Source organism: Neopsephotus bourkii, unplaced genomic scaffold (assembly GCF_033783945.1).
Source record: "Neopsephotus bourkii isolate Nb327-2 ecotype Australia unplaced genomic scaffold, CSIRO-AGI_Nbou_v1 NB_381, whole genome shotgun sequence".
In the NCBI taxonomy this organism is placed as follows: domain Eukaryota; kingdom Metazoa; phylum Chordata; class Aves; order Psittaciformes; family Psittacidae; genus Neopsephotus; species Neopsephotus bourkii.
The window spans coordinates 108,208-244,193 of NW_026900886.1; the positions used below are offsets into that span (position 1 = coordinate 108,208).

The 135,986-nt window shown below is 42.1% G+C and overlaps 1 protein-coding gene across 1 annotated transcript; it reads right to left on the reverse strand.

Annotated features, from left to right (window-relative positions):
* Positions 1-15,391: 15,391 nt before the first annotated feature.
* On the reverse strand, positions 15,392-118,318 carry DCC (DCC netrin 1 receptor; the record flags this gene model as incomplete). Its single annotated transcript, XM_061349039.1, has 17 exons — positions 15,392-18,049; positions 19,996-20,138; positions 33,852-34,064; positions 43,175-43,330; positions 47,925-48,041; positions 50,471-50,697; positions 57,938-58,100; positions 61,082-61,147; positions 72,314-72,346; positions 77,810-78,004; positions 80,181-80,288; positions 85,335-85,473; positions 90,333-90,571; positions 94,599-94,694; positions 111,704-111,898; positions 116,919-117,029; positions 118,177-118,318. Coding segments are annotated over 17 exons (2,433 nt in total), but the record flags the coding sequence as incomplete, so codon positions are not given.
* Positions 118,319-135,986: the final 17,668 nt, after the last annotated feature.

A 135,986-nucleotide genomic window follows, 5' to 3' on the forward strand; every position in this document is an offset into this window, starting at 1 on the left:
AGGCCACGGTTTGTGGTGAGCTTCGAAACCTGGCAGCTCTCCTGGAGGGAGGGAGCAAACATCCTTTAATCCCTTGCACACCTTTAGTGTTGCTACTTCAAAACACATCAGCACCACCATCCACGTAATGAAACTGACGCATGAACCGTTGCAGGAGGCACTGGTCAGGGCAATATAGAAAGTCATACTGCATGTATAAAATAATCCCTTTAGCACTTGAATCTGTGTGAAATCCCTCCTTGGCTAGAGATTCCTTTCTGGAACTGTGAAAGATTTTCTGGCTATTTTGCTTTAAATGGAGATGTCTTCAGAGACGATTCCCTAAGGTTGAAGGGGGGCTGGATAAAGTTAGTAAAGGCAGAGAATCAAAGACCCAGCATATAATACTGCAAAGACCTGTTATCCATATGGCTCTGAGTTGCAGTCAATTTTCTTCTTTAATAGGGTTATTTCTTTGTCAGATATTTATATTCTTCTCCATGGAAAGTTTATAGAACAAGTAGCATTGATACATTAGTGCCAAGCTGATTTATTCATTTAGTTACTCAAACACTCATTGTAGCCCTTCTGGGAAGGGAAGATTTTGTCAACTTAATAGTCTTTTTCCTTATCAGATATTCATTTAAATGGTTTGCCTATAAATACAGGACACGTTGAGACATGTATGCTATAAATATTTCAGAAGATTTATACTTGTATTAGGCATTCCTTTTGCTGGACATGATCGTATTGCAGCTACTACAGCCAATTTAAAACAAAAACAATAACTCTAGTTACTACTAATAAAAAGTTCACGTGGTTTCAGGAAAGTACAGCCCCTCTCCCTCCTGTCGAAGGAGGGTTATGTGCATCTCAGCTATCGCCCACTTTGCCCTGTGAGTCTTGAAGGTAGATAGAAAAGGCATGAACATGTTCTCAGCTGCTGTGGGACATGGCAGATGTTACCTTCTTGTAGCGTGCCTGTTGTGGAGTCCTTGCACCTGAAGGACAAGGGTACTTGGGCACCATAAAAGTGCAGGTTGTCAACAAGTTTTACTTCCCAGGCTGCAGGGCCTGGCATGTAGATAAGGGAAAAACGGGGTTTTGATATCACACCATACTTTCGTCCTCTCTGTGATCAGCACCTGGCTGCTTCATCTTCTTGTTGGCTGATGTTTTGCCTCCACCTTCCTGTCTAAAGGACTCCATGCCAAGAGGAGAAGGACTCCAATCAGGCCAAGAGACAAAATGTCAGTGTAAAATGGTCAAGCCCCCTCTGGACGGTGGTGGCTTGATTTGGAGGGAATCTTGTAGAATCAGAAAATAGTTTATACTGGAAAAGACCTTTAAGACCGTCAGATCCAATTGTTAACCCAGCACTGCCAAGGCCACCACCAAACCATGTCCACAAGCACCACATCCACACATTTTTTAAATACCTCCAGGGGTGGTGACTGCAGCCCTGCCCTGGGCAGCCTGTTCCAATGCCTGAGCACCCTCTGGGGCAGGAATTGGTCCTCAGCTCCATCTAAACCTGCCCTGGTGCAGCTTGAGGCCGGTTCCTCTTGTCCCATCCCTTGTTCCTTGGGAGCAGAGCCCAGCCCCTCCTGGCTCCATCCTCCTGTCAGGCAGTTGGAGGCAGCCATCAGGTCCCCCCTGAGCCTTCTCTTCTCCATCTGAACCCCCCAGGTCCCTCAGCCCTTCCCCATCACCCCTGTGCTCCAGGCCCTGCTCCAGCTCCATTCCCTTCTCTGGCCCCGCTCCAGCCCCTCAATGTCTCTCTTGTAGTGAGGGGCCCAGAGCTGAGCACAGGGTTCGAGGTGCAGCCTCACCAGTGCCCAGTGCAGGGGCACAGTCTGTGCCCTGGCCCTGCTGGGCTGATCCAGGCCAGGCTGCTGATGTCTTCTTGGCTACGGGGTCACGTTGATGGGTCACATTCAGCTGCTGTCAACCAACAGGTCTTCAGGTACACCCTCATCTTTGGTTTTGCTGGAACATTTTCAGCTGCAAAATACACGTCTACTGAATGACTCTGGGCTAATCACCAAGTACTGGCCACTGAACACGTCCAACTCCACCCCTTGTGTTGACAGAGCTCTAACAAATGCCTGCAGTTCAAACACAGTCTACCTGACGGGTAGCTCTCCCCTTCCTCTTTTCCTTCATCTTTCTCCCCAGAAATGGTTTCTTTTACAAACACACATAGATCTTTTACTGGTTGTATGGGCTTCTCAGCAAATTTGAAGGGAAAAAAGGTATTGAACTGTATCACCATTATTATTTGCCTGAAGATCCTCAGTGGCAGGTACGGTGTTAAGTTATGTGTATGGAGTTGGGTGCATTCCACCCATCAACAGAAAGATGCAGGTTTCTTCAGAAGACAGTTAAAATTGGGTTCATCCACCCCTGAAGAAGCCTACCTCTATTTATTAGACCCTACAGGACCTGATACACAAGGTGTGACAAACTGAACTCTCAGATACCAGAATGAACAAACCAGAAACAGAAATAGAATAAGACAGAATAGTATAACTAGAACAAGAACCCAAACCAGTACAGTAGGACAAGACCCTCATGTACTTTTATTATCGGCACTGTATTTAAGAGCTCCGAAAAACCCCACGTTACTCAGCACTATTTTAATCTGCATGTCTTTTCAGATTGGCCATGAAATGTGCAGCTGCTTCCAAACACTGCAGAAACTGAACCGATGGAGCAGGAAGAAATATAACAAAATTCTGAAGGAAACTATTCCAAGAAGGGCCTAAGGTTAAACCTTTACAGTGGGAAGTTGAGGACAGGTAGGAAATTGAAAAGACAAGGTGACAAGCAGCATGCTTTTAAGTAAATCAAAACCATCACGGACACCTTGCTCTAATTGTAAAGCAGTAACATGTCTGATCATTTTGAGTGTGTGCTTCAAAGCAGCTGTGAGCACCCTTTTCTTTGGTTCAAGTCACGCAGATAAAGGTTAACTGGTCCCCTCAGGTGCACAGCAGAAAGGCCTTTCATCCTGACAGCCTGCAGGTTCTGGAGGTATAGGTACTTCTTGCTTCTATTGTGTGTGTGTGTGTCTTTGTTCTAAACTTCCTTCTTTCACAAATACTAACTGCACATCCTACCTGGAGGAAGCACCAAGGCTCAGTTTGGTTCCTTAGACATTGCCATGCAAGTGGTTCCAGAAACTCACACAAAACAGATCTCATCTGAAAATCCTATTATACAAATTCAGGACAGGTTAAGGTTCAAAGATTGCCATTGATAGTACACAAACTGCAATAACAAGTGTGAAATAATCCACACAAAAACCATCTGGAGTTCATCATTGAGCATACATAGAGTACAGTTCTCACCCAATAGACATCCCTACGGGGGAGAAGAAAGGCTTGGCTCCTTGACTAATCCCAGTACTTCACAGGATCGTTAAGATTGGAAGGGACCCTTGGAAGTCATCCAGGCCAACCCCCCTGTCAAGGCAGGGACAGCTACAGCAGGTGACACAGGAACACGTCCGACACATCCAGTGAAGGCCAACACAGCCCGTTGTAATGTGTCCAACACTTTCTATGGAGCCTTCTCTAACTTCTCTCCTCCCTGATTCGGTTCTATATCATTTCTTTACTTTTAGGTGGGGATTGAGTAACTCTAGTCATGAGTACTTTTGTTACTGATGGGTAGGGAATTCTGTCACTTTGCTTTTAAAGATCCAATTTATTAAATTTATTACCCAATTTTTATTAAAATCTAGGGCACATGCTAAGTGAGGGGTGGTTGTACCTTGGAGATGGGTAGATTTGAGACAGAGGTGTGCTTTGGTGTTACAATTAGATTACTAAGAGCCAAGCTCATCCAAAGAAAACAATCACACCATAGCCACTGGCTCAACAACCAGCATCTTCCCTTATCTTCTTTGTTTGACAAGTGTTAGGTGGTTTGTCAGAATGCAGTACCTTCAAGTTCGCACTCATGCTGGGTGTACAACAAAGCCTGGCTGCTGTGTCTGCACTCCACCCCGTTTAGCTCCTCTTAGCACATGCTAAGGATGCAGGTTGTGCTGCCTGAGGAGCTATTGCAGGGTAGATTCCGTACATGCCAACAGCAAACCCGCCCTGGAAGTAGAAGCTATATTTTACCCTAACATTTTTTTTTTAAATGCTATAACTTTTTAATGTTATAACTTTGGGAGAGTTTTCTCTAATTTCCCTCATTTTCCGTCACAGTCTGTAGAAACTGAGACATGTTTCCATCGTTATGGCTGAACTTAGACACATCACTCTGATGCTGCTCTTTGGTAGTTTAGCTGTGACTAAAAGGAGTTCCTTGGTTTCCAGGGAGCCATTCTGTTACCTTTAATTAGGAATTCAATCACTTAACTCCCCCTAAGGTCTTCACGATGACAATAGGGGTAACAGCATAAGTTTGTACCTGACTTCCACTAAGCCTTCCTGATCCTGCACCTGATCCCAGGCTGGGGGAAGCTATTAGTGTGGTTTTACCTGGACAGCTTTACTCTTGCAGCCAGTGATTTAGGGAGGTATTGACAGACACATCCCCCCACCCCTCCAGGGACATGGTTCTTAGTGTAAAAAACAAACTAAAAAGGCATTCACATCCTGACATAGGCTACACTCTCTCCATCTGGTCTGTTCACATGTGTTCTTAGGAGCCAGCCAGGATAAACTGGAGGCTGGTTTGCTCTGACAGTGTTGGGACACTAACATTCCATCAGCAGCGTGTTCCAGGGGTTAATTACACTTGCTGGTAAAGACATAGGAGTCATTTCTAATCTTAGGGCTTTTTGGCTTCAGCTTCCAGCCATGGTCCTTCCCACCCACTCTCTGCTAGGCTTAACAGCCATTAGGTTGCAGTACTAAGGTCCTGTAACCAAATCGCCTTTTGAATCTCTCTTTAGAAAAGTCAACAAAACAGAGAATTTTGAGGCCCAGAAAAGAATTTTCCATCTCCCCTCCCCCCTTCTATCCCACTCTCCCCATTTGTTTCTGTGGTGCTGGGGTGTTTCAGCCTCTTCCATCTTTCAGCAAGGGAAGAAGCTGTGGCTGCCCCATCCCTGGCAGTGTTCAAGGCCAGGGGCTTGGAGCAAGCTGCTCTACTGGAAGGGGTCCCTGTTGGAACTGGATGAGCTTTAGGGTCTCTTCCAACCCAAACTATTCATGGTTCTATGATTCTACAAAGAGGAAGCAGGTCTCGAGTCAGAGCTCTTCCTCCTGAACACTGCCTATGTGGTTAGTACGAGCACTCCCATGTGCCTGTCAGGTTTCACTGTGTCTGCGTTAGACAACAAGATACAAGAAAAAGCTGTTTCTAGACCCAAGAAATCTATTTTCCCAAGTGTATCTTGTAACTGCCAAGTATAAATGAAAACAATTCTTGTAATATGAAAATATCTCTCTTTGCAACAACCTTTATTTTCTTTTCAGTTCTAAGGTTGTGTCTCTTGCCCTCTTTTTTAATGAATATGGCAAACATGCAGAGTTTTGAATAATGAATTTGTGAAAAAGAAGATGCAGATGGAACGTGTAATGGTTCAGACAAGACCCTATTATCTTAGTCCAATTTCATTAGCAGCAATATAAATTTGTTTCTACTTACTCAGGCTTTCTGTTTTAATGAAACTTGGTGATCTGGAAAGTTAAATGTTTGTGTTTACAAACACTGATCAAAGGCACCTAATTCTGTAGATCATCTCATGACCTGATCCCACAAGCTGGTGAATTTTTGGGCTTCTGTTCAGCATGTGCTTAGCTCCCAGCACCAAAGCCACAAGAAGGGAAAATGCCTCATCTGGTATTGGGTCCCCTCCTTGGTCTCTGCTCTTGGTGGCTTTGCACCGAGCAGGGGACAACTGATTAGGTCTTAGGAAAGTATTAGTCACTATGAGGGTGATGAGGCATTGGCACCAAGTGTCTCCAAGCCCCTGTGCCCAACCTGGCCTTGAACACTGCCAAGGATGGGGCAGCCACAGCTTCTCTGGGCACCCTGTGCCAGCGCCTCAGCACCCTCACAGGGAAGAGCTTCTGCCTAAGAGCTCAGCTCAGTCTCCCCTCGGGCAGGTTCAAGCCATTCCCCTTGGCCTGTCCCTACAGGCCCTTGTCCCAGGCCCCTCTCCAGCTTCCCTGCAGCCCCTTTAGGCACTGGAGCTGCTCTAAGGTCTCCCCTTCAGGAGCCTTCTCTTCTCCAGGCTGCCCCAGCCCAGCTCTCTCAGCCTGGCTCCAGAGCAGAGCTGCTCCAGCCCTCGCAGCATCTCCATGGCCTCCTCTGGACTCACTCCAACAGCTCCACGTCCCTCTGGTGTTGGGTTTCCCAGGTGAAAAATGGATAGAAAGAAATGGCTGAATTCTGTCAGTACAGCAAAAACCTTGTTCCACCTGGCCGAAAGCTGGTTTGCAGCTCGTGAGATAAAATATCTGCTATAACTCACTGTGGTCTGATGGACATGATCAAAGCCGGGTCTGCTGGATGTCCATGGCAGGGAGAGTGCAGTAGCTATCCAAAAGTAAAGCAACTCCGTCTGCCGTTCTTCTTGGAGCTTCACCCCCAGCCAGGGCACAACATAGAATCATAGAATCATAGAATAGTTTGGGTTGGAAAGGACCTTAAGATCATCCAGTTCCAACCCCCCTGCCATAGGGAGGGACATTTCACACTAAACCATGTCACCCAAGGCCTCGTCCAACCTGGTCTTGAACACCACCAGGGATGGAGCATTCACAACCTCCCTGGGCAACCCATTCCAGTGCCTCACTGCCCTAATAGGAAAGAATTTCCTCCTTATATCCAATCTAAACTTCCCCTGTTTAAGTTTTAACCCATTACCCCTTGTCCTATCACTACAGTCCCTAACATCTTCTCTCCAAGTGATGTTTGGGGTTTTGGGATGAAGCCCAGGTATCTGCGGGTGTCCCGTCAAACAGAGGAACATGCCACCAAGCCGAGGTTAAGGCGACACACTGGGAAGGATGCTTGCTTTTCACTTGGCTGGTACAGATGGACTGTCTTGTTGCAGTGCCAGCAACAGCAGACGTGGCGGAGAGCATAGGTTTAAGACTGCTATCAGATTGAATTGCTATTCCACAACAGAGCCAAAACCTGGGTTTGTCCTAAATCAGGGTGAAAAAGTAATAATTCATAGTTTTCTTTGAAATGAAATAAGGTGAAGGTATCTGATTTACTCACGTTATCTTCCAGCAAAGTCAGAAAAGTCTTCTTCTAACTTTTACATCTGGACTTTTGCGTTATAATATCAGCCGGAACATATGCAGCTTTAAAGCATGATCCACCAAAAAAAGTCATAATATTTATAGTGCAGCCAACTACTTTGCCACACTGAAACAAGACTGAAATAAAACACAGGAATTATTTCCTGAGCACATTCTGTAAAATACAATATGTTTCAGTGACATATTTGGAAAGCCTCAAATCAACAGTTTCTGACATTTGAAAGGAGAAAATAAAGGAAAAAAAAAGACCTTTCTTTAAAATAATGCACTTTGTAAGCAGCACTGTGGCTCGGGACTTCAGCAGAAAAGCAGTCGAAGCCTGGTGCAACCATGAGGATTTTGCCTTCTAACTGCCTTTAAAATAGGGTAACTTCCCCAGAGAGGTGCAGTTACCATCAAAGTCCTCCCTGTTCCTAGAGAGGACTTCGGTGAGGCAGTGCCTGTTGATGGAAAATGTCTAAGTTCATTCCTTTTCTTTCTTTGCCAGATGAGGCTCTGCAGATCCCAGCCTCAGGAAAGCCTCCCAGACAATCCCAGTGCTTACAAGGTTATGTGTGTGGAGACCTGCTCTCAAAGCCACCCCCAAGGAGCAGAATTATCTCTATTGAAGAGATTTCGCTACTCCCATGTAGCTGATCTGTCAAAGCCAGGAGAACTCTATGGAGACGCAGCTGCGTGCAGTCCTGGCCCAAAATGAAGCTCAGACATTCCCAGATGTGACCCTCAGGTATTTGATTAGAGTTTGCTCACATCTTCCAGCAAGGATGCCGTCTGCTCTTGCAAATGCCTCAGCTCCCAGCGCTTCCACCTGCTTGAATCCAGCTGGAAACAGGAGCAGAAGAAATGCTCCATGCCCAGGAGCAACTGCAGCGACGGTGCTGGGTTGGATCCCAAACCTTTCCTATTTCAATGCGGTCTCTCCTGTGCAACTGCCATAATAAATACTCCCCATGAGGTGTTTTTACACAGCATATTTGCTTCCTTGCATTTCCCAGGCTTGCTTCTTTCAGGGACCAAGATAAGGGAAGTCTTTGCACACACACAAAATGTGTCAGTGCTCCCGAGCTGCTTCCCATACTGCTGCTTGTCCGGGCTGTGATTTTTACCTGCAAGCTTAGTACCTCCTTTCAAACCCTCAGCTCTTTTACTATGTTGGACTTCGTTTTGTAGCCACCTGCTCCTGCATCCTCCTGTGGAGTGATCATGGAATCACAGCTGGGGAATCTGTAAGGGAAAAGCCATTGGAACCTTCCGATGCGTGGCAGTCATGCTTGGAAAACAGCATCTCAGCCACAGACACTCATTTAACACAATGGGTTAATGCTTACAGGCTGGCTGCAGCCTCTTCTTCTAGACACAGGGAAAATCAAGGTGATGGAACTGTAAATCTTCCCCCCCCAAAACCAATGCTGTGACCACAGATACCGAAGGCAAATTTCTTCAGGCCAAAACACAGTGATTGGGCAGTCAGTTTGACTTAGTTAAGGTAAAACAACATTTTCTTCTAAACTGATTCATTTCCTACGCTAACATTATTCTGCTACATGAAAAGCTCATATAGGTTTAATTTACTGGCTCCAAGAGAGGTCAACATCTTCCTGTGCATGAAACAATATATTCCCTCCTGACCAATAAAATCCTGAACCATGATAAATTTATTACAATGCCAACATTTTAAATTCAAACTGAAGCCTCGACGCATGCAATTCATCAGGAGCTGGTTTACCCTACAGTCGTATTTCTCTGTGCTTAAACATGGTGCAATAGAAAGGGTTTCCATTAATCCCCACTGACAACCCCAAACAGAGTTTTCCAAGGACTCCAGTATAAAAGACAAAGCAGTGGTTTAGGGCACCCCTGATTTCTTTTCCTGGATCTTCCTTTGGGACAATGGCCCACCTTTGCTTTCAGCAGGATGCACCATCCCTGCCTTCAGCCCAGGAAACCAAACACAGGTAACTCATGCTATTCTTCTTTGGAGGAGAGTCCCACTGTAGTGTCAACGTGTAGTGTCTTTATTAAGGTATCTGATGAGCTTTTCCTTCCTACAGAGGAGAATCTAACATTTACAAAGTGGATGAAGGCAAAAGGCCACAGAGCTTCCGTTTATGGTCTTGGAAGAGTTTTATGAGCTTTCAGTTTGTTTTTGATGTGAATTTTGCAGTATGTTCTAAAATGCAATAATCACTCTTAGAATTACATAGAATCATAGAGCTGGATCAGGTCTGCAGGGGGGGTCTCCCCAGAGCACAGCAGAGGGGCAGGATCCCCTCCCTGAGCTGCTGCTCACACGCTGGGGGTGCAGCCCAGTGCACAGTTGGCTTTACTGGACCAATTTTTGATGGAAAAATGAAATCCATGTCCCTCTTTACCTAATTTAAAATCTGGAAATACCAAAATTTCTGACCTCATGAAAGTGACCCATCTCACCAGGGTTGGCCTCACCATCTTCCTCACTGGTATCTAGTTCAAACTTTGGGAAAAAAGCACAAATTACTTGTGCAAAAAGCTTGCAATCAGCCCTAGACCCTCAGAGCAGGCAAAGTACCTCAAGCTGCTTTCTGTCCTTTCACTGTGCTGAGCAAGGCTGCGGGTACATGTCAAGAGTCCCCACCAAGATCAAGATCCCGGTTGCTTGGTCCTTGCCTGGACTGGAATGTGCTTGAGTGGGCAGAGGGTGAGGACGTGGGACGTGCCTCTGCTGCTCTCACCATTGCAGATGTATAAAACCACCACTGACCATTGTTCAACACTGGCTTGTTTCAAAACCAGGGTTGATAACCTCGTCCAACCACAGAGACAAATCCTTATTTCTCTTTATATTTCAGTCTTTAAATATAAAAATCTTCCCACTCGGCTGATGTGATGATTTGGTACCTGTCACAGCTTGGAGTTTAAAAGTAGTTTGATATTGAAAAAGCTTGTGCCAAGAACATAAAAAGGGCTTCAGCATCCATACAGTGGTATTCCTTTCTAAAAATGAACATGAAAACTCTGACCTCATAAGCCACGTTGCTTTCCTTGAACAAGATGTTGAAGGAGCAAACAACAAGAGGAGAAAAGCAGCTTGTTCCATAGTCATTTTGTTATGAAGCCCTGGAAGTGAGAATGATGGGGGAAAAAAAAGAAGAGACCCCTCCTCAAGCATTTGGAGCACCCAGAATACTCCAGATTGATGGCTTAGCTTCTTGAGTGAAGATTTGGGAAGGGCTTTACCCATGCTTACTACAAGCACGATGACCAAGGGCATGTGGGATAGGCAAATCTGGTTGGCAAAAAGGCTGCTTAGGCAATCAGGAAGTTTCCAACCAAGACTGACATCTCCTGGGTCAATCTCGAGCAACCAATGTCACAACAGCACAACACCAAGCATCTAGGCGTGATTCTGACTTAGAGGCGTTCAGTCATAAGCCCACAGATGGTAGCCTCGCGCCAGTGGCTCCTCAGCCAAGCGCACGCACCGGGATTCTGAACCTGCGGTTCCTCTCGTACTGAGCAGGATTAACTATTGCAACAACACATCATCAGTAGGGTAAAACTAACCTGTCTCACGATGGGCTAAACCCAGCTCACGTTCCCTATCAGTGGGTGAACAATCCAACGCTTGGTGAACTCTGCTTCACAATGATAGCAAGAGATCGAAGGATCAAAAAGCAATGTCGCTATGAATGCTTGGCTGCCACAAACCAGTTATCCCTCTCTTAAGGTAGCCAAATGCCTCGCCATGTAATTAGCGACATGTATGAATGGATGAATGAGATTCCCACTGTCCCTACCTACTATCCAGAGAAACCACATCCAAGGGAACGGGCTTGGTGGAATCAATGGGGGAAGAAGACCCTGTTGAGCTTGACTCTAGTTTGGCACTGTGAAGAGACATGAGAGGTGTAGAATAAGTGGGAGGCTGGGCACACGCTGTCAAAGCGTAATGCAGGTGTCCTAAGGTGAGGTCAGGGAGGATGGAAACCTTCCACGGAGCAGAAGGGCAAAAGCTGGCTTGATCATGATTTCCAGTATGGATACAGACCGTGAAAGTGGGGCCTCGCGACCCTTCTGGCTTTTTGGGTTGTAAGCAGGAGGTGTCAGAGAAGTTACCTCCAGGTTAGATGAGAAAGAAAAGGCCTGTGTGAAAGCACAAGTGTGGCCGTGATGCTGAAGCAGACACCATGGAGGGTGAGACGTGGTGGGCACCAGGTCCTTGGAGCTCACACAGGTCCAAAGAGTCGCTCCAACTCTGTGTTTTATTCAGAATACGGACTTATCTCTGTTTCTGATCAGGTGAGAAGCCACCCGTTCTCAGCACCCATGTGGAAAAGCGAGGCACAGGAGGGTTTTAGTCGGGTGCCGGGTAGGTTCACAGGATAGCTGTGAAAAATCCATGTGTTGCGTGCTCAGAACTAAACACTGATACGTTTTGAGGCTGCTCACGTCATTGCTGTGATGTGGTACACTGCTTTGAGAGAGTTTTCTACTAATCCATGGTGTCTGTGGAAGGCAGGGTAGGCATGCTCAGCAGTCACTGGGAAGCAAGAGCAGTGTTTCAAGGAGCAATGGGATGATGTGGGAGCAGAAATGAATCCAAATCCCAGCTCCTCACTGTAGAGAGACCAAAAGTACTCTGTGAAACGTGATAGCTGGACAAGCACCTTGGAAACCTCTTGTGCCCAACTTGGGGACATGGAAAGTGATGGGTGGTAAAGTTCTGGGTGCACAGCACAGCTTTAGCATGCTGCTGCCCCAAAGCCAAGGCCAGCGTGACTTTTCTCTACCGATATGGGATGATTCCCAAGCAACTGAAACTGACCTCATGCACAAATGCTTGCACAGCAGCTTCATGTCTTCCTACACCAGAAAACTCATTGGGTTCCAACGCCTTCCCCAAACCAACACAGCCCCTGCAGCACCCAGGATGTACCTTGATATTCACCTTGAATTCACACCCAAATTGCAAATCATGTTTACACAGGGCTTGGGAAGGGGGAGCAGTGCAGTGGGATGGAGCCAGGAGATGCTGCAGAGCCGGGTGGAATGTGATGGGGTGGGAGCTGTGGGGCTGCCTTGGGATCATAGACTCATGGAATAGTTCATTTGGAAGGGACCTTCAAAGCTCATCTAGTCCAACCCCTCTGCAATGAGCAGGGACAACTTCAATTAGAGCAATGCCCAGTGCTCGTGGTACAACATGTCAGACAAAGAGGATTTGTATCAAAACTTTATTTGTTAAACAAAAAAATGCACCATTGGAATAACATTTCTATAAAAAATGAATATGAGACTGTTCTACAGTGCATTACAAAAAAACCCCTTTTTCATCATGTAGCAGTATACAAGATTGTGTGTAGAAACAGTCATTTATTTTTAAACTGTAAGCAAGTTTCCTTTCTCATAGAACAAGATTTACACTTAAATATTGCAATCACTATTCTAATTTGGTTAACAATGCTAGAATCTGACAATTTAAAGAAACTGTTTAAAGGCTCAAAATGCCATCTTTTAGGCCTTCTGTAACAACAAGATTTTTTTTTTTCCTTTTCTTTTTTCCACTAAGGCTAGTTAAAGCTGTAGTATAACCCATTTCTATCCGATAAACGTATCACTAGTATGCTAAGTACTTCTGAATTACCTTGCAAAGCCCTTTAAATGGCATCAACTCACCAGTGCCAGGGTGTTGAATAAGCAGGCTGGAGCCAGCGCCTCCCAGCAGCAGCGGGGTGTGTGGGTGACAGTTGTGGTGACCGATGACACGGTGGCACTGTCCCACTGCCTTACCCTCCCAGATCCTCACACCGGGCTGCAGCCCGGCACAGGGGGACGTGGGCACACTGCAGCTTTAACAGCCTGCTCTAGGTTTCCAGCCAGGTACCCCTTGTATCATAAATTATCCAAAAGAAAACACTCTAAATAATAAATTAAATATTACTTATAAAAAGTACACCCGCCCCCCCCCCCCCAACCGCCCCATCCCAAACATGGTGACAATTCACAAAGGTAAGGAATTGCCAAGTCTATTTTACAAGAATAAAAACAGCATCGTCCCTTCTCCTATTGGTGTTACTTCCTTGCACTTGGAAATGCACACACAGCAAGCAGACGAGCACGCCTGTGGGTGCTGTACCGTGTTCTCCAGCCAGCCAAGACCAGAATGAGGATGCGTTCAATGCCTTTTTGCTGAGTACTTTAAAAAACCCCTTCTTCCATCCAAATTCCAGGTATCCAGCTCAGAAGTGGAGACAAAGGGTTGCAAATTCACCGCCTTCTGCTTCCCACTGGTGTTGACCACAGAGTGCTTCCCTTGCCTACCTAAATCTCATTAGGGTTTTAACGAGCAACTTGACATATCCTGCAAACGCTTGTGCCTGGTTTTACCACTCCTAATGCTAAAGGTGGTTCCTGCCTGATCACAGCAGCATGGGTTCACATCATTCAGCATTAGGCACTAGCTAGGATCCTGGTGAAAGGCCCTTGGTGAGCTACAGCAGGAATTACACCATCAGCTCTGACCGCATGAAGAAATGTCTAATGATTCCCAGGGTAGGGAAGGACCCGGGGATACCCTCAACGTGAACTCACCCCCATCCTTCTGGGTGTGAACAAGCACTGCCTTGTTTTACTTGGTGTTTCCTGGGTTGCGCTATGTGTTTTGACAGGAGGTGTCAGAGCAGGGAGCACGCACTGCAGACGTGCCCCGGTGGTCTGGAGAGCGGTTCAGAACCTCATCAAATCATCTGTACTTTGGAAATGCTGGGGAAGGAATGATGCTGGATGTGCAGCAGTCCTACCCAAAACAGCTTCTAAACGCGCTGGTTCTGGGAAGCAGTTGGTGAAAAGATGCTCCCGTGAGCAAACAAAAAGCAAGGCAAGTAAAAGAAGAGACTCAAGAAGTGCTGATGTAAAGAACAGCCACTCTGCGGCAGAAACTCGTTGCAGCATCGGACACGCGATGTCCCAAGCCATACAGGATGAGATTTCCTAGGCCATACTGGGATGTGCTGGCTGGGTGCCACGGGGGGACCAAAGACCAAGCTTCAAAGCATTTGCAAGCCTGTTGGGAAACTCTGGAATGGGCAGTCCTTTCCAGGGCTGCATGACTATCTCTGTCCTTCCCCAGTTTCTGGCTGCCTTTTAACTGGGAATGACCAGTTCCCATAGATGAGGGTGTACAAACAGCCACAGCAGTATAGGGAAAACAGAACTTCTCACCCACTGACAAATGACATTACAAACCCTACAGCAAGATCTTGGCTGTATTGACGTCCAGATCCAAACTTGGACATGATCAAGGTGATATGCAAGAACAACAAGCAGATTATCTGCCCCTCGTTCAAAAAACTAAACAGCTTCTGTGAATGAATGAAATTTTCCCCAGAAGTAAGTACCTAAGACAAAAATGCTGAGCTAGGGAATGCTCAGTCTTTTAAACCATTGATATTTCTCCATTGTAAAGTCTTGGAGAAAAAAAGGAAAAGAAAAAGAAAAGAAAAAGGGAGCGGAGAATTAAAATAAATTATAATAAATGCATCCATTTTTGGTGGTTGTTTTTATTTCCCCACCTGTTTATGGCAGCCCTGTTGTACTGATTAGCTGATGATCTTCCATGGTAACATCGAGCTTCACAAGCCCGTCACGCATTGACGGATTTCTCACTGCATTTTTCTGGGAGTGTCCATGGCTGACACAGTCACAGTCTATAAATACCCTGGCAGTTGAGGAATTTGTCAAAATACAAAGATCTCAGCCAAGCTCACCGCCAATAAATAGAGCATCGGCAAAATACAGCATGGGAGTCTTGTACTAAAACATTGGAATTTTGCAAGTTATGTAGTCCACACATAAGGCGAAATTTTACAAGAAATGTCTGGTTAATAATTAGGTAGGTATTTTTGATTTAGTACAATTAATAATTGTACTAAGATCATCCTCAAATGAAGGCTGGGAATGTCTCCAATGCTCCTTAGGACAACAGCAACACTGAAAACCAGTGTCGGGTGGCTCAGGGCAGGTGAAGGGTAAAGCCCTTTCCTGGTTGTCAAGTGGAGGTCTGAAGGAAAATAAACAAACAAAAAAAAATCCCCCAAATCAGTGTTTATATGGAATAATTGAGTTTTACTGGTAAATGCTGAACTTAAATTGAAATTTCTTATTTATTAAAGGGGAAGGGGAGATGCTGTGTCTTGCTTGAGCTGAGACAATGGAGTTGTTCCTTCCTGTGGGCAGAGTACATGAACACTTGTTTTGGTGTTGACCTTGGCCTTGGTCTGTGACTGGTATTGAATTAAATAGGATGAGCCCGAAGACAGGTCAGTTTCATACAGCACAAGAAAGGCCGCACTCACACGAGGGCCAGATCAACCTGCAGGCTTCAGGGGCTTCGTGTTGAGTCCAAGATTGACACCTCAACAAAGTGAGGGGGCTGATCAATGCCAAAGCTCCTGGACACTGCAACCCTTGTGTCCAAACCAAGCCAAATCCAACTTGCAAACCTCTTTGTGGCTCATCTTACTGTAGGCAATTTGGGATTGTTTTACACTTGCTCCTGGATTAATATTCCGTGATTTAAAAAGGTGCAGTGATGCTCTCTGAAGTTGTTGGGGCAGTTTCTGTTCTCAGCTCTCTTGCTGCCAATCAAGTTATTTCATAAGTGATAACTGAGAAACAGATTTGACCTTATGTTCTCATCTAAAAAATGTCAATCTCTGCAAATACGGAAGGGGAGCTATTAAAAAGTGACATAAAGTCTTCTTTTCTTTTTTTTTTTTTTTAGTCAAAATAGAGGTAGTGATTTTATAGAGCCTGGTTTTTCATCGGGAAAGATTTGTGCATTTTACTTCTAGCAGAGGCTTTTGGCTACAAATCTTTCCAAACTGGAAAGCTCAGTCTTCCATGCAAAGAAGATTTTCTCACTCCTGAGAAATATTTCATTAAAATCTTAGCAAATTGAATAACGGGGCATTTTTAAAGGAGCATTTTTGCAAACACACTGGAGTTCCTAACGAAGCATTTGAATTCCTCCTTGACATCTGATTTCCCTTCCAACAAGGGGCCATAGAAAATAATCTGAATTATTACTTCTGTTGCAGTGCCATTTTACTCAAAATATTTTATTCGGAGATTCAGATATAATTACCCACCTAATAAAAGGAGCTATTAGGTTGTAAAGATCCTATCCTTTCCATGCTCTTTTAAAATTATGACCCACTCAAGCTTGAAATCAAAGGCAGAGCTGAATGGAATAATTCATCTGAAACTCTCTTATTGGGTTTTGCAGCCTCCTAACTGATAAATATGCAAATTAGTTCCCTTTTGGTGATTCAGCTGCATAAACAGAGATTAATGCTGAATGCAGCCGAAAATTTAGCAGTAAAATGTATGCACACAAAATCTAGCCAATTCAACCAGTTATGGTTGTCAATAAACACTGTAATGTGCAGCTAAAGCGCTAGGACAAGGAGAGGGAGTCCCTACGGATGGTTCGCGGTATCCGGCTGCTCTCTGCTCTTCTCTTGCTGTTCTCATGGAGCACTGCTGATCTCAGCCAGGAAATACCACACTTGCAGGAAAATACTCCTAAAGAATGTATCAGGCATTTACTAGCCTTTGTGGTTCTTCCTCCAGGCTCATGTCCTGCCTCTGGGAAGCACCACGCCATTGGCGTCCTCATCCTCTGCCCATCATCACCCAAGGTGGATGGGTCATCGCATCAGAGACATCCCGGGATGCAGAGTGGATGAGAAAGGCAAGGAAGGCAAGGGAGGCAAATTCAGCTCTGTTTTTCATTCTACTCCATCTTGGGGTGGCCCCAGCAGTGCTTCCCAATGTCATCATGGTCTGGCACAAAGGCCACTCATCCGCAGACATGTTTTATTACAAGCTTAAGCGTGTAATGACTGCGTGTCAGAGAAGATTGCTTATCACGTCCTCCTTTCACAAGTGCACACCGGCTGGCTGGCATCAGTCCGCCAATGCAAACTCAGACTTTTATTTTTTCCCCTTTTTTCCTTTTTTTTTTTTTTTTTTTAGATTTTTACATTCCTGGTTCTCTGTTTTTCCGTACATAAAACATTAACTACGAGAGGAAATGCTGAAGTGGCTGAGTTCTACAGCCACTCACTAATCCCCACCTCTCGTGAGAGATAACTGACAGAGACAACAAAAGAAATTAGTAATTTGTCTTTTCATTTTGTGCTGTTGGGAAAGCTTCCAAATTTTTGGTGTTGTGGTGTGATCATCTGCTATGGGTGTTTTTGTAGTCAGTAATCATATATTTAAAAAAAACCCAAAACCAAACGAGTGACCTACAACACTGTCTCATTAATGGCACAGTCTATGTTTAAAAACATACTTGCATGAGGTAAGACTAGATCTACACAAAGAGCTACGAACCTCTACGGAGTAAAACATGAGTTAGTCATGACAACTTCAGCTCTACAAATACTAGTAGATCAAAATGAGCAATCTGGTAGCATCAGCTAATGACCCCATGGTGACAACGTCATTTGCCTTCATGCTTTCATCGCTTTAGATGCCAGATCTGAAGTTCTGTAGCATCTCCATTATTATTCTTCACTTCTTCTTTGTTTTTCTTTTTAATCATTCCTTTTAGAGATTTGCAGGCATCTTCCTTGCGCTGAAGGAGTGATACCGGCAACAAGATGATTTGTGATGGGGTTGTGTAAGTGGGTAGTATGAGAGAAATCCTGGTACTTTGCAATGCTCCGGGATAATTATCACCTCATCAAGAGCTGTTAGAAGGCTGAGCCTGTGATAGCATTGAGTTGCTTCATTAGCCCCTCCAAACTGGCCATCTGTTCACTCAGATCGTCCTGCTCATAAACCTGCAAGTGAACAAACACACACACATAAGCGGCGGGACAGGGACCGAGACCCCTGGATAGAGCCAAGGACACAGCCCCATCGCAGGGACCTCCCAGGGCCCCCAACAAGGATGTCCTCCTCAGGGACCTGGAGCATCCAGCCATGGCTTGATGCTTACAGGTTGGCAAGCAAAGCCTCTCTGGGATCAACACAGGAGCTGAAAACCAGGGGTGACCATGCTAGAACAGTGTGAAATGTTAACAGCCATCCTCTGAGTCCCCATTGTCTCAGCTCCCTCCCTTCCACTGCATGCATGCATGTTTGGGGGGGGACACGACAAAACAGAACCAGTTTTAGCACCCAAAAGAGATGTAAAATGCTCATATAAACCATGTTGTATTTCAGAGCAGGTTGCAACAGCTGATCCAGCAATTAGCTGCATTTCTCTTCCCTTGCTGGTGGTTGGGAGTTTCTACCATAGCCTTTAGTGGGAGCTGAGGAGTGGGAACTGTTTTCAGAAGCACCTAACTGGGCAGTCCTCTGGGGTACGGTCAACTGGGGTACGGTCAACTGGGAATCTGCAGCAAAACCCACAGTTGGCAGCAAAACTGCACCTCTTCTTGGGAACCACTGACCTCAGACACGACCAAGGCAAGAGCAAGAGGAGTGATCCCCTGCTTCCAGACACTGAGGGTGCTCCAATACTATTTACTTCATTACCATTTATTTATTTTGCCCAATAAAAGATCTGGCACTGCTGTATAAGCCCTGCAGTCCCTGAGGTGAGATGGAGCAGGCACCTTAAGAAAGCACCTACAGAGCCAAGCTTAAAAGAAAACTGATCTCCAAATTTTAGCCTTTCACCCCAAATTCTGACCACCTGATGAGCTTGTTGCCTGCACTGCTGCTGCCTGTAACTGCCTTCACACTTGTGGAACTTGAGCAGAGACTATTCTGAGAGCTAAATTGTGCTGCTGTGATAAGGTATTGAAAGCTGAAATTGCACTTCATGTTACTAAATGTCTAGTGTTAAATTACTCCTTATGCCAGCAATTTTACAACGGAGGGGATTTTCTTTCCCGTTCCTATTCCAGAAAGAGATTCCATGTCTCTTAATCATCCTGCATCCCCTTTACCAGCAAAACATTAAAATCCCACTGTGACTATATGCAGAAGGATATACCTATGCCGGTGACAGCCACAAGCAGGAATCCAACACTGGTGTCCTGCATGAATCAAGCAGCAGACCCAAACCCTCCATACACATCTAAAGAGAATCTTTTGTCTTCAGCCAGGTTGAAAACACCGAAGGATTCACTACCAAAATGTTGGACATGTCGCTGCAATACTGCCTGGCAATCAGTTGTCCTGTGCAAGGAGATGAAAAGACGTGGAGCCCAACATGTACTTAATATATTTCGTTTTTCCCCTTATTCATTTTCTTTTGCACAGTTTCATCTTCAGAGTCATGCAAGTCCCTCCTCTAACAGAGTCTTAATAGGAGTGAAAAGATTATTCTAATTACTCTATCTTTCAGTTTCACTTACCTACCCCTTCAGTGTTACTTTTCTCACCATTATCTGGTATTACTCTATACTAAATTTTCCTGCCAAAATTATTTTCTTCCCTTATGGCACTTCTCGCCCCCTTTTCTCTTCTCCTGATATCTCAGTGTGCTGAGGAGAGGCTGTGAGAGCTGTCACATGGATAATATTAACACAGAATTGAAGCACGCACTTCTCCTCCACATCACAAAGTCCATTAAAGCCAACGGCAAAGTCTTACTGGCTACCACAACTTTTTACTAGGGTTCTAACAGCTGTTAGTGTAATGTGTGCAGTGTAATACCCTAGGTAAGGAGGGATGGGTGGTCATCTAGAAATCGATGTGTAGATTGGGGATTAGAGAACAGAACTCGATGGTGACGAGCCCTGCAAGCCCGCTGGCTCTGACAGATGGCTCTTACGTTTGCGGAGTCCTCGGCCTGCTTGTGTCCCTCTTCTGCAACCTCTGGGGCTGTGGGCACTGAGACGGGCAGCAGAGGTGACCTGGCTTTTCCTGCCAAGCCAAGGGAGGCAGTTTTGACTTGAGCCTTGGGGAGGTTAGGCCCTGGAAAAAGAAGTAGAAATCACGGCATGAAAAAGGGTGAAATTTGGGGGATCGCAGGTGAAATGCAGGTGGTTTTACTGTTGTGTTTACTATTGGTTTTACCATTCATCTTCAGCTGTAGAAGTCTCCTTAAAGGTCTTTTCCAACCTTGATTCTATGATTCCCAGACGGACTTAGACTGATTCTTCTAGACCAGGTTGGACACAGGAGCTTGGAGCAAGCTGCTCTAGTGGAAGGTGTCCCTGCCCGTGGTAAGGGGTTGGAACTGGATGAGCTTTAAGGTCCTTCCCAACACAAACCAGCCTGGGATTGCATCATTCCAGGAGAAGCACCAGGGCCAACACAAACACTTTCTAAAGCATCTTCAGTTATATTTGAAGTATTGCAGGTGTAAACCCCACTGCTGCACCCAACAGGAATGACGCCCAAGGCTGATGGGTGAGACTGCAGCAGGTTTGCACTTTCCTGTTGACATTATTTTTTGATGAAGGATGCTCTTCTGAAGAAACAAAATTTTTCACAAGGAAACTGAAGATTTCCTGGGAAAATACCCTGAAACTTGGCATTCCAGGAAAACGATGGAATGTCGGGAAGGGAACTGACACATTGATGTTGTGTTTGAGGGGGAAAATGAGATGGAAGCGCTCCTCCTGCCCACCCCATGGAGCGGCAGCACTGCTGCTTAGCAAAAGAGGTATCAGCTGCAGCACTGCTTCAAGCGCTGCCCTTTAAAGATGCATCAGCTGCGATGCCTCAGCTCACTTCCAGAGGGAATTAAAGATTCTTTGTACCTTTAAATCATTTAAAGCATCAAAGAGTAAAACCTGTGTCCTGGACACTGCCTCCAATGAGCACAAGGTGCCTGGTTCTATGCAAGACACTGCCGGAGACCCGAGGGCTGCCAGGTGGAACAAGGGCACACAAGACGTTGGTTTTAAGTACATGGGGATAGCTTTAAAGTTAAAAGCTGCCTTGGAAAGACTGGCTGAGGTCATGAATCTCGTGCATCACAGAATCAAGGCCAAAACCGGGGATAGCATCTTCAGATTTGCTTACTGCCAGCGTAGTCTTGCTCCTCTGAAGCTATGCCTTGAACATTCCTATTAAGTGCATAGGGACAAATGCATTCCAGTGAGTGTCTTTGGCACTTGTGTCATCCACTTAGGTCTCCAAAGTTTATTCTTCCTGCTTTCTCTATTAACATTAATCCACTTTGATGCTCTAAGGCAAGTTTCATGTTCATATCTTTAAATATGCAATCTCCAGGCTAATACTTGCTTGCCTGGATGCATCACGTACCAGGGACAGCCAAATCCCACCAGTTATACCCACCAGGTAACAGCAGAACCTTTCTGGCACAGGGGCGACTCAATGTGGGAGATTTTAATCTCTCACAGGCGTTGGGCACAATTCTTATTCTGCTTATTTAAGACCAATTGAAACCATGGAGATGAATTGTAAATACATTTTCCCTATCTATTTCCTCAACTATAACATTCAGCAAGTTCTCTCCCCTTTTTGTGTTACAAAAATAAGTAGTATAATAGGGAAGGCATCAGCTTTAGTTGTCAGGTAGGCTATTGTCCACTGCATCAGAATTGGATCAGAGAGAGAAAAATATGGCTTGAGGCACTCAAGCCATAAAATGTAGATAGAGGAAGGGGTGTCCCAGGAACGAGCCACAGGACAGGTTTGTATGAGGCCATCCATGGGCTCAGGAGCACTGCCAGGGATGGGGCAGCCACAGCTTCTCTGGGCACCCTGTGCCAGCGCCTCAGCACCCTCACAGGGAAGAGCTTCTGCCTAAGAGCTCAGCTCAGTCTCCCCTCGGGCAGGTTCAAGCCATTCCCCTTGGCCTGTCCCTACAGGCCCTTGTCCCAAGCCCCTCTCCAGGTTCCCTGCAGCCCCTTTAGGCACTGGAGCTGCTCTCAGGTCTCCCCTTCAGGAGCCTTCTCTTCTCCAGGCTGCCCCAGCCCAGCTCTCTCAGCCTGGCTCCAGAGCAGAGCTGCTCCAGCCCTCGCAGCATCTCCATGGCCTCCTCTGCCCTTGCTCCAACAGCTCCACGTCCCTCTGGTGTTGTGACATCCTTCTGATGTTATGCTATATCATTAAGGCATGAAAGGAATGCTCCTAAGCCAGGAGCAACACTGCCTGGGGAATAACTCCAGCGAAGGAGGGCAGGCAGCTGCTGCGCATGGAGCTACTGCCACTCTCACGCCCAAAATCCAACCAAATCCATGCTGTCAATATTCTTACAGCTCCAGCAGTAGCCAGGAGACAAAAGCTGCAGATTAATTTTCCTGTATTTCGAAGATCTGTGTTTACATTTTTAATTAGTTACACAAAGGAGCAGAAGAGAGAATAAAATCCCTCCTGAGATCGAGATGCCAACAGCAGCCTTCCAGTATCTGAAGGGGGCCTATAGGGATGCTGGGGAGGGACTCTTCATTAGGGACTGTAGTGACAGGACAAGGGGTAATGGGTAAAACTTAAACAGGGGAAGTTTAGATTGGATATAAGGAGGAAATTCTTTCCTGTTAGGGTGGTGAGGCACTGGAATGGGTTGCCCAAGGAAGTTGTGAATGCTCCATCCCTGGCAGTGTTCAAGGCCAGGTTGGACGAGGCCTTGGGTGAGATGGTTTAGAGCAAGGTGTCCCTGCCCATGGCATGGGGTTGGAACTGGATGATCTTAAGGTCGTTTTCAACCCTAACTATTCTATGAGTCTATGATTCTATGCCTTCACTCTTCCAGATCCTGTTCAACAGCTAAAAGTCTTCTTTAACAACTGTGCCTTCAGACCTCCTTGCTCCTCAGAGTGAGAGGATACAGATATCCCCAGAGGTTCGTTCTTCAACATTCAAATCAGCTTTTTGAAATAGGAAACATTTTCTCTTCCTCTTCTAAATAGAAAGAGCTTATTTCCAAAGAAGTGTGTGTGTGAGCACGCACACACTGACACTCAAAGTGTACACCAAGCGTATTTTACTATGTATTTCATACACTGAGAATCACCAGAGCCTGATTTAAAACACATAAAGAGAAGGAGGTAGCACCAGCACAAGCAAATTAACTCTAAGCAGCCTGGTGCATAGAGTGTGGATTCTCAATGTTTCTTTCCCCAGTGCTTTGAAAACACCTGCAGTGCTCAGCAAACAGATACAGCTGCAATTCTATAATGCTATAGCACTGATTCTGTTCTAGTAGTGCCTGTGTGCCCCGCAAAAGCGAGATTTATCTCATTCCAGTTGCAGGGATTCTGGATTGCATCCTGGGATATCACTGCAATGTGAAGAATAAATAATAAGGTGCAGCCACTGTAGAAAATTGCATCGATGGTGTTTATGGGTTAAATAATGGACCCAAATAGTTTTTCTTTATACAAGTGACTTCTCGCTGTGACTTGCTGAGTTTCCATGGGCTGGTGGAAACGCAAATATTTGATGTGGTGGTGAGGAGCTCATGTGAAATGCAGAGTGTGTTGCTATTGTAATCCTCTAAATCCCATGCTAAAACTCATGTTTCTCATATGTAACTCATTAATTGTAGTAATTGGACTTAAAGACCCACTTTTCTGCACAAAGACAGATGTTTCCTCCTGGATATTGTTAATGAGAAGGCATAATGATGGATAGTAAGTTCAGTTTGTGCATCTTTTTGCCCTTTAGCACTCAAAACCAACAGGCAAATCGTAATGCTCATAACTAAAACGGAGCTGAGAAGATTTTCGTTAAGCGGAGCAGTGTATTTCCAGTTCTCCAGCAAATGCTCTACAACAGTGACTGTTTTCCAAGGTATTGCTTATAATATGTAATTATACAAGAGTCGAGCCCTCTTCCCCCAAAGGATGTTAAAAAGACCAAGTAGGGCTCTCTCCAAAAGAGTTCTAAACACAGGAGGCTGACACGCAAAATAACCCACTTTATGCAAATGAGCAGCTAATTAAATTAACATTGCATTGGTTTCCAATGTTTTCCAGCTCAGCAGGACTCTCATGAGTTAACAAAAGAGGATACCGTGGCAGTGGGACCGCAAGAGGCAGAAGATGACAATACCTGTCAGGTGTAGCTCTGAGCGGCCCCAGGGTGGATTTACCCTGTTTAGAAGTTTCATTTTCTCAGCAGGGTGATTAAACACTTCACTGGCTCATTAGCTAGATAATATATGGCTACCAGGTGCAAATCCCAGCTACCGCTGCTCCTCTAAGGCTCACGCTGAACGTGCTGCCGTACCACCCTGGGTACTCCCAAAGCACCGCACATCAGTGCGATCCTGTGTCAAGCCAAAAAGCAGCAGTTCTTATAAATCTATACACATTTGTGCTTATCAGGACATATGTTATCATGATGGACAGCAAGTAAAACCAATAAAGCATCCATCCTCTTGATAGCAGTACTTTGGGAGAGCTGCTTGGCATTATTTTACTTTGAGGTATGTCAAATGGAACACGGGATGATGTACTCAGCCAAGTGAGAACAACTCATTTCAGGGTTTCTTCTGTTCGCATTGCAGGCTTCTCAAAGGCCCATCCCTGGAAGCAGGGAGGACAGCGAGCTGGAAACTCAGCGTCAAGAAGTGCTCTGTTCCCACTCAGTGCATCTGGGGTCTGTATCCACCTTGAAGACCAAAAATTCTTGTGTGGCTCATGTGTAACAGGCGTTCTGGGTAAAGACTCAAAAATGTGATATGGAGAAAAAAATAGACTTAAAGTGAAGGAAATGGAGATGAATGTAAAAAATTGAAGGAGCTAATTTATGGAGCTACAGCATGAAGATATGCTCGGTGGCTAATACTGAAGTAGAAGGCAGAGCTCCTCGAGATGTGGATCTAGGACTGATTCTCAATATTTTGGTACATACAGTAAGTGTGTGATTATGGAATCTATTACTTGCCAAAGCTTGGAAATAAGGATGGAGCTGGAATAACATTGCAAGAGAACTGCAGGGACCTGTATGCCTATCTGCTGCTCATGCAGACTTCCAGGCTTTCACAGCGAAAGGTTCACCCCTTCAGCTGAACTTCACTTTGTAAGAGCTGTTTAAAAGGTGTTTAAAAGTGAGGGATGAGTCCCTGCTGGCTCTTTCATCTCCCTCAAGCACCTACGGAAGGAAGCACCCTTCAAAGTTTGAAGGGAAGTTGGACAAATTGTCTTTCTGAAGATCCAGATTCTTGGCTGTAGCAGCACAGTGAGATCCTGTGAGTGGCACAGAGCAGACACCCAATAATCAGAAGGCTAGAATTACCCAGGAATGAATCACGCTTCTGAAAGAAAGGAATGTGAAGTTTTGACATAAATTCTGTTGGGTCTAACAGAAGAAAATGAAGGAAGGTAAAAACCTGCGTGTTTCTGATTTCAAGCCTGCAAGTGGGAATGTGCCTCAGAGAAATCAACTATGACCTTCAGATATACAAGAAAAGCAATTTTTTGGCAGAAACAAGGCAAATAGCAATGCTATTTTGCAAACCACTGGGAAGATCCCATCTGGAAAGCTCTGCACAAGCCTGAGGACTTGCATGCAGGAAAAGGGAACCCTTCAAAGCGTTGAGAGGGGTTTACTGACTGCCAGTGACACAGAGGAAGAGTCTATGTGACAATCTAAATACAGAAGAGAAAATGTGATGGGGTCAGCTCTGCCTGCAATTCCTGCCCTTCCCAGAAGGATTGTGGTAGTTTGGTTTCTGTAGGCGGGCCTGCAGAACCCAAAGGCAACAAGAGTCTTTCCATTAAGCTCAGTGGGATGTGGATCAGGCTCACAATGCCAACATGCTCTTCACCAACAGCTGGGCTTATGAAAGGTGAAACATCAGGTAGTGGTCACAGATAAAGAAGAAATCTAGCAGTTTAAAGGATGTTTTCCTTCCTGTTATTCTGCTTTTGGTAAACATGTACAACCATCATCAAAGACAGTGTGTGACAGCAGGGAAGACACAAGAGAAACTCTGAAATGGGACTTTTGCAGTAAGATGCATTGTGCTGTATATGGGCTTCAGTTTTTAACCTGAAGCCATTTGATTACAGATATGGACAAAATGCTCTGTTCAATACTTGATTAATCTAAAGCTGATTTTTTCTTTTTTTTTTTAGTTGCTGGTTTAGGATTTTCAACCAAGTAAAAAATAGTTTGGGTCAGGCAAGGTATTTATAGGCATGTCCCATAAAACTGATTTAGAACTTAAAAGTTCCAAACTGGGCAACCAGCCATATCCTGGACTACATCAAAAGGAGTGTGACCAGCAGGTTGAAGGAGGTGATCCTGCCCCTTTATTCTTCTCTCATGAGACCTCACGTGGAGTATTGTGTGCAGTTCTGGTGTCCTCAACATAAAAAGGACATGGAACTGTTGGAACAAGTCCAGAGGAGGCCACGACGATGATCAGGGGACTGGAGCACCTCCCATATGAAGATCGGCTGAGAAAGTTGGGGCTGTTCAGCCTGGAGAGGAGAAGGCTGCGTGGAGACCTCATAGCAGCTTCCAGTATCTGAAGGGGGCCTATAGGGATGCTGGGGAGGGACTCTTCATTAGGGACTGTAGTGGTAGGACAAGGGGTAATGGGTTAAAACTTAAACAGGGGAAGTTTAGATAGGATATAAGCAGGAAATTCTTTCCTGTTAGGGTAGTGAGGCACTGGAATAGGTTGCCCAGGGAGGTTGTGAATGCTCCATCCCTGGCAGTGCTCAAGGCCAGGTTGAACACAGGGTCTTTGAGAAAACATTCCATGATTCTGTGATTAACTGGAGCTGCTTCTAGGAACAAAGATCCGCAGGCACGGAGGAATCTGCACGGGTGCTCCCGCAGCGATATGTCATAGCTGAAAGAACTCACTCTGGAAAACTCCAGTTATTTATGAACGCTTCTGACAGCAAAGAGATTGGCAGCCTCAGCTTCAAGGCTGGGATGAGGGGCTGTATAACAGCGCCAAGCCAGATGTTTCCACTATTAAGCAATCAAAGCTGGTGAGGTGCACAGCTTATCTCGCAGTACGAAGTGGTAATTTGCTCACAAAATGTACAACAGAAAATCGCAAAAGGATCAAACTCCACTTACGGGCTATTTGCTATTTCCACCGGTAAAAACAATGTCAGTTTAAATGACTTAAAAGCTGAAACATAAAGACGAGAATAACATGTGGAAGTGAGATTACTTGTAGCTCCATGGCAGGATGTTCCTCTTTAAGTAAGACAGTGCCTCTCAGGGGAACAGAATATGTAACTATGTGAAAAATATTATTTGAAGACTCAGTTTTACACTAAATGGGGGAAAAAAAGTTTTTCGTTGAGAAACTCAGTTTTTAAAAATGTTTTTTGAGATGTTAATCAACAGATGCCAGTGAAATTTTTCCAGAAAGAGGCAAAGTTTAATTTAGAAATATTTGATAGTGGAGAAACAAATTAAAAAGAGAGAAAAAAGAGAAAATCCCAACAAAAAAGACAAAGAGATCGTTTAATCACTCTCCTGAATATGGTACCAAGCAAGTACTGGGATTGACTATTGAGGAGGCTTTTGAAATAGCACTGATGAGCTTCACACATTCTTATGTGCTACGGCTTCAAAATAGGTATAGAAATAGTGAGTTTGGAAAGGGCACTTCAAAAAACCAACACAAACTGCACAAATACAATGAAAATATGCGAAAGATTTAGACTCTGCTTTCTCAGCTGCTCTTCGTGTTTTGAATCTATTTGTTGGAAATACTATGTGGGTAAGTAAGTGTTTGGGCAAAAGTGACCTACTGGCTGCGACTGCTGACGGATAACACATGCACTTAATACAGATAAGCTGTACACGAAGTGGAAAAAGCTCTATTTCTCTGCTTATGAAACACAGGGACATAGAACAACCCTCCCTTCAACCTTTCTATGGATTTTCAAGAGAATTATTCAGAAAAAAAGTTTTTTTTCAATTATTTCACTGAAACAGATCTTGAAATGGATCATTTGCATCAAAGGGGAATCAGTGCATTTACCCAGGCAAGCACCTGAACCCACACTTCACTTTACACCTTCCAGTAGCCCTGTCAATTTTAATGAGACAACTCAGGTGTCTCCAGTTATCTGCATTCTAATTAAAATCTACTGGACTGGGACCAGCTTTCTCTAATGGACAGGACTGACCCTTCCATGGCACTGCTGTGTCAATGTGTCTTCCAGCTGAATGGAGAAAGTGCGTTTTCATACAAAAGAAATGTGGAAGAAAAAAATTCCATTTCAGAATTGAAGGGGAGGGGTTGTAGGTAAAGGATTATGAAATAAAAGAATCGTTTTCCTTTGAGTCAGGGAGTTCTAGTGCAAAAAAGCCAGGATTTCAGAATAAAAGGTTCAGGAAGTGACTGATTTCCATATTTTCAGTGAATTTATAGACCTTGCTTACTGTAGACTGTGATAAAGAGAAGTCCATAATCTCATTTGCATTCATCATTAAAGTAAGAAACCCCCACCCACCCCAAACTCTTAAGCCACAAAGATTCTTACACTCTGTTAACAAAAGAGTTCTTAGTTGCCTTTGAATTCAATGACTGAATTCAAATTAGAAGCCATAGGTTTAGGTTTTCGCTTGTATTTTTTATTGGCACTGGGATTTCTTTACTGTGAATGGTAAACTTCGAACTCCTCCTTCCCCACAGGACCCAGAATTTCGTTATATAGCTACTTAATTAGAGCTAATTGATTGTTCAGAATAAATGCACTCACATCACTCACAAATTAACTCCCCACTTTGCACGAGAGGGGATTAAGCACTCTAAAAACCAGATAGCCATTAAGTGCACAAGTCTTACACCAGAGGATTCTGAGTTTATGTCTCCAAAATTTGCCTAATTTGCAGCCAAAAGTTTAATTCTTGGAATTTCTCTCTCTAAACACTCCACCTGAGATCTGATAATGAAGGCACTTGTGTAAGAGTGATTCTACCAGCGCTCCTGTGAGGAGCCGTCTATTGTCAGCATGAGTGAAAGTTAGTCCTTTATTTCCTCTGTATTCACTGTTCTAAAGATCACTGTAATTTCAGCAACTGCTGAGGCTCCAAACCCTTGCTATTTGAGATTATTATGGCTCAGGAGTCACTGCTTAATACCCATATTCCCTTTTTTCCTCTTCATTTCATCTTTTATTTATTTGACTGTTAGCTTGTGGCTTTAACATAGGCTTGGCAGACCTTCAGCCTTATCTTGTTTATCTGATTCTTTTCTTACAAATGATTTAGAAATAATAATAGTAATAATAGAAACACCTCAAGGAGTTCATTTTCTTACCCGGCTTTCTTATCCCATTTGGTTATGAAAACAGTGTGTGTGCCAGCCTGGGTAAGGAAGGGTTTGTGCTAATGTTCAGGTAATACTCAGCTACTGCTATTTACACAGGGATGTTTACCGACAGATTTCTTCATCTCACTTTTTTTTTTTATTCCCCAAAACACCCAACATTGAAAAGACAGGATTTTTTATATTTCTTTTTTCTTTTTTTTCCCCCCAAAGCAGCAAGGAAATAAATCTTGAGCACTTCACTTGCAGTGCAACCATTCCCCTGCAATCCCTGCCCAGAGCTAGTTTGGGACATACCTTACCGCTCAGCAGTGGGAAGGAAAACCAAGTTCAGTTTTGCTGTAAAATCAAGTGGTTTTAGCTCTGGGCTATCACTCAGTGATTCTAGGAAGAGCTAGACCTAGACAATTTGGATTTCTAGCTACACTGTTTTGGGGAAGAACCAAAACATGCAGCATTTTTTACAGCTTCACAAAAGAGCCTGAAAAGGCTGAAGTTCCAGGACTGTGACATGATATAAACTCCACCACTTCACAGGCAGCGTTTTCTATCACTGCGCACTTGCTTCTGCAGAAGAAAAATGACCTCCTAATTCAGGTTCATTTAAAGTGCAGCTGATCATTAAGACCTAAAAGGAATTTTCATTTGTGAGGGGGAAAAAAATGTCTTTCCTGTCCATTTGTGGAATTTATGTCAGATCTATAACGCAGTAAGCTCAACACTCCATCAAACATTTCCTATTTAGCCTGAAAGGGGGCTAAGTCAAATCACTTATATGCCTATGTGTATGATTTGCAAAGGGGAGCAAGTACAGCCACAGTGGGGATTGGATTCTGACACCTACAGAATAAGTATTAGGAACCTCAAGTGCTCGATCACAAATCAGTGATGAAAAAGTGAGATCTCCTAAAAAATATGAATGGGAAGAGCTTAATGTGAAAAACCTAGATTTATTTGGCTCAAGGAAGAAAAAAAAAACAGGAAAAGAAAAGAAAGAAGAAAAATGTCAGATTTAGCTCTGGATTAGCCTGATGTCATGACCCCAAACCAGGAGAACAGCCTTTTAAATATTTATTCATATCCTCATGGCAGTATCTCCCACAACTGAATAATGATCTCTGTGTGTCTTCTTTATGAAGCATATGATAGAGTTTAACAGCTAATTACAATGCCACTACAGAGACATAGTGAATAGATAAAATATTAGAGGAGATACTTCCTTTTACCATCAGGTCAATCAAAGAGGCAAGAAAAAGCCCTGTGCTCATCTATTCACTGGGCAAGATCCAAGTACTAATATTGCAGGAGGGACAGTGTTAGATATTAGCTCCAGAACTATAATCTAAATACACAAATAGCTCTGGAACTTCTGCATGTGGTTGGCTGTGGGGCAGGCAATGGGGTAGGCAACGGGGTTGGCTGAGGACCAGAGGATGCTGCCTGGCATCTCCATACAGGCTATTCTTTAAAAGGAGATATAAAATGCATAGGAGTGGAGGAAGAAGAGCCTGCAAACCAGCAGTGGAGGGATTTCAAGGGAAATCTCCACTGAATTTCAGGTTTCTGCTTTTTAAAGTCTTTGCTGGAAATCTCTGTATCAATCTCTATGGTTCTCTGCTGCTTCCCGCCCTTCTAAATTCTGCAGTACTGTTCCATTAGTTATACGTTGTCTGAAGAGGTAAGACACCTGAATAGCATGAGTTTAAAAAGTAGGATAGCAAGGTAGAGTAGTTTAATTGGCTTAAGTGATAATGAGTCCATTACTTATTGCCCTATTACTTTATTACATAGGACATGTAATAATGACTGGAGTTCAAGAAAAATATGATGACAAATTAATTAATTCTGTCTCTCAGGTTGAGGCAAGTAGCAGTTATTCCAACGTGGGAATTTGCTAAGAGCTTTTTAAACCTGAGATGCCCCTAAGTAAGGTATAATTAGCAAAGGTGATCCATGAGGGAATTGTCTCATTTGGGCTGCAGGTAGCTGGACCACCCTTGCTCTGCCAGAGGGGAACAGAGGGGAACAGGGAGGAATTGTGCAGGGATGTATGTGTCAGCCATCCTTCTAGGAGGTTTGTTCAAATAGAGAAATACATCAGAGACTTTGTGGAGTCATCAAATAGTTTGTGTTGGAAGGGACCTTAAAGACCATCCAGTTCCAACCTCCTGACATTGAGAGGGACACCCTCCACTGGAGTAGGTTTCTTCAATCCCTGTCCATCCTGGCCTTGAACACTGCAAGGGATGTGGCACCCAAATGTCTTCAAAATTGCCCTTTCATGGTTACCTAACTATGGTTGAGACACCATACCCATGGGTCATGTAGAATACTCAGAATTGCTGGTGAAATGAAATGCTCTTTCTTGACATTTCTTTGTCAATGCCTTTGTCTCCACGCCCATTTTCAGTGAGAAGAAGAGAGATCTGGATTCCAGAGGAGTGGGATTCAGGAGAGGGTGCTAGAAGAGCAACCTAGTTTTGAGGGACCATTTGCAGGACCGGGATCAGTTCTGCACACCCCACTCACTGCCCAGAGCAACGGAGAGAAGTTAACATTTGTGAAGGAAAACATTCTACAAGAACTTGGTAAAAGGAGACATCAGTCTGGGTAATGACTCTGGGGACAAGTGCATCGAGACAAGCAACAGAAACCAGACACAGAGAGAAGTAAATAGCCCCCAACACCACAAAATAGCCAGAAGCAGATCAGAAATGAAGCTATAAGCAATTCTGAAAAGTAAAAATTGTGGTTTCAGTGTAATAATAAATACAATAGTTTGAAAGCCATATAAAACCCAGCAACATGTTTTTGCCTTCGTGACAGAGTTCAGAAAAACAGATTTTTTCATTGCTTTACCATTCACTTTATTTATTTCCATTGCTTTGTGGCAGATCATGCCATAAACTTTCAGTTCTCAATTTTACCTAATAACAAAGTTCTACACACTGCTGTAGGAAACACTGCAGCTGCTTACTTGAGATTACTTGCTCAAAAAAAGGCAATTTTATTTTTCAGGATGATGGGATTCTTTATGAAGATAAGTAACACTCCGTGACTTCCTCTCTCTTTAGCACACCTCCCGGTTATAATGGTTAAAATGTAAACTCTGGTTGACTTGGAGAACAAACAGTCATTTTGAAGTAATCAGGCTTAACTAGAGTAAGGCAAGTAGAACTGGATCCCCATAAAGTAAAATGTAGTACTACATAGAGATGAATAGGCTCTGCTATATATAAAAAATAACTCAGCAACATTATTTGGCAAAAGCAGTTCTCCAGTAAATAAGGATTTATCTACTTCTGTCTGCTGTCAGAAACTGGATTACTTGCTGAGGGATAGCAGGTGCTTCCAGTAAAAATGCAGAGATGTTCTGGTAGCTTGCTTGTTGCAAACATCGACCTAGCATATGTTGTATGGCGAGAAAGCTGTGCTCAGAATGCACTATTAGAATAGAAAAGAGTGAAAATGAAATTTCAAAGGTTCTCTGGGCTAAACTGGAGATTATCAAAGCTAAAAGAGCAGAAGTTAAAATGAGAGAACAGCATGCAGGCCCTTTTTTTCCCCTTCTTAATAACTCGAGTAGTTAGGGATACTAAGGCAGGTAGCGCTACTCATACCAGTTCGCACGAAGAACAATCCTAGCACTGCACCTAGTTGATGGACAAAGCAGATACCAGACACATCACGCAGATGCACTCACTGGATCCAAGAGTGAATTTTAAAAACAGATCTCTAGAAATGGTGCTGCTCTGGAAACAAACCCAGAAATGAGCTGGAAAAGCACCATTCCCTCTTGCCTTGCCATGACCCTACCCGTGAATAAATGCTTCACTACAGCTCTTTAATCTAACCCTACCACCAGCCCACAGCCTCATTCAACGGTGTCACTATTCTAAAGCCTTTTTAAGAAACATACAGTAATTTTCTTCCTGTTCCTTGCACGCTTGGTATTTGATTTTTGAGTAGTTTGCACACTGGAGTGGGTTGCAGTCAGTTCTTTTCCAGCATACATAAATAGTTCTTTCATTATCCAAAAGGCAAGCCTTGAAACAAGAGTCAAGCATTTGGCACTGTTTCAAGTTACTGCAGCGTAACAGGAGACTGGAAACAAGACCAAGTGATTAATTTGGCATCTCATTTAATTCATTTTTATCACTTACTTGTTAACTCTGATTTTAAGCTAATGCCTTGCAGTGAATTTTTATTCCGGATTGTCAGAATAAAGTACCTGCTTACTAGCATGTAATTCTGTGATGATTCCATGTAACTGTACATAGAATCATAGAATGGTTTGGGTTGGATGGAACCTTAAAGGTCGTCTAGTTTCAACTCTGTCGGCACTTACAGATATTTCTCAAGGTATGGGGCTGTCTTGTGCTCTCTGTTTTCTCACAAATTCAAAGTCAGTGGTTCAGGCCAGTGGTACTGGAGGCTTTCCCCCCAATCACTCTTACCTGTTTGAGACAGAAGTGGTGTGTAAGGGACTTTCGGCTCTATTGCACTCATGGGTGGAGGTAGCAAGGGGTTGGCGAAGCTGCGGAGAGGGTGGGTAGGGCGCACGCAAGCGGTGGGGATGGTTCTGCTCGGGGCATCCTCATTGCTGGAGTGCTCAGGCTGTGTCTGTGGCAGCAAGGGCGGCTGCTGTGGTGCTGGTCCTTCGCTAACAGCTGCAAGAGAACAGTCAGGAAACCCCCAAAGGACCGTTATTGATGCATATTTTATGTCCCATTTCCCACTTTTATGGTCATTTCCAACAGAAGGGACAGCATTAGCCTCCATCCTCCAAGAAGGTGCAGGAAACGTGTAAACAGTTCCATCAAAAGTTATTGGCAGACAAATTAAAACCAGATGTTCCTCAGAGTGGCCGTGTGCCATCTGAGGCTCAAAACATCTTTTAAAAACCCCAAAACATAAAAACCCCAAGCATATTTTTATCCTCTTCTCTCTATCTTTCACCTCTATGTGCTTTTAAATATTAAAAATCAATAAACACATAAATACATGTGGAGACCGAAACAAGCTATGAGTATGGAAACTCATAATGTTCAGCATCACGGTACTGTTCCAGTCATAGAGAAGAAAAGCTTGAGACAAAGAAAGGACTTAATTAATTTCTACATAACCAATCACGAATATTGTTTTTCCTTGAGACAGCTGTAACATTTAATGTGCCAAAGCAGTAGGTTGCTGTTTTATTAGCCTATATTCACAGTCAATTTTTCAGAGATTTAAATGTCTCATGTCAACCTTCTAATGTAAAAGACAGCTTCCTTATGTTCTGCAGAGTTTCTTAAAAGAAACTTTCAGTGTCAGCCTCTGTCATGGACTTTCCATGCCACAAAACAGAAGAAAAAAAAGGAAAACAAAAGAAAACAAAAGTTGAGAGAAACAGAAAAGCACTTTATTTCTGCAGCCCTCAAGAGACTCACGTTGTGCCCAAACTATAAATTACAGGATGCGTATGGTCCACAGTGCTGTCTAACATCCCCAGCACCATAAATGCAAAGAAAGGTGATTTGTTAACAGAGTTATCTTGAAATCTATTACTTGCAAAATCCTCTAATCTTGCAGTCTAAAATCAGAGCGTTATCTTACGGAGCATGTACAGTGAAGATGAACCTTCCAAAGGGATGTAAGATGACAACAAGGAGCAGGATGAGCACTCACACACCCTGATGGCATTGCCCAGATTTATGGCACTGTTTTTCACCCAGCATTGACTCTTCCTCATGAAGAGAAATTCACTGCTGTTGTTCATACCAGGAAACAAACCTGTGCCAAGTTATTTAGACTTTAGGAAGTTTAAGATAATGAAGATGGAAAAAATAATTCCAAAGGAACAGATTATTTTGTTCTTGTAAGAGAACTGCAATTGGAACAAACAAATCATTAAAATCTCTTGCTGACCACTACACCTACCATGACAATTGGAACTAGTTAAGAGCTACTGGGAGAACAGCTCACAAGTCTGCTGTGGTGCTTTATGGATGGCAGCAAGAAGTTCAAAGAGAACAATCAGTCATTGGAATAATCTCCTCAGGGAAGTGGTGACTCCCCAGCACTGGACACTGTCAAGATTCCTCTGGACAGGGTGCTGGGACATCAAGTCTAGGTCATGCTTTGCCTAGAAATGTTGGACCACATGATCCTAGAGGTACCTTCCAACCTGGGATTCTATGATTCCATGATTCTATGATTCCCCATGACACAGAAAAGGGCTTGCCACTTCTGTTTTGTTCCTATTGCACGAGAAGACAAGGCAAATAGATTTGGAAACACCACCTCTTGCCTTCTTTCCAACAAGAACCATCCTATGGTTCTGTGATTCTGTGATTCTACGATTCTTTTCCACATCCACTGCATCACGAGTGCTGTTGAGGCTTCCCTGGCCTTCAGGTCTTTCTTGGCCCTTTTACCAGGTCCTCCTAAGTAGCATCACTGGGGAAAGTTCACAGAATCATAGAATGGTTTGCTTTGGAAGGAGATTAAATGTCATTCAATTCCAGCCCCCTGCCATGGGCAAGGACACCTTCCACTAGAGCAGCTTGCTCCAAGCCCTGTCCGATGTAAGTTCTTCTCTTGGTGAGAGTTCCTGAAAGGCCTGACATTATTTGCAAGCAGAACAGGGGAAAGAATGAAGCTGGTTACTGAAGAGACTGATCGCAACAGGAACCTGTTTAATTTGAGCATGTCGGTGATGTGTAATGCCTCCACAGTATTTACGCCAGCCAGAATGCCTCACAGCACCACAGTTAATCATGAAGCTTGTGGCACGAAACAGAATATCTAGAAAAAGCTCAACCTCTCATTGAGGAAAACAACCTTCATGATACATAGCTATCAGAATTAGTTATTATAGTGGGACCCAAAATGCTCCAGAGGACCTGGTTTCTTTCAGAGCCTTCTGCAACAACCAGAACTCATTGTGTAAATAACATGCAATTACACAGCCAAGTCAAATCTCAAGGCATTTTATAATAATTAATGTCAAAGTATAGAAGTAATTACAACCTACTAACAGGCAAAACAATTTTGAAAAATGGAAATGAGGATTTTGCCTCATTTCCACAGCCCCATTTCTTGTTCCCGCGGCAATATCACAGAGATGCCTGGCCAAATCAAACACCATGGCCAGAAAAGCCAATTACAGGATCAGACCAAAGTCAAAATCATCTACAGTTTGTTAAAGTTTGCTTTTCTATGTCTCATTTTCCTTGCTTTAGCTTGAAAGCTCTTTGCATTACCATACCATTGCCCTGGTTTTCCATTTCCTTCCTTGCCCAGCAGACCTCTCTTTTCTCTGAGGACTACAGTTCTTCTTAAGGAAGCCAGTGGTACTCAGGTGGTTTGTAACAGAATAAAGCAGGCATAATAGTTGGGCTCATTCTACCCTTATTTACTGCTCACACCTTCAAGAAGGTGCCACAGTGTTGCTGCTCTAGGCTACCATGGGCATTGGGTTCTTCTCTCCCTTCACTCTATCTTAGGCAAGATGCAAAATAGTATGTGAGTCTCAAAGAAGCAAACGTCTGAGGTTACAGTGTTTTATGGAGTAAAACCTCAGCAAGGTCTTTGCTTAAAGTAAAAATAAACCCTTTTTTTTCTATGCTTTTAGCCTCAAAATGTCTTCCGACATGTTTGTCGAAGTCTGAACTTCCTATGGAGCCCAGCATTTTTCATTGTGTCCTTAAGGACATTTCTTTTGGAAGGCTCTTGACCTGTTTGGAGAAGAAGTATACCAGACACTTACTGCTACTCACTATCGAATACCTTCTTGTTTTTTTCCACAGTGGTACTCTCAGATAACAAAGCTTTATCAGCTTTACCAGCTAGCATCAGCGTAATGGTCCCTGAATTAAAAGGCTATTAAATTACTGTATTACAGTATGCATACGTTTTATCTTAAAGATTTAGTTGTAAAAGCCAGAGACCCACATAACCGTTATTATACAAAAGATTTCAGGTTATCCTCCAGCTATGACTGAAGAGAAAGGTGTGATGACTCTATTAAAATTAGAAGCTGGTGCTGGGATTTAAATATTGAAGGTAAGTGGTCTAATGAAGGTGTGCTTCATGCGTGAGAAGACATTTTTCCAAAGCAAGATGTGCATGCTTACAGATTGCAGGCATAATGAGAACCATCAATTTACAATTCACTCAAGTCCCTGCAGGAAGAGAGGATAGATTGTTTATTTGAAGGATGGATGAAGATGAGCACATTGCTGCTGCTGCCTGCATTCCCTACCTCAATTCCCTGCCTAGCAGCCGGATATTTGCCTTTGTACACCTCAACAGAACTGCCCAGGAATTCTGATTATTTTTACTGATCCAATTATTACTTTTTTTTGTTTGTTTGCTTTTACAGAAAGTAGACTCCCAATTGGCCTTTAAGATGGAGCAGATAATACCATGCTGCATTCCAATTGTGATCTTCTGCTCTTGAATTTAGTAACATATTTTGGCCAAGTAAAGAAAGCACTGTGCTATACATGAAGATGTGTTCTAAAGCCCAGTAAAACCAATTAGGGCTTCAGTCCTTCGGGGAAACTTTGGATAAAGCCCTACTTGCATTCTTTTTATAGGCAAGGAACATTGAGAACAAGCTTTCTTTGAACTCCAGTAGCCATGGACACTGCTCACCAAGCAGAAGAATAGATATCTGATACAAACTCTTTTGATCTTCCTTTTGCTTTTGCATAATTGTTAGTTGGCACAGTGCTCTTAAACAGTTTAATTAAGCCTCTGGACGTATTTTTACATTGTGTATCTATATTAACAAGTAGCATTGGAAATATTCACACTTGGGTTTGTATCTATTTGCAGTCTGCGGTAATGAAAAAATCAATACGGATTGAAAACAAAAGGTAGCAACAATTCAAAGTATGTGATGGTAGATGGGACTTAAAATGACTGAATTTTATGCTGCATCTGCTAATGACTTTCTGTGTGTTTTTGAAGTTACACAGGTTGTAAATATTATGTGACCAAGGCTATATACCTGTGTAACGCTGACAAACCAGGGCCTCATTCCTGATGGGATCTTTGGATGTTATTGTAGCTCAAGGAGGAATGGTTTTTTTTTAGCATGCTGATGGTCAGATTACTATTACTGTGCAATTTCAGATACACCCCAAAGAATGCCTTTGGGGAAAACGTAAAAAATTGGTGAATATGGCAAAATGGCAGAACCACCTTTAAATGACAGGTGGTTAAATCCAAAATAATGTACTGAAAAAACCCAAATTACTCTGTTGTTGATTCAGTTTCTAAAGGGAAACAAAGGAAGTGAGAGGCTAAGCAGGACCCATAACTCCATTACAGTTCTTACTGCACTTCTGTGGGACGTTGCAACCCAAACCAGACTGTTGAATAAAAAATACTATTTCCATTTAGTCCATAATGCAGCTCCTATGGTAGGAGGGATTTAAGGTTCCCAACTGGATAAGCTCAGTGCAGAGCTGACAGAAAGCCAGCTCCAGGAGGAAATGAGCTCAGAAAATGTTTGCTTTACTGCATCTCACTTTAACAGATTAATGATACATAAAGTTATCTCTGTTCCATAAACCTTTCCTATGGCTATCTCAAGCTATTAATGTAATTGTTATTTTATTGTTCTGGGTTACACGATTTTCAGCCTTTCTTTTTAACACTGGTAAATAATATATCTTTATTAAAAAAAAAAACCACCAAAACACACCATATTTTCTGGACATCTCCAAGTTTTCATCCCATGGGTTATTAGGGCAATGCACTGATGAAGGATTCCTTCCCCAAAGGGTGCTCAGACACTGGAACAGGCTGCCCAGGGCAGTGGTGGAATCACCATCCCTGGAAGTGTCCACACACCATACGGATGAGGCCCTCGGTGACATGGTTTAGTGGTGGACTTGGCTGTCCTGGGGTAAAGCTTGGACTTGATGATCTTCAAGGTCTTTTCCAACCTGGGTGATTCTATGATTCTAGAATGGCTCCCTCTAAAGATGGTGCTGTTAGACCAGTTGTGGTCTTTAGGGTTACCCACAAGACAAGTACTCTGCCTTTTGTAAAAGTGTTATCAGGATGGGACCAGAAGACAGCCTGCTTATGCTGACCAGCGTGTGGGTGGAGATGGGGCAGGACAGGCATGGGGCCACCTCAGTACCTCCCAAGTGGGAGATGGTTTCCTCCAGCTCTCTTCCTACTGGAGACCGTGATGGCTCAGCACCTCTAGTAGTCATGGCAGGGTTAAAAAGAGCATCTTCTTTGTTCTCTAAGTCATGGCAAACAAGGCATGTCACCATCTCCTCCTACCTGCCACGATAACATTGTGAACAGTGGGTGCAGCTGGGCTCTGGAGAAGGCTGAAAAGAGAAGAGCAGCTCTGGGAAGGATTTCTGACTGGACAAGTCACTTTATTATGGCTCAGAGATGTTTTCTGGCTGGAAAACATTGTACTTTATGTCTGGTTGGGTCAGCAGCAGTAGTCAAACAGGAAAGACAGCTTATTGTTCAATCTCTAGCTGGGGCCTGACTCTCCTTGCCTTGTTTGTTTAGTTCCCTCTTCAGTGGAACATTTGTCCTAAAGATAAGTTTGAGCACTCAAATCCTCGGGTCAATGAAGAAAGCCTTCAGAAACAGAAGAAGGTGTTCAAGCATTGCCTGTGAGGCAGGATGCCAAGCATCACCCTCACTAATGGCATGGCGTATGATTTATTCAAGGGTTGCTGCATCTTGATCAATAGGGTGCTCGGTCACGCAGTACCACAGGTAGGGTCTGCCTCAGAGGAATTATTGCTATGTATTTCTTCTTCAGACACAGCTGCAATTGTTCAAGTATCATGTGAATTTCTCACTGAGGGGTAAAACACCCAGAAAAAGCTGTAGGAATTGGTCCTATAATCTCTTTAACTGCTAGTTGCTCTCAATAGCATGATCATACTAAGAAAGCAGCCAAAAACAAACAAATTCAAAGAGTTAAGAGGAATTTTGTGGATCTACCCTCATTTTCTGCTGCAGCGAGGTGGGAGGTGAGGCAGTGGGAGGCAAGCCATAAACAAAGCAGATGCTTTCGAGTCGGATGCGCTGGAGGTTGACCGCTCTTCCAGATGGACTGGCATTCAGCAGCAACAGCACCGGTGCTCTGAAAAGCTTCAGGCACCGTTTTAGAAATACACTTTTATATCCCTTCATCCCTTCTTGGACTGAAAGGTAATGAACACTGACATTATATAAACCTAGGGAACTGCTTGGATGGTTCTGATAGTGTCAAGTGTCACTAGAAAACAAACACTATCTCCGTGTCCTTGTCTGTGCCTTCACTTCATTGCCATAGGGGTGAAAATGTAAGGCACAGCAAGGGAAGAGAATATTCATTTGGAGGTATTTCGTATGGTCCGTGAGCTTTGAAACTCAATAGCCTTCACCAGAGAGCGCAGCTGCAATACCTCTAACAGGTTGTCATTGCACATAGTAACTGGCTTATATAATATATAAATACCATGCAGCCTTGATTACACAGACCTCAGTGATCTGAAATAGCCATTACATAAACAAGGCTGTCTACTGCTTTTGAATTATTGCACGGGAAACTGCCCAAATTATCTGAAATCTTCACTGCTTGAGCTTTTCCAAGGCCCATCAGGCCTTCTCAATAATTAAAGCTGTTTTGTACTCAAGCTTCTTGCAGAAACCTTTTGTGTATTAGCAATCTTCTGTTAAACTCTCAAGCGTGCAGCGCTTGAAGGATTTGAACAAACCCACACTTTCCTATACAGACCTTCCCCCAGGAAGTGCCACTGGACCCAAAGAGGATTTCCTCTTCTTCAAAATATCACCTCCAGACTCCTACGCACATAAATCTAGTGGCTGGTTCAGGCAGAAAGCTGGATGTGCCAGGGATGTGTGGTTTTGGGGGCTGTGCCTAGCACATTTCTAAGCGATTGTGTCCCAGCCACTGCTCCATGGTATATACCATATACCATATGGTATCTACCATATACCATACGGTATCTACAAGGAGAGCTGCCTCCATCCCTGAAACTTCAGCAGAACTATAGAAACCTCCCTCACTTCAGCAGCTGGACTTTGGATCTGGGGACAGGAGAAGCTCAGGTCCTTTTACGAGCAGGTCAGGGTGATGATAGCTGAGCGAACAATTCAATTATGCTTTTTCCATCTCCATCCATCAGGCACAGGGTAGTTAATTATATTTCTATTCCCCAACATCTAATGTTTGCCAAGCAAGAAAGTGAATCTACTTTGTGCATGGCATTCATGGTGGGTTTGGTTTAATTTAAGCAGCAGATCTAAACCTGACAAGGCCAGCGAGGCACTGCAAAGAAACTGCCATGTAGCTTTGGCAAGACCTCCACAACCACACTGAAAAAAGCAGCAACTGTAGACTCATAGAATGGTTTGGGATGAAGAGACCTTAAAGCTCATCCAGTTCCTACCATGGGCAGGGACCCCTTCCACTGGAGCAGCTTGCTCCAAGCCCCTGTGTCCAACCTGGCCTTGAGCACTGCCAGGGATGGGGCAGCCACAGCTTCTCTGGGCACCCTGTGCCAGCGCCTCAGCACCCTCACAGGGAAGAGCTTCTTCTCAATCATTGAATTTAGGCATTATGGAATGGTATTAGAGTTATGCACAGTACACCTAAACCCAGTTTTTACCTACAATCCTACCACTGGATTTCAATCACCCATCCCCCAAGACCTGTCAGAACTGACAGAAAGCAACAATCACATAGCAGGAAAAAAATCAGTCATTTCAGGAAGGGTTCCCCATGGACCAGCAGCACAGATTCTCTGTGATGTGAAAAAGGTCTGTGTAACAGATTGACATTAACCTGTCAGTAACTCAGGCTCGATATGCACTAGAGTTAAGGGAGCACTGTAAGAAAACACAAGCCCTCCAACTACAAGTAATATGCCAGCGTACACTCCTTAGGCTTGAACAACGAGCAGATGGCTGTCAATGTGGCACGGTATTACCAGTAAACTGGGAAGGTGGGTCTCCAGGTATGATCTACCCTGATCATGGTAAGGTGGAGGATAGTTATGGGAACACACAAACCACGGATCTATAGCTCCAGAGGAGTAAACACAAATACAGAGCTCAGTCTAGAGAAGAGATGCGAAGACAACAGTTTCCTTATGTATAAAAGATCTGCTAAAGGAAGGAAATAAACTGTTCTCAATGCCTTCTATAGCTGAATCAAGAAACAAGAAAACAAGAAATCAAGAAATCAAGAAAACAAGAAATCAAGAAAACAAGAAATCAAGAAAACAAGAAATCAAGAAACTGCCTTACATTTTAGCTAGATATTAAAGAAAAAGTTTCTAGCACTGAGGGCAGCTAAGCCTGGTAAGACACTCTGTGGAAAGGTCATGTAAGCGCTATCATGGATGATTTTAATGAGTGGTGATACTGGATTCTGTGTTGGAATGAAGAAGAGCCTTTGAAGCCTGCATTTTTCTGGAACATCCTTATGAATAAAGCAAAGGAAAATGAAGCACAGTGAAATGACTGAAAGACCTGCAGGAAAGACAAGTTTGGAGTAGAGAGGCAGTGATTTTTAACTTCTAAGGTGTTCAGTACAGACTGAATACCAGTTGCTGCCTCTTCTCCACTTGGGATTTACAGATCTATTGTGGCTGCCTTTTGGGACTTACTGTGGCTCCCAAAAAGCACAGCAGCATGATTTGCAGTGGCTAGAGCTTGTGCATTCCAATGATAGAAAGCAACTTGTTTCAGAGCACTTTAATAGCAAAGAGAAGAAGAAAAGCACTGTACTGACTTCTTCCTGGTCCAAAGGTCCTGTCCATGGAGAGGGTTGGGAATGGCACTGGACGAAGGGTGAATTGCGGGTGCGGGTATCCACAGGTTGGTGATGGCAGGATTCCAGGGTACTGGGCACTTTCTAGTGTTGGCACCGGAATGGCGCTGACCACAGCTAAAAGGGAAGACAGAGAGCTATGTTAAATGAGTGCTTTCAGAAAACAAAACCAAAATCATCCTTAGAGAGTCAGTAGGGAGCCAGAAACAACCACAAAGTACCCAAATGCTTGGTATAAAACAAGTCGCTGCCCGCAGAAGCTACCTCTGTATACAGAAATATTTGGTATACATTGGAGAACTGCAAGTGCAGCCTGCAATTAGTTACCTGTAAAATTAAATAGCTTTTTCTCTGTGTTCCAGCCATTCGGCCACATTTTGGGGAGTGCTTTAGACCCCTCGACAAGTAAGTGAGAAGGAATGGACCAGGCAATTGAAGGGCCTGTTTCAGCTGTCTAAGCACAGGTCCCTTGTGCCGTTTCTGATGCCTTAGGAGAGCTTGTTGCCTTCACCTGCTGCTCTGAGGATCACGGGCTCCTGCAACTCTTCTGTTACATCTGACAGCTTCACAACCAGTGCCCCTGATTTAGGATGACCCCAGTGGCACAAGATCCCCATGTTTACCCATCACCTGAGGCTGCCCATGCATCATTCCCCCGTTTAGGAATGTCCAAGCCTATAAGGAAGAGGGATGAAAGGTACAAGCTAGACGTCTGAAACTGAAGTTGAGTTGTGTTAAATTTCAATGAAACACTTTGATTTGAAAGCTGGGATCACAGTTTGATGAATCCAGGCTTTTCTGTGAGTCATCTCCCCATTTTCAACCATCGCTGCTTGAAGAGTGGGTGTTGATAATGTTGTGAGAATCATAAATTTCTTTGCCTCTTTTGGGAGTTATTGAAACTCCCATTGAAGTTTTTTCCAGCTAAACAATACACAGAGTTTTCTGGCTCATTGGTGATAAGGTTTGTCTTATCTAGCATCTTTCACACATGAATTACAAACAGTGCTGTACACTTTAAGATAGTCATTACAATTACTTCTAGCTCCTACTATATTCATTGCAGAGGGTGGCAAACTGGGCTACCTGCTCAAGGTCACACAGGAAGCCAACGTGGTGCCAAGGGTATTTTTAAGCGCTGGGCTTTCAGCAAGAGAAGTAATGGGCAAGTGATGAAGAAAACTCATGAACAAACGCTAACATGGGTGATTTGAGCTGTCTGGGTTCAGTCAATCCACTTGTAGAAGAGAATTTCTACTATTCAGGCATTTCATTTTGTCTGTGTAAGACATTTTTATTGACAATGTTTATAGCATTGCTGCTGCAGTGACAAATATCACTTTTTATTGAATCATATCAAAGAACAGCTTGCTGTTCCAAGTCCATTCCTTCATTTGTTTTTAGTGTGTAGGTACCTAGCACTTTCATTTTTAAAATAAGACAGGATTACTATTCATTGCAGTACTCTATTGCAGAGAAGCCAGAGTAAAGCTAACATCAAACATTTTCAATAAATCTTTGCGATTCAAGCAGGTATGACAACAAATCTGTTCTGTCATAGCCTGTCAGCAATTGAATTTGCACTTAATATTGATATACTAAGACACTGAAAACAGAAATTCCCTGACCAAATCATGGAGCTCCCTAAACACTGGTCTGCATTTAAAATGTACTGTACATTGTAAGAAAGCAGCACCCAAGAACAGCTTACAGGAATGACAAAGTAGGACAGTTCGGATTGTATTCAAGCACCCCAGAGGCTCCCAAAGCAACTGAGTCGACATGTTCATATTTCCTCGAGAAAAAGAATTGTTGTGATTTTCTGTCATTTTAAGGAGGGGGATAAACAGAAAAAAACTCCCCTCAAAATACAGCTGAAATCTCTTTCCAAATTGATTTGCTCTGTGAGAATTTCATTTTCATCTTTCATAAGTAAAGATTACAGACAGAAAACAGGGCACAGTGCTTGAATGTGACACCTGCAAAGACTTTCTCAATTAATTTTCATTAAATCGTAGAATAAGCTAGGTTGGAAAAGACATTTAAGATCATCAAATTCAACCAGTCTCTATGAATAGTTTATTACGATGCATTGACTGCCGCAGTATACCAAAAAGCACTTGCTTCTGCACCTGCAGTATTGCATAATCCCACCATCAACAGTAGAAATGGACTTTTCCCATTTTCTGTTATTTTCTTGTACCAAAATTTATCATTAATTTGGTGTCACCACTTTTTTTGCCACCCTCTGTGCAAGGATTGTTTTGGGATTAGAGATACGTATATATATAGATATAGATACATATATAGGTATAATCTTCGCTTTGAAATGCCAGAGAAGGGAAATGACCCTCAGAAGGACATGGTGCTGGGCAGGGATCAGCTAAACAGTAGGGAAGGGAAGGGCTGGCAGTGGGAAGCTTGAGGAGCTCCTCATTCCTGATGTCTTTTCCTCTCCATACAACAGCCTTGGTATTTGTGACTCCCTGTATTTCAGTTGCATTAGAGCTGTCAAAGATATCACTAAAACCTCATCAAATTTATCTGGTTTATGCTCCTTTCACTTCAGTAAGCAAAAGCACAGTATGGAGTGTATTTGTTCTCAAAGACTGCAAATACTGATTATTGGAACAAGCATGAGCACTTCCAGATTTAGTATTTAATAATTAAAAATACGCATTTTTTACTTCAGAATTACACTGTTGCTTCTTTAATCTATTTAATCACTCACTGCTGACAATTTCAGCATCAGGCAAACAGAGAGAAATTAATTAAAGCATCTAATCTGACAAAGCCTCAGTTCTATCTTCTGGGAAAAAAAACAACCATATTCAGCATAACCCAGCCTGCACAAATGCACAAATAAGACTTTCATAAATCAGAGTTTAATTATTTGCAAACAATTGTAATACGCTGTCACTGTAAGTTAGATTGATATTGCTGTAAATATAAATAAAAAGATCCTTCCTCAAAATGCATCATTTGATTGAAAGAACTAAATATGTTTAAGAGCATTTTTAGCTATAAGCCATGGAACAGCTTTTTGTTGACTGGACTTGACCAACACTGCTGTTGACCCCTTGTAATTAAGATTGATTTGTTTCTGATTTTGTTTACACCATTCCAAGTCTATTCATTATCTTGGACTGCTGCCCTCCTTCAACTGAGGGGGAGCCCCACTGAAAAAAGGGCAAATTGTCTGACTGTGAAGTTAGTGGGAATATGTCCCAGGACATGGCCAGGGAGCGTTAGAGGTTTCTTTGCCTCACCCCACAGGTCTGCCTTCCACATTATGAGGAGTGTGGAGGCTGAAATGCAGCGATATGTCCAGCCCAAGGTGTGAAGAACTGGAATTCATTCTCTCCTTGGACACCTGGGTACTGAAGCTGAGCAGCATGACCTGAAATGCACCCGTGGCAAGCACAAATTAAGAGAACCAAACTAGCTCCTAGTAAGTAACTTCCTGAACAAAGCCACGGTAGGTTATTCTCTCTCCTTCATTCAGTTCCTTCTATTATTATTATTATTATTTCAATATATCATTTGTGATGTGCTCTTCCACAAACCTACAAATAGGCACTGACATTTAACCATCGGGGCTAGAGAGAAATGCTGTGATGAAATGGATTTCTATCAGTATATGTTCATTTTTCTTAACCCAGACCGTTCACACAAATGTACCAATTTCTGAGGATTTTTGATCAGATCTATTTTGTGAGGTCAAAGGTAGAACTTCCAGCTCAAAACTGAGAGCTACCGAGACATTGATCACAGGGTTGCTCGGAGGAAAGGTGGAAACCCAAAGCCTCATACTCCATGGGGAACTTGATGAGTGCATACTAGTGTATGTGGAGTCTCACATCATTTCTGTGCTCAGATGTGAAACAAGGCCATATCAGATATTTAGTAAGTAAGGTCTGCATGATGGGAGAACCTGCCTAATGCTCTCCAGACTTCTTGTTTTTGTCATCCACTTTGCTGCTTTGAAAAAGATTCCCATAATTTATGTAATTTGTTCAATGATAAACGCTCCGTGGCCGCTAAAATTTAACACCTATCAAAACAGTCTTTTTTTCCTAATTCATTTGGTTTTGCAAGAGAGCTGCTCCATATTAAAAAAGCACACAGTGTGTGGGCAGCTACTAGAAACAAACAAAAATGTAGCAGAAATTGCAATAATGTCCAATTGATTATAATTATTGATAATAACGATGATATTAATGATAGTAATGGAAATAGTAATAACAGTAGGAATAACAATACTAACATAATAATAGTAATAGCAATAACAATAATATCACGATTCACGTCTGTGTATTGCAAAGCCTTCTGCTCTGTCAGCTTTAAACTTTTACTCCTGTTTTTAAAGTTTTATAGTAGGGATGCAAAGGGATTTATCCATCACCATCCTCCTGGTAAAACAGGAACAATGGCTGGTTAGGCTTAGCCAAGGCTGAGTCTAACAGAAATATGATTAATGAATTCTCTTTATAGTTTTTCCACTGACGTGTTGTGAAGCTCTGGCAAGCTTCCAGGCCTTTTATATGTTTCTCTACTTTTATTTTTTCTTAGGATGATGAAAACATTGCTAATGCTATTTAACTTTATGAGGCATAACTAGATCATATTTGAAAGACTGTACGAGTCTTCAGATGGGTGAGCACCGCTTGCGGGGTGCAGAATGGGGCTGGGGGAAGGTTCTGGAACTCACGAGGGTTGTTTGGTTGTGACTCCATGGGGATCATGAGCTTGGCACGGGTGGCTCTGCGGGCAGCAAGCGAGCGCTCCAACGTGGACATGCTGCTTCCGACATCTTCTGTCTCAGGACCTACAGGAAAACAGCACAATAGCTCAGCTAACAAAGCTGTAAATGAATGTTTCTCTTCACCCTGTATCTAGCAGAAAGATAAATAGGCTGTTGGTTTTTTGTTGTCTTTTCCTTCTTTTTAGAATTCAGTTATTTTAACCGATCATTAGACACCACCTGCAAAGAGCTGCATAGACTATTCTGGCTGCCTTATTTGAATAGGATTATTGCTTATATTTTTCTGTAAGAGAATAAAGATACCATGTCCCTTATTTTCTTTGTCTCCAAAATTATCTTGAATACCCCATTCTCTTGCTAAAAATAAGACATTTTCTTTTAGCGTCCCAGTTACAAACTTCTTCAAAAATTCAAGTATCAAGACCAAAAAAGGCTGTGTAAATTGGGGTATGTAAAAAACCATGCAGCAAAGAACCGGTCTTTCAAATACATCTGAAGCACGTAAACGACCTTCCTTGTGAGATGCCATGAAGTCCCATGTTCTGACTGCTCAGTAACTCATGGTGTCTTTTCCAAACTGTGAATTTCATTTTTTTTACAGAAACCAGGGCACACGAATGATGTGCCTGGATCTGCCCTTTATTTGGTCCTGGATCACAGTGAGCACATCTAGATCAGAGAACTGAATTATGCTGCCTAGTGTCCAAATCAACTCTTCCAGTACCTATATAAATTAGATATTGTGTTTAAGTATTGAAATAAGGGTGCTCTAACTTAGTCACATCAGTATAGGATACTTTAAACATTCAAAAATTGTAGAGAATACACTTGTCAGAAAGAAAGTGTGCTTGGAATTGGATGTTAGGTGGAGTAATTTGCAAGAATAAAAGCTGTATTTCTGTCTTCCATATGTATGAACAACATAAATGTTCATGTTCATACCATATATGAACCTGATAACTGGTTAGTTTAATAATGTCATGCAGTTACGCTTAATAGTCACACAGAGTATTCAGCTCTAACGTACCCAAGCAAGAACATATTCCTTAAAAAAAAAAAAACAAAAAAATGATTTGCCTCTTTTTTCTGACGACTTGTTTTTGTTGTGTTTTTTTTTTTTTTTTCCCCCAAATCATTCTTCTCTGAATTGCAGGACAAAAATGCCAAGTCTTCTATTGATGGCCATTCAAAGAGCTAATTGCTAGTGAAAAGCCAGTATTTCAATTGGGAAGAAACATAAAGGCATTTATTTATGGTCCAAGGCATTTACACATAAAATATCTAGCCCAGCCTTTGTCATTAACTTGCTCATATGCTGTGATGGCTTCCTGCTATGCACTCGATTGCAAGTGTATTGCAATCGATGGAGCTCTCGTATTGATCTTTCTGGGCCCTGGATAAGCTCTCCTTGTCATCAGCAGTATCTGTTTAGGCAGAGGGAATCTTTTGGTTATGCTTTTCCTTTAATACAAGAAGGACCTTTGTATTAAAAAAAATGGAAATCATTGCCACAATTATCTTCATAAATAGCGAACCATCATCCCAAAACACGATGCCAGAAAATGAGATCCATTGAGAAATTTGAAAACTGTTTCTTTTCAACTTTTCCTTCCTTGTGAAAATAGGGGGTATGGAAAAGAGATAAAAACATCAGAGAAAAGGCACCTTCATTACTTACAGCCCCAAACAGTATTCTGGAATTATTTCACTCTGCCTTCCACAGATGATGAACTCAAGACAGATATGTTTCTGTTTTCAACTTCTGTGCTGTGTTCTGCTCCCCATCCCTCTCCGTACCAGCCTCTCCCAAGATTTTCTATCATCATGATGGAAAAGATGTTATCAGCTAAAGTGAAACCTGTGATGTGCTGTGTGCACTAAGGTTCAAAAAAGGAGGAGGAAACTTCCCTGAAACCACATTTTTCTTACAGGATTTCCTTCTTCATATCTGTAAGTTTTCTCAGTCTCCCTTGCCCAAATTCAGCTCCTGACCTTCTTGTTAGTCATGTTCTCCCTCTTCTCCCACTTATTTCTCTATGTCCCCTTTCCCCCCCCCTGTTTTTCTTAGCATGGTATGCAAATTTAATAAAATTTGAATTTCAGTTTAATTCCTGAACTTAAGAAGTTAGTAGAGTAAAAATAAAAACCAGTGGGATTCCCCCTAGTCTGAAACCACAGCAAAAATCGCGTAGGAACGTCTCTCCTGGCACCCATAGCTGTTAATTCTTCCAGCCTCTTGCCAAGTTTATCCCTCTGTTAGAAACTCCACATGTTGGTCTAAGGCCACTGACCACCAATATCGATTGAAAGAAAAGTGGTATGTTGGTGATGAAGAATAAACCAAATTGGGGTACACAGGATGGGGTGGGACTAGATGACCTTTAAAGATTCCTTCCAACCCAAATGTTTTGTGATTCTACGATCCTAATTTCACCCAGTCTACAAGTGATGCCCAGGCACTTTCTGCCCTTCCTGCCTCTGGAGCTCCTCACCAGGCTGCGTGGTGCTCTTGCTTCCCAGTTGCGTTTCCGACTGGCTGTGGCTGACAGGGGTGATGTCCTGGCAGCTCTGCATTGGTGAGTCCCTTCCTGCAGGGTCTGAGCCCGCTGGCTTCTCGATGTTCTTCATTTCCATCTCCTCGTGGTGTATCCACAGATCTGGGGGTCTCAGGTCCTTCTGGCTGCCCTTCCTCTTACCAGCACTGTGGGTTGCACGTTTCCTGCAGCCAAGAAAGATCAAAATTGTCACACAAGAAAGCTTTTCTCCTTCGTAAGACCAAAACAGTGATCTCTCCTCCTTTAGCAAAGTTCCTCTTTCTAAGGAACCCCTCTGGTTGTGTCCTTCAAAGGACAGCAGTTTACTCCAGGAAGTGGGTCTGGAGCTCAGCAGGGTGGCTCATTTTTTGTAGAAATTGGGGAAAAGCACTGTTCTTTGATCAGAAGAGAAGTGGCCACATTCATCTTGGGATGAGCCTCAAGCAGCACTTACGGAAAGCCTGCAACTAAATACAGCGACTGAAAACTGCTGAGCCCGCTCCTGCCAAGTTACATACATCTTACACCTTCTATAACTGCATGCAGCATATGTTGTGTTTATTTAAATACACACAAAACCACTATTTTTCACAGACTCACATCAAGGAATGATTTGGGTTGGAAGGGACCTTAAAGCTCATCCAGTTCCAACTTCCTGCCACAGGCAGGGACACCTTCCACTGGACCAGGTTGCTTCAAGCCCCTGTGTCCAACCTGGCCTTGAACACTGCCAGGGATGGGGCAGCCACATTATTATGTATTTATTACTAGGAAATAAACCCTTTATTTGGTAAATTTCAAAATAATAATAATAATAATCATCATCATCATCATTCGCGAAGTCAAGCCATGATGATTAACTCTGCTTTCTTTTATGCCTAGGTATTACGTTATACTCTCACATCAGTGGGTCATCTCCTCTGGAGACCACAATGTGCTATGAGGGGATGGCACTGCTGCACCGCTTTTCAACTTCCCCTCAACTATACAGCCTATTTATAACAAAACACGTGTGATTTTCTATTCTAAAGAAAAAAGATATGCATCTTAAATATGGAGCACAAAGCCTAATTTACAGCTGTAGAGAAAGCTTTGTCAGAAATCTATCAAATTAAATAACTCTGAAAGAACAGTTTTTCTGGCTTATTGTTGGTTTTTTGCTCAATAATCCAAACGTTCTCTTACCACTGTTTTTTCCCTTTGTATATCTCAAAGTTTTTTGTGCAAAAGAAAGTAATGTAACAGTGCCAAGTGGAAAACTGGAAATACTTGTGATATACAAAAAACTTCAGTCAAATATTTTCAAGTTCATGTGAATTTTCAGGTAACAAAAATTTCCAGGGGCACGGAGTATTCTGAGTTACTCATTGCCTCTCTTACATGTTTAGCCCAAAACACCACTGTGCACCTCCTGAAAGGAAGATTTTTTCCCCCCAAATCCATAGAAAGCAACGCAAAACCTCTTGCTGGCATTCCTAGGACTCATACCTTGGGCATCATCTGTGTAGGCATGCTTGGATAACTGCCCTTCCTGCTACGGCAGGCATCATGGAAGATGCTATGGGATTATTTTACCAAAAAAAAAAAAAGCCTGAGGAAATTTTAAACTTTAAGAAACTTCAATTATTTCAATAAATTCCTGTTCTTTGCTAGGTTTTCTCAGCCTTGCCCAGAAAGCAAGAGATGTATGTCACAATCACGTGCATCACCAAACATTTGGCTTTCAAGAGAAGGAAGAAACGCATCTTGTAATGTAAAACATCTCTCAGGGTACAGCCCTGTCCCAATCCCAGAAGCTGACGGCAATGGCATTTTATTTCAGCAGAAATATCCCAATCCTCATGCTGCCTCCCTTAATGGTATAGATTGGTTTAGGTCCTTGGACTGGTAAGTACCACAAAATCTCTCCCAGGGTCAAAAGATTAACTTTAAAATGTGACCTGGAAAGTTAGATCTGGAGGCTGGGGTTGTTCAGAGGTTTTTGTTTATAGGCTGTGGAAAATAAGAGTGCTGGCTTCTGGTCATAATTATTTCCTATGTTTAGTCTGGTACCTGCTGATTTTCAAAGCTTGGTAACTTAAAATGTGAGTGTTTCAAAGAACAGGAGTAAAGAGCATGGAACACGGACAGTTCTTTAATACCTTCTTGCACAAACTCTAGTACACCTGGCACAGACCCTAGGTCATGATTTACACCCAAAAGAATCATAGAATAGTTAGGGTTGGAAATGACCTCAAGATCATCGAGTTCCAACCCCCTGCCATGGGCAGGGACACCTCGCTCTAAACAATATTACCCAAGGCCTCATCCAACCTGGCCTTGAACACTGCCAGGGATGGAGCATTCACAGCCTCCCTGGGCAACCCATTCCAGTGCCTCATCACCCTCACAGGAAAGAATTTCCTCCTTAGATCCAATCAAAACTTTCCCTTAAGTTTTACCCCATTACCCCTTGTCCTATCACTACAGACCCTAATGAAGAGTCCATCCCCAGCATCCCTATAGGCCCCCTTCAGATACTGGAAGCTGCTATGAGGTCTCCATGCAGCCTTCTCTTCTCCAGGCTGAACAGCCCCAACTTTCTCAGCCTGTCTTCACATGGGAGGTGCTCCAGTCCCCTGAGCATCCTCGTGGGCTCCTCTGGACTTGTTCCAACAGATCCATGTCCTTTTTATGTTGAGGACACCAGAACTGTACACAATACTCCAGGTGAGGTCTCACGAGAGCAGAGTAGAGGGCCAAGATCCCCTCCTTTGACCTGCTGGTCACACTCCTTTTGATGCAGCCCAGGATACGGTTGCTTTCTGGGCTGCAAGCGCACACTGAAGCCGGCTCATGTTCATTTTCTCATCGACCAGCACCCCCAAGTCCTTTTCCGCAGGGCTGCTATGAGCACTTTCATTCTAACCTTAATGTACGACCTGCCTGAAGTTAAGTTGAGGTATAAAGTTGCTCTTGCTGCCTTGTTCAAGAAAAGTCCATAATTTTGGTCTTACTTTCCTCACTTTGGGATACAGCAGCTTTTTTGTCACTTTCAATTGCAGGGAATTCATTTTTTTCCAGGCTTTAGCTAGGCAAGAGAAATCTCAGCCCCAGAGTGATTTTATGCAGAACTCAAAACAGGGGGTTATAATGAATGTGCCATTTCAACCATAACTACAAAACTGCTACAGCAATAATACCATTTAAAAATACATGCAGTGATCTAGCTTGGTTCGCATTGTTTTTTTCTCACAAATTATTGATGTTCTGACAGCCTGTGATTAGCAAATTGAATCAGAGCCAGGAGTGCATAAGGAAATGGCATCAATAACAAATGAAAATAAATCCTCCCCTGGAATATTTTGTTTATGTGGTGCAGAAGTTGAGTTTCAGCTTCTGAAAATGCGTCTACCTTCCATTTCAGGTGGAGGCAGGATCCTGGAATAATGGAATAAATGCTGCACCAGAGAGCACATTATATCTATAGAATAATATATCTTTAGAACGTAGAAAGTCATAAAAGATTCAACATGATTTTTGAACCTCAGCTGCAGCACAGGAAAAGGACACTTTGGAAATTCATGTTGAGATTTACGATGGGATTCCATTTTTTTGTTGGAGCAGGGATTGGGAAGACAAGAAGTTCTGAACTGAAAAAATAAAATCTCTGTTGTTGTTCAATGATTTTACAGCATGGAACGCATCCTTGCATACCATAATTATATATATATATATATTTGGGTTTTTTTCCTAAGGGTAGAACTAAAAATAGACGTCAGTTCCACCCTTAAAATAATATTATGATCATGCAGTCTTGGTTAATGAGGCGCTTTTGAGATAAACAAAACCTCTGGAGAGGAAACTCTTTCTCGTCATCTATTTCTGCCTTTGCCAGCACAACCGCAGCTGGGTAGTGACTCCAGCCGTTACACAGCATACCCACATAGCTCCTAACAATATACACATGCTAGGATAATTGTTCAAATACTCCAGAGTAGGATTACTCTTCACTGCCTTCATTTTACCTTTACATTACTCCAGAGAAAACAGTTAAGTTTATAGCAACCCAGCCTAGTTTATTTCTTTAACAACCCCTGAAGACGTCTTTATCTAAGAGCTCAGAAATAAACTGTTCTCCTGGGCAAAACAAGGTTTTGCTTGTAAAAGACCACCATGGGTAGCAATACAGTCCTGGTTCAATCGGGTATCTTTTCTTCAGAAGCAGGGGCACTTTTGAAGGCAGAACACAGAAGCGACAGTCCCATAACCAATAACCACACTGAGCTCCTCCACTGCTGTTTGAAAAGTGCTCTACGGATACCCAACGATAAATAAGAACATTACTTCACCTTAATTATCCTTCAGATGCATGAGTGAGTGTTTTAAAGTTTCTTCTCTTTACTCTTAACCTGGCAAAAAAAGTGTGTTTTCTCTTTTGGGATGTATTAAGGGAAATTCAGTTGATACAGAGGTCCTCTTTTGGGGTGTATTAAGGGAAATTCAACTGATACAGAGGTCCTGTACGACAACCAAAGGATACGAAACAATTCTTTCCCTGGAAAATCTCCCCAGTGTTTACAGAGGGAAAAATACTTAATTTTGACCTCTTTACTTCCTGCCAACCACCCTATAAAGCTGACACAAGTACCGGCCTCTGCTATCATCTGGCTTCATGGTCCTTTCCCCTGAGGTCAGATCCTGCCTTATGCCACCCTGCAAGAGATGGGGCAGAGGGCACTGCTAATGAGCTACCCCAGGATGGAGCTAATGAGCTCCCCTAGCATGAATTTAACAAGGCACCCCAGCACAAGGGTACACAGGAACCCGGGAGCACCTCTAGAAGTGAAATATGGCAGCTCTTTAGTGGCTGCCAACTCACTCCCAGTTCATTCGAGTTTGATCACACTTTCGTTAACGCCTCCCCTGAGCCTTCCTAAGTGTATACCGACACAACCCTATTACTTATATAGGACTTAAACTAGCCTCAGATTGTTTTTTTGCTGCCTCTTTTTACACCACACCCCTGTCCAGCATACTAGTTGGTTGGGTGATATATTCAAGCCTATGTTTCTTTTTTAATGGCTTAAATACGCACTATTTACCTACCAGTCTTGAACTAAATGCCTGCCCTCAGCTTATCTCCTGTGGTAGTCACGACCTCATGTTACCAGTCCACAGGCTAATTCTTCTGGCATGGTACAAATCTTTATTATACCCTGAAGCTTTAAAACAACCCCTGTAAGAAGCAGGTCCTGCACTTCAGGTGCATGCTGTATGAGTGATATTTTCCCTTGTTTTAAGATTCAACTGGGATTCATCTTCTCTAAGCCCAAACTCTGAACTGAAGGATGAAGCTGATGGGTGGCCCCGTTGTCCATCCTCCCTGTCACCACAACCCCAGGCACTGCTAGTGCAGGGCACTGAGCATCTTGTGCTGTGGAAGATGCAGTTACTGTGAAGGTATAGATCTCAATTACTGCAGGACCCATACGTTCTCTTTATGCACAACTTGGTAACTTACTGCACCTGAATCTTTGCATACATTTTTCTCCCCTGTCTTTTGTCACAGGGTTTTGTTTTCCCCAGATGGTAGAGACAGAAAATCCCTAGTAAGCCACCTAGGTCAGTACCAGGTTGTTCTATATGATATGCTTTACTGTTCTTTGTTCAGTCAAGTTTTAGTTAACTTAAGAAACATGACTTTCCTCCACTGAAGACTTGCAGATTGTTCTGTCACCTGCAAGTTTTTGCTCTGGGGAAGGACACACGCACTATCCAGTGAGGTTTGGCCTTTACCCTCACTGCAGTCCTTTTGTCCAACAGTTCATTGGTGACTGAACTAAGCACCTGCTGCCAATAAAAACTGGGATCTAAACCCTGCACGTCACAGTATGCATCTGTCATTATTTATGCATTATTTAATATTTATTGCCCTACTATTTTCTCCACTTTCAATTCAGAAATGGTTTGTTTGAGGCAACCTGGGGGAGATTTACCCACCTACAGGATAGAGGTTTACAATTTATGCAGCAAATCCAAATACACCATCTTCACACATTTTTAATCAGTGGACATCAATAAGCATCTTACAATGGCAAGTCTTCTGGTGTCTTATGATAAGATGGACGATTCTTTGAATGCTTCTATTCTTCCCCAGGGGCTACAGAGGAGGTCAAGGTTTACTACCTCAAACTTAGACATTTAATTTTTGACCTCTAATTCTGTATAGATGAATCTCTTTCTGTTGCCTTTTCTCTGTTAGAAACTGGAGAAAGCTCTAACTTGGATTCACCAAACTCCATTCAGCAGAAGAATTTTCATTGCTGTTAGACGCCAGCCTGATTTTCAAGTGCTAAGACTCACAATAGAAGCAGATTTTCAAATCAGTCCATCATTCAACTACCCCAGCACTTCTAAAAGCATAGACCCTCACTTTCCTGCCTAAATGACACCTTTCTTATTTAAAAAATCTACCCCCAACCATCTATCTTTAGAGAAAGCACTTGCCTCAGTGACTGTAGAATGATCCAAGCTGCCATCTGCCTACAGTCAACCAGCCTAAGCTGACTGTGGCAAACAGGGAGCTGTTCAGTTTCCTGACCATCCTGTCTTCCACTGTGCCAACCGTTTTTAAGCATCAGTGCAAATCCGTGTAATGATGTCTGGCTCATGCAAATATTTATCGTTCTTGTGGGCATACTAGGATTAAACTTCAGTTTCTCATGTCCAATTTTCATAATAGTCTAATAATCAATGAATTAATAGAAAAATGAAAGTATAATAATTTTCAATGCAATCAAACCAGCTGTTTCAAACCCACTGACTCCTCATTTCTATGAAACCTGAAAAAAGCTTTGTGCTTTATACTACTGCCTTTTTATAGCCTTTCAGAGCAATCCTAAAGATTTTTTTCCTGCAATTTTCTATAGACTGTTTTGAGGGCTTGACAGTCATCTGTAGAAACAGTTCTGAATGCTTTTTACTGGAAGACTTGCTGAGACAGATTATCTGGAGAGGACAACATCCTCCCAAAGCAAGTGAGCAGGACTGTCTGTGTTTCTCTGCTGTGCAGGTGTGCGGCCTGCAGAGTCAGGAAGTCTCATACCACCAGGCACAGACAATTACTCTTTTTTCCCCTTTAAATCAATGGAATTGATTCTTTCCCGTGTCTGAATTATACCTGGCAATAAAATCAACAGAGAGCTGGGCATGGCAGATCACCACATGAGGGGTACTTATTCCCCATGGTTCACTCTGCAGCCTGGTGACAGGATATTCTTCACTTACCAGCAACAAGTGACACCTCCAAAACCAAAAGGCTGAGCCCCAAAATGGAGTTCAGTCCCAGAACCCACATCTCCACTGTAGAAATGCTGTTGCCCAGATCTGTTTTGAACACGAGCATCTGCCTTTCCCTTTCCACTACGTGATTTGAGAACGTACTTCCTCTGCTGTGCTGAGGAGCGCCTGGTGCAGATGACGGCCACTACCACCACCACCACCACAGTGATGACGCCGACGGTGACGACGATGATGACGAGGAGGTTGCTGTTCTTCTGGGGTGTGACGCTGCCGTGGGGAGGGTGCATCTGCCCGATGGGGGGCTCTGAAAGAAGATGGATAACGAGGGCATGATTAATGCTGGATCTGCTCTACTCCCTCTTTAGGGGTCACCATAAAATAAAACACATAAAGCCTGCCAGGTGGTATGAATTCCTCTGAAAAATCCAATGGAGGGAGCAGAAGGGTATCATAAAGGCTGAAATTGATGTGTCTCTTTGTTTCAGTGGTACTGCAAAGAGGAAAATATTGAAGCAGTAGCGACTGTACATTTTCTGGATGTTAATAACCTGATGTTGGGAGTCAATAACGTTCAGCTCATTTTTGCTGTTACCAGCTGAAAATGGAAATATAGGGACTATGGATTTTTTTCTTTACAGCCTGTATAGTCTTTTTTGGTATTTACAGGCAAAGACATAACTTGTGTGTCAGCCAATCTAAATGTCTCATTCATTTGGCAGTACAATGTTCACCCCACAGCCAATCCCTTATCACATTGCATTGTTGATTGCTATGGTGGCCAGGTCCCTGCGCAACACTTGAGCAGGTTACAGGTTCGATCTTCAGAAGTGATGAGCTTCTTAGTTTCAATGCAGCAGCAAGGCAGTGACTGAAAACAACTTAATTTCCCAGGTCAAGTCCCAGTCAAACTGGGCCCTTGTTTTCAACAGTATCCCCCCCATTGCATTGGGAATAGCATGCTTTATACTTCTAAAATCTTACAATCCCCAGCTGGTTTAGATTGGAAGGGATCTTAAAGCTCATTCAATTCCAACCCCTGCCATGGGCAGGGACACCTTCCTCTAGAGCAGCTTGCTCCAAGCCCCTGTGTCCAACCTGGTCTTGAACACTGCCAGGGATGGGGCAACCACAGCTCCTCTGGGCAACCTGTTCCAATCCCTTTGGCTATTTTGTTGGATAATGCCTCTAATTACACATCATTGAACCATTGGTTATGGACATGTGCACAAGTCAGGGAGTAACGCTTTTGCTCTGCCTGCTAAGGCAATCTTGCAGGCATCCTGTAAGATTACAAACTCAGAAACCCCAAAGTATCTTTCTACTTCAGCTGGGAGAAAAACTAAATGTTTGGTGCAATGGGATGGAAAGCGTTGGTCTTGCTAAAGATTTCATAAGAAAAGTAACTCAAGAGTTTTCACGTGGCATCAAACCCACATCTTCTCGTATATAAATGAAACAATACTTGTCGGGGATCTCATCTGGCCTTTATTACAACTGAATGGAACAGAAAAAAAGAGAAAACTTTCAAAATAACAGTTTTAGTTAGCAGTAGATGTAATTTAATTGTAATATTCTGCCTTGATTTTCTGCCCTAATAATCCTTTCTTTACTTCACTAATTATTCTATTTAAATAATTTGCCCTTTTCACATAGCTTTTTTTCCGGGCAAATAATAAAAGAAGCAGCTGCGAGTGTCATCCCTCTGGAATTAAAATGGTTGAGTAGAGGAATCCTGAACATTTTGGGATTAGGTTTCTTTTTCATCTCCATCCTAAGAGGCATTGAAAGAATACACCCCATGAAATACAGTGACTACCAAAAAACCAACTCTCTCTACCCTTTATTGCAGGCCCTGGAAGTTCTTTTTACTTCTTAAAAGTCTGTTTTTCTGTATTTATGATGAACTACTATGAAGAGCAGGACAAAAGCTTAAAACAGTGGTGTGTTGGTTGCAGCAGAGTAGGACAGAAAAGGTAACAAAATTTTGCATTCCCTCCTTGTCTTGTCTGAGGAAAATAATCAGAGTTAATCAGCTATGTGCCTTGTAATTAATTTGTACTTTCAACCCTCACTTGATAACACATTTGAGGGAATCTTGCCTGTTGTTCCATTCAATAATGTGAGATGACAATGTTTCATTAGGTAACGAAGATGGGGTCAGGAATAAGAAGTTATTGATACGTAACTGAATCCCAGCTGTCACTGATTATGTTCAGGTAATTTTTGTCAATCCTTGGGATTTCCTGTCACATCTTCCTATTTTAGGACAGGATATATTCATAAAAAAGGCATTTTCTGCAGAAAGCCTATATCATAAAATAATAGAATAGTTAGAGTTGGCAAAGACCTTAAGATCATCCAGGTCCAACCCCCTGCTATCGGCAGGGACACCTCACACTAGACCATGCTGCTTAAGGCTCTGTCCAGCCTGGCCTTGAACACTGACAGGGATGGGGCATGCACAACTCCTCTGGGCAACCCATTCCAGTGCCTCACCACCCTCACAGTAAAGAACTTCTGCCTTAGATCTAACCTGAACTTCCCCTGTTTCAGTTTTAACCCATTACCCCCTGTCCTATCACTACAGTCCCTAATGAAGAGTCCCTCCCCCGCATCCCTATAGGCCCCCTTCAGATACTGGAAGGCTGCTCTCAGATCTCCATGCAGCCTTCTCTTCTCCAGGTTGAACAGCCCCAATTTTCTCAGCCTGTCTCCATATCGGAGGTGCTCCAGTTCCCTGATCATCATTGTGGCCTCCTCTGGACTTGCTCCAACAGCTCCATGTCCCTGTTATGTTGAGAACACCAGAAGTGCACCCAGTGCTGTGAGGTCTCATGAGTCCAGAGATTGAAATAAAATGATGTAAAATGCATTTTGCAATTATTTCCAAGGCATTAGTTTTTCAAAGGTGTTTCTGCGGCATGAGGGATACCTAAAACTTCTCTTTCGATGTGATTTTCATCCCCAGCGACATACTCTGGGGAGTTCTGCCTCAGCTGAAAATCTGATGAGAAATTTGAGGACCAGCTTTAAGAAAACAAAAACAGAATATGTGGTGTTCTGACCCTATTTTTTGTTAGCATTTCTGGTTTGCAGCAGGTGTTTTGCACATGGGTGGAATTTTCAACAGCTTCCCCTTATAAAAGTGAATGAGTGACCTGTGGGCATGTTAGGTGGCTTCCAAGCCATAAGAGAGAGGAACAAGAGAGTGATAAAGAGAAGCAGAAGGTTATCACCAAAACAGCACTCAATTATTAAGCATGGTTGGATGGAGCCTGCATTTACCATTCAGACTGCTCCGATCAATCAGGTTGGTGTCCACTGGCCAATAGGAACCATCCCCATGACGACCTGTTGGCAGAAAGAATGCATCAGGCACGGTGTAAGAGGTAAACCAGCAAAGTCAAGAGTGTTGCTTGAGACAGCACCTGTCTGGCAGTGTTTAAACTATTGAACAGTGCAGGAAAAGTCATCCCACATGTGCTGGGGAAAATCTGTCACCAAAGCAGGCTATGGAAAGCATGCTGAATCACAGCCCTTTGAGCAGCTAGTCTTGTTCTGTTGGTTTTTCCCCTCATCCAGATGTTCTTGTTAGAGTGACAAACTGAGGTGCGATGGCAGCATCCATCTGAGCCCCCTCCATGGGTAACAGGAATATCTCAGCTGCTTTTGTGGCACAGGGACAGTGCTGAGCAGAGGGTCACGGGCACGCTCTCCACCTGCCAGGTGCTATTGAGCAACCTTCCTGCAATTTATTTTCCAGTGAAATGCACTTGGGGAAATAGAGCTCTGTGACTGCTTGGGTTTTACAAAAACGATTGCCTCTTTTCTAACCCCAACGTAAAAATACCCCAAAAAGAAAGTAAAAAAGAAAGGATATGATTATTACTCCAAAAAATGCTTTGGCTGTTAATACTTGCACTCTAAATTAACATAGTAAAATATGAGGTGTTCATCTTTTCCCCTGCTTTGTTTGTCTTATTTATCAACTTTAGGCTAAATATCTGTGATGGTATGCTCGTGTTCCTGCCAAGACCAGAATCTCTACTTCCTCATGTCTGCTAGAAGGAGAAACGCAAAGGCTGGTAAAGTCCTACCAAAATCCTCCTTGCCTCTACCAGCATGGGAGAAAGCAAAGTCCGAAACATAAGTGGTTTGGGGTAAAAACCGCTCTTTTGGCAAAGACCAAGCTTATGCAACAGCATGCTCTTGGTACAGGCGTAGTGTACTGTAGCCAAGCACAATATGTGGCCATCTTATTCCTCCAAAGCTAATTATGTTTTCATTTAAGTCAAATGAGTGTTCCCAGGTCACAGACTCTCAGCTGATGCAGTACTGCTCTGCTGGGACTGTGCTTTAGGCAAAAGACATCTTCCCTGAGATGGGCAGAGGCTGCTGGAGCACCACATTGGCAACAACTTCATAAGACCCTCAGGCACTCTCTGTTTTGGCTCTGCCATCCCTTCGACCAAACAGTGTAATTTCGGTAGGGTGAGTTTTGTTGGTGAACGAATTAAGTGAAAAATATGAAAACTTAGTGCAGGGTAGGGAATTACCAGGGACTATTCCAGATAATTTCTACATTAAACAGCCACCATATGCATCAGATATCTTGGCAGACTGAGCAAAACCCCCGTTTTTTCACTTCCCTTCTGTTGTTTGTTGATGCTGTGCACTGTTAAACAACTGCCATACGCCTCTCCAGAGGTACTTGTATTTCTGTGGATTGTGAAGAAATCCACGTGCATAACTTTGTCTACCAATTTGGGAAGCATTTTGTGATGAATGGCCCTAAATAAATGAAAGATGATTATCATCAGAAGAGACTTCAACGTAATCATCTTTTCAATCAGCAAAACTGCACAGCTACAACAACCTGATCCCAAGAAAACAAGGTTGCAAAATGTTTAGCTGTAAAAGCAGGCAAAATAGAGCTAAATATAAGGTATGTAGTGAAGATGGTGCTCTTAAAGCAGTCCTATTCTAGTAATACACTGCAGCATGCAAATACGTTGTGACTCCTGGGTTATATTGTACTTGGGAAACTGGGTAGCTCCATGGGAGTTTGCTAAATGTTACTGGTTTTTATATTTAGCCCGTCTTAGCGGGAGCCCATCACCCTGGACCACTCAGTCAGGAATTTGGAGACTTATAAAACCTAACCCTGAATGCCTGACTCTGAAGTTTAGCACTTTCTGAATTGACACAAAAGCGCTTTTCAAGGCATTATACATGACATTTTAATTGTGAAAATATTTGTGTGAACAACTGATCGTTTCATTTCTGGCTCTGATGCGGTGACTGGAACCTGAGGATGTCATTATTTTGGGATGGCTGTAACATAGATGTAGCCAGGCAGCAACCAGGGAAAGGTTCAGGCAACACCATCCACCTTGGGGGCATCTTGGGCTAAAAAAGTTTCTTAAAGGCTTTGTTTTAAAACCAGCCCAAGGCAACAGAGTCTTACAGTTTTATTTACTGAGGGCAACGCTTTCAAAGGCTCAACTTCCAATCAGAGGCAATTTCCCTGATGAGAGACAGGAACAGAAATAATGTCTGAACAAATAAAAGTATTTCAACAATGCTTTTGTCAAGGATAGCCAAGACTGAATTTATAGTAATTCAGCTCTGTTCTCCTCTTAAGACATGTAACAAAACATTATTCAATATTTAGATAAACAGGGAGATTTAAGCACTTACAAAATAGGAGATAAATCTCTGATCCATTGTAAGGTTTTATATGTTAAAGAGTAGGTAGCGCTTAAACCCCTGAGGTTTATTCATGCTTTGCTCCAACGAATCATTTCTACCTCTAGCTTTCACTCAGCAATGGTCCTATTTCCCTTTAAAAATCAAATGATGTGCAAGAACATTGCTACTTTGAGGCTATTTCTTCATTCAGTTCCAAGGCCTCAGGTTTCAACTACCTTTAAAATAACCTAATTGGAGAAAGGAAGCTAACATGTGTGCTTCCACTTAAACTTCAACATCTTCACCGCATTTGTCTCTTAGCACTGCACTTGTCTGTTAGTACTGTGCTTATTATTGCTGTCGCTCTGCAGTTTCTTCCCAAATCCACCAGTGTGCTTGTCTTAGAGAAAACAAGTACAAAACTCCCAGACTGCTGAGTTTAGATGTAAACCCTGAGTGTCAGCCAGGAAGCCCATCAAAGTGGAGCATAACTCAACAGACATCTAGAATTCATGTTGTCCTTTTAAGTTAAACAATGGACTCTTTCTTCAGCTTCCAACAGTTTACTGTGGAGGTTTCTTCCTTTGTATTATTCCATCTTTTGGAACAAGCCATAATAAAACTTTGACTCAGCAGCGGTTTCTTTTAGAGCTGCCTTTTATCATAGAATCCCAGCCTGGTTTGTGTTGGAAAGAACCTTAAAACCCACCCAGCTCCAAGCCCTGCCACAGGCAGGGACCCCTTCCACTGGAGCAGCTTGCTCCAAGCCCCTGTGTCCAACCTGGCCTTGAACACTGCCAGGGATGGGGCAGCCACAGCTTCTCTGGGCACCCTGTGCCAGCGCCTCAGCACCCTCACAGGGAAGAGCTTCTGCCTAAGAGCTCAGCTCAGTCTCCCCTCGGGCAGGTTCAAGCCATTCCCCTTGGCCTGTCCCTACAGGCCCTTGTCCCAAGCCCCTCTCCAGGTTTCCTGCAGCCCCTTTAGGCACTGGAGCTGCTCTAAGGTCTCCCCTTCAGGAGCCTTCTCTTCTCCAGGCTGCCCCAGCCCAGCTCTCTCAGCCTGGCTCCAGAGCAGAGCTGCTCCAGCCCTCGCAGCATCTCCCTCACGGCCCTACTCAGGACTCAATTCAACAAGTCTACACCCTTTAACTGAGGTTTAACAGTCCCAGATCTTGATTTTCCTACTTGTTTAATGAGTTGTATTAAAGGCAGTAACATACTTTCAGAGGCAGCAAAACCTGCAGCAAAACCATACGAACATTCATTTCATTTCTCACCCCTTACTTCTCTATTTACCTTCTGCTTTCCCCCAGGTTTGTCTCTGAAATGTTTCACCAACTTCAGTCTTTTTCTGAAAAAAAACCCATATCCTTTTCCCACAACTCTATCTCAGGTGCCATTATATGAAATAAACATTCCAACTTGGTCTTGTCAAGGCAAAAGAAAATCAAGTTGTCGGTGACAGGAACAGTTCTTCATCCTCTCAGGTCTCCAGGACTCGGAAACTGGCCAAGAAATTCTGCTGTCATTTTGCTGTAAATCCCTTTCCTTTTTCATGCTTTCCTTGAGCAGGTTCCTTGTTCGCAGACTTCAGGTATCCCCACACAGCAGGGGCAGATGAGTAGACGTTGAGGGAATGATCTCTCCTTGCAAAATGCTTCACCGCAAGGCAACTACACGAGCTGGAGAGCTGGAGGGGGAATGATGTGTGCTGTTACATCGTCTGGCTCCTCTGAACCAGACACGGCCCTGCACTGTTGCTGTGTTTTGCTTTAAACCGTCAAAATTATAGAGAAAACAAAATGAGCAATATTCTCATATGAGACAGCAGAGCTTGTAAGTGATATTTCCTGCCCCACGGGTGTCCCCAGGGAGGTTGAAGCATGCCAACTAAGTCATTGGAAGGTGTAAGCATGCAAACCAAGTCATTTGCTCTCACAAACAGCCAGCACAAGCTGTCAGGCATACTGTGCCATCAGAAAACTGGCTCTCCTGTTTCCAGGGAAAAGCTGGGCTCCTGAAGTTAGTTATGGCACTGAGCACATGGAAACCTGTTCCAGGATAGAGCAGAAGATATCAAAAGGTAGTAAGTTGCCTTGGGGGGCAGCTCTAGCTCACTGCTGACCTGCAGCTGTGCTTGAAAGCTGGTGGCATAAAGAGGCTCAGACGGTAAATGCAGAGTAAGGAGGACGGCTGAAAAGGACAATGAAAGGTTCTGCCCAAATCAGACACACAGATCTGAGAAAAAGGAAACTTTCCCCTAGCAACTTGTTCTAATTTGGTATCATAGAAGCATAGAATGGTTAGGGTTAGAAAGGACCTTAAGATCATCAAGTTCCAACCCCCTGCCATGGGCAGGGACACCTCGCTCTAAACCATATCACCCAAGGCCTCGTCCAACCTGGCCTTGAACACGGCCAGGGATGGAGCACTCACAACCTCCCTGGACAACTTATTCCAGTGCCTCAGCACCCTAACAGGAAAGAATTTCCTCCTTATATCCAATCAAAACTTTCCCTGTTTCAGTTTTAACCCATTACCCCTTGTCCTGTCACTACAGTCCCTAATGAAGAGTCCATCCCCAGCATCCCTATAGGCCCCCTTCAGATACTGGAAGGCTGCTATGAGGTCTCCACGCAGCCTTCTCTTCTCCAGGCTCAACAGCCCCAACTTTCTCAGCCTATCACCATACGGGAGGTGCTCCAGTCTCCTGATCATCGTCGTGGCCTCCTCTGGACTTGTTCCAACAGATCCATGTCCTTTTTATGTTCAGGACACCAGAACTGCACACAATGCTCCAGGTGAGGTCTCATGAGAGCAGAGTGGGGGGGTAGGATCACCTCCTTCGACCTGCTGGTCACGCTCCTTTTGATGCAGCCCAGGACGCTGTTGGCTTTCTGGGCTGCGAGCGCACACTGAAGCCGGCTCATGTTCACACACTGCTGGCTCACCATCTTCTGGGGAGGTAGAAATGCAAGTCAGAAGAGAGAAAGTACATGCTGAGCAGTCCTGTATCACTCCAGAGGCTGCTCTTCATCCTGAAGATGGACGCCAGGGCAGCCTGGAACGTGTAATGCTGTGCAGCTGCATCACATACTTGCACACCCAGTGGGAGGAGGAGCGGTGGGTCACGCTCTGACTTCAGAGAGCACTGAGGTGAGGATCCATCTCCATGCACATGGCCGTTCACAGCTCCACTCTTCGGCCGGTGTTAGGGGAAGGAAACTCAAAACCATGGCTGAACCTGCTTGTCTTGGATGGGAAAAGCTGCCTGTTGAAGAACTGACCTCTCCCAGATGACTGCACTGTAAGACATTGAGATGCGCAGTGTTAGCCCTCATTGCACAGGTTCTGCACCATTAGCATTTAAACAAGCCAGAGCACGCTGTGTCTTCTTCCCATCCATGGTCAGCTCTTGCTAACAAAGGAGACACTCTCCTTGTCCTGGTGACAGCTGAAGAGCCTGGTGAAGGCGAATTTGCTTATAAGCAACCATAAACTGCCAGACTTCTGGGAGAGGTGCTGGGGTCTGGGGCAGAAATGCAAGACCAGGCAGGCAGGTACCGCATCACCTGTTGACTTTCTAGTCCTCCTTTTTGAAGTGCACCCACAGGCAGTTGGTTCAGCTGTGCCCCAGCACAGCAGGAAGCAAAATCCTTATGCAGAAATGACCATTCTTAACATTTCAAGCATGTCTTCAGAGATACTTACAAGTTTTTTAGGCCTTAAGAAAGAGTTCCTACACCTGCTTGGTAAACACAGACTGATGGCAGGGTTTAAAAGGCATTATTATTATCATTATTATTATTACTATAACTATTATTATTATTATTATTTCCCCAAAAAGGGTTATTCCAATAAACGGGATACTTCTTGTCTCTTTTCTCTAGCAAAGAGCACTACAGACCACTGCGTTATTGTTTAGGAGGCAGATCTGAACTGCTCAGCCTTTCACTGCTGCTATGCCCAGAGTTTGCAAAACAGCCTCAGAACATAATGCCTGGAGCCACCTTTAACAGACAAAAAGAGGGAAATTTGCTGCCTTCTGCAGTCATGTTATGATGTGACTGTTTGGGGCTGGTATCAGCCTCTAGCTGTACCAGCAGCTGTTTCACATAGGAAAGCATATGCAGAAAAAACAAGGACAGGAAGGTTTCAAATGGGAAAAGGACGACATGCCTGCAATAATCCAACATGGAAGAGGATGAACTGCAGAAAGCCAAATTCTGGGCATGACCAGACTGTGCTTCAAACCCCCTTGTTGTGAAAGCTGAAGCAAGCAGCGTGCTGTTAACTCATGAGATGCAGAGCACCAAGGTATAAAATAGCAAATCCCCCAGCACAACTTTGAAACCCTTCCACGTGCCTTCATATGGATGCAAAACAATGCAGAACACCATATTCCTCAGTATTTGGGAAAAAATGTTGTGGATGCCAGTCTCAGGTGACCTTTTGCTACCCTGGGTATGGTCACTGGTCCTGTTCCAGGTGTGGAGCCTCTCATTGGCCTCACCATGGCAGTAAACATTAAGTCTAAGCTTGGAAATACTGAGTTTTTGGTTTAAAAAAGAGCCATGCCATATTAAAAAAAAATATTGTAACTGTATTCCATATGTATCATTTTTTTCATAGTGATATTTCAGTTTATCTGGACAGTTTATATGACCCATTCCACAGGAGGTGTGTTTTCAGAAAACAACTGAACAATTAAAATATACTGAAATTTCCTAAGATAAGAAGAAGCTGTGTTTCTTTTATCAAAGTGTACAGAGATGTTATAAAACACCTGTAGTCCAAAGGCAGAAATAATATTTTATTTTTCTCTTGCAAAGATCTAATTCTCATGTCAACAGAAAACTGTTGACAAGTCCTATATTGACAAAACACAGACTAAGGAACTTAATATTGTTTTATCAAATGAAAACTGGACCAAGATAAACAACAGCAAATTAATCTCTTCTTTGCCCAGTTTGCCTCTATACATTTCAGATGAAAATCATAAATAAGAGTTTTTTAGACTCCACAAAGCCTCTACCACAGCTCTTCTGAAAGCCCTGCCCCACATACATAATGTTTGTGACAAAAATTCTCTCTTGAGCATCTGAAACTGTAATTTAATTCTTACTTCTACAGTATCATTTTTACTATCTTTGCATATGCCCTGCTCTACCAATTGCACACTGGCAAAATAAAAACCTGAAAGGAAGCTGACACATTTATGGGATAGGCACCCACTTCAGACTTAAGGGCTCTCTTGGAAAAGTGTTTTGATTCTTTAGATGCTGATGCTTCTTTATTTGCCTTCCAGATAACAGTCTTTGCACCCTGGAAGCATTATTCGCATTTCACATTTCTCATTGTCTATCAATTACTGTAGGACTGAAGCACCCATGGGATGGGATGCGCTCAGCACTATCCTCACTCATGGGCAAGAATGAAGTAACCAAGGTGAGGTATCTCTTGCCGCCTTCCTCTTGACAGTAGATCCTTCTTGCAGCAGCTGGTCTTGGCTCCCCCAGGGACTTGCAGCAATAGGGAGCATGCTTACCTTGACATTTGAAGTTCTCCCTGAATTCTCCTCTCCAGCCTACCTCCTTGTTTGCACCTGGGGATGGTAGCGGTTGTACCATCCCTTCCAGAAGAACCCACATCTGGGATTTTCAAAGCTCCATCTCTTCATGCTCTGAAACCTCGGGGTCTCTGCCCATGCCCCCTCCAACGATGCTTTGCTGCCAAGTAGTTAATTTTGCTTCCTGACCTCAGGAACCATGAGCCGGCATTAGAGACAGATGACCTACCAGAGTTAATTCATGTCACTCAATAAGAATTGCATTTGTGGCTGAAATGGCCCTGAGGGCCTTGTCCAAAGAACAGAGTAATTTAAAAGGCTCCCATTGAGTTCAGTAGGCATTGGTTCAGGATGATTAAAGAGGTAGCTCTGATGATTTCTAAGGCAAATGAGCCTTTAGAAACTTTGACTTTGTTTGTCTTCACACTTATGTATAGAGTACAGTTACACTGAGACCTGGCACCTTCCACTTATTTTTAACAGAGCTGTCTAGAGATCAAGGAAATGCAGGTGATGACCTCAGACTTCATCATTAGAATTCATCATTGAGGTCAAATGGAAACTGAATTCAGATATGAACAAGCCTATGTAAGATACAACAAAAGGCTGAGAATTTATCCTCCTTAGATACTACATTCCTAAAGAACAAAACTGCTACCCAGTCAAAAGACAGTATTTATGTACTAAGAGTGACTGTGTTTAACTCCAGCTGTACATACCTGCTGTCTGCTAAGAACACAGAAACCTAATTTCATTTCTGTGCGCGTTATTTGACTTAAATCAAACCCCAAACCCCCACCACACCTAAAGCAATTGCAAACTATAGGCTGTGCCTGTAGTCACAGCACAGTTATCACCCTGGGGACATGCTTTAGCCAGACATCATGCTGCAACTAGTTGTGTGAGAATTGTTGAAATCTTTCCTGTTTAAAGTCTATAAGGGGTATCACTGACTAAATACATTGCAAGCACTGTCTGGGCTCTTCAGGAACAATGAATTATTCTGGTGGTGGTTTTTCCATAGTGAGGGGCACAGCATTCCCAGAACAGCACAGCTACAGAAGCAGAAAACAACTCAGAGCTCTTTTTAATGTGGTAGTTTGAGGAATATGTATTCCCCTACCATACACAGAGCAACTGCACTTAATCTGTCATGTTTGTTTACATTTCCCCATTAACTAAACACAAGGTGGGATAGGCTGGTCTTTCTGCAGATGATTTGATTCTTTATGTCTGTCTGATGGGCAGAAGTTCACCACTCTATGGAACATAAACCCACCTTTCCACATTTCTTACTCCTTCTTTTCTCCCATAAAGCTTCACAAAACTGTAGAGCATCCAACAAATTCTGGGTTTTCTGCCACTTTACATGAACAGAAGCAAGCAGAAATCCATGAACAAGCCTGCCACTGCTTACACAGATACTTGCTTTATGGGCAGAAGATCGGGAATGAGTATTCATACAATCCCAGCCTGGTTTGGGTTGGAAGGGACCTCAAAGCTCTTTCAGCTCCAACCCCTGCCATGGGGGCATGGACCCCTTCCACTGGAGCAGCTTGCTCCAAGCCCCTGTGTCCAACCTGGCCTTGAACACTGCCAGGGATGGGGCAGCCACAGCTTCTCTGGGCACCCTGTGCCAGCGCCTCAGCACCCTCACAGGGAAGAGCTTCTGCCTAAGAGCTCAGCTCAGTCTCCCCCCGGCAGTATTGTGGAAGGATGGACCATGTCTGTAGAAGTGCTTGTCCTACAACGGCTATCGCAGGTTGTGCCTGCTGGGACGCTGGTCTTGGCTTTGCCATTGGAAATCACAATCAGCAGAGAAGGCAGATGTTCTGCGTTCTGAGATTGCTCAATGAGATCCATTAAATATCACTACAGTATGGACATGCAGCTGTGCAGTTATGTTTAAACAGAGTAGCACACCAGGTGAAGAACTACAACACACACTTTATTTTCCATCCAATCCTCCTTTTTTTACCTTTTTTTTTTAATTATTTTTTTTTATTGAACTTGACACTTTTCCTGTCCTGCTTACCAGGTGATTTGCTGCCAAAGCCTTTACTAGGTTTTCCAAACCTGCCTGAAAACATCTTAAATGCAAATTTGAAAAAGACATACTGACAATTTACTTTTGGGCTTTTTTTGTAACCTAACAATTTGAGAATAGTTTTTATCTATTCAAACCTGACATTTTCAATTTGAGTCATACCAAGAAAACCAGCTGTTTTATTTTTTATTCTATAATCTGTATGCTTCTATTTCTTTTAGCAAATCATATGCTGAAATCAGAGAGCGAATTTCCAATGTGCTACCTTGCTGTGAGACTACATGTGCTACCTGGTACAAAGTTGAATCCTAGTGATTAAATATGCCCTGGGTGCCCTACAGGGATGCTCCAGGTTGAAGTAAAGCCAATGAAAGGGTGTAAAATTGACTTTGATCTTCTAGATAACTCTTTCTTGTCTTTCCCCAGGAATTATTTATTTCTGGTTATTCAACTCCCTAAGCTGGAGTAAGATGGCACCTGCTGTTGAGCCAGGGGTTTGAGGTTTACACCTTGATTTGCCTTTTAAACTAGTGGAAAATGAGAGTACAAATCCAAATAAACTTTCCAAGCTCAGTCCTGAACTTTCCTAATGTCAGTGTGGTTGTTTCCTTGGGCAGATGTCACATAAATGCACAGTGCTCTAGCTGTAATTGAAAGAAATAAAAGGGAAAGAAACCCTAGCAACAGACTTCACAAGTATTGAAAGGTAGGAGCAGAGAAACTTTGAGTAATCAAACATATATGCATATTTGGAAAATGTAATGATAATGCCTTGAAAAGTTGACTAGACTTTGCTACTATTAAATAGGAGCTGCTGGTTTGAAAGAAAAGATGATATATCGTTTATCACTGTAAGGCTTTTGAACTCTAATCTATAACCCACGAAAGGGTGCAAGAAGAGCCTGGAAATTATGCTGAGCTTAATTATACTTAATGTGAATTATTCAGAAGTGCAGCAGAGACTAAAAATTTATTTCATACAAAGAAGCCTGACATTTTAATTGGTCCTTCAGAAAAGAGACAAAACAATTTCCTCTCCTGAAAATTTACATCTTCCCCATCAAAGCAGCAGCCTCAGCCAAGCAGAACTTCATTAACAAGATTAATTATCACGCCGGCGTCTGCCTCATCAGGTGTGCAGCGCAGGTGAAAAGCGCGGCCCCGTCCCCAGCGCGGCCCCGAGGAAAGGCGAGAGATTGAGGGCACCGTACCTTGGTCATTAGCCATTTTGTCAGGGTGCTCCACTGCAAGAAAGAGACAATGTCATTAGAGGCTGACAGCTCCTCGCAGGCAAGCAGACACATCGCATCAACTATTAGTGTTAGCAGGCTGGTGCTGCCTTCCCGCACTGGGGACTGATGGTGCAGGAGGGCAGGATGAGTTTTACCCTTCCATTTTCCCAAGAGATCCTGGAGAACTGAGAGGACAAACACAGGATCATAGAATCACAGAGGTCCTTCAGTTAGAAGGGACCCAAAAACATTGTCGAGTCCAACTCTCTGGTCCTCGCAGGGCTACCTAAAGCTAGACCATATGGCTAAGAGAAACATTCAAATGCTCCTGGAACACTGAACCAAGGTTGCAGCATGAGTTATAGCAAACATACAACCACAGAATCATAGAATAGTTAGGGTTGGAAAGGACCTCAAGATCATCAAGTTCCAATCCCCTGCCATGGGCAGGGCCACCTCACAGTAAACCATGTTATCCAAGGCCTCGTCCAACCTGGCCTTGAACACTGCCAGGGATGGAACATTCACAACTTCCCTGAGCAACCCATTCCAGTGCCTCACCACCCTAACAGTAAAGAATTTCCTCCTTATATCCAATATAAACTTCCCCTGTTTAAGTTTTAACCCATTACCCCTTGTCCTATCACTACAGTCCCTAACAAAGAGTCCCTCTCCAGCATTCTTATAGGCCCAGTGTTCATAGAGTAATAGAATGGTTTGGGTTGGAAGAGAATTTGAAGCCCATCCTGTTCCAACCCCCCTGCCATGGGCAGGGATATCTCCCACTAGACCAGGTTGCTCCAAGAACCAGTTCAAACTGACTGTTTTCACAAAGTTCTTCCACATGTGAATCCTTTACTATATCATTTTTTAATTCTCTTGTTCTCTCTCTTTTTTTTTTTTTTTTTTTTGTATAATCTGGAAAGTTTAATCAAGCAAGAAGGAAAAGGGAGAGAGACACTGCCTCTTTAAATAATTACAGTCAAACCACCTACAAGCTAAAAGCTTGGTCTGACATTATTATTCTTTCAGCTTTTTACAAAGCGGTTTAAAACTATTTACATGTTTTTGCATAATAACCATAAAAGATAGCGTGAAGTGCACCAGACAAGACTTCAAAATTCAATAGATATATTAAAAGCTTTCCTGCACAGCTACAACTTCTGACTATTTATGATATGGCTGAGGGAATTAAACTTTCCTCTGATTCATAAGTAGCTACTATCGTAGAGCATTAACCAGTCCTCTGCTTAATAAATTATGCAAGAATCTTAAGTACAGGAAATTGGGGGGAAAAGAAGTGATTTTGTACATGAATCTGGAAGTCAAATAACCACTGCCTGCAGGTGCAGGGCATGCTGCTCCCCTCGCTGCTAAAATCACTACAAAACCTCCCCTAGACCATGGCATCGTGCTAGGAACAAATGGAGGTACTGAAGTAGGAGTAATTTGCATTTAAAGACACATCCAGGAGCTCAGTGCCTGCGGCAGAGAGGGAATAGCTCCTTTGATGACCCCCAAAACCTCAAGTAATTTTTTTAATCGTCTCTCAGGGATGCAGAGAAGCCGGGTATATGGTGCATATTGACTCAAACTGTCTAGAAACCTGTGCACCTGTGCTTCCCCACGGAGCCATACCTGGGTTATCACCATTCCCTTAGGACAAATATATTCACAAAAACATGAAACCTTGCTTGTGAGTGCGGTTACCTCCATCTGAGCATGAATGCCTCTTACATGCTGCCCTGGCTCCTTCTCCATGTAATAGAGGAGGTGAAACCTGTGACACCTCTAGTGCCATGAGATGCCGCACGCCTGATGGCTAATGTTGGCTTCCAGCAGGTCCTGGGGGCTCAAGTTTTGGAGTGGTTATGAACTAGGAAGTGCTGTTGGACTACGATGCTGAGACAGCATTAGAGGGCACTGCAGTGCTAGAAATGCTGCCCCACACCATCCTTTCCAAAAAGGGGAGTAAAGTAGCGGGATCGGCATCACCTGCCACTTCAGGGCTCTTCTAGAAATGGTGCAGCGGCAACTTTAAATCTGGTGTCCTGTAGAAAGCCAAGGAATACCATTTTCCTTGTTGATCTTAGCACAATGGGAGTATCTGAGAGTACTGTGAAGCTCTTAACTACTTCTTTGTCTCTCTCCCTTTCCATCCTTCCCCTTCCAAACACATCTGATCCAGTGCTTTGTCCATGCTTGATGTTATGTCTATCGGTGCATTAACAGGCGACTTTTTTCAATTTTAGATGTGTTGATGTAATGCTTTGTCAGATTCTGATAACCACTCCCTCATTGTCATTTATTAAAGGAGTCAGCACACAAGTAAAGTCTGTTTGTAAATGGTGGCCAAAATTCGGAATACATGGGGCTGAGGAAGCCTAAACACATTAGTAAGTTTAGTTCTAAAATCTGCTTGTTTCCGTAGCAGATGAAAAAGCAAGTTGCTGACAAGTTATTTAAAAGATCAAGGAAATCCTCCTCCCCATCTCCCAGTTCATTCACGCACTCTTCAGTTGCCATGTTTCATTGGGCAGTTGCAGTAACATTTCAGACTGTGTATTTACTTCTGCAAATTAATGAATTTCTGAAAATCATTCCTACATATGCCATAAAATTACTATAACATGGAGACTTGGACTTGATAACATCAGGGCAATCTGGGAAAATAACCCTGCGTTGCACAAAATGCACATACTATTTGGGCACTGTCTGCTTCTCTTCCTTAAACACATATAAATATATATGTATGCATAATATTTACTGAAGTCATCTAGACTCAGGAAGCAATAAGAAAAATCCTAGTAACAATCCCAAATTCCGGCCCAAACTATATAACAATGAAAAGGAGAGACGTTCGATCGCGTTTCAGCCTTCTATTCCAGGTCCCTAAGAATGTGTGTATCAAATTCTTCACAATTTAAGTGATAAATTTAACCAGCCAGAGCATAAAACCAGCAGATTCTTAACTCATGAAAGCTGTCAGAGACTGATTGAAGTGCACAGTGTAACAGCAATTTACATAACCTCAGGATTTGCCCATTTTTGTCTATATTATCATCAGTGAAGATGAGGTGGAGGAATATAAACTCACTACTCCATGGTAGTGTTGTTTACTAGTAAACATATCTCTTTCTCACAGATCACTACATTTTCATTAGTAAAGGAAAGTCACTACAAATACCCTCATTGCAATTACAACACAAGTAATAGCTTGGTTTTCTTGCAGGAGCTTTAAGTGCTATAACGTATGAAACGAGACAGTGGGTGACTTAGTGGATCTTTGATGCCTGTTTAGCTCCTCGTGATCTAAAACTTCCTCTGATCAGGACATAGATTTGCCATCAGAACACACATAACCATATGGCTCTTACATAGCTTCTGTTAATAACCATTATAGGTAGGAAACCAACATTTCTGCATAATTCAGAATGCACTCAAGACTTCAGAAAGTCTTTTCACCTCAAGTGTAGGGATAAATTTGTCAAAAAAACAGTTGAATAGTATTGAACATGACATATTTAGGATGGATATCATTAAGTATTCATGGCAGGGTATTAGACATAGTCCTTGTAGGCTATTACAAGATGTAACAAATGTATAAATTCATCTTTTCAGTATCTGTTGATGCTGTCTGATCCAGAATTCATTTCCCAAATGAGTTTCATGGTACTTTGTGTAAACATTACAAAGCAGGTGATATCAAATGCATTAATCTTTTGGTTTAGTTAGATATCCGGGTCTCTCTATCTTTTCATATCTCATTACGCTGTGCTTATTATATTTTGATGCCTTGTCTCATTTTAAGCTCAGTCTAATAGACTTCTGCTTGGCACAAATTGTGAGCATGAAATTAAGTTGGCACCATCCCCTTGATAGAGATGAAGCACCCGCAAAGTGCTATCTCTTTGCATTTCTTGGCAGTACAGAATCAATAATCAGGATCTTACCAATAATTCATTCGGAGTGAAACATGACTTGGACACGTAAGTCCTGCAAACCTGGGCAGGCGATGATAAGCTCAGTATAAATTGACACAATTTTTCTCTTTTCTGATTCTCTGCCTACTGCATGGAAACAGTTGTATGAGGCTTTTCACTCCTATTCGACTGTCAATAGTGTGCTTTAGAGACATTGATATCACTGATAGTGAAGGAAAAAGGGCAAGCTCTCTGCCTGTGTGGCTGTGGACACTGGCTCATTCATCAAAAGCCTTTCTTAAAGGCTGAAAAATGGAGTTTCCCCTCCTTCCCTCAAAGGCAGGGCAAAAATTTGCTATTCACATGAAGGTTTGCTGACAGAGAATTCAAATACAATCTCCCACTAACCAAAGGGAATGATATAGGGATGGTGTGGCACCCCTTTCTCTGCAGCCACTTTGCTTAGTAGAGCTCACATTAAATGAAGTCACTTAAGGCTGATTGAAAAAAGGCCCGAGTGTGAGTGCTAATTCCAAGCCTCTCCAGCAAGGTTTGGATCTGGATTTCCTTAATTTCCCTCCAGTTATGGATTCTCAGGCCCAGTCTGTGTCCTGTTTCAATTGTCTTCTGCTATGTTGTTATTTTTACAGGCAAATGCCAGGATTTTCTGCAGAGAAGGCACAGCAATAACGTGCTCTCTCGTATGCCATGGTTCCTTCCTGTTTGTGTCATTTGCATTTTTCATTAATTATACATCTTTTTAAGAAGTAATTTCATACCTTTGTGCAAATGATTGAATGACAGTTAAAATAGAAGGAGCAGAGCTGCCTCAAGCACCCTGCTTCCCACTAACTGTAATATTGCTTACATCTTCATAACTAATAATTATTGGGTAGATCATGTCAGGGCTTCACGCAGACAGACAGTGGAGAAGAGAGCAGAGGAATCTCTCTCTGTGCTGATTTGAAATTGAATCTGATATAAGTGCAGTCCTTTGCTCTCATGAACATTTTGGCACTGGAATACCAGGAAAATAAAGGGTGCCCCTGTTTTGCCTGCTCCTCCTCACCGGTCACTTACAGAGAAGGGTAAAGCACTGATTAGTCTGTTGCTAATGAAATCTACTGAAAAATATCTGGAATAACTTTCCCCATACAAAGGCAAGCTGCATCTCAGCTTGCTGAGATTTCTAATCATGATTGTGCGTGCCTGCTTTGTTGATAGGAGTGAGTCGTTACAGGTTCCTACAGTCACCAAAGGATCCAAAAGGAATAGGGACCTCCCTAGAGAAATTCAGTCAAATCCAATTAGTTTTGTTATTGCTGGTGGGAAGTTAGGTGGTGTCAGAGTGCTGAATTTAGAAATATAGTTACCACCTCATTATGTGGTTTACTTTCGTCAAGTACTGTACCTAGCGTTTTGCTTTTATCTCTCAGAAACAATTTCAAGTAGTACTGTCTCTTCTGGCTGAAGTGGCATTAATTGCAAAACTCCCACAGAAACATCAGAGAATTCTGTGTGCCATTACTATCCCGATGACACAGATCCAAACCTTTCAGCGTCCGGAAGAAAGTAGGATCAGAGAGGGGCCCCACTCCCTTGGCGTTGCGAGCTTGGATTCTGAAGTAGTAGACAGTGTCCAGGTTGAGATCCATGACCTGGTGGGTGAGCCGGTCACCGCTGATGGACTCCATAACCCAGTCATCAATGGGAGCATTCTTGTCCAAAGTGTAGAAGAGGATGTAAGCTGAAGAAACACAACCTCTCAGTTAGCACTTCACCAAATTTTAAAGTGCTTCTTTTACAAAATACAGGTAAAATCCAGATTTCTTAAAAATCTGGCTTTTCTCTTTAAAAGCAGGGATGTCAGGCCTCCAGTCTATTTTGCTTTGAGCAAAGTTACAAAAACGCACATTAGTTTATTTTTAGAACAAAACCACAGCTACGGTATTCACTGCAAGAAATACAGATTTAGCAAACATAAAAATAGCTAGCATTCATTAACAGGCTGTTACAAGCTCATTTCTCAAATTCAGGTGAAATTTGAGATATCATTCTGTCTGATAGCTTCCATAAACCACACAATACAAGGCTTTAGTGTTTCCATCCTGAAATAAAATCATACGGCATTAATGACACACATTAAATGACAGGGTGCTTACGGGAAGCCATGCAATATTTCTTTTCAGCTATAGGGGAAAGTATTTTGGGAAAGAAATAGAGAACTAAAATTTTTGGTAGCTCAAAATTTTGGTATCTTAAAGTAGCACAATAACTACTTTCCACTGAATAAAACGAAAGTTTCAGAACTTAGAGACCACAAGCACCAGCATTAGGATATTATTATAGTTTATAGGAACTACTTTGCCTGCAAATGAACTTCTGGGAAGAAGAAAAAAGCCTGTAATCAGGGCTGAGAGGCCTAGAGCACCCTGCAACTATGCAACCCTGCTTCATATGCCTAAGAAACGTTTGACCACACACTCAGCAAAAAATTCCCTTGAGAGACATTCTGCAACCTAGTGCTAGAAGAAACAAGCTCGTGCATGGATGCCAGGGGATCCAGTCTGGCCTCAGGTCTAAATGCTGCTGCTGCTGATGGAAAAGCTCTATAAAAGTTGCTACCATGGAGTAATTTCATGCCTTGGAAATCAGGAAAGCTTGTGTTTTATTTTGTCTTTTACTCACTGGGGAATCAGGACTATTAGCGCTCATTTGGGTGTGCTGTCCATCAGACTGGTCATGTCTTCTCTCTAATGGCTAAATTAGGTTAGTGTAAACAAGGGCATTTCACCAAAACATCCTCCTTTTGGACATGGTCACGGATTGTAAAGTCCTGATGATAATGTGGAGCGAAATTATACACAGTTATGCAAGTCTGGCCTAGGAATTGTTATTGCAGAGTGATGTCCACATGGAAATACATCCTTATTTTTACTGATAACATAAAGTGGGTTACTTTCCTGGTGTAACTCACAACAGCTCATCTGATGCCAGTAAGGCCCTGCTGAGTTACAACTGTTAAAAGCTTATGCAGGGCTCTTCACTGCTAATGGCTCACATGGGACATCGTTCTGAAGTGTTCCTCCTCTTGCATTTATATCCCTCAATGCTTCAGCAGTGTGTTACTGGGATTATGAGCAGTAACAGTGACATTTTCATTCTCCCACACAAAAATATGTTGTAGAACAAGTCCAACCCAATTGTTAGTAGTAATGTGACCATAATGTGCGCGTTATTGAAGGTGGGCAATAATTCTCCTAATAATTATATGGCTCTGAGATGTCTGTTAACAGCCCAAAATGATTAGTGACAAGCAAAATCTCAGATAGAACTCTACTGTATTTTTCAAACTAAATTAACATTAAAAGTTTGTAATGAATTTCTTAATTAGACACTAAGGTTACATGAAGTGTTTTGGAAAATAAAATCTGTCATTGTGAAGCATCTGTTCAGTTCAGTTCTTATCAGTCAATATTAGGGTTTTTCCTGATCATCATTGCCTTAAATAGTTACTGTAAAATTAGATATCTACCAATAAATTCTCCCATGATGTGCTGCACTGAGCAACCTATTATTACGTGTATTATGCATTGCACTCTTGACAAACAAAATACTAATTACTAGTCATTTCTAATTATAATTGAGCAGCATGAACCACAAAACCTTCACTTCAGGTGCTCCATTTTTTAACTTATGTTACTGCTTTTAGCATTTAAAAATATAGATTTACGTCCCAAGTTCTAGATCTTACAGTATCCCTAACATTCCCTTGAACCCTAAACCAAGTTGGCTGATGAAAGTAAAAGGAAATAAAGCATCATCAGATCAAAAAGCACCCAAGAAAAAAGAGTTAATGAGCGAAAGCATAAAACACTCAGAATGGTAAATAAATGGAGAAGATAGATAATTTAAACATTTACCAGTGATTTTTCCATTGGCTTCCAACGGTGGCTGCCAGCTGACAATGACAGTCCGGGGTTTCCCTTCCCGTGTAATGACTGTCAAATCCTTGGGAGCAGAGGTTGGAGCTGAAAATAATGGAAATAATACATAATGGAAGCTATTCACCTTCTTCTGAATTCCTTACACACCATAGCAGCCATGAGCTATCGTTCATCTATTATAGGCATCTACTGCTTTCTTAGATCCTTCCAAATGTGAGTGTCCTTAGATGCATTTCAAACATGTAACATATGGTTTGTCTAGAAGTGAGATTTTAACAGCAGTAATTGCACAAAACACTGCATGTGGGAATGTTAGGATTTGGCAGATAGCACTTATTCTCTACCGAGACATCCAGGAACACCTAACATAGTCTGGGAACACTATGCACTTAAAACCAGTGATAATACTGTGGCTTCTCTATTAGAAAAAATTGTAGGTATGTACCAGTATAAACCAAACATAATTGTGTTTATTTGCTAAACATATCTCATCTTGGGACATTTTAGATATGATAGAAAACTCCTAGTTTTTCTGTTCAAAGTCTATTAAAGACACCAGGTTGGATTTCTGAGCCTACAGTATCTACTTTGCATTCTGTCTTTCTGATGAAGTTCAGGACGTCTTGCACAGTTATTTTGTAAGGTCAGGACATTGTCACAGATAATTTGTAAGACTGTGGAGGAGAAAGGAAAGAAGGCCAAGTATTAATAAACAGTTAAGAGAGAGGAGTAAATGCATTGGCACTAAGCTCATTGTTCATTTACTTCATTTAATGCTGGCTGTCAATGACCTGGAGCATATAGGGAACATAACGGCACAGGGAACACAGTATACGAGCATCTCATCATCTGTGTGGCCACTAAACAACATTTCTGAATGTTTGAACAACTGCCCTGAAGTCACTTTGTGAGGTAAAGCTTTATAAGATCTGTTGGACTGTGCTGAACTAAACCAGCCCAATCTAAACACAGAGACAAGTCTTCAGGGTGACAAACAACAAGAAGGGAGGAGCCAGCTGCTGTACAGGCTCTGGTCAGAGGGAGTTAATCCCTTTGAAATAACACTCTTTGTTGCAGGTTTATGGTGGACTATCTCTTTGCTATATGTGCTGGAACAACGCTTTCAGTCTGATATGTCCAGAGCCAGCACCAATGGGACTCACTACAGCCTTGTCACATTGGGTGCTCCTCTTTGAAAGCATCTTTCTTAGCCTGAAGAAGGCAAACCAGAACGTAAGTTCTCATGTCTTTGATAAGCCCCTCAGCCCTGGGCGACGCCAAGCATGACATGAGCTAACACAACGCTTGGGAAGGTTGCATTATTGTTATTGTCATTACTGCTGCTGCTGGGGTTTTCTTAAGAGGGACTGTGTTGCACTTAAAGGCTACTTGGCTTGTAGCCAGCTTGGGACATCGGCTCATCAGTTCAAAAAGTGTACTACAATCCTAGTACCATAGAATCCCACACTGGCCTGGGTTACAATGGACCTTGAAGTTCATCCATCTCCAACCCCTGCCATGGGCAGGGACCCCTTCCACTGGAGCAGCTTGCTCCAAGCCCCTGTGTCCAACCTGGCCTTGAGCAATGCCAGGGGTGGGGCAGCCACAGCTTCTCTGGGCACCCTGTGCCAGCGCCTCAGCACCCTCACAGGGAAGAGCTTCTGCCTAAGAGCTCAGCTCAGTCTCCCCTCGGGCAGGTTCAAGCCATTCCCCTTGGCCTGTCCCTACAGGCCCTTGTCCCAAGCCCCTCTCCAGGTTTCCTGTAGCCCCTTTAGGCACAGGAGCTGCTCTAAGGTCTCCCCTTCAGGAGCCTTCTCTTCTCCATCTTGCATGGTCCTGCTTTTTCAGGGAACTGCAAGAAATGACCATTTTCATAAATGAATCTCACTCGAGTTTTAAAGTACAATTTCTCTTGTCTACTTTTGCCAAGCCTATCCTGTGATATTATTTACCTTCACAGAAATTTCTACGGAAGTGAATCCATCTCTTTGTAGGCAAACAGCATTTTCATGTTGAATGCTGTTTCCCTTTCTCTGATATTAACCCTTCTGACATGTTTTCATGAGCTAATTAACCCTTTCCTTTCCTAGATTTTCTGTTATTTTGAGGCTAAACTAGAAAGGCTTGTAAACTGTAGCAAAACCTTTCTGTACTGGTGAGTAAAACATGAACTCTATTGAGCTGCTGAAGTTGAGGTCTTCTTTCAGCAGATTGTGAACATAAGATATCATGAGAAAAATCAAAGCCTTAGATGTTTCCCTTAGCACTTATTAACACCTCTCATATTCATAAGACTTGTGTAGGCTGATCTGGGGATGGAACTTGGCTCTGAGAGTTGCTTCTGAACATTGGGCATAGCAACTCTCCCTAGCCATGGTAATAATCTTGAGTGAATTCTTTGTCGATGCTGATATGTATGCTCTTTAATATCATTACAGGAAATTCAACATGCGGAATGGGTACAAAACAGGCAATAAAGATCAGCAGTGCAGGATGCCGTTAATAAACAGAGCTGCTCTATCAAGCTCAGATAATTGCATTGCAATCACATGGGAAAATGTAAGGACACATATATTCCCTCTTGCTTTCCCTTTGTTATTTAACTGGCGTATACTGTGGCTTTCATTTGAAAAAAAGCCCCACAAATCAATATTTATCGGCAGACCTCATTTGGTATCTGCTGGTTTGTAAAGGCATCTAGAGTGTTTTCAAGATACCAGCCCCCCTTAGAAAATACAGTATGTACTAATTTGGTGTCCAAATGCACATGCTGCTGTCTACAACAGATGAAGAGGAAAAACACCTTCAGCCAAACCACAGCCATTCTTATCTATGGACAAGGGACTGTACAGAGATATATAGGCAACCATCAAGAATGTGGAAAACCTAGTGGTTCCGCAGTATACAGCCTCATGCAGCTCAGTGGTGTAAAAGCTCGACTCAGTGCTTGTCAGGCCACATATGGAATACACTGTTCAGTTTTTTTCCCTGCTATACAAGAAATGATGTGGACAGGCTGGAAAGGGGCCCAGAGAAGGGCCACAAATATGATCTAAGGACTGGGAAGCTGTTTAAGGAAAAGCTGAGAGAGCTTGGTCTGTTCAGCCTGGAGAAAAGGCTTAGGGAGACCTTATGCTATGTGCCAGTACTCAACAGGTGGCTACAAAGAAGACAAAGAGTCCCATTTACAATAAGTCCCATGGAAAAGATGATGGGTGATGGGCACAAGCTACTCTTGGGGAGATTCCAGCTGAACAAAGAAGGACATTTTTCACATGGAAAACAACCAGCCATTGGAATAGTCTCCCTAGGGAAGTGCTGAACTCCTCAACACTGGACACTGTTAAGTTAGGGCTGGACAAGGTGCTGGGTGCAGGGTCTTCCTGTTCCTAGAAAGGTTGGACCAATGTGGTATTATATGATTTTAGGCTGAGAAAGTTGTGGCTGTTCAGCCTGGAGAAGAGAAGGCTGCGTGGAGACCTCATAGCAGCTTTCCAGTATCTGAACAGGGCCTACAAGGATGCTGGCGAGGGACTCTTCATTAGGGGCTGTAGTGATAGGACAAGGGGTAATGGGTTAAAACTTAAACAGGGGAAGTTTAGATTGGGTATAAGGAGGAAATTCTTTCCTGTGAGGGTGGTGAGGCACTGGAATGGGTTGCCCAAGGAGGTTGTGAATGCTCCATCCCTGGCAGTGTTCAAGGCCAGGTTGGACAGAGCTTTGGATGATATGGGTTAGTGTGAGGTGTCCCTGCCCATGGCAGGAAGGTTGGAAACTGATGATCTTGAGGTCATTTCCAACCCAAACCATTCTATGATTCTATGATCTTATGATCCTATGAAATGTACTCCGGAGTTTCAAAAGAGGGGTTCAATGGCTTATTCCCAAAGAAATGAAAATTTAATGGTAGACCCCCACCCTTGTTTAAAGACAGCCTAGGGATCATGATATGTGCCACCATTTACACCTGCAGGGTAACTAGAAGTAAAGCCCAGGCATACTATTTCTCTACTGTGGGTAAGGGAAAGCACATGAAGGATAAAGAAAGAATTATGTTTTGGAGAGGATGTTATCTGCAGAGATCACTACATCTTCATCCCTTTTCAAATATTTCTATCTTACTGAATTAGGGCTACATATAATATGTATCTGGTGTCTTTTATCAAAACTGCATTCATTCCCTTTCAGAATCTGAAGCATCTTTCATAATTCAAGCATGGTGTACCATAGCTTCTTGCTTGGAAAATACCACTCAAATGCTTGAGAAGAGCAGCTAAATTAAGCCTTCAAAGTGTGTTTGCTTATTATAACAATATTGTTAATATTGAGAATGGCTGCTTGGTGAAAATAAAATACAGATGTATAAACACACTGAGGATAGAAGAGATGCATTGCAAACTGTTAGCCTGGAATTTATGTAAGAACAATTTGCACAGGGTAGATAATTGTGTCTTTATAGTAAGTAATGTTCAAGCTGAAAAGGCTGCTCAATTGACTAGGTTTTGGGGACCTTTTTCCTGTTTCTGTCTCTAATTTCTCACACACAGATTTAGTCACTGTAAGTGACAAAAGGTTTTGCCTGGGCTTAAGCATCAGCCACCAGCACAGCATACAACAAACCATTAAAATGTGTCTACACAGTGTTATGAACAGGCCTGTGAGGCAGGACCTTTGGTCAAGAAGGATGTGTAGTAGATGGAAGCAGTTACTGAGTCCTTTCTACTAAGTGAGCAAGAAGGGAAGCTACTAACTGGAGACAAAACGACACAGAACTTTGTAAGTAAAATTTTTGAAGTAGCAATTATAATTATCTAATGATAACAGAATAATTGCTGTCACCTGATCTTGGTTTCTTTGAGACCTCTTTAAAATGATTAGTATCAGAAGTCACAGCTACTCGTTATACTGTGGGCCAAGGTAGTACTATCTCCTAACTTCTTGCAGTGACATCAGAGCCCAGTAGAATGACTGCTCTGCCTCAGTGCCCATGAAAAGAAGTGAGGAAAAACAGTTAAATTTGTACATACAGTGCCAGTTCATGTTGAAGAAGTTCATGTGAACTTGAACGAGGCTTTTGATGGCAAATATGAAAAAACACAAAGGAATCCATCCCAGCAGCTCTTGCATTACCTGCTTCGTAGGTGGTGGCGTGTGCAGTCATGCTCCAGGTGCTGGACCGCCGGCCTTTGGTGACCATGACAGAGAACTCGTACATGGTGTTCGGCTTCAGGCCAATCACAGTGTGGCTCAGAGCAGTCGTATCTGCCGACTGCAAAGAGAGAGAGTGGAGAACATCTTTAAAGACACTCTTTCTGCTGGTAGCTAAACAAAACACGGTTACAGAGGATTCCCTTTTCAAGCAAAATAGCTCTAATGCTGCTGCACACCTTAACGGGAACATTTTTAGTACCATAAGCAGTTGAGTAAATTATTGTGATGCTTTCTCTTTGCCTATTCCCACATACAGCAATTTGCTGTGCCTTGTTTTCTGCATGTAAATTGGAAGCTAACCCTGTGTCTTACATCTGTGTCTGTAGGAGGACAAAGATGGCAATATTTTCATAAATAAAACATGCTTTTTCATCCTCTTTGATAGGTTCCTGCTAAAAAAAAGTTTTAATTGCTGATTTTTCTGATTTTCGCTGATTTTTAGTGGAGGTTCAGAAAATATTCTTATGCCAAGAATGGTCCTTACTAAGGCTCCCCAGTTTCTAAAGTTAACATGTATTTATGATAAAGATCAAAATATGACCAGAACTGCTGCATAAAGTTGCATTTTTGTATTCACAAAACACACTTTTTCTTGGTTAAATACAACATGTTTATACATTATATTCTATTTGAAACATACGATTGATCTGTCTCCCTGTGATATGTTATCAACAACTAAACGTATCGATGTTGATGTGAATATTAAATTGTTCATTTATTTTTAGCTCATTTAGCTTTGTACCTCAGCCTGCAGCAAGGAGCAATTTGAGCTCAAACTAGTGTCAGAGAAGACAAGTGAGAAGAAAATTATCAGACAAATTGGTGGCAATTGGGTAAAATCAATTCCCACGCTCTTCAGTTACAGAGCCTGGTGTGCAATCCTCCAACATCCACAACTTATAGGACAGTGAGTAAATGTTGAACACATTTTTACCTGTTTATATACCTGTAGACTAAAGTTAGCTGAGTCAGGACAAAATACACATGACTTTTGATCAGGAGAATACCTTGATGTTCACATTTGAGAAGCGGCTCACAAGTAGGAGCTTTCTGGCATGCACCAGTAATGCCATTCTGTTGCTAATCATCAGATGATTCAAAGATCAATCGGCCTTTACTGAAAACGGGACATCATGTTTCCACCACACCACAGAATAAAGCAGAAATATTCAAGCAGGGTTTGTGTGTGAGAGAAATTTACTTAGCAGAGACACTAATTCAGAGCAGCCCTGTGGAGAAGGGCTTGGGGGTGTTGGTTGGTGAGAGACTTAACATGAGCCGGCTTCAGTGTGTGCTCGCAGCTCGGAAAGCCAACCATATCCTGGGCTGCATCAAAAGGAGCGTGACCAGCAGGTTGAAGGAGGTGATCCTGCCCCTTTATTCTTCTCTCATGAGACCTCACTTGGAGCATTGTGTGCAGTTCTGGTGTCCTCAACATAAAAAGGACATGGGACTGTTGGAACAAGTCCAGAGGAGGCCACGAGAATGATCAGGGGCTGGAGCACCTCCCATATGAAGACAGGCTGAAAAAGTTGGGGCTGTTCATCCTGGAGAAGAGAAGGCTGCATGGAGACCTCATAGCAGCCTTCCAGTATCTGAAGGGGGCATATAGGGATGCTGGGGATGGACTCTTCATTAGGGATTGTAGTGACAGGACAAAGGGTAACGGGCTAAAACTTAAACAGGGGAAGTTTAGATTGGATTTAAGGAGGAAGTTCTTTAATGTTAAGGTGCTAAGGCACTGGAATGGGTTGCCCAAGGCGGTCATGAATGCTCCATCCCTGGCAGTGTTCAAGGCCAGGCTGGACAGAGCCTTGGGTGCCATGGTTTAGTGTGAGGTGTCCCTGCCCATGGCAGGGGGGTTGGAACTTGATGATTTTAAGCTCCTTTCCAACCCTAACTATTCTATGATTCTATGATGTTATGATTAATGGCTATATTTGCCTACATGGTACACTATTTTTCCACAAGTGCTCTGGCATGTTTTGCAAGCTACTTGATAGGAAGACTTAATGCAGCACCATGTTTTATCATCTTTTTACTCAATTAATACTCCTAGTTCTTGGAAATCAGCAAGTTTACAACTTATCTGTACTAAGGGTTTACTCCAGCAGAGAATTTCCCTCTGATAAAAGTCTTATTGAAGCAAGGAGATCACTTAAAAGCATTCATAGACTATTCAGGCGAACTATTCGGCCATTTGCCAGAGATAGCAAAATCTACCTGCTGGAGGTTATACAAATTATTATTTGAATAAAGCTGGATTTTAACATAGAGAAAAATAATTTTCTCCCCCAGAAAATATTCTGCAAGAAAGAAAATGATTTACAGTGTAAAATACTCCTCAGCATGACTGAGCATCACTAAAACTGGTTGCTATCACTGTAGAAGTCCTTAGACACTACAGTCAGGAAAAACTCACATGGAAAGAAACAATAGCGTTTGAACCTATTCCTGGACAAAATAGCCTTTAGTGGAACATAATGACATTGGGTTATTTTTTGTGAAAGGAAAGTTATTTGTCTCCAGCTGCATGTTTTTCTTTGACTCTTTTGCTCAGTACTAAATATTAACATTTCAACAGTAGAAACATCCTTGAAGTTAGTATCAGATTGAGATGAAGGGGGTGTAACTGTAGCAAGTACCTTTAGTAATACCACTGGATAGCTGTTTGGGACAGTTTGCACAAAGTAAAGTTGTCAGGGTAAAGTTAAATTTATAAACTTCCCGCTTCCATTAGAAAGACTAAACCCTTCATTATGTTTAGATACATGGTTCTGAAGTGGTGGGAGACTTTAATGGGAAAATCTCAAAAGACTTGGAAATTCAATGCCAAAGAACAGGCAAGTGCTATGGGAACCTAATTGGGAGCCTAATCCAAACCCCTCTGAAGAAGGGAAGTTTTCTCCACAGTTTTCAAAGAATAACATAATAGGGTTTCATCAGTTTCCTTGAAAAATGTGGTTATTTCAGGAAAACAGACCCTCTTGAAAGATTTTTGATTGTTTCTGCTTTTGGGTGATAGAACTGGAATGAAAGAATCAGACCGGCTCTTTACACATTAAGCAAAGACTGCCCAAGCTAGAGATGGTGGCAAAAAAAGTGACTTAACTCTTGCTCCTCTTTAGTCTTGTGTATCTGAACACCTTCCAGAGCCCTGTGTGGGGTTTGTGAGAGATGTCCACCTGCTTGATTAGCAGAAGGCTATTGAGCTTGATACCTCCAAACAGACATGCTTCTCCTAAACACTGGATTAAATGGGCTGGTTTTGATCATTTTTATTTGTCACCCACTGTCTTCCCGTGCATGCAGCTCACTACACGCATTGGGAAACTAGAGAAAATGTTATGACTGACTGTGAGTGGCAAAATATGATGCTGTTTTTTTTCTGGAGCTTTGAGTTCATCACTAGAGCTGCAAACTGGGACTCACTGTGCTTCCCGTGCTATTCTCCTCTGTTTGCTGGGCATGGAAATTCATCTCTAAATAGGAGATGAAGCAAGGTAAGGCATTCAAAGCATTGCAATGCATCATTTTGGCACCCTTAATTACTTACAAGCTCGTTACAATTGCATGAGCATACAAAATTTGTGTCCAGTATTGCAGGTCACCATGTCAGCATCTGAAGTTGCCTTAAGTATGGCAGTAGATAGAAAAGCAAGGTATGGACTTTTATGCCTTGTAAAGATGTACTGCTATTTAAAGCTTTACAGGGGTCAGCACCTTCAGCAAAAATCCAACTGGCCTGAGTGGCCTTTCCAGCTGGCGTGAAGGCAAATCAGATGTAATGAAATTGAAATGAATAGTTTGTGGCAGCACACGGACTCAGCCAAACACCAGTGAGCCAGATTCTGGTGAAGCCATATCCTGGGAGAGCTGAAAAAAGTCACACTCAGAAAAGGGATTGAAGGCAAAAGCTTCTCCATCATCAATCCCACGTCTTCCAATCTGGATTGATCTCAAGATAAATCTGTAGGAGAGGTGTATCCCAAACCTGAAAAAGGTGGAGAGCCATTCTCTGGGGTTTAGAAAGGCCAGCCTCTATTCAGACACATCACTCAGGCTGTAATCAGAACAGCCTTAGTGCTGAATAGAGCATGGCCTTGTTCCACAATCTTGTAAAAACAACTTGTATGAGGCTGCTTTTGTTAGGACAGAGAACAGTGAAAATACGGCATCCACTTGCAGTATAAAAATACATCCATAGCAAACAACTCACTATGGATCAATATGGTCCTTTAGGCAAGGGAAAACAACTATTATGGTAGGGCAAGGGAGGAATGACACACTTATCATGGGGAAGGTGGATGCTATATGAGATGCAATATTTAAGCTGAAAACAGGGGGGATATATAGCTTACTGTTCAAACCCAAGCAAACCAAAAAGCCTGAAGTCTATGCTTGCTCTTTTACATTCCCTGCCCTACCATATCTCTTTGCTGCGTGTGGTACTGCTTTCGGTGCTGCTTTCGTTAGGACTTGAAATTACCATACAGTAGCATGCTTCTGCCAATCCGTTCAAATTGTGTTTTCTCATAAACTAGCCTTCATTTTCTGCTACTTGGAATATGCAATATGGGTGGGTGGAATTGTCATACAGTGTGGGTGGGTTTGCAGTTGGTATTTCTTCCTATTCACACTACACTATTGTGCTCCTAAATCTGTGACTAATTTATGTCTGATTGGTGAAGATTAAAGATCAAAACTTCCAACAATTGGCATGCAGAATTAAACTATGGCGCTCATCCAACTAAACACGTGGGTTTCTAGGGAGCAGTACTTACTCAGGCAAGTTTCCTTTTAATTGAAATGGGAGATTTGGTCGAGGAAAGTTCATAAAAGCCAATTCAGAGTCCTTGCAAACAAAACACGAACAGATGAAATAGCTCATAAATTCGTAACGTGTTAAAATTTCACCTTATACTTAGCATTTGTTGAATAGCTTGTTCTCCATCGGACCGTGTAGAAGCGAACCTCCGTTGTCTTTTGGTTCTTTGGGACAGAGTTATCTGCCCAGATGACCCTCACTGCATCATGCGTAAGTACAACAGCCTGGACACCTACTGGTGGGAGCATGGGGGTGGAGATATCTGGGACTGAGGTAGGGAAATCATCAAGCAAAGGATAAAAATCAACTTCTAATGGATCAATGGGGTCTGGGTCCATACATCAGCAAATGAGCATTCCAAATTAAATGAATAGGTAAGTTAAACAAAGAAAAAGAACAAACAAAAGAAAACAAAAATCAAACAGCCACCAAGGGGCACACATCACAATGGGTTAAATGCATGGCATTAATGAGGAGGAGGAACATGAGGAGAACAGAAAGAAAGGCATTAATGCAAAATGAGAACTCATCAGCAACATTTCAGTCATATCACTACAACAAAACTAAGCAGCGCTAAGTTCTATTTTCCATGACTTGTTTAAATACTTTGAGGTATGCTGTGTTTTCTTCGCACAAGATGAAGTCAATGCACAGTGTTTCTTCTACAGTCTCTTAAAAAAATCGAATCATGTAAACAGCACATTATTGGAAACACTACAAAGTGGACATCGTGTCAAACTTCCAGCCTGATCTATAGACATGACATACCCTCACATGTTTAGAAGTCACCCATGATTTTCTCTATTGGCAGCCTGTTTCGGGCTCTTCTGTTGATTTAACTTTTTGAAAGGAACATATTCTGCATCTGCATAAGCACTTTTAGGCAAAACAGAACATGAAAATGTCACTGCTGAAAGTGCTGAAGTTAAAACCTTGCAGCTGTTTAATACTGTCAGTGTGCTTAACGTGCGCATATAGGCATCAAGGCGTGGATTATCTTCAAGTAGGCTTCCTCCTTAAGGAAGAAGCACACTTCCTCTCTGATGTGTCTGTGACGGAGTGGTCTTTGGGGAGCAAGATGCTGAGCACCAAGCACATGCCTCAGTGGTGCATTATGCAGTGTCAGAAGACATTTCTGGCTTAATTATCGAGGCAGTGCCATATTCAGTTTCACTTCCAAAAGTTCAGGCCTTTTGAGTGCCGTGCTGACACATTCAGTTAACTGAGGCTGTTGAGATCACTGTGGCCATGCTTCTCTTTCTACTTCATTGCAAAGGAGGTTACTCTAAGCCTGAGTTGTGAAGGTGTGAGACAGGAAACAGATGTTGGGTCAGCAGAAGGTTACTGCTGCTGCAGCCAGCAGATAACAACCACCAACAGTGTAGAGGATTTTTCTTCTGATCAGCGTTCAGTTTGGCCCCAATGACATTCATGCTCTTGGCTTCTCCAGGGATCTGTCTCTGCCCTTTGGAGCTGCATGGTGATGGCACCCATGTGGGAACCAGAGATTGCTTAAATCATAGAATCATAATAGAATGGTTTGGGTTGGAAGGGACCTTAAAGCTCACCCAGTTGCAACATCATGTCCCCTTCCACTAGACCAGGTTACTCAAAGCCCCATCCAACCTGGCCTTCAGCACTTTGCTGAAACATCTCTGTCCTTGTGGAAGCACCCAGCCATCTTCTGGCTTACCTTCAAATCCATACTTACTCATTATCTACCAGCTGTGATTTTTCTACATGCAATTTCAAAATGCTGTGGTAAAGTGCAGCAAAAGCACTCCAAAAGGTTGCTTGGTTTGTTTTTGGGTTTGTTTGTTTATTTATTTATTTATTTATTTTTCCTGTCTAAAATAATGTGCTAATTAATCAAAGCATAAACCGATCTAATGCTTCCTCATCAATAGTTACTATATTATTTCTGCTCTACGTGCAGTTGCAGCCCCTGACACTCTTTGATCACTCCATGTTTATGGTTTTGTAATTTTTAGTCAGAACTTTGGGAGGTTACAGCCTTCGAAAGGAAAAACCAAGGAGATAAGGATCGCTAAAATTTATAATAAGCCATTTAAACGATCTCATTGCGTTGCTTCCCTCATTCAAAGCTGCTTTATAGGAAGCTCTAATGTGAGTGTTGATGGAAATGAAGCGACTTTGTTGCTGTAGTGATTCAAAATGCAAAGGTGCGATCCACGTGGTGTGGAATGGGTCTTTTTTACCCCAATCTAGAGAATTGAGCTTCTGCAAGTTAACAGCTTCTTTTCCTGAAGTTTTCAAGAACTGGTGGTAAATTCTGAAAGGTGAGCAATACTTGTTTCTGTTTGGTTTATCTACAAAATCAGAAGTTGATGTGACTGGAGCTCAGTAGATGTTTTAGCAAATATCACACTTCCTTTTTCTTTTTCTTTCCCATACTGACAAATGCAGTCCTGCTGTAGAGAAGATTATGAAGACAGGCTGCGTTTAGCCACATAAAATGGTCAGACCCAATCAATCAAGATAATTCACTTTTTGAAACACATCGCCACTGACTTGTGGAAGAGGGAAATGTCTATAATCCAAGGGTGGCTAAAAATAGGCCCCTAAATACCACCTCAATTTTCCACCAAAGTTTCATTTGTTATTATTTATGCGTAGGCATCTGTCATTTGGTAATTGCAATCTCTTGACAGAAAATAGTTTTTTGCTCTCTTTGGCGTTCTTTTGTGAATATTGCATGTTATGTAACTGTAGTCTGCACATCATATCCACACCAGCAGGGACCAAAGTATGTCTATGCATATGCTAGATGGACACAGTTTTTTGTTTTCTTTAGTGCACAGGATGCATCAGCTCATTTGCTTCTTGGGGAACACAGTTCCTTGTACTTCCTTGCTTTGTTAAAAGCCTTTTTCGAGATGTTCCCCTGTGACCAGCCCCATCCAGTTTCTCCTTTTAGAGGCTTCATCCTTTGGGTGGGAGGTGGTGGGGATCTCCAGGCACAGACACATCCCAGCAATAAGAAAGAAGCACCGAGGTGGACTGTTTACAGATGATCATTGGGTCCATTCACCAAAACAGAACCCAATCCGGAATTACCTTTTTCACACCTGGGTATCATTTCATTTATGAGAGGTTATATACTGACATGAAATCAAATCCTGACTTTTGAATAGATTCAACTACCAAAAGCTTAAAAAACAAGACGTATATATGGATCCTAAGACAAACTCAGTGGAAAAAGGTTTTACAAGACACACATTCAGCAAGAATGACCTCTGTATATTCCACACAAGATTAATAATTTTCAGCCAGAAATTTCCTGACACTTATTATATCTAATGTGGCTTGTTACTGTTGCCCTTGATCGTGTAATTAATCTGTTTGTTTTATTTTTTCTTCTTCTGACTTTCCAAGATTTCTTATGGGAATACTTCACAAATATGGATAAAAGCTGTTTTTCCTTGTAGAGGCCCTGAAGCACCATTTGGTTGATTTATTCCTCGTGGTCCACCCAAGCCAGCGTCAGTGATCGGGTTTGCTCTCAGTGACACAGCTCCCATTCCAGGAGGCTCTGAACACCATGGGTGAAACACTGGAAAAAACCTTCACCAAATGATGGTGCCAATCAGAGGAAAAACATGTGTTTTGATCCCCCCCCCCCCATTTTTCTGTTTTCCCCTCTTAGTTCTGTTCTTGTAACCCCTCGTCAGTCCCATCAACCCACCACTGATGGCAGAAAAACCACATGGCAGACTGGAAGACAATACTACACAAGAATAACTCTGATTTTATAACTTCGCCAGCATCCCAAACATGCATCTGTGAAAAACAGCTGCTTGAAAGCAACCTGCTCTGCTGCTGCTGGGTAATCCCTTCTGTTAGCCTTATCCTGCCAGCGAAGTCCCATCAGTATGGTCTTCCACCTTCTGCAGCCCCTCTACATGCTTTTGTGGTTGTGCATGATGACAGTGTGCTTTTAACTAGTTAGTTTTAATTTAAACTGCTTTAAAAATGAAGGGTACAAAGATAATTTTGTCTGGGTTTAATTCAGTGAAGCTGTTGACCAGAATTCTGCCCTGACTTTTAAATATTTAAATCGTTTGGGAGTCATGCTTCTCACAAGCCAACTTGCACTAAAAAGCAAGCACTTCTGAGCATCCCATTAAATTTATACAGCCAGTTCGTGGAAAGGCTAATTAATTCTTTCTATCTATATAGTTACAATTAAGTGGAAAGCGAAGCTGATTTATTCTAGCAGGACATGGTGGTTGCTGAACTCGTTTCTTCCATTGCCTTGACCAAAATATGTTGTCCAGTGTGCACCTTTGTAAGGCTGGTGTTCGCTGATGGGGAGCAGATTATCTGCAACTCACCTGTCATTGACCTGGTGGTCGCACTTTCATACAGAGGCACCCCTTCTCCTGCATTGTTAAAGGCCTTCAAGGAAATCACATAGTGGGAGCTTGGCTCTGCAGGAGAAAACATATAAGGCAAAACAGATCACAAAATGTTAAAGTCAGATTTGGGATGCAGACCAGACAAGTGTTTTCCTGAAAACCAAGAAAAAAAGAAATGAAGTTAAGCAAACACCAGTGCAAAGCAAGCAATGAGTCCGATGGCTGCTCATAGTTTTTGTTTTCTTTCCAAAGGCTTTATTTATCTCAATATCCTGGGTTTATCTTCATCAATCGCAAGGTAAAGTTTTTCTTTAAACCACCTGCAGCTTTGCCTGTGTAGGAAAGCTGGAACCAACTTTGGGCATCAGCTGTAAGTCCAGAGGAAGCCCCAGATATGTGCAGAGCTACATGGAGGCGAGGGATTCTGTGGGTTGCCAATGCCTTCCCCAGGATGGACCTGGGATATCCAGGGTTGTGCCTGGTGCTGAACTCCAGCTGTCAGGAGGGGCATCCAGCCCTGTGCAGCCCCTCATGAGGATGTGCTGCTGCCTGGAAACGACGTGGGAAGAGACGGGTGAGTGCCACCAGCGATGCATTGCCTTGGAAAGCTGAAGTTCTGCAGTGAAGCACAGGTGTCCAGCTCTCCAGTGCTGCTTGCTGGAACTTGTGCTCCTGAAGCCACCCCAGAATAGGCCATGCAACCCTGCAGTCTATTCCTGGATGCTGAGCAAGAGCCTCCCTTCCTAATTTCACGATGTCAGAATTACAATGGTAGTAGGCATTTTATCCCTTTTTAACTCACGGACAGCTCCTCATGATATGTTAGCAATTATGAATCCCAGAATCCGAGATTGGTTTGGGTTGGAAGGGACCTTAAAACTCATTCATCTCCAGGACCGTGCCACGGGCAGGGACCCCTTCCACTGGAGCAGCTTGTTCCAAGCCCCTGTGTCCAACCTGGCCTTGAGCACTGCCAGGGATGGGGCAGCCACAGCTTCTCTGGGCACCCTGTGCCAGCGCCTCAGCACCCTCACAGGGAAGAGCTTCTGCCTAAGAGCTCAGCTCAGTCTCCCCTCGGGCAGGTTCAAGCCATTCCCCTTGGCCTGTCCCTACAGGCCCTTGTCCCAAGCCCCTCTCCAGGCTTCCTGCAGCCCCTTTAGGCACTCTAGCTGCTCTAAGGTCTCCCCTTCAGGAGCTTTCTCTTCTCCAGGCTGACCCAGCCCAGCTCTCTCAGCTGGAGAACCTCTCCAAAGAAGGAGGTGGCAGGAAATAAATAACACACAGGAATTAGCTTCATGGGTTCATGGACACGCTGTGCTGGTTTGTGTGTCCTAGTTTACTATGGGGCTACTCTTAATGTATCCCTAAATGAAAATAAAGTGAAATCTGCATGTCAGCACCACGTTGTTTTTTTTCTATTCTTTTCTGAGGAAAAAAAGGCAATCCATTTTCCTGTCTTTATTCATGTAATTCGCTTCATCCCCCCCTTCCCCCCCATTTCAAGCTGTTAATTCTATTTGCGCAGGATAAAATCACAGCGGAATAGACAGGGCTCTCATATACCTGCCAAAGATGAGAACTGCCTCCTCGAAGTTCTTTACTGAAAAATAACAAATGTTTGTATGAGAGGAGGCATTTATTAACATGACATTCCGAAAGACCTACCGCAAAATTACATATTTTATCTACATTAGCACCAAATCAGCCCAGCATGATTAATACCGTTACAGTGAATCTGAAATGAGTAAATAATCTTTAAGTACTTATTGCATATTGTTACTAATATTCTTTCTACCCATGTATTTTGTATTTGGTTTTGTGTTCGGAAGAAACAGTGACATATTTGTTTAATATTCAGGTGGCTTCTGTGCTTCTATTGTAAAACAGCTAAACTTTAAAAATTGCCAAATGAAGGACCAGTACATTAATAACTCCCTGCGCTAAGTGCAGTACAGTTATTAATTCAGCTGTTACTCACTGTAATATCATTAGTCATAAAGAAATTGTTTTGTATTCACAGAGATGTAGTATACATTTTCATCTGATTTCCACTTGGTATTAGCATACTACTTTTAATTTCTAATTTAACTAAAGTGTTGTAACTCTCCAGATTCCACATGAAGATTTATTTATTGAGACACGAAGTCATTATTTAGCTGAGTTTAATAATGGCACATTCAGGAGTTTCTGAAGAAGAGATAGGCTTTCATAAGCACAGTCTTGACTGACTCCATCTCTCCCTCCTACCCAGCTGTTGTGCCTATTTATGAGTTTTGAGAGATGTGACAGAGCGATGTAAGGTATTAATACAGACCACTCACTAAGGTACACTGTGAGAAATGTAGAGAATACAAAAAAAAGGAAAAAAGGAGGTTTTAGGGCTTTGAGATGCGCCAGCTGTTTGTTATTACCAGCAGTGAGCTAAGTGACTATACTGAAAAGGACACCTAGGGACAGACAGCAGTTCAATCTTAGTGTTTTCTGTAAGTTAGACACACGGTTTAGTTAATAGGGGCTGTCCTTATAGCAGTTGAAGGGACAAGCACTTCCGTCAAACAGTTTATCCCATGCTAAGATAGATAATTAAGGAATAGAAGATGAATTGTCCTCTAGGGGTTGGTACATATCTCCACTAATAACGACCAAAGCATGAATGTCTGGACTTCACTTGGTTTAAATTTGAATAATGAGACATTAGCCAGAGAAGAATGTTACCCTGAACGCTAACTTTTTAAATGTGAAAGATTACTCAAGAAACCTGATTCTAGAAATTACTGTCCAAGTCCCCAAAGCCCCATAGGACTGTCATGTCTAATCAAAATACATTGTGAATTCCCCAATAATGAATAAGCAAAATGAGTGATTTACTATTAATTTGATCATGAAAAATATACTTACAGAAACTGACAAATCAGGTGGAAAAATGTGATGAGTTCATGGAAAATTTAAAAATGGAGACTATATAGCACATACTTCATTATAACTGCCCATATAGCACAATGTATAGTTCATCAAATTTTATAAATCTAACAGACTGACATATGATATATGTTTATAACTGGGTTGGGTAAGGTTACATTTGCAAAAATGAGGTAAGATTAGGGTGAGGATGTGATCTGTCGCTTTCTGTTGAAAACAGAGAAATTTCAGGTGCTCAATTTGAGCTGCTGCTAACTGGAACAATAAATAATTGCTCGAGTCCCTCTTAGATAATCCGGAAAAAGACAATTTGCCATTGTACAGTGTTTGAACACAGTACCGGAGTTTCCTATAGTCCAATACAATGAAAAAGTGAGAAAAACATTAATTTTCTAATGTGGCAGTTACTTTTTGAACTGCATTGTATATTAATAGTACTCATAAGGTCATTCTGGTGCCCTTCTTAGGAAAATGCCACTGACTGGAGAGGGAGTCTGAATTGAGGAAAGCATTTTAGTGTAAACCTCCTAATAAATGAAGCAGCTAATGGAACAGGAGGTTTGTTAACGCTCCTGGCAGAAACAATGCAAAGAAACAAAGAAACACAGGGTTTAGAGGTAACAATATCATAGAATCCCAGACTGGTTTGTACTGGAAGGAATATTAAATCTCATCCAGTTCCAACCTGTGCCACGGGCAGGGACCCCTTCCACTGGAGCAGCTTGCTCCAAGCCCCTGTGTCCAACCTGGCCTTGAACACTGCCAGGGATGAAGCATCTACAACTTCTTTGTGCAACCTGTTCCTGTCTCTCACCACCCCCATACTGACAAATCTTTTCCTAATGTCCAATCTAAGTCTCCCCTCTGTCAGCCTCAACCCATTCCCTCAGTTAACAACATTTCCGGTTGCAAGAATCCAGAGGTAAGTCCTGAATTTTTCTCCACTCATCACAGATAGGAACTCAACTCTATAATAAGGATATTACCATTTGTATTTGCTATTCTGGGCAGAATTATATACTTTTTTTTAATTTTTTTTTATTTTTTATTTCCTGGCAGAAGACATCTCTTCTTGCCTTTGAAAACGCTGAGCAAAGAAGTCAGCATTAGCCAACAACTGCCATGTCAGTGTTGGTGTAGAAAATGCTCCAGAAATCAAGTTGTATTCTGCAGTTCAACTTAAAAAACCCCAAAGGACAAAAAGTTCAAACTAAGCATGAACAAAATCAATCTTTTTCTACTGACAACTGTTACTGGAAGGAAAATAATCAACAAATACCAACTCATTGAAGATACCACAGTTATTCTTCAACAGGGCAAAATTGTGACGTCTCTACAGCCCTTACATGGTGTCTTCTGAAAAACGTTGAGTTTTCATGCATATTTTAAATTTTCTTTTAAATATAAATATGAAATAAAAGCTTGACAACCAAATGTGAACTCCAGCCCAAGGAAAGCTCCTTACCTTAAAGTGCAGTTTTGGACAGAGGGTGACATACTCAGCTGATTTTGCAGATCAGCTCATTTCTTTCTCAGACAAAAATTCATTCTCAAGTCCCGTTCTCACTTCCCAGTATAACAATTACATGACACAAGGGACCTGCAGAGTGCTTGACAAATCGGTACCCTGGGAATGCTGAACATAAGCTGAGCTCTCCTGACCACCAGGAAAACATTCGATCCCATCTCACCACCTAGCGCAACTGTCTTAAACTTAAAAACATCTGGATTTTTTCAGACACAAAGTAGCTAATAAAACAGCAATAAAAATAAGTTCTATGTCCATCAATCCCCTCCTAATGCCTTTGTCAGGGCCTTTCCTGATCATAAACAGAAGTGAACTTCCAGGACATGGAACTGTTGGAACAAGTCTAGAGGAGGCCACGAGGATGATCAGGGGACTGGAGCACCTCCTGTATGGAGATTGGCTGAGAAAGTTGGGACTGTTCAGCCTGGAGAAGAGAAGGCTGTGTGGAGACCTCATAACAGCCTTCCCATATCTGAAGGGAGCCTATAATAGGGATGCTGGGGAGGGACTCTTCATTAGGGACTGCAGTGACAGGACAAGGGGTAATGGGTTAAACTTAAACAGGGGAAGTTTAGATTGGATATAAGGAAGAAGTTCTTTACTGTAAGGGTGGTGAAGCACTGGAATGGGTTGCCCAGGGAAGCTGTGAATGCTCCATCACTGGCAGTGTTCAAAGCCAGGTTGGACAGAGTCTTGGGTACCATGGTTTAGCGTGAGGTGTCCCTGCCCATGGCAGGGGGTTGGAACTGGATGATCTTAAGCTCCTTTCCAACCCTAACTGTTCTATGATTTTATGATTCTCTGAAGTAGCAGTTTGCTGACACCTGATCACTTTTACTCTGCTTGAGCATTGCTGTGGATCTCTGAATACAATACAGCAATGTGCTAATGCTGCCACAGGTTCCTGAGGAGGAAAGCTGACATTGTTACAGCATTTTTTTTTTTTCCTTTTCCTATTTCTAAGATGTTTTTAACTGTAGGCTACTGAAGTGTACCCTTGGGATGGCAGAGACAGTAATAAGGTATCCATCACGAGGAGCAGTACCTTCCCTGTAGACAATGTCAAAACAAAGATACCTTGTCAAAACAGATGCGGTCTGACAAGCAAAAGAAATTCCATTAGCTATTAGTTCAACCAGGCCAAGGGCAAGGTCCTGCCCCTGGGTCAGGGCAATCCCATCACAAACACAGGCTGGGGGGGGACGGGATGGAACAGCCTGAGGAGAAGGACTTGGGGTGTTGGGTGAGGAGAAGCTCCCCATGACCCAGCTTCAGTGAGCGCTTGAGCCCAGAACCCCCCCGTGTGCTGGGCTGCACCCCCAGAGTGCGAGCAGCGGCCCAGGGAGGGGACCCTGCCCCTCTGCTGTGCTCTGGGGAGACCTTAGAGCAGCTCCAGTGCCTAAAGGGGCTGCAGGAAAGCTGGAAAGGGGCTTGGGACAAGGGCCTGTAGGGACAGGCCAAGGGGAATGGCTTGAACCTGCCCGGGGGGAGACTGAGCTGAGCTCTTAGGCAGAAGCTCTTCCCTGTGAGGGTGCTGAGGCGCTGGCACAGGGTGCCCAGAGAAGCTGTGCAGCTTGGAACTTGATGGTCTTTAAGATCCCTTCCAATCCAAATGGTTCTGTGATTCTGAAAGTAAGTATGGGTGGTGTTAAGCACTGAGGAAGCAGCTCAGCACTGAGGAAGAGGATGTGGAGCACCCATCCTTGAGGGTTCTCAGAACTCAGCTGCAGACGACAGCTGTGACCCAGAGCCAACTTCGAAGCTGGCCCTGCTTGAACAGATAATTGGGCACTACAACTTGAGGGATCACTTCCAGCCCAAGTCCATCTGTGACAATTAGTACCTGCTCACACAAACAGGGTGAGGGCAGGAACCTGGCTTTGATGCCAAGCTGAGGAGGAAGCTCTAATCCAGCTGTTGACACAGGACCTTTCTGTCTTCTGTGCTGATCTCTCTCTTTGCTTCACCACAAACATATTGACTCCCCTTTATTGTTATAGCAATGAAAGGAGTGGAAACAGAAATGTTAGATTTTGTTGTAAACAGAGTAACTCCTGCAGGAAATGCCCTCTTCAGAGAGAAGAGGTCTTCAGAATAATTACATCTATGCCCTGTGTGTCCTGCCATTGCCACTGATGCTGGAAGGCCCTCTAAAAGGCAAAACCCCCATCATTCACTATTATCTCAAAAAGCAACTCGGGAACAGCCTTATTTACTCCTGTCTAGGTTTGTGAAAACATTGCACCTTGTAATCAATAGCACCAGTGTTTGTGCTACCAAGATCTAGTAACGTTAGTTTACTGCCCGAAAAGATAATCTATCTATAGGGCAAATGGCAAATTGAAGTATAAACTCTACAAGCAAAGGGTTATTGAATGCTGAGAAATCGACAGAGAAAAGCTCTTCCAACATCACAATTGGGTGTACTTCCATACAACCTGAAATGCAGGGGCTGCATCCATGGTGGTGGCTGTCCACGCTCCCAGGAAAACAGAAACCACCTTAAATGCATTAGGGAGCCCCAGCACAGTCTACAATAAAGTTTCACCTAGCAGTGCCACAACAAACAAGCCCAAAGCAGATTGATATCCTGCTGTGCGAGATGGCTCCAACAGAACTGGAGGGTTTTCTCTGGAAATTCATGAGGAATCTCTTCACAAGAGAGGGTGTCTGGGTCAGACCTTGGAGGAAACAGGCTGCATTTAGTAGAATACTAATAGATTCGTGCTCTGAGGGCTGCAGTGTCAGATATCCAGGCAGGATAAACTGTGCCACTTATGACATTAGAGCATCCAGTGGTGTCCTGCGAGGGGGTCAGAAGCCCAGGGGGTGATTTGGCCTCCTCTGTGCAGAAATTACCCTCAAGCAATGGACCATCACCCCAACGTAAAGTCGCCCTGACTCTGATTTGACAAATATCCACTGGTCACCTAATGACCAGCAGATTAAATTCCATTAAAAGAAACTATAAATGACGTATTCCACTCCTTGGACAACATACACTTGCCCTAAAAAGAAAACCTTATAAGCAGATTTTAGCACAGTTGAGGGAAATCATAGCTACATTACAACAACAGCAACAAAAAAACCCATCTTTTAATCATATTAGCAAATTTAATTATAAATACTCCACAAGAATAGGCTTCCATGATGAAACTCTCCAATTGACTTCCTCCTATGTTACCAGCTACAGAAAAGCAGTTTTATTTTATTCCTTCTGGGCACTTTGTGCATCAGCAATGGCTACAGTTCAGAGGTGGATGAGACAATATTATTTCATTGTAAGACATTATGTTATTTCATCAAATGTATTAGGTAATTTGGAGAGGAGTCACTATCAGAAATGCTAAAATGTGTAATGAAGAGCTCATGCATTGCTTTAATAAAATAAGAGACCTACCAGTGTATTATCCTTTCTCTAACAGCACGAGCATGTATTTACATCTTCTGGTAAACCAAACTATCCATAATAAACAAAAAGAACTTTGCTCAAAAAAGCTAAACTTACAAAATGCTGTAAAATTCAAGAATGCATTTTCCAAGGTTACAGAGGATGGGCCAAATATCTTCTTGGTGAATGGAAAGCACAAAATGCATATTTTAGAAAGTTGGCACATTTTCTTCCATGCCAAAAAGTTTCATCTGATTTTTAAACAGAGTCAGCTAACCACCATGCTGTTTTAAGCATCAGCAGTACTAGCATCTCCTTGAAAACCAGTTCCTTCTGCTTAGGATCCAAAAGAACAAATGGAGATTGCCTGATTGAGGCATCAAAATCTGAATTTCCCACCTAAGTATTAAAGACCTCTTAGGACAATGATGTGCCTCACGACTTTGGGGGTGCCTGTATATGTTTAGGTAACTCAACATATGAAACACTAGTGAAAGTGTTTAACAGAGCAAAGAGAATTTATAATGAGAATCAGTTAAGTGCTTTTATTTTACTGTAGTTCAGGAGATGAACAGCAAATCCATATTTGCAGCTGTTTTTAAGATGTCAGCCCATCCTATATTATGCCTGCTTGCTGATTTCTCTTGTGAGCTGTGTCCTATGTGCATTATAACAAAATGTGCAGGACTTTGTTTTTTTAAGCAAAGACGGTAATTTGAACATGCTTCGAAAGAGGTCTTGTCTCCTGTGGAGATATGAACCTTTACAACTCCCGTGGTGCATCACAAGCTCAGTGCACTCCGCATCAGCAGGGATGTGAAACAACAAAAAAAATCCCTATGTGCATCACATACATTTGTTATTGATGTTACAAATGCACCGAATTCAGGGAACGTAAAGTACTGTTGCAGAAAATGAAGTGTAAGACATATGGACAAATGAATAAAAAATGAACCAGCCATGACTCAAGACGACTCCTGACATCAGAGGGAACACCATTAATGTACCAGGAGGATAAACATGTGTGGGCAAGGCTTTGTTGGGTACTCATACACAAAGAATAACAATGAAAATTGCACCAGCAGGAGAGGTTGTGATTTTCTTTGCAAAAAATAAGTCTTTCATCTGAGCAATTGTGCACCTAGAAGCCTGGGTCACTTCGCTGCTTTGATGTCCTTAGCATCCCTGACTGAGAGATTGGTGCCACTCCTGAAGGCAAAACATAGTGTTGAATCTGCCCTTTTCCCTGAGAAAAAATGCTTGCAACAGAATTCGCTTTGCAACTCCCAAAGTTGCAAAAAATGCTTGCTTCTTTTATACTGAATGATCTTAAGGTCCTTTCCAACCTTCTATGATTCTTGGCTATCTGTATTATTTATATTTCAATTTGGGATTCAGAGTTATTCTTAGGTGTTGGACAGAGCCTTGGGTGACATCGTCTAGGCTGAGGTGTCCCTGCCCATGGCAGGGGGATTGGAACTGGATGATCTTAAGGTCCTTTCCAACCCCAACTATTCTATGATTCTACGATTCTGTTCTTTACCAGCAAAGAAGGGAAATATTCAGCTCTTCTCTTCCATCTGTTGTCAACAGATCCTAAACATTTCTCAGAGAAGCCTGTTTAGCATTTTTGTACAGCTGAAGAAGTGAGCCATCAACAAACTAAAACGCCTTACAGAAAGTCAGCCAGAGTGAAGTGCATGAGCGTATTCATATACATAAGTATATGGGCAGGCTAAAATCCACTTTGACACGAGGACAAACTTCAAATCCACGCAGTATCTCATTTGGGGCAGTTAAGCAAGATCTGTTCATAATGTAAATAATGCATGGATCACAAACTGACCCTTTCTTTGGGAGCGATTTATCCACACTTGGTAAGAAAGTAAAGTCAGGGAGAAATGAAAGAAAATTATTGCATGAAGTATTTGCAGAAATGACAGCGTTCTTTAAATGACAGTCAGTTTTCAAAGGCAAGGAAGAAAATGAACAGTCCCTGGAGTTTCAGAGTGCCTTTACTTGTTAGTGTTGTGCTTTAATGTGATCTATGAGGGAAACAGTGAGATGCATAAAATTTAACATATTTTTGTTTGATTTTTGTTGCTGCATTTTGTATTAAAAATGCAAAGGGAAGGAAACAACCTAAAACTACATTAAAAAGCTTTTTTGTTTCCTTTTATGCCTTTGCTATAATCCACAACTGTCATCTGCAAAGATTAAAGAAAATGAAGAACCTCCTTTGCCTCCCATCACAATAAAACAAAATGCTTTTTTCCTCATTTATGCAGAAGGGTCAAATTTAATCTGATCTGCAGTTAAGACGAGGGTGAATTTGATGGAATCCTTTATATTCCTACTGTTGTGTTTGTTAAATATAAATTCAGATCTAGAAGCTTTATCTCCATTTATTGTCACTTCTAATTGTCGAAGTTTCTTTAAATTCTTACTGCTTGAATAACGCAGCTATCTGTAAAGTTTAACATCTGCTCCATCCAAAACTCTGGGGCATCACCTGAGCAGCAACACTTGCATCAAGGTGCACAAAGACAAGAGCACCACAGCTGTCAATCTCCCACCATGCTGTATGGAGCTCCTTGCACAGGTCCATACAGACCAAGGAGACCATCCAGCTCACTCCAGCATTATTAAAAAGACTTACTGGTGTGAGTTGTTAATACATTCTTATTATTCATATGGTAGCTGTAATTCTCCAAACTACTAATTAAGCAGAAATAGCTCACATCCACTAAATTTTCCATTTGCAGCTTACGAGTTTCAGATGTGGGTAGCTTCAGGCTTTATGGGAGAAGAGAGAGTAAGTTTGCAAAGTCTTTGCTAGATTTTGCTGCATATTATGCACTTTGCTTTCACTGCTGGGCCAGGAGGATCAAAGGTTCAAGTTAAAAAAGAGACATGAAAATAATATTTCAAGATGTGCACTCCAGCTTCCCAGCCAAATCTTTTAAGAAGGTGCATATGAATTTCTGCACACTCAGGGAGATGAATGTAGCTTTTTCTTAGGTCACATCAAGGCAACTGTACTTAAAAGCTCTTTCTAAAATTATGCTTTTTTCTGCTCTCACATACGTAAGTGGTGAGGAAGAGCCGTGCTCTGAAGAGGAAACTCCATGTTTCTGTAAGACTCTGGAATTTGGTACAGCTCTCCCACCATATTTAGTTTTTTAACAGCTTGAATATCCATAAAATAGTAATTTTTATACACATTTTCTCATGGAAAGATTTCGGGCGTTTCACACGTGGAAGTATTACTGTGGATGCCAGAGGAATTAACTTTTCTGATCACCCTAAAATTGAGACTTGGATTTTCAAATCTGCATCTCTCCGCTTTCTCTCATGTGGTGCAACCACCCTGTTATCCGATGCAAAATTATTCTATTATTGCTACTATTCAAATGCTTTTTAAAAGCATTTTTGCTGTTGGGATGTCACTGACATAGAGCAGAGGCTGCACTGTGATATATTGAGGCCAGATTGGACGGGGCTTGGAGCAACCTGCTCCAGTGAAAGGTGTCCCTGCCCGTGGTAGAGCGTTGGTGCTGAATAATCTTCAATGTCCTTTCTGACCCAATGGTCATTCCCCAGGTCTTGCTGAGCCCAGGCTACCACCATTCTCATGCCAGCCTCCTACCCATTTCCCTTCTTCTAATGAATGATTAAAATATCTCAGAATGAGTTACCAATAGTAAGGTTGTTAACATATTGTAACACACTATGATAAAGTTACCACACTTAATTTCTCCAATAATTTAATTAAAAATACAGGTTCATCAGCTATTGAAATTTTAATGCAAATTATTGTAGCCAGTGTGGTGTTTCAGGTATTTTGGGGTTTATGTTTGCATAACTGGTAAAAAGAAATATCCTTGGCATGCTTTTTCCCTTCTCTTTCAGATTTTTATTTCACAAGTAAATGTTAATAAAAAGCTCATTGGAGATGAGCCCAATCACTTCATTTCTACCTTAATGTCTTTTGAGTTTGATCAGTACAGAATTCATTACTTCTTATGTGTGAAAGATCAGAATTAGCATATGTGAGTTTTCCACTATTGTTAAAATGACCATTAATTAGCCAATAACCTTGCTGTTTACAATCACAAGTAAATAATTAAAATAATATATTAAAAACAGAACAAACCCGCAACAAAAAAGAAAAAAACAATGAATTGTCTCACTTGAAGGATTTCCTTGTTAGAATTACTTATTTGAGAGTCAGTCAAACACTGCTTTCTCTGTCACAGGAAAGGCTGAATGAGAGCAGGGGATGCTTGCTCCTGAAATTTATGAGACTGACATCAAATATCTTTCATACACTGCAGAAAGAAAATACAACAAATCACTGACAAAGCTGAAGTCTCTGGATATTCTTTTATCCTTCTGCACCTGTGGAAAGTGTCTCCAAGGCAATATGACCACTCAGTCATGAGAAAATCACTGTGTTTAATTCATTCTAGAATACAAGTGTTACCTCTATATAGTTGCATTGAATATGATCACACAGAATAAAGTCCTCAATCACTATTATGAAAGACTGAGTAGATTTTCCTCATGTTTTTAGAAGTGATTTATTCAGCTCCTCAAGTGTACTACTTGGACAAGTGCTGTAACGGCTTGGATACAGGCTGATGCAGGCATTAAAGAAGTTTTGCTTGAAGGGGCAAATCAGTTAAGTACCTGAAATGTGATACAAAGCTGCCATGTGACTTGTGCATACCAGTGTCAAACTTATATTACCAAGAGGAAAGGAATTAAAAAGCAAGCCACTCTCTAAGCATGTAGGTCTCCAACCTTCCCCTGTGTGTGATCTGCTTAAGGAGATCCTCCACCACTTCCAAGCCTTGTACTTTCAAGCAGAGTTTTTAAAGTATTTAGGATTATGAAGGTGCAGTCAAGTGTCTAATAGGATTTCTACAGAGATTCTGAAATCTGACTCCAATCCAAAAACCAGCAGGTCCTGCACAGAAAACCGTTTTAGTCAATCACTAGCAGCAGATTGAAGGTTCAAATATCTTTGGAATCTCATTATCAGCTCTAGAACAGTGAATCCTGATGCACAGCAATGCCTACCATGGCTAAGTTACCATTATAGACAGTGGTCAACAGTGTAGAAAATTATCCACGGTGATCAACAAGTAGAAAAATCAGCTGTTGAATGGGCTGAACTATCCTTGCAGTCGTCTTTTCCTGCTTGAAGGATTAGAGAAGTAACATGGGCTGGTAAGGCTCAAACTCCAGTGACTCAGTTCAGTGTTTGAAGCTGGGTAAAATGAATAGCCTAGAGACTAGTCAGAGAGTTTATCACTATTTCTGTCTTATCACAACGGGTTTACCACCGAACACTGACTTACCATGGCCACAAGTCAAGCTACTGACTGCCTGCAGGAGAAGATGAACAGTCTTGAGCTTAAAGCATGGGTTACATTTTGTTTCTGAGTCTGCCTCAGCTTCATTTTATGATAGTAGGAAGTAATTTAGGGTTGGATTTTATAATTTGAGAATTTCACATCAAAAGGCAAACTGCAATACATTACTCTATCTCAAGACATTTATAACAACGGTACCCAACCATCCAAAATCATAGAACGTGTGGGCAGGTAGCCAATAATGACTCACAGCTGCATAAACATGTTAGGGAAGGAGTACAACCCGTATCAGCACAAGGATCTGCAGCCTTACATATCCAACAAGCAGGAATTGCTGCAGCAACCTTATCATATGTCTACAGCAGGAGCAGCCAGACGAAGGGGTATCAAGAAGGCAGGAATTTCCAGAGCAACTCTATTGCAGATGCTGGGAAGGTAATAAAGCCAGTAAGGGCTGTTAGCCTCAACTTTCAATACCTACATGCATTCGTCTTCTCAACCTCTCAACCATAAGGTCTTTGGAAAGATGTGCAGGAGGTGCTTTTGTACAGGTCTGAACACAGAAAGAAGAAAGCTGTTCCCTGAGAAAAGATCAGGCATATATGTATGCACGCACATATAGTTTCAGGGTGTTTTGCATCCCTGTTCAACTGGCACAGCACTAGTTTTAATACAGAGTTCTTCACCATCATTTCCCTCAGGACTACACCATGAGCTTATAGAGGTAAAATAATGCTTAACATGACCTGGGCTGTTGCGTTTCAGCATCTATGTGCAAAAACAGTAACTGCAAATGAGAGTCAGGCAGGATTTCTGAAAGGCATCTGATGTCAAGCAAACCTGACTGCTCTTTAATGAAAGTATCTACCACTACAGAATCTAAATGGTCCACAGGCTTGCAGTGTGCTTCAAGCTAGCATACAAAGGAACAATAAAAAGAACTACAGTGGACCTCAGGAAGCTGCAGAAAGCCAATTTTCCAGCTAGAAACATCACAGATGGGATCGAGGAGCAGTGGGGTGACCTTTCTGCAGTCTCTGTCTAACAAGACAAAGGAGAGCTGGGGAGCCAAGAAGCAGCAGTTGCTGAAAGCCAGGAGGATGAAAAGGGATGAGGTCTTCAGAGGGGAGAGGAAAAACTCACTGAAGTTCATAATTTATTTAGGTATCAGACTTCACTGTTGCTTTTCCATATTACACTTAAGATAATGTATACTTCTCATGCATGTGTTCAATAGGAATTTTTGCAACAGGTGGGATTAGTTCACGCAACACTTAGGAAATATTTTTTCCCCTTGTTCCTGACAGCAGCACATTTTGATTTACAACCTTACTGAAACAGTGGTTTTATTATGAAAAAAATTACCTCATCATTTTGTGTAGTTTTTTTGTAATGGTTTTTAATAAAGCGTGTGAATAATCTAGGAAGTGTGGCTACTGTTCTAATTTTTTAAAAGCTTTCTCTGGGGCTTAGGAACATACCACTGGGGTTCATTTTCTGTAGATATTTAAATGATGGGATTTAATTACTGCAATTATTCATGGAAATTGATTTTCAAAGTTGCACATGTGAATGTTCACTAGAGTCAGATCTAAAATATGCACATCAGGATTTATGATCAAAATCCTTAACCAGTTAGAGACCAGAGGCACACGGCTTACCTGTTCAATGACAGTTAAGTTACACTGCTCACCTCCTGAGTATTTGCAATCAAACAAACAAAAAAGCAACCCCAAACAAAACAATGAAAAGATTCTTTCTGTTTGAACAATTAATAACTCTCAATGAAACTTCAGCCTGTTGAAGGATGTTCAACAAAAAAACCCCACAACCTTGATTTTCCTGATTTCAGTGACCAAATTATTTGTAAGTAAATATTTGATACACTTGAGACACTTTCTTTATATTTTCTAGGTGTCCAAGTGTTACCTCTGTAATTAAAGTATATTGGTGAAACACCCTCTCTCACTTTCTGCACTGTGTACTTCTGCCTGCCAGCACAGTCAACAGTATAGCAGAACCTTATTAATCCACCAAAACAGTTCTAATAGCTTAAGTATGCTGCCAACTTCCCACAAACTACCAATGTAGTTACCCTGAGAGAAGGCTTTTGTGTCTACAAGTTATTTCCAGCCCACCTTCCTCTTGATGGAAGGACAAGAGGAAATGGCCTCAGGCTCCACCAGGGCAGGTTTAGATGGAGCTGAGGAACAATTCCTGCCCCAGAGGGTGCTCAGGCATTGGAATAGGATGCCCAAGGAAGGGCTGCAGTCACTGTCCCTGCAAGTGTTCACTGAACATATAGACAAGGCCCTCAGTGCCATGGGTTAGTGGTGGCCTTGGCAGTGCTGGGGTAAGAGTTGAACTTAAGGATCTTAAAGATCTTTTTCAATCTTACCAATTCTGTGATTCTGTGATGGTAGTGGCTATCAGAGGTCCCAGGAGCAAATATATTCACTGGTCATTTAATACATAAAGAAAAAGAAACACCGAGGCTTCAGAAACCCCAAAACATTTCTCCTTTTGTTAATCAAGACATTCCTAGTGAGAACTAACCATTGGGAACTCTATAGATTTCAGCTGTGTAGGCATCTCCTTAGCTTTTGCCAAAGCCAAAGAACATTGGTCTTGATAGCTCTGACGATCCAATTTCCTTTTCTAGTACTCCTGGGACAACAGTGGTTACAGAACGAACTGAAAACTCATTAAGGATATGAAACAATTTAAAATAGGCTTTGGAGAATTTAAATCCCTTTGGAATACATATTAAAAAATATATTGCATTTAATCCTGACCAAGAGTTATTAGACACACGTTCATTACTAATAGCTTTTATCTTTATATTCCACCAAATTCCTTCCATAGTCAGGCATCCTTCCATTTTTTCAAACTCAACTTGCACTTGCATGAAACATTACCAAATCTGCCTTTTTCTGTAGGACCCACAAATAGTTGGAGTGTTTATGTATGACTGCTTGCAAAAAGCTCCATTATGAAATTCACACCTGAACATAAAGAGGCTGTTTGATGAAGTAACAGTAAAAATGGTTTATTTGTCTCTTCAGTTTCCCTAAGGAAAAAGTGAAAAGGTTGGATGATGCAGTTTCATGGTGCTATAAAACACAAATTCCACAGCAAGCTGTCCCCAGGTATTAGAGAGTTTTGGTCCTATAGAGTTGAGATAACTAGTCTAGCTGTGTACCTCATGCACCACGTTAAAGCATCTTTCTGTAATCCTGTAATCTGTAATATCTGATCTTTCACAGATTGCTAAGCAGAAAACTTACCATTTTTACCTGGAATGAAACTGCTAAAGAAGAAATGACATGAAACCATTAAACTTTCTGACTTCCTTTAAATTCTGAATTGCTTTACCAGTGCTAGAAGAGCGGTCCATCACCAGTGGAAGGATGCAGGTCCCTGCATACCATGCTGAGAATTCAGATGAACTATCAGGAAGGCTTTGCCATGAATAATGAATAATCATCTCTCTCTCGGCACCACTTTGACAGACACAAAATAGGAGTTTTGCAATTGCCATTAATTCAGACATGGTGGGGGGCAGCCCAGGGAATAACATCTTTAGGTCCAGCTCTCTGCACAAGTGGGAGTCAGCATTAGGAGCACACGACTTAATAAGATCTCCTGAATAAAATGAGGATTTGATCAAAGAAGTTTGACATGCTTGAGAGTATCCAGAGCTTTGAAGGTGAGACCAAACGTGAAATGGAATGCAGAAGCAGTCTAAGAAAGCAGCATACAAAGGAAGCACCATTGACAGCCTGAAAATAAGCTTACAAAACCAGCACAATCTCAAAGCAACATCTTTTCATGACATGAAATAATGAAAGCAATTACTTACCCAAGTTTTCAATGGAATAATACCGCTGTTTACTGTCCACCCTCACAGTCTCAGCATACGGACTGCCTACACCATAGCCAATGATGTACCCGCGGACGACAATGTTTGGGTTCAATGGTGGAGTCCAGCTCATGACAATACTGGTTGTCAGGGGCCTGACATGAAGAGAGCTTGGCTGGTCAGGAACCTGAGATTCTGGGATTTGGAAAAGGAAAAAAAAAAAGATAAAAGAGTAAGTTCACATTCTGCTCAAGGTTTGAGTTTAAATTAAAACATTTGCACAAAAACCCCAACCAAGTGCCCCAGAGTTACATGCAGAGCTCATGCAATTTCGTTTCTGAGCTGCATCTTCCCCTTCCAAGGCCACTAATATGCCTCAGCCTGTTTAGCCACAGTACCTTGTACTACCTTTCACCTTTAGCATAAGGCTACAAGCAGGATCTAAAGTGCTGCAGGAAATGAAAGACGACTTGCAAAAGAATTTCCAGGAGGATAACTTTTCCCTGCTCTATTTGCAAGTTCAGCAGGATCCTGACAGCTGATTGCATGAATTGCTCACAAATTTTATTTAAGAAAAAAGGTTGACTTTGCTAATGATAGTCCAGTATATTCTGGAAATAATTTGTGTCTTTCCTATGAAAACAAGAAGTGACTTGCACTCTTAGACATGCAACTCTTGCTTTGAAGCTGCTTTAAATAATACACCAACATTTCAATAATGAAATAATAGAACCAGATACTTTATTTACAGGTATTCCCAGGTAAAATTCAGTACATTAAGTAGTAATTAATCCCTTGGATTCTATTAGCCTCTTACAAGCCTGATTTTCCTGTTAAGGGTAAATGATGAGTAAATGCCTTTTGTTTGAGTTTACCCGAGAACTACCATATCACAAGTCTCTTCAGAGGAGCTGCACAGTCACTTGTCTTTTTGAGAGCAGAAAGAGACAAGTTACTATTTTTCCCCAATAAAAAGGCTTGCAATATAATAGGTGAAAGCTTATATGGAAGGCAACAAGGACAGGGTAGAAAAAAAAGCAATACTATAAAATGATGTAAACTCCAACAAAAGACACTTCACAGTTGTGAAGCATTCCCACTATAAACCTTGGAAAAGGTAATATAAAGAAGAATTAACACTTTTCAGTAAGGAGTGCCATACATGCATTCTTGGCATTTTATGTGCTTTCAGGTGAATTCTTAAGAACACATTAGAGTACTCAGAAAAACCATTGCACCTTCAGAGATGTCTGATTAGTACATTACCAGTCTGAAACACTTAAGCAACTTTAGAGGCCTTTTGCGTTCAACTCCTTAAAATTGCAAAACATTGGTCTTGTTTAAAAGATGAAGAAAATTCACTGAAGACGAGCTACTCACAAAAAGAAACAGATTGCACCAACAGTGCCACCGTAAGCCAAGTGAAGTTGCCATTTACCCCCAGCCCAGTACCAATCTTTCTTTTAATGCAAAAGTTACTTGAGCAGCTACTCCTGAGCAGTGCTGTTTGAAAAACAAATTACAGAAGTATTTCTTACAAGCCCCAAAGATAAAATAGCAACTTGATGCCTTGAAATAAGAAGCTGGGTATCGCAGCGACACTGCAATTCCTCAAACTTCCTAAAAGTAGCAATTCTCAGGCAGCAAAGGAGATCAGAGCATTCAAAAAACCTATTGCCTTCAAATGATAATCTTTACATCTGACACAACACAGAGGTTTCAATTGCAGTACAGATACCTCTAGGCAGCCGTTTAGGTTAAAACTACTTTATTCAAACATTTCATACTCTTTATTTCAGACAATTCAAATATGAGATTCAGGCATTTCAGAGCTAAAACATGACTTCTTTCAAAAAGCAAAATGCAGTTTAACTTTTTGTATCCTTCTTTTGAATTAACCCTCTAAAATGAACCTAGGGTGAACAATATTTTTGAACTGTTTTTTGAATATTGTTGTTTTATAAACACAGTTATTATTTAAAGAGGCATTTTCTTGGTTCAGCTTTCTGTATAAAGCAACTTAATTACAATTTCATTTGCTCTACTTCAAAAATTTGTGGAATAAATGTTCTTAGTCTGAAACAGCTCTGAGTTTATAGTTTGTGTCATGTAGTTCACATCCCATAGCACATAGTCAAATGTCAGAATCAACTGCTTTTTCCCCTCAAAGTTTTTTTTTTCAGTTCTTTTTACGACAAAGTATGTTTCAGAGTATAAGGACTTCTGCCAAACATAACGTATGGCCAAACATCTAAACCCATCCAATTCTTCAGGAAATCAGACCCTCCAGCCTTTGCATGGGTCTGCTGATTTCCAGTGTCCCAGCACCCAGATATCCAAGAGTAAAACTCTTATTGAAACATGTATCTCACTTTTCTGCTTTCTTGTCAGGCCATTGCCTTGCAGTTCTAGATCAATATGTTTTCTATTTCGTATGTTTCTTCTGAGCTTGAACATGATGCCAGAACTATTTCTAAGAACCAACATTGAGATCCCATTCCCCTACAAGAACTGCCAAACAAGTTCTTCATCTTAAGTCCTAAATGAGCCACATTTATAGTCCCTCTCTTAACTGCACCAAGGGTTTATCACTTGCTGTCCTGTAGGGAAATCTTTGGGTACTTGCAGGCAAATGCAGTGTTCAGACACACAAGCTGTAGATGTCATTCAGACCCATAGCCCATCATCCAGCACTCAGGAGGAGAGTTCCTTGGTAGATCTGCCAATGAAACCAGATTTCTTGGTGCTGCTTTCCTTACTGTCTTCCCTTATGAACAATTAGATTCCAAGGAAATGGAAGCTGAAGTTCAGTGTCCCTGCTTGTGGTGACTTTTCTTCCTGGAAATCCACATCTCCTCACATGTGCCTCTGAGTCCTTCACTGGGTTACTACGTGATGGCTTGAGCACCCACGTCTTCATACAGGGAATACCTCTCTTAGTACTACTTAAAGACCTCTAATTCCATTTCAAGCTTGAAAAATCCTTAACATTTGGTTCACTTCAGTAATTTGATGAGATATTCAAAGATACATGTTTTATGTCAGGGTACTTTTTACTCATCCCATTTTGTTCATCTGTTTCGTACATTGCTTTTCAGTATAAATTGCAATACGGTAGTAGTCTGACTTGTTATGCTCTTAAAGCACTGTATCACTATCTAACACGTATAACAGCTTCCGCCTCTTCAATGGGAGTAATCAGAAGCCAAGCATCCTAAACCTGTTTTCCTGGAGGATACCTGTGCTAAGTTTATCAGCGATTCTCTTGCATCCTTGCTCAAGCTATTTAAAACATACTCTTTGGGGAAAACACTGCTTTCAATTTCTTATATTTTTCTTTTTAGAGCTCAAAATTTGAGGCTTAAAATAAATATTTAAGACCTCCTCAGCTGTTGGTAAAGGCACATGTGCTTTCTAGGGAACCTTGAAGGAACAGCCTTATTTTTGGAATTTTAAGCACTTTTTTTAAAGACACTAATTAAAACGAATATCCATTCAGATTTAACACTGTTCTCTGGGACACTGGTCATCTGCATGTTGCTGATGCCGAACAGGCTTCCAGTGAAAGCAAGAGAAACTGCATCAGCAGTGGCAGCAGAGAAGGAAGAGGAACTGCAGTTACCAGCCTCTGCTCCAGCCTGGTTAGCTGATGCTTGCAGGACTCTGCATAACAGCAGTAATGAGTAGATTCTTCCCTAGGGTTTATCACAGCATTTGTAACTGATCTGTAACACGGTGCATTCCCAGCATCAGGCTGTGGCAGCTTCAGGAGGATAATTCATCGCTACTGCAAATGCAAATGCATGTAAATACAAAACATGAACAAAATGGCTTTGCTTCAGTTTATTCACATGCACTCACTTCCACGGTGTGTCTCCTGTGAGGACTTGATTAACATCTTTGCATGCACATGTGTACTGAGGCACAAAACTTCAAAGGAATATATGTAGTGTGTACTAAATGCAAGTGAAAACAAATGTGCTCAAATGTGTTACCTCCTTTCTGCATACTGCAGTGCGCTCAGAATTTATCTTTCCCTCTCACCAGTGAAAAGTCAGCTCATTATACCTCAACAGCATCGCTTCTCAAATTGCTGCCTACCCAAAACATAATTAGAAAGATATCATCATGCACCGTGGCACGTCGTGATCCGTCGGTATAGCTACAACGCGTCTAGCGGTGTCACCTCTTCTTTACAGAAGGAGAAACCACAGGTGCTGGGTTCTTCCATTTTGCTCGCCATGCACTGCAGTCATTCCTGGTCTGCTAGAAAATTGCATTTGGACATAGGGAAAGGCAGAGATTCTTCAATTTACAAGGGCTGATTTTGAGAGCATAAGGAAATCCAGCCAGTCAAAAGAAAGGCAACATCAAGTACTATGGTGCATTTAAACTGAGTATTTATTTACTCTTTCATCCAGTTTGCCTTTGATCCTTTTTAGGTGACTTATTTTATTTTAAAAATCCTAGCAATTTTCATCAGTTTCCTTTTGTTTTTTGTTCATCTCCTTTCCACTACATACTTCCTTCATAGGGATTGTCTGTAGTTTTGCCGTGACTTCCATCTGTCAGATTCTTTGTTCCATTTGATTTGCACTCTGTTTAATTTTATGTAGACTTTTTCATTACTCTCCTTTTATTCCTTTACTACTTCAAATATTCCAGTCATTTTATCTAACGCTTTCATTTCAGTGTTTTTCTTCCCTTTTGTGTCAGCATCTGCAGTGATTTACACAGCCCACAGTTTCCAGGTATCTGCATCCCGTCATCTTTCACTAATTATTCAGCTTCGTTGCCAACCTGCATTTATAACATCTGCAAATGAAGGCTGGGAAACAGGATTTGACCTATTTGAATATTTGCTTCATGAATTGTTAGGATTGTTGGCATCATTCTTATTGTTTCTTTGATTATGTTTATCATTTATGAAGGTACAGGTTCACTTCACTGTATTATTGCAAATGACCATGATGCTCAGCAGCTAAATTCTAGTACAGGATTGTTTTAACAAAGGTTTCTGACTCCTTAGTTCTGTTAACAACAGAGAAACACAACCTAAGACGTAGTGGACCTGAGATTATAAGAAAACATCTGTTGGTGCGTGTTCAGAAGGTCTAAACGTCTCACCTTAAGTTCAGCCTGGGTGACAACTGCAATGACACCCCTCAGCTAGCTGGCTTTAGGAAGTAACAGGTTTTAAAAGAGATGCATTTACCATCGAGATCGTTCTCGGGTGTTTCTGCTGTGTACCAGTCTGAGGAGGGACCTGTCCCATTCACTGTCATTGCAGCCACCTGGAAACTGTACTGGCTTCCTTTCTCAAGTCCTGTTTAAAAAAAAAAAAACAACCCCCCCCGCAAAAAACCCACATAAATATCATAAAAGAAGAAGAAGATGAAGAAAATAAATTAAGGACAATACCAAAATCTTTAGTAATATTCCACTAGATTTGCCATATATATGGAAACATGTAGAAATGTATATATATTTTGTAGACTTACAGAATGGTTTGGGTTGGAAGAAACCTTAAACTTAACTTGCTGAAGATGCTGTGTACCCCCCAGCAAGTACTTGTTTGTTGTGCAGCCATTAGTTATACAGCCTTCACAAGAGGTCCCATAGGAGCTTTGGTCAAGGGCCTAGGTTAGATGACCAAGTTGAGATTTCACTATTAAAGGCCTTCTTTATAACAGTGTTCTACTTCTGGTTTTATTCAATTTTGAAATAAAATACTGCTCCCCCTCCCAATTATCCTGTTTTATTCTTGTTTATTCTGAATTATCTTGTTTACTCTGAAATACATGATTCAGAATTACTTCTAATTAGCACAGACCATATTTTACATGTGAAAATAAACATAAAGCAGGCCATCTGAGGTGAAATCATAGTTATGCTAAATTCAGTGGCAAAGGTGCCACTGACCTTTAATTTTCTCCCTTGATGCTTTGCTGCTTTCTTAGTTATGTCTTGGGTGTAATACACGAATGCCAATGAATTCACTTTCACATACCAGAATTCACTGTTACCCTTATGATACTCGTTTGGCTACTTTCATTCATCGCAATTATAGTTTTGCTATGATCTACTGTTGCACTTTTTATTCTGTGGGGAGATATTTTCCATTGAAAATCTTGGAAAAGAAACTGGGGAAATCAACATTTTTGCACCCATGAGAACATAGGAGATGTTGACTCACTGGTCTAAAAAATACCAATTGAGGCTTAAGATACCAAACACTAGAAATTCAGCTTCAAATTCATTAATGTTAAGGTCCAGCACACAAACATATGATAAAAACGTTAAGGAAAAAAATTGGTTTTGAAAAAAAGCACTATAAAGATTGTCTTTGTACAACACAATAAATGTTACCTGCCAGCAAAGAAATCAATGCTTCCTTGAAGTGAAAGTATATTTTATTCCCAAAGCATTTAATTCATCAAAACCTTGCAAGCCTGTACCATGTGAACACTGACCTGTGAACAAGTACCAGAGGTTGTTTGGCTCCAGTGTTTCAATCTCACCCCTGCGGGTAGTCTTTCTATGCCGGATTTTATAGCCCGTAATAAATCCATTTTGAGTACCTGGTGGTGGAGGCAACCAGCTAACTTTGATGCTCTGTAAAAGAAGAGATATTATTGTTGCTTTATTCACTTAAAAGATATGACAGAAGTAAAACATAGAATGAGTGGGGGGGGGAAAAAGGAAAATGAAAAAGGGTATGTTTTTGTAATAACAATATGTATTCCACTAAATTATTACTTTAAGATGAAAACCAAATCAAAACTAAAAAGAGTCACACTTACATAAAGAAAACTGTACATTCTATAGCAGTGGATGGCTATGCAGACAATCGATTTGAAGAGTATATTTTCTCCCTTCTGAGGAATTTTTCATTTGAACAGACCACTAGGACACATACGGTACTAGAAAAATCAGCTTCGGGATTGAGTAGACACTGCAACTCATTTCGGTTTTCAGCCCAAAGTGCCAAGGTCACCTCTTTTTGACCACAGGACACAAATATCAACCTGAGTAGTGCTAACAATTCTGTGCCATTTTAGTTCCCCAGACATTCGAGGGATGCTACCCTATCAATATAAAAACTCAAACCTCTTGGGCACAAACTCTTTGCCAATCCCAACATGTAAGAGAATTCTCACTGAGCTTTCTTCAGAGGCAGCAGCAATGCAATTAACCAAGACCAGTCACTTGCTTGTTTTCTAAATGTTGCTTGACAACATTGGATGAGGGATTTCATCTCAGCCTAATCCCTCAAACAGAAACTATCCCTTCTTCATGAGTCCATCCCACCCCTGCACGGCCAGACACTACTCTCTGCCACCTCTCCCCTTGGAGAAAGGCCTGAAGGAATTTTGTCCCTGTGATCCATAAGCCAATCCATGTACTTGCCATTCCTGCCACTGTACCTTGTACCTTCCCTCTTGTGTTAGGCAGAGGGAGCACAGCAGGTCTGTGTGCTGCTGCAGCAATCTTTTTCTTCTCAACCCTGTTCATTTCCCAATAAATCCCAACACTCAGTGGTGCTTTTACCACTACAGATCATTGTGCTTCCAGACTTTTAACAGCCAGACCTTCTTCCCAAGCAGCAGCAGCTAATTCAGGGCTTAGCAACGGGTACTCATGTTTTTACTGCATCACTTTCTATTTAACCACACGGAATTTCATCTACTCTTTTATCTGCCATTCACTCAACATTGTATGGATTTTTAGCAACCAGCTTCCGTTCATGGTACACTAAATTGCTAAAGCTTGTTTCCTCCCCCTCCATCCTGTGCACTAGCCAACGTGGATCCCAGCACACATCACTGATGGCTCCACGTCAGCACTCCTCAGCCAAGCCAACACCTCCCTCCATCCTTTGCTCTTTATCACATTGGTTGTTTATCACAAAGGGATCTTTTTACTTACACTGCATTTCTGCAGGAGCCTTTTGTAAGTGATCTTATCAAAAGGCTTTAGGAAACCCAAGCCAGTACTATCAACTGGATCTCCTTGCCCATGTGCTGAATGATTCCTTCAAAGGGCTTTAATAGGCATTTGAAGCAGGACTTCCTTCCACAAAAGCTTTATTGATCCCTGCTCGTCATATCATGTTCATCCATATGCCTATTCACTCTAGTCTTTATTACAGTTTTTATCATCTTGTCCAGGAAAAGAACACCAGATTTATTGGGCTGGACTGATAAGAGAGCTGATACTGTACATCAACATTTGTCTGCTGGAACAACCTGGGCATTAGTTGTTCCTTGAAAGTCTCTAGTCCTCTGAGTGTTTTTCCTCAGCATGATAAAAGTTATTCAGGGCATTAAGAGTTTGTCATGGAGCAAGGCCTACCATTGCACACTTGTGCCTATCTTATCTCTTACAGCACTGTATTACAAATTTTTAGACAAAGGGAAAAGTCAACCACATCACAGTGGATAGTGTTTGACCAAATACAATTTATTGCCATCATTGAGTTGCTTAGTCCCTGCATAAATATGTTATAGCACATATCCAATTAATTATTGCAATAGAAAAATCAATTTTGTGCATATACTGCCCAGTGATTTATTGTTACAATCAATTATACATTTCAAAATCAATACTTCAGGGTTTCATTGCTGAGTGAAATAATGCTGAGTTTTTTGCATTAGGGCAGAACAAACTCCATTTTTCAAACCACAGAGTGATTGCTTTAGAAACAGATTTGGTCACTTTGCATATTGAAATTGTCTACATATAAAACGTTTATGGGAGACTGCAAACACACAGAGAATGGCTTTAAAACATCTTAGTGTGGCAGCTCTGAGGAGATCTACAGGTAACTCACTGGTTGATACTGGTGCCCTCCCAGTTCTTCTGATGTCTGCATGACATGGAGCCACACTGTCATCATGGACACCTCAACATCTCTCTATATTCCAGCCCAGTTATGAGGAGAAGACGCACTGACTGCCCCATTTCACAGATAGAGGAGAAAGCAGGGCATTTGGATAGTTTTTTTCAGAGGAGGGAAAGAAACAACAACTCCATCTTTCACCTGCCCCTTCCAGTGGCTGATTTTTCTCATTGGGAAAACTTTTCTTCTTGTGTTCAGTCAGGATCTCCTCAGGAGTAACTTATGCCTGCCATCCGTCGTCTTTTCTATGTGACTCCTTGTCAAAAGAGTTTCTATCTATCTTCTTTGTAGCCACCCTTTAAATACTGGAACAATACTAAAGCAATAGACCGGCAATTGGGGTGGCTCAATCCCTCCATGGGCCAGTCAGTAACCATTTAACAGACCAAAAGATGGCATAACCATTTTGGAAATGGAGCAGGAGTGGCTCCAGCTTCTCTTGAGCCATTTCTTCATCAGGTTGCACAAGCCTGGGCTTCTCAGCGCAGGATCCTGACCAGGCAGCATTGGTCCTACCCTTCTGAGCGGAGAAAATCCTGAAGGCTTCCAAAGGAAGGGCACGCTGGTGTAAGTATCACAGTGTCCACACTTGTTCTCCATGTGTGCCCAAATATGTGCCCAAACACAGCAGAGTACAAAGCCTGTTGCACACAGGCATACAATTGCACGTGAGATTTATACATGTGCAGCTTTTAGGGATATGACGAGCTATTGCAGCCATATCTGCAGCCTGAACTTGACAGTAATTTGGTTTAAAAAGAAGGAAATGAGTTCCAGCCAAAGCATCGGAGCACTTGGAACTCCAACACCTGCATGCGCTGAGCAGTTTTTTCAAGACCTTGTCTTCTGCCTTGAAGTCAAGAGTGACCGCACTGCTCTGCACAGAAGGGCTCACAGAAGCAATGGGTTTGATCTAACACTCCAGGTAGAAAAAATAAGAAGTTCCTTATGATTAGAGGAAAAGGCTGGCTCTTTACAGATCCACCTAAAGCTGTCACTGTAGCAGTAACAGTTCACTTTCACCTTAACCTGGTATCCATGGACACCACAACGATGCTTTTTATCAATAGTACTTAATATATGACTCGTTGCTCCATGAAAATCAATAACTAAGGCTCTGACAGGCTTCTTGTTCTTTCTTCTGCTGAAAGAGAGCAGTAATGACTACTGCACTATTCCTTCACACTTCATCCGAGAGGTAACCAACAGGAAGAAAACATTTCCTTTCTATTATACCAGAATTCCTAAGGAAACCATAAAAGGAAAACAGCTTCAAGAGGATTGTAAGAATCCGTTATTCCTGCTTGGAATGCAATGTAGAAAAAAGTACTATAAAAGGCTGCGGGCCACCTCCATTTGTTGAAATGAGCCTTCTTCAACAGGAGCATGGTCCTTTCCTTGTGCCATTAGGAAATCACTGTTGAGCAGCTTGGCTTCAGCTTGGATGTCTAACATTGCCTTCACTCAGAGCTGCAAATGCCCTGGACATTGCAAACGGCCTGTTATAGACTGCAAAATACACGGCATAATCCCTCCTAGTTCAACTAGATTTGATAAACTTTTCCTGGGAGACCAGATGTTGGCCCAGTTGAACTTACTAAACCTGCGTCGAAACTTTAACATCTTCCCTGTAGTTTCCAAAACCATAGGATATTTCCATTCTCTCATTTTCATGATTATTGAGTACAATAAGAAAAAGATGACATATTATCTGTACATTGATTGGAAAAGTGGAGCATCAGAAATCTCATGAATCTTATCAAATCAAAGTTTCTGGATGTGCAAGGACCATCTGTCAGTTTGTTTTATCAATAATCTTCTGGGCATAAATATTCATTAGCAGATATTTGCAAACATTCATTCAGTTATGGTAGCAAAGGACTAGTACTTGCTTCATGAAGTCTCTCTGTTGCACTTTGTCTCTGCACATATGCTTTTCTTCTGCTTTTTTCTTTATTAAGTCACTCTACATTTCTTTCCTTTTTTAATTTTTTTTTTCCCCAATGGAAGTTCAATTATCTGCAATCAAAGCAGCTAGACACACAAATCAAGAATTTGATACAATTATAGAATCACAGAATCACAGACTGGTTTGGGTTGGAAAGGACCTTAAAATCAAGCAGATCCAACCCCCTCCCATGCTGGAGAAGATCTCCAAAACTCAACAAGATCTTAAGTAAAGGTAATCATGTGCCTTAAGGGTGTGGGGTGTTCTGCCTGAAAAGTGAAGCTAAACTAAATCAATTTGGGAATAACACCTCTGTAAATACACTGGTGCATGTCGTGAGCTGCCAAAAAGCACAGGGATGCAATGGGATGCAAGGCATCTCACAGAGCAACTAGCACTTTTAGAGGGTTTGGCAGGAGCACCCAGGATAAAAGTCCACTGGAGATTTTACATATTTGGAAGAAATTTTGTGGCTGACATTCCCTATCTAGCAGCTAATAGTGGACAGTACACTGAATGCTTGGCTCATCACAGGTTAACTTGGTTTAAAAAACAAAGCCTGAACAGTGCAAGGCAGGGGAAGGGAAACTGGAATAAGAGTCTGTGGTGAATTTATGTTGATTAAGCATCTAGAACACAACTTATTTGTAAAAAGTTGGAAAACGTTCTAAAATTTAGTAACTTGGTTTAAACCCACTCCCGCCTCTTCTTGCCCTCCCCCTACTCCTGGGGGAACGGAGAGGAGAATTGAAAAGAAATGCAACTCCCACAGGTTGAGATAAGAGCAGTTTAGTAGCTAAGGTATAACACAGATCACTACTACTACCACCAATAATAGTAATGATAAAGGAAATAACAAGGGAAGAGAATACAACACCTCATCACGAGGTGACTGATAACTCGCTCCCCCAGCCCGATCAAGCACCGACCAATACCTCCTCCAACCCTGCAGTCCACTCTGCTCTCCCGGCTAACTCCCAGTTACATCCTGGGCATGACGTGCTGTGGTATGGAATACCTCTTTGGTCAGTTTGGGTCAGGTGTCCTGTCTCTGCTTCCTCCCGGCTTCCCCTCCTGCCTGGCAGAGCATGAGGCTCACAAAGTCCTTGGCCAAACCAAAACATCATTTTTACCAGCTCTGTTCCCAGCCAGAAAGTCAAAACACAGCCCTGCACCAGCTACCAAGAAGGAGAAAAAATGACTGATACTGCTAAACCCAGGACAATTATTTCATGCAAGAACAAAATGGGCTGTTGCTCTCCCTATAAGGCAAGGAACTGCACATTTCTTGTTCGAAATATGACCCATACATGAGCTGGGATTTGAAACTAATTTCCAGAGTAAAACGGCGTATTTGGGAGCCAGGTCATTGTCAATGACCCCACAGAAACACTCAACACTCCCTCTACATGGAAACTAGGAATAACTGTTAGGTGCTTTCCTAAAGTGTTATGAAATTTTGCAGAGCTATTTTCAACCTCAAACACTGCTACTGCCTTTGTTTAGCTTTTATTAGTAATAGCAAAGGGCACTGAAGATACCCAAGGACTGTCAAACGTTTCAGTGACGCACTAAATACTAAGAATAGCAATAAAAGCAAGCAAACAAACAAACAAAACCTCCCACAGTCCCTCTGAAGTATCAATGGTTTCAACACACCCAGAGGGCAAGAGTACAGTTGAGAGCTGAAATAGTAGAACCTTGAAGAAATGAAAATTTGAATACTAGCATAAATAAGCTGAACCTGTCAGAAGCAAGGCTTATATCCAAAACCACAGTAAACCACCCAGGACACTATTGCAAATAATTGTAATCCCTCAGCACACTGAGTAGAAAGTTTCTCAACCAGTTTGACTTATCTTTCATCCTTAAAAGCCCCTTGGGATTTGGGTATGTATGTAGGACCAGCCACCACTGAACACAATGACACATCCCAGAGAAAGGCTGCTGGAGATCTAATGGGAGCACTCAGAAGCTGTCCTGTGCCTCTGATAAAAAGCCTTTCCGTGCTTGCCAAAATTCATGGGAATGTCTGACTGTGGTTTTTTTTAGCTGCTACTAATTAATCTTGGCCTCAATAATCTCCTCTGGGTGAACTGCACATTCAGAAGCATTCAGGCACCATTTCTGCTAAACAATTAAATCAAAACTACCTGAACAGCTTGTGGCAAAAATATATTATCTCCCAAATTAGGTACATTTTAAAAACAGGCAAGACTCAAGAAGGAACTAAAAATCCCCCAGTATTTAAAATAAATATGTCTAATCCTCAGATGTACTTTAAAGTAGGCTAGTGCTTGAGAGAACATGAAAATCATGGTGTTATTTTTGCAGTAAGATGCGCTAAGATTGGCATAACTGCAAAATAATAGATTCCACCCAGAAATTAAGCATCCTGAGGTAGCATGTGGGGTACTGTATGGGGTTTTTTTGTTTTGTGTGAGTTCTCTTTAGAAGAAGAGAAAAATTCCCAGGAAATACTTATTCTATATTGTGTATCTGGCACAGAAGCTTATTACCCAAACACTGTAAGGGAAGTCAAAACCATTTAAAAATCAGACCTATGGAGCCTACAGAGATCCTGTGTGGTGTTTTTAATGAAATGATGTTTTTAATGGAATGAATTTTAATGGAAAGGCTTACTTTGAAAGACATTATGTCGTTATTTCCAGTGCTGTGGGAAAGCAACCAAACCTGCTACAGCCCAAATTTTTTAATTTTTTTTTCACCCAAGAGAAAGTAAGAAATAAAAAAAAAAAAAAAAATTGGGAGATTTGTTCAGGTATGAAGACCTTTTCAGCCAGTATTATCTGCTCAGCATATTTCTCTTGTGAAATACATTTCCAAACAGCTCTTACATCAGAGTTGCATGATCAAATACTTCAACCATTTGATCACCACTGTCTTAAAAAAAAAAAAAAAAGAAAAAAGAAAAAAGAAAGAAAGTGATAATAATGATATTCTGTGGAAAAACTTAAGGCTAAAAACGCCTCAGGGTGTCTTCACTAATTTGAAAAGAAAAGAGGATGAAACAAACAAGTACAAGGCTTAGAAGAGTCACGAACCTCAGGCAAATACTTGGTTATGGTGGCAAGGAACAAAACAAACAGAAAATAGTGAGGTTTGAAAGCAAGCAATGAAAAAAGTCATAATTTTCTCACTGCTTCCAAAAAGTTGTTGCATGTACAGTGCACCTGGGTGCTTTTTAAATGGGAAACACCCAGGAATTCAAAAGAAAAAAAAAATGTTTAAAAATTGGTGGTGTTCCTCTGAGCTAAGCTTAGGCACCTCAAATTAACATTTTTGGGGTTGGACTAGACTACCTTTGAAGGCCCTTTCCATGATTCTATGATTCTGTTTTATAGTTGCAGTGAGAAAGAGGAATGTCCAAAGAATTTCATCACCAGTGCCTGCCTTTGGAATTGCCCAGTTTCTCCTGGCTGCATGGGACAGCTGGCCCAGCCATGGCTATCTTCCAGATGTCAAAGTTAGGATACATGAACCTTGCTTTCTATTTCTCATTTTATTAAGCAGAAAAATCTGTTTTGAAGCATTTTAGATATTTTGGGGCATTTCTAGACATTTCATTATACAGTTATAACTAATATACTAATTTTGTCAGTATATTTTAAAACTTTTTGAAGCAACTAAGAGATACCATTAATTTAAAATGCTCTTTATTTTTAAAGAACAACATATTCATGGACATTTTCAAAGCTTTGACTTCTCATGCAAAGTTGGTCTAAAATTTTTCATCAAGAAAATAACCCCTCTATTAGGAAAACCATCTACAACGTATTTCCATTGCTGTAGTGATCTATTTCTTTTCAATTTAACTCATTGCTATGTCAATGACACAAGTACTCACTATGAGTGTTTGCTCTCAGCGCTTACTTGCTCCTCTGAAGACTGAATTTCAAGTGGGTACATGAAATTGTGAAGCCCCGTAAGGCCAACCAGCAAACAGACAAGGGTGCTCTATTACCCATACTGTAGTCAACACTGCTTGTATGGCAGTCTAGGATGCTCCACCCCTGGCAGTGGTCACGGCCAGGATAGATGGGGCTTGGAGCAACCTGGTCTAGCAGAAGTGGGGGACTGGAATTAGAAGGTCTGTAAGGTGCTTTCCAAGCACAAACCATTCTATGAGTCTCTGACCTTAAGGTCCTTTACAACCCAAACTATTCTATGATTTTATGATTCTATTTAATGATTTGCCATCTTCAGATGTACAGAGGCAGCAAACCCATCTGCACACAGATGCCTCTCAACATGCATACAAACCCCTTAAAGTCATTCAACAATCAGCAAAACCTCTTCCGATCCACAGTACAATTTTTATTCTTATCAGTCAGGCAAGGAAAGGTTGAACTCCACTCCCTGGTTCACAACGCCTGCAAAATATCGCTAACTTGTCAAGGGTTTCAGTCAACTGTAAGAAAATGAACTGGAACTTTCCAGGTCCAGGGATCAAAGCAACTATCAATACTTCAATCAAGTTTTCAATTACAAATGCATTTAATTGTTAGCACTTAGCAGCACCTGTAGTTGGCTATCACTTTAATTACTGATTATACTGATACTGATTGCTTAAACAATATCTGTCTGAGAGCCTCATGATTAAGAGTTTATAAAGCAAGGGGACAATAATTTCAGAATAATTAGGTTATTAAGATTCAGATCAAAATCAAAATCTCAAGAATATTTGAGAAAAAATATTCCATTTTAGATGATGTTTATACATGCGCCCTTACTATGCTGTGTTGATACCAGGAGCTGTCCAGACATCCCTCCAAGGGAGCTAACTCCCCCTTTCTCTGGAGGAGGAAGGTGTTAGATGCCCATCAGCACAAACTACCGAACACCATCACTGCCACAGAAAATGAAAAGAGGAAATCAAAAAGCACAGTCAAATAATTAATCCCTAAACCTCTTTACTAAATATTTATGTGCCTGCAGCAGTGAAGGAGTTTCCCCCTGTTAGAACATATGCAACAGAATGGTGCACGTTCCATTTGAAGACTGACAGAGCTCCTGTGTTCATGAACCCATCTTTCCTTTGACACTAATACTCTATGTTTTCTTTGTAAAGCCACCCATATTCTCTTCTTTGCAAACTACGTTTTAATAACACTACTATTGAAATAAAAACTGCAACAGAAGCTTGCGAGTCTTAATGTGTATGAAGGTTATTGCAGTAAGGTAAGGAAGAAACGCAAAGCAGACCTGCTTCTCATGATGCACAGTTCATCTGGAGAGCATCTCTTTGAGCCTCTTAAGTAAAAAGCATAAAAGTTGTTCCTCAGAAGAAAGGTACAGATCTAAAGGCATAATTTGGTAGCAGAGAAGGTGCTATTTTGGGTATAGAGGTTTGCTAGTGAGCTTCTGAAGAGAAAGGAACCATCTGGTGCTATTCACTATGCATCATGTGCTGGAACAGCTCCCTGAGTCTGGCTGTGGGCATTGAGGGCTGGGAATGGATTTGGACAGGATCATGAACAGGCAGCTGAAAAGAGGTAAATTCTGCAAATGGTTATAAAGCTTTTTTTGAGCTTCTCAAAGATGGAAGATGATGCTGAATATACCTATTAAAATGGCCAGGGAAACAAGAAAGCATTGAAACATCTGTGGAAGGAAGAGAAAAACTGCCAGATGTTGCTGGAGATGAAAATACTTATGTCCAAAGAGGAATATTCTGGATTGCACGTTTTACAGCCAGTGTCCAAACTAATTTATTCCTAACTAAGGCTGCATTGAGATTTTCCTAGTGGCGTGTATGTAGTGTACACACACAGGTCATCCATGCTACAGCCCCATGAATGCATATGGGAATGTTAGAGAGCTAGTCAGTCTGGGGCTGTTGTTACACGCCTGGCTGTCCAAGCAAACCTGTAACAGCTGAACAGAGAAAGAGGAGATGTGAGATTTGAGGAACTTCTCCTTACAGAAAGCAGACCCAGTGAACCAGACAACCCACAGAGGAGATGTGAGATTTGGGGAACTTCTCCTTATAGAAAGCAGACCCAGTGAACCAGACAACCCACCATCCATCCAACGTTCCTCATCTTCATGACAATCACCTCCCTTCTCATGGAATTGTTTTTCCAGAAAACATAAGAGGTTTTCTCAGAAAACCACCCGAGTCCTGGCTCCCTGAGTGGGGTCTGCCAAGCCTTGACGTGCAGTAAATCCAGAGCAACTCCATTGCAGCATCATCTACCTGGCTCTTACCTATTGCCAGCTGACCTTGGCTGGTATTTAAGGGAAAAAAATCTGCAGTGGTCTGCATGTTCTAGTCCTCTTGCAAACCAGAAACAATATACCACTTGGATGCGAACTCTAAAAAGAGACTACACATCTAGCAGTGGGAGAACTAGTACTCCTTTCCCCATTACTGGGACCACGTAGGTTTTTGGGTGAATTGGCCCCAGTCTCTAGGGAGCAAGTAGTGACAGTGCCTTCGGGCTTGCTGAGTGCCAGAGGAGACCTCCCTCTCTGCATCACCCCTCCTGTGTGTGTGCTCTGCCAGCGAGCACAACGTGCATCTTCCATGTGGACTTCCAAAAACAAGCAAGCAAAGCTGTAGAGCCATCTGAGAGAGGCAGAACTTGGGGTTCTCCTGATGGTTTGCAATCTAAACCAGTTACAAGCCTTCAGCTTGGTAAATCCTCCTTAGTCCCTCCAACTGATGGCAGGTGCTCATCCTTGCTCCTTTCCATGACCAGCTCCTTAGCTTAATTAAATAAAAGAATTTTACATTTCAATTTCATGAGAATAAACAGTATGAAAGGCAGATGAAGGACAGACACATTAGGGGTGACAGAATAGAAAGATCTGGAAGTGTCACCTGCTGTGCCAGTGCTGAAGCACATAGAGTGTTCTGCTCCTCATTACAGACACTTCCTCTGACTTTGTAACTTGCTATGTGCCACTCACCAACACTGCCATGAAGAACATTACTGCTTCCAACTGATTTTTGGGAGGATTATAATTGTACTATAGGGTAACAGGCCAGGGAAGACATGAGTTCAGCAGTGTGATGCGTCTCAATTTTACTCAAAGCCAATACTCACACTTTTTGAACCTCAAGACCTAAATGTGAGATGATGCTGTCCCACTAATGATGATGCTGCAGGGAATTTTTAACCTCCCAGTGCAGAACTTCAAGTGCATTTATTGTGGCTTCTCTGCTTGGGAGACAGGGGTAAGACCTAGTGCACCCAGCAGTGCTTCCAACACACACAAGACATCACGAGATGTAGGGATAGTTAGCCAGGCTGTGGATTTTAAACACTTCTGCCTCTGTAAATTTCCAGGTTAGTCTAGGACACATCCCAACCTGCTTCTCAGGACTGCAGAGCGTTACAGAACAGGATCCAGGGGAAGGAAAGCCTCCTGTCAAGAAATTAAGATACTAGGTATGAAAGGGGACATGACTACGTGCCTCTTTTTCTTTCTGCAAGGAAAAACATACCCTGTGAAATACCTCCTTAAGTTTCACTGAAGAAACTTTATTTCTTGAATTTCCTTGACAACATCCCTGAATTGCATGCATTTTCTGTGCTCTGTTGAAAACTGGAACTTTGAAGTACTTCTAAGCCTTGTTACATCCAGTTATTCACAGAAGCGTGTTACTTTCCCTTTTGATTATACAAATACATCTCCTATCACTAAGTTTGAGGCTGAATACTAATAAAATGTGGTGTTGTAAAACTGTGTTTTAATGATCACATAGTGGTGATCATTATGGCTATGGCATATGGCTATGACAAAACCTGAAGTACAAATGCAAACTGATCTTGTCTCCAATCAAGTCCCTGGGAGAAGTTCAAATGAAATGAGAAGGGAAGTTTCTGGCCCTGTTCTTAAGTCAGTTATCAAAGAAGTGGCTGGTGACTGTAAAGCTTTGTTGAAAACAGAAATGGAGCATGAAGACCCACAGGCGGATTTTCAAATTCAAACCAATATTCATCAGAACTAATTTGTGATGCTCTGCTCTCACCTCTTGCATGCTGCCACTGCATGCTGGTTTTGGACCACCTATACATAGTTCTGCAGCACACATAAAACTACTTTATTTCCCTGTTTATTTGGTATAATGCATCAAGAAATTGCACCTTACAGGATCGTGACTCTTCCAATATTGCAGGCAGGCACTGGTGGAAGGCTCAAATGCAGCCTCAAAATAAGGGGCTTCTCACAGATATAGCTAGGTTATCTAAATGGCCACAGAATCACATCTTATGGCTCACATCTCTGATGAAAAAGCAAAATTTGGCAGTTCGTGAGAAATGAAGGCGCTCTGGCATTTCCTCAGAATACTTAATCAATCCCTCAGACCAAGGGCAAACCCACTGCAGGGCCCCTATCCTTAGCCTGTGATTATTATCTTAGCATTTTTTTAAACCTGCCCACTGCTTAATTCCTTCTTATTTTGTACCCCAAGGCTGCTCTTACTCATTAATTCTGATTGAACATTATCTGTGCTTCTGCTTTCAGCCTTCCATGTCTGTAAAACCCTGGTTGAAATACAAGGGTAGTTCAGGTATCACACATTGCCTTAAGTAAGTCCAGCTGCCTCCAGCTGTGAAAATACACAATCTTCAGTAAATATTTCTGGGTTTATCTCCAGGTTTCTTTTCGTTTAATTGTGTTTTTCTTTAAAATTTGAAGCACTGGGGGTCCCTCTAATTATCATGGGGTGCAGATGACAAATTCATCAGGGAAAGGTAAATGATTTGAAGTCACTAGACAACCGAACACATTTTAGTGATTTTCAGGGTTAATGACAGGGTCATTCAGGATATGTACCCATTGGCATCTGTTTAATTGAAGACTTTTCATTCCCTTTGGACATTCAATAACATTAAGTGGAGCTCCACAAAACATCAACTCGGACATAATAATTTGTTTTCTATTTTCTAGTCCTTCTAAAAACCGCTTTTGCTTTAGGGACCTGCAGGTAGGTATTTTGAATCAGCATCAGAGCTGCTGTTGGGAAACTTCTGGTATAATATTAATCCACTCCCTCTAAATCTACCCGAATTCACAGAATTCAATGAATTTGCCTACATTTCTTCACACCCAGAAAATACACCGGTCAGTAATAAGCTTCAGGCAGATCACTATAGCTTAGAAGTCTTGTTCTGAAGACCTTGTAGTAGATGTATTTGTCATTGATACATTAGGTGATATATAGACCTGCAGAAGGATATCTACCTATAGTGAAGGACACTGGATCTACTCCAGGCTCAACTGCTGTTTACTACTAGAAAAGTTCAACTTCGTTATAAATCTGCTGCTGAACTTTCAAGGTTGGGTTCATCTCACTTAATTTATGTAACTTGCTGAAGCAACCCAGTGCTTGGACAGAGAAGGAGGTATTGTCTGTTTGAACCACCCTTCAGGAGCAGTCTGCACTGCACCACTAAAACAACCCTTATTGGAGAAACCATTAATGTAGACTGCATCTGAGCCATGTTGTCCCACAGGTCAATGGAGGGGATCCTGCCCCTCTGCTGCGCTGTAGGGAGAACCCCCGTGCAGCCCTGATCCAGCTCTGAGGCAGCAGCACAAGAGGGACGTGGAGCTGTTGGAGCGAGGCCAGAGGAGGCCATGGAGATGCTGCGAGGGCTGGAGCAGCTCTGCTCTGGAGCCAGGCTGAGAGAGCTGGGCTGGGGCAGCCTGGAGAAGAGAAGGCTCCTGAAGGGGAGACCTTAGAGCAGCTCCAGTGCCTAAAGGGGCTGCAGAAAACTTGGAGAGGGGCTTGGGACAAGGGCCTGTAGGGACAGGCCAAGGGGAATGGCTTTAAGTTGCCAGAGGGGAGACTGAGCTGAGCTCTTAGGCAGAAGCTCTTCCCTGTGAGGGTGCTGAGGCGCTGGCACAGGGTGCCCAGAGAAGCTGTGGCTGCCCCATCCCTGGCAGTGTTCAAGGCCAGGTTGGACACAGGGGCTTGGAGCAAGCTGCTCTAGTGGAAGGGGTCCCTGCCCATGGCAGGGGTTGGAGCTGGAGGAGCTTTAAGCTCCTTCCCAACTCAAACCATTCCATGATTCTATGAGAATTTATTATAAAAACGGCAATAGAAAGAAACAGAAATATTAAAGTATGGACTGGTGTAGGCTGGAAGAGACCTCTGAGGATTATTTATTCCAACCCCCAACCATTTATTTAATGCTTATTCCGAGACAACCAGTCACGGTCAACATTTCCAAAGGCAACCTGCACCACTGACATTTCCCCCATGTGTTGTGGGGACCCTATCTGACTTGTTGTCCTGCTACAGATGGGTAGGGGGATGCTTCCCAGAATGAGAGACTGTAGCCCACAACACACTGTAGAGAATGCCAGTCCTCATTAGCAGCCCACTTAACTTGAATTAAGGCCATGAACAGAATTAGGCAGTTTTCTGAGGGGATTGCAGCCCTCCCATCTGACAGCTCCTGTCTTTAGGCTCAGTGTTGAGCATCCCATTTCTGCAACTGTCTCCTCTGTCCCCTGCCCAGTGTAGCAGAGTCTCTGAGACTCTGGGTTAGTTCTTGTTGGAATGGGATAAAAGAGAAATCTGGTTTTGCCTGACCTTGGGAAAAGAGAGAACAACTCTGTACAGTTAAAGACACAAAATTGTCTTCTTTTGGTATATTTTGGAAGTCTTATCCTGTTTTCAAGGAGGAGATTGACTTGCACAATGTCATCAGAGTGAGTGAATGGCCAAACTTTGATTACAGCCTTTGCCGCCCAGTGCCACTGCATTAAAAAAGTTATTTTCCTTTCAGAAGATTTAATGCCATAATGTTACCAATAAAGGAAGGCACAATAGAGTTGTCAAGAAAAATGAGAAATAATCCCAGCTGCAGTCCTGAACAAAGCCCTCTGAAGTAAAGCATGCAGTGATCAAAATAGCCTAGCGCCCGGCTGTTATTCTTTGACTAGGTAATAAACACAGCAACCTTTAAAAATGGATTGTAGAAAATAACCCCTTACGTTAGCGATGGGGTGGATTCCTACCTGATGATCACAATTAACCACCCCTGTTGGGGAGATTGCTATAAAGAAATGTGTAAGAATAGCAGAGGTAGCGTTTCTGACAGATTTGACCCTCAGGGCTATATCCCTTTCAAAGAAAAAGTTGCAGTGTAAGAATTATAAGACATTCATCTACTTGAGTTCTGCCTGCTCTCATTATCATGGGCACAACATTGAGGCCCTTGAGGGAGAAGAACTGTCAAAATAATAAAAAATTCAAGGTTTTTAGCATTCACCAATTCACTTTCAGGTTCCCTGCACAACACAGTTGTTCACCAGGTAAATTAAGTGACTGGATTCAAAGTACTTTTCTTATTGCATCAGACTGCCATGACATCCTCTTTTCATAGGAGGACATCGCGGAGGAAGCTGGTCTGCATCTCTATTCATGGCATTTAAGAGCTTAAATGGCATAGGGTAGTGGAAAGCCATTGCAGCAGTGGGACTCGAGCCTGCCTTCATTGGCGTTATGTTCACTTCTGTTTGTCTGAATGGAGCAAAGGATCAAGCACCTTCCAGAAAAAGAGCTATTCAGAGAAATGGTGCACAGTGAGTCACATTCGTCTGTTTTCACCTCTACTCAACAAGGCATCACTCCATAAAAGCTGCCATCACACCGTGTGCTGCACAATTTGACTCTTCAAAAAAGACACCAGACCAGCTCCTGCATATTCTGACCTCTGGTAGTTTTACTAATAGCAGAGCAAAGAAGCAGATATTACAGTCATGATAAATAAAAATCACGTTTGATGTGTCTTCTTTTGAGTGAGCATGACTGTTTCTTTTCCTTCTTTTCTTTACCATGTCATTCTACTTGCAAGTAGCACATAATTTCTTGGGTACCATCCCATAGATAAAGAGGGGAATTTTAACTTTGCAATACCATATCACATTGCTAATTTACCTTAACTTTACAGGAAGAAGAAAGCAACCATTAAAAAATTAGAAACCTTTGTTGCACATGCTTGTGGAAAAATAATTTCAGAGATTTTACAGTTTGAGTCAATTACACCAGATGTCAACTCTCAGAAATTCCAGGCTGTCATTACTACGCCATAATAAATATTTTGGTCCTGTTTTTTCTGTCAGGAAAACAAGCTATACAGCAAAGAAAACCAGTTAAAATAAATCAAATTTAAAAAAAAAATCCTGCCCCAAAATCCTGCAAATTCCACTCGAGAGCACAGCTCAGTCTTGCCATGCAGGTGAAGTCTTTCACAGATTAACCAACAGGGATGCAACAAGAGCAGCTGGGTTTAAACAGGACTTTACAAACACAGATTTCAACAGCTCATAGTCTCATCAACTGGCAAAACCATCTGAAGGGCACGGATATCCAAACTGCAAAATCTGTAGCTGCATTTTGTCTCCTTGGTGTTCAAAAGTGCTTGGTTCAGGACCAAACCTTAACTTCACATATGTGAAACCACAGTGTAATGTACAGCATGTGCCAGCTCTGCCAAAGGCTGGTGATTCTGGTTAAAAGGCTGGTTTACCTGGTTTATCTCCCATTCATAGCTTTTGAACAGTACTGAGAGCAAATATTGCTAAATCCAACCATATATTATACACCAGCATGCATTTATTTCCTAATGAAGAAAAGGTTAGGGAAATAGCAGGCATTTAAAATAGGCATTTAATGTAATTAATACATACGTACCCAGAAAAACACAGCTGAAAACTGAACCAAATAGATACTAACCCCCTAATAACACCTTACCAAGGAGCAATCTTTGTGTAGGGTAAACAATTTTGCTGGGTACTATGTGAGTTTTTCTTCTAAAATACACATATGATCCATTATCACAAAAGCCACACTCTTTATCCTTGTGTCTCTGGCATGCCCAAGATGCCAATGCTTACTATGGAAACACTCAGGATTTACATAAGGATGTGCAGCATATGCCCTGCACCACAGAAATGCTATTTGTCCTGCTGAGAGCTCCGTGAACTCTTACTTCAATACATAAGTTGGACAAAAGAAGCAAGATGAAGAGTACTGCTGCATGTAAATGACAGCCTTATTGAATAGAAAATAAAAAGGCATCAGAGAAAGAACACAGGAGACTAAGTATTTGCAGAAAAAATCAGAGTAAATGTATTAGGGTGTACACAGAAATATAGGGAACAGTTTAATAAATCAATACAAAGGATGTGAGCAGATTTGGAGATATTTATTTAGCCAAACAGTATTTAATACACAGGTCAGAAGGGACCTACTGAATCGAAGTGCTTCACCTGCTGCTGTAGGTGGTGATGAAGTCTCCTCCTTCCTCCAGGTGAGGAAGTAGATACCCAGCATCATTTCTCTTCACTATTCAAATAACAACAGGGTATTGACCTCTGTATTTAGTAAATTTTCTGATTCCTGAAAACTACTACAGCTTTGAAAAAGTGATTTTATGTAAATT